At 42.8% G+C, this 135,027-nt stretch overlaps 9 protein-coding genes, 1 long non-coding RNA gene and 2 other non-coding genes across 15 annotated transcripts; 6 read left to right on the top strand and 6 right to left on the bottom strand.

The window, feature by feature from the left end:
• Positions 1-13,011: 13,011 nt before the first annotated feature.
• Positions 13,012-14,786, bottom strand: LOC101282446 (histone H3). Its single transcript, XM_033415518.2, has one exon. The coding sequence runs from the start codon at positions 13,830-13,832 to the stop codon at positions 13,422-13,424; it is 411 nt and encodes a 136-aa protein (XP_033271409.1). The 5' UTR covers positions 13,833-14,786; the 3' UTR covers positions 13,012-13,421.
• A 130-nt stretch (positions 14,787-14,916) lies between these two features.
• LOC125961336 (histone H2A type 2-A) lies at positions 14,917-15,446 on the bottom strand. The gene has a single exon (XM_049698653.1). The coding sequence runs from the start codon at positions 15,418-15,420 to the stop codon at positions 15,028-15,030; it is 393 nt and encodes a 130-aa protein (XP_049554610.1). The 5' UTR covers positions 15,421-15,446; the 3' UTR covers positions 14,917-15,027.
• A 324-nt stretch (positions 15,447-15,770) lies between these two features.
• Positions 15,771-16,612, top strand: LOC101281952 (histone H2B type 2-E-like). Its single transcript, XM_004285121.4, has one exon. The coding sequence runs from the start codon at positions 15,771-15,773 to the stop codon at positions 16,149-16,151; it is 381 nt and encodes a 126-aa protein (XP_004285169.1). The 3' UTR covers positions 16,152-16,612.
• Positions 16,613-21,723: 5,111 nt separating this feature from the next.
• LOC125961351 (histone H2B type 2-E-like) lies at positions 21,724-23,780 on the bottom strand. Its single transcript, XM_049698671.1, has one exon. The coding sequence runs from the start codon at positions 23,712-23,714 to the stop codon at positions 23,334-23,336; it is 381 nt and encodes a 126-aa protein (XP_049554628.1). The 5' UTR covers positions 23,715-23,780; the 3' UTR covers positions 21,724-23,333.
• Positions 23,781-23,820: 40 nt separating this feature from the next.
• On the top strand, positions 23,821-24,568 carry LOC101282199 (histone H2A type 2-A). Its single transcript, XM_012538852.3, has one exon. The coding sequence runs from the start codon at positions 24,065-24,067 to the stop codon at positions 24,455-24,457; it is 393 nt and encodes a 130-aa protein (XP_012394306.1). The 5' UTR covers positions 23,821-24,064; the 3' UTR covers positions 24,458-24,568.
• Positions 24,569-24,698: 130 nt separating this feature from the next.
• On the top strand, positions 24,699-45,711 carry LOC101281214 (uncharacterized). Its single transcript, XM_049711324.1, has 4 exons — positions 24,699-26,057; positions 26,114-26,462; positions 39,900-40,022; positions 44,982-45,711. Exons 1-4 carry the CDS (start codon positions 25,653-25,655, stop codon positions 45,398-45,400), a joined length of 1,296 nt encoding a protein of 431 aa, XP_049567281.1. The 5' UTR covers positions 24,699-25,652; the 3' UTR covers positions 45,401-45,711.
• LOC117198529 (histone H4) lies at positions 39,476-40,137 on the bottom strand. The gene has a single exon (XM_033415584.2). The coding sequence runs from the start codon at positions 40,112-40,114 to the stop codon at positions 39,803-39,805; it is 312 nt and encodes a 103-aa protein (XP_033271475.1). The 5' UTR covers positions 40,115-40,137; the 3' UTR covers positions 39,476-39,802.
• Positions 45,712-46,370: 659 nt separating the features above from the next.
• LOC101281464 (histone H2B type 2-F) lies at positions 46,371-46,941 on the top strand. Its single transcript, XM_004285119.3, has one exon. It carries the CDS (start codon positions 46,503-46,505, stop codon positions 46,881-46,883), a length of 381 nt encoding a protein of 126 aa, XP_004285167.1. The 5' UTR covers positions 46,371-46,502; the 3' UTR covers positions 46,884-46,941.
• Positions 46,942-59,265: 12,324 nt separating this feature from the next.
• On the bottom strand, positions 59,266-83,016 carry LOC125961352 (uncharacterized). Of its 3 annotated transcripts, none has more exons than XR_007471955.1 (4): positions 82,880-83,016; positions 71,031-71,149; positions 60,995-61,442; positions 59,266-60,765 (listed from the first exon to the last, which is right to left on the bottom strand). It is a non-coding gene; the product is annotated as an uncharacterized LOC125961352 (long non-coding RNA). The 3 variants fall into 3 exon arrangements; XR_007471956.1 differs by lacking the exons at positions 59,266-60,765; positions 60,995-61,442 and adding exons at positions 64,374-64,505; positions 66,160-66,258; XR_007471954.1 differs by lacking the exons at positions 59,266-60,765; positions 60,995-61,442 and having other exon boundaries at positions 69,581-71,149.
• On the top strand, positions 82,763-113,090 carry LOC101280968 (myomegalin). 2 transcript variants are annotated; one of them, XM_033415566.2, is made up of 8 exons: positions 82,763-84,341; positions 92,802-92,952; positions 103,915-104,147; positions 105,487-105,538; positions 106,382-106,569; positions 110,213-110,446; positions 111,473-111,604; positions 112,860-113,090. In XM_033415566.2, exons 1-8 carry the CDS (start codon positions 84,296-84,298, stop codon positions 112,949-112,951), a joined length of 1,128 nt encoding a protein of 375 aa, XP_033271457.1. In that variant the 5' UTR covers positions 82,763-84,295; the 3' UTR covers positions 112,952-113,090. The 2 variants fall into 2 exon arrangements, with proteins under 2 accessions (XP_033271457.1, XP_049554609.1); XM_049698652.1 differs by lacking the exon at positions 82,763-84,341 and adding an exon at positions 92,459-92,615.
• Positions 113,091-121,347: 8,257 nt separating this feature from the next.
• Positions 121,348-121,420, top strand: TRNAV-AAC (transfer RNA valine (anticodon AAC)). The gene has a single exon. It is a non-coding gene; the product is annotated as a tRNA-Val (tRNA).
• A 6,747-nt stretch (positions 121,421-128,167) lies between these two features.
• On the bottom strand, positions 128,168-128,241 carry TRNAN-GUU (transfer RNA asparagine (anticodon GUU)). Its single transcript has one exon. It is a non-coding gene; the product is annotated as a tRNA-Asn (tRNA).
• Between the last annotated feature and the right edge of the window lie 6,786 nt (positions 128,242-135,027).

Genomic DNA, 135,027 nt, shown 5'->3' on the forward strand with positions numbered 1-135,027 from the left:
CTAGGGGCTGCAAAATAATATTCTAGCACTTCTCCTTTATTAGCTGGAATTAAGAGAAAGCAGTATTATTTTTAATAATAAACACATAGAAACTACTTAGATATCTATTAGCAGGTGAAAAGAAAGTGGTAGGATCCCTTTTGGTATAAGTAAAAAAGTATATGTGTGTATGCATTGGTGTGTCTGCACTGGTAAGTAAGTAAAACATTTTTCTGGAATTTCATATATTAAAGCTAATAATAGTGGCTATTCATCAGGAGAGGAATTTGGTTAGTCCAGAAGGAGGCTTTTACTTTTTCCTTACATCTTTCAATATCATTTGAATTTTTGATCAATGTGCACTTAAAAACACTGTCAGCAGAAGTAAGTTATTTGGGCAGTGTGGGATTATTGGCCATAAAAATAGCCCGAGTGATATGATAATATTTTTGGTGAAAATAGTGTATTTCAGATACCTATCCTAATGCCTGGCACACAGCAGATCCTTAACTTGTTTTAGTTAATTGTGAAAAACAGTTTTTAAAATCTTCAATAATATAACCTAAACAGTAGCAACAACAACAACAAACTCCAAAAGTCCTTGGGATTTATGAGCTGACCTACAGTTCTGGGGCTGGGACTCCACTAGTCCCAATCCTGTGAAATAAACAATCACTTTAAATTGTGAACATCCACTTTAAAGAAGGTATTCTCTGAAGTGATTTTCCTGACTGGTCAACTTCACTGATAAGGCTTCGGCTACAGATTTGGTCCTCAGCCAGGCTAGGAGACTGGGTCACGGAGCGAAACAAAATCAGGTGGAGAAGACAATGCGTAGAACATGCCTGGGAGAGTTGGTGTGGGTTACTGAGTAAGTCAGGAGCAGTATTTTGGGAGGATTATTCTGACCTTTAAATCTTTATTCTGACTGAGACTTGCAGGATAAATTGATGCTCCTGAATTTTACTCAAATTTTTTTTCTAAAATTTGCAAATCACAAACAATCTGAGGATGTCTTACTATATTTGCTGTATGCATTTAATAGAACTATTTCCCCTGTTCTTATTATTCCTTTTTATGTTCATTATTTGCTCCCTTTCAGACTATCATTCTAATTTCGCTTCTTTGTGTTCCTGCAAAAAGTGTATTGCTTTCTATGCATTAAAAATAATTATCCTCACATACTATATATTCCACTTATGTGGCATTCTCGAAATAGCAAAGCTACTGAGATGAACAGATTAGTGGTTTCCAGGGGGTGGGTGTGAGGTAGGAGGTGGTTGGGAGTAAATTGTGGAGTTCTTTTGAGGTGATTGAACAGGTCTGTATCTTGATTGTGGTGGTGGTTAGAAGAATTTATACATGGAATAAAATTGCACAGGATTACATGCACACACATATGAATGAAGTTTAAAGAAACTATGAAAAGTAATTCAGGTCTATAGACTAGTTAATGGTAATGTACCAATGTCATTATCCTGGTTTTGATATTGTACTACAACTCTAAATCATGTCACCATTGGGGGAAGCTGAGTGAAGGGTACATGGGATTCTACTATTTTTGCAACTTCCTGTGGATCTATTATTATTTCAAAACAAAAATTTTAAAAAGTTGCAGAACATACTTTACTACTAACTAAATAGATGCAAAGTTAAACTAGAATGGCATATGCTTTTTCTGTTCCTATTGCCTATATATTCTTCTTTGGTACCAGACAATGTTCTAAACACTTTACATGTATTAAATCATTTTATCCTCACAATAACCCTATAGGTAGGTAGTATTATTATTTCCATTCTACAGATGTAGACATGGAACCACAGAGAGGTTAAGTAATGTGCCCACAGTCACACAGTCATATCAGCAAGAATCATATCCTATCAGCCAAGTGACCAAGGCAAGATAAAAATTCAGTCTCCTTTTAGTCACTGTACTACATCACTAATGTCAAAGAAGCAAGATGTTGATGCAGCATTTATAGCAGTTAACAATGTTAGAAATAATCAACAATTTAGGAATGCTGAAATAAGTTATATCAACTCTAAGGGAAAAAAAAAAAAATAGTAGTTAGACTTAGTCTAACAAGCCCAGTTTATTGACTTGTTTTCAAGGAGGGAGAGCACACACCAAAAAAACTGTGAGGTGTCTCACCAACAAAAGAAAAACATACAATACAATAGTAAGTACAATACATACAATAGCTTACAATAGTAAGCTGTGGGGAAGGATAAACTATAGAGTTTTGATGGGCTTAAAGCAAAGCAGGGCTATGTGAAAGGATGGACATCAGAACTAGGCTTTCAAGTGCATTCAGGGTCCTGTTTCCTTGGAAACTACAAAGTATTGATGAAGGTGGAATGTTGTGTTTAGAAATCGCTTGTTTGAAGTTTTGTACCTGGGTTGAAAACCAAGGCTGCTTCTCTGTGTCAGAGTGATTTAGGTCCTCTGGGCAGGAGGGGGATAGTTCATTCTTACTGATACGATTTCACACAGCCAAAGTTCTGATAATCTACGATTTTTAAGAGAACAAAGTTTCTCAGTGAATAAGAAAGCAGTGGTCCCTCAAAGAAGGGGATTCTGACTCTTTATAGCTACAGCATGTCCTTGGGACTTGTGTTTCCTGCTAATTTTTGACTAATTCTTTGACGTTCATCTCAGCCTGATGAATGGCAGAACAGATTTTTTACTTTCTCGGTCCTAGCAAATGTCTACTTTCTCAGAATGCATGGAAGTGGTATTGTGTTTTATATTTTATTCTATTTTTCACTTTCCCCCTTTCTAACGTATATGTTAAAAATTGGCCTTTCCCTCTCAACTCCCACAAAAACCTGCATCTCTCTTTTGCTCTCCATGTTGTGATGTGAACATGCACTCTGTTGACTGAAAGTGCTGCATTGAACTCCAGGATGTGCAAACACCACATTTTACCCCCCACTCTCCTGCTGACGGACATCCACATTTGCTCCAATTCCCCATCATCACAAACACGCTGTTATAGATAAACATCATTGTGCATTTCCCTCATGGACCTATGTAAGAATATCTTTTGGATAAGAACCCTCAATACTAGGGTCCATTTATTCTTTATTGAATGAAGTAGTACCAGGCTCCCCTCCAGAATGGTAGGCTCAGACTTCCAACACCAAGGCATCAGGACTCCCATGAGACCACTTCCATGTTAATGCTTGGGTCATCCAACTTTCTAAGTTTGACCAGATTATCTGGTGTAGAGTGATATCTCATCTTTGCTTTCATTTTCATTTCTTTGATTATTAATGAGTTCAAGCATCTCTACATGAGTTTGATAGCTTCTGTGTTTGCTTTTCTGTATATTGCTTACTTATAGACTTTTCCCAACATTGTTCATGGAGTAAAACCTAGCCACTCCATAGTTTGGCATTTGAGGCCCCTAAAACTGGTCCCTGATGTCCCCAGTATGAAAAGCTCATTTCTCATTACTGCCCTTTGTCCAGGCTACCTGTGGTCCAACAACAATTCTCCTTTGTTTTCACTCTCCTTTCTGCCTGGGTTACACCACCTTCCTTAGCTCCCAATCTAAATGTATCTCAGATCCTAGATATTCCTGAGAACCCACCTCAAATATCACCTCCTACAGGAAGGGTTCCCTTGTTTGTTCAGCTGGAATTGACCTTTCCCTCTCAGCTCCCACAGAGCTCAACCTGCACTCTCTTTATCATCCACTACAATAGGCCTTCCACTTTTGCTATTCATGTGGGTATCACCTCCCCATAAAGACAGGCATCAGGTTATGTGTGCAAGAACAGAAAGATTCAGAAGGCATGTTCTGAGAAATATTGACTTTAAAGAATAAGTATGATGATTTTTACTTTATTCTTTGTAGTTTCCTCTAGCCAGTGTTTTTCTAACTATAGGTTGTAACTCATTAGTGGGTTATGAAATTGGTTTACTTGATAGAGAGCACATTTTTTCTCCCTTTTTTTAAGAAGACGAGAAGAGAAAATATCAGAGTATATCACAAATAGTAAATATCATTTTGTGAAACTTGTTGCAATTTATATTCTTTTGTGAATGTGACTAGGAGGCCATGTAAAATGTGTTTCTTACTGGGGGTTGAGGTCAGGAGAGGTCTGTTCTACTGTACTGAAAGGGTCATAGAACATGCCATCCCAGAATATGCCACTTTGGCATATTGATCATTTTGAGCTGTAGGCACTTGAAAAACAGGAAATGCAGGGACAGACTTTCTTTGAACTCCCCTTATCTGCTTAAGGACAGATTCTCCAAAGGAACTCAATTGTCATAAATGCCCTCCCCGGAGAGTTTCACTGACCAGGGAACATTGACACTTCACAGGATGGGAGACCAGAAGTCGGGACCACACTCAGACAAACTTTGTCACAAACTATCATACCTCCCATCTATTCTTCTAGGGCCTATTCATTTCTCCTCAAAGTCATTTATTCTCCCCTAAGAGGCTTGGATCCCCTGTCCTCTTTCCCTATTAAGAAAGATATTTAAATCTGAATTCTAAGCCACCTCAGTGTGTTACTCATTTTTATCCTGAGTATCTACCATGTATACATGAGGTATACATTGTTAGTAACCTTGTTTGCTTTTTTCTTGTTAATTTCTCTTTTTATTATGGGGGCCTCACCTAAAAATTCAAAAGGTCAGAGGGAAAATTAGTTTTCCTCCCCTACAGTACATGTATTGATGTTATTTGTATCTATTGTGTATATCACTTTTCCTTGAAACACTGACTCTAATACAAAAAAAAAGTAAAACACAAAACTTTTTTTCCCCCCTGGCTTTAATGGAAGCAAACTCATGAATAATATTTTCAAAACCTACTTATTTGCTTAGTTCTTTTTTTGAATTCTCCCAATTCATCACACCACCACTTCCTCCCCTTTGGTGTCCATAAGTTTGTTCTCTACATCTGTGTCTCTATTTCTGCCCTGCAAACCGGTTCATCTGTACCATTTTTCTAGGTTCCACATATATGTGTTAATATACGATATTTATTTTTCTCTTTCTGACTTACTTCACTCTGTATGACAGTCTCTAGGTCCATCCACCTCACTACAAATAACTCAATTTCGTTCCTTTTTATGGCTAATATTCCATTGTATATATGTGCCACATCTTCTTTATCCATTCATCTGTTGATGGACACTTAGGTTGCTTCCATGTCCTGGCTATTGTAAATAGAGCTGCAATGAACATTGGGTGCATGTGTCTTTTTTTTTTTTTTTTTTTGCGGTACGCGGGCCTCTCGCTGTTGTGGCCTCTCCCGTTGCGGAGCACAGGCTCCGGACGCGCAGGCTCAGCGGCCATGGCTCACGGGCCTAGCCACTCCACGGCATGTGGGATCTTTCCCGGACCGGAGCACGAACCCGTGTCCCCTGCATCGGCAGGCGGACTCTCAACCACTGCGCCACCAGGGAAGCCCCATGTGTCTTTTTGAATCATGGTTTTCTCAGGGTATATGCCCAGTAGTGGGATTGCTGGGTCATATGGTAATTCTATTTTTAGTTTTTTAAGGAACCTCCATACCGTTCTCCATAGTAGCTGTATCAATTTACATTTCCACCAACAGTGCAAGAGGGTTCCCTTTTCTCCACACCCTCTCCAGCATTTGTTGTTTGTAGATTTTCTGATGATGCCCATTCTAACTGGTGTGAGGTGATACCTCATTGTGGTTTGGATTTGCATTTCTCTAATAATTAGCAGTGTTGAGCAGCTTTTCATGTGCTTCTTGGCCATCTGTATGTCTTCTTTGGAGAAATGTCTATTTAGGTCTTCTGCCCATTTTTGGATTGGGTTGTTCGTTCTTTTAATATTGAGCTGCATGAGCTGTTTATATATTTTGGAGATTAATCCTTTGTCCGTTGATTCATTTGCAAATATTTTCTCCCATTCTGAGGGTTGTCTTTTCGACTTGTTTTGTAGTTTCCTTTGCTTTGCAAAAGCTCTTAAGTTTCATTAGGTCCCATTTGTTTATTTTTGTTTTTATTTTCATTACTCTAGGAGGTGGATCAAAAAAGATCTTGCTGTGATTTATGTCATAGAATGTTCTTCCTATGTTTTCCTCTAAGAGTTTTATAGTGTCCAGTCTTACATTTAGGTCTCTAATCCATTTTGAGTTTATTTTTGTGCATGGTGTTAGGGAGTGTTCTAATTTCATTCTTTTACATGTAGCTGTCCAGTTTTCCCAGTACCACTTATTGAAGAGACTGTGTTTTCTCCATTGTATAACCTTGCCTCCTTTGTCATAGATTAGTTGACCATAGGTGCGTGGGTTTATCTCTGGGCTTTCTATCCTGTTCCATTGATCTATATTTCTTTTTTTGTCTCAGTACTCTGTTGTCTTGATTACTGTAGCTTTGTAGTATATATAGTCTGAAGTCAGGGAGTCTGATTCCTCCAAGCTCTGTTTTTTTCCCTCAAGACTGCTTTGGCTATTCGGGGTCTATTGTGTCTCCATACAAATTTTAAGATTTTAAAACACAAAACTTAGGCTCAAATTCCATCCTGGCCACTTTTTAGCTGGGTGACCCACATACCCAGGTGTCTCATCTTCACCAGAAATTTTCTTAACTGTAAGACAGGGAAACAAACCTCTTCTTCCTTTCCTGAGTTCTTGTGGAATCAAATGAGAGGACATAAGTGAATAGCTTTTGTGATTCATAAGGCACTCAGGAACCCAAGTATTCTTAACGTCTGGGCCACAGTCTAGCAGAATCTCAAGATGCTAATCATCTAGAGATTAAATAATGTACCCATTGTTTCCTATGTATTAGTCTTTCTTTCCACAACATGATTGTAATGTTCCCAAAGGAAAGATTTAGGACTTATATCAATTAGTGTTTATCATAATGTTAATTAAATTGACTAATAATTATTAATTTATTGCCATGTTGAAACTCTGCTCTAAGTCTTTTGCATTACTTGTATTTATCTCATTTTATCCCTATGGTAATCCTATGAGGTGTCTACATTTATTGTCACTATTTTACAGATATTGAAACTGAGACATTGAACTCCTATTCTAGCTCCATATCTTTTCTCTTCCAGCTTTTCCCAGACAAATGAATCCGGGAACATTCTACTATTGCCCAGACAGTTCAGGCTGTCTCATGATTACCAGAGGCATCTAACCAAGGGCCAAAGACATTTCCCTGCACTGCCCCTGAAGCCTGGACTTCCCCACGTGGAGATACAGCTTCTCCTCTAGGCTCCACACTCATGGGCACAGAGAGCATTAGTAAAAATGCAAAGCTATTGCTCTTAGTTTTAATACTCAGGTGCAAGTGACTGACAGATGGCCTTTTGGAGGTGGAGAGTTCATGGGCACCTAGACAGAGGGAAACCAGGGGAAGTCTGGGCCTGCTTCCAGAGGGCCCTAGGGGCTCAGGGCTCAGCATCCGTAGTGGTTTGAATAGTGTCCTCCCCCCAGATTCATGTCTACCCGGAAGCTCAGAATGTGATTTTATTTGGAAATATGGTCTTTGCAGATGTAACTAAGGGTCTTGAGATGAAATCATCCTGGATTGAGGGTGGGATAAGCGAAAGGAGAGGGAGAGTTGAACACAGAGTTTCAGGGAAGAAGGTCCTGTGAAGACAAAGGCAGAAATTGGAGTGATGCTGCCAGAAGCCAAAGAACGCCAGGAGACAGTGGAAGCTGAAAGAGGCAAGGAAGAATTCTCCCCTAGAAGCTCTGGAGAGAGCATGGCCCTGCTGATAATTTGATTTCAGACTACTGATCTCCAGAACTGTGAGAGAATAAATTTCTGTTGTTTTAAGCTAGCAAGTTTGTGGTAATTTGCTATAGCAGCCCTAAGGAAAAGAACACAGCATGCTTGCAGCAGTTTGGGTGTGAGATGTCCTGAAGAGTAAGAAGAGTTTGCCACTGCTGCAGACCACAACGGAGTCAATCTGGGTTCTTCCTGCCCTGGTATGGCCTCAGGGACCCCTACAGACGTCCATGGCTGGGAGAGGTCAACCAGTGTCTAGAGGCCCTCAGTGCCACTTGTGAAGATGGAGATGCCCTGAGGAACTCTGGGTTGAGCAGGTCAAGGGGCTCATGAAGGGGCCAGTCTGATAGCTGTGGAGTACCATTCTTGAGGCCATTTCTTCTCCTCTGCCATCTCCCTTCCCTCCCTCCCACCTTTCCTCCAAGTACACTGTATACTCTGCTTCTTATCACACTCAAATCTCCCTTCCCACAAATAAAAAGAAACTAGTGTCTTTCATGAATACAGGATGGTGTATTAGTTTCCCATTCCTGCGTTAACAAATTACCACAGATTTAGTGGCTTAAAACAACACAAATTTATTCTTTTGTAGTTCTGGAGGTCAGAAGCCAAAAATGAATCTTAAGGGGCTAAAATCAAGTGCCAGAAAGACTGATTCCTTCTGGAGGCTCTGTGGGGAGAATCCACTCGTCTCTTCTAGCTTCTAGAGGTTGCTGGCATTTCTTGGCTCCTGGCCTCATCACCCCATCCCTGCTTCTGTCATTACATCACCTTCTCCCCACTGAGCCTCGTGCCTCCCTCTAATAAGGTCTGTTGTGATTACATTTAGGGCCCACCCAGAGAATCCAGGATAATCTCCCTGCCTCAGGGTCCTTAATTTAATCACATTGGCAAAGTCCCTTTTGCCATGTAAGGTAACACATTCAGAGATTCCAGGGATTAGGATGCAGGCATGCTAATGGGGGGCTGTTATTCAGTCTACCACAGATATGAACCACTCCCTAAAGCACCCCCCTTCAAGCACTGATCCCATTAAGCAGGTCACTAGTGGTGAACTCTGCCCTCAGCAAAGGTCACCAGAAGCAGGCTAATGGTTGGCCTTAGCCATCTGTGGGCAAGGGTTACAGCCCAGGGAAGCTACCTTCTGCCCTCTTCTGGAGCCAACCTGCAGGAAATTCCTTCCAGACCTGCTGTTGGCTTGCAAATTCCTGAGAGTTCCCTGAGAGCTGGGAGGGGCCTGGATACTGGGTCCTTTTGAGTGAGAATTCAGAAGCCAGGGTTTCTGGGTAAGCAGGAGGAAGAGAGTCCACTGAAGCAATGAGGCCCTCAACCCTGTGTTCAGTCAGGCACCTCCTGTCATGTCCCTTCCCAGCTTCCAGTACGTGCCCTTTACTTGGTGTTTTCTGCTTAATACGAACTTTGGAGTCCCAGCACTTTGGTCAGAATCCCTGGCCCTGGCACTCACTAGCTGTGAGAGCTTGGGCAAAATACTCAAAGCTTCCCAGTCTAAAATGAGGATGATAGAACATCTACTTGCCTTGCAGGGTTGTCAGGGTGATTAAAAGAGATACAAAATATAAAGCATAGTCAGAAGTGACTGAGCTTAATGCATAAGTGGTTGTTATTTCTGAACTTCAGTGTACAATATGTCCCTATGATGACCACAGTTGTCCCTTGGGACACTTTCTCCTGGTGGCCCTCTTCTCTTTCCAGCTCTCCTTCTGCCTCTTGGTGTTCTCTTCATCTACCAGCCCCATCACTGGTCCTGCTTGTGAGGACCAGTGGACTGCCTGCCTCAGTCCTCTTCTCTTCTCCTTGACTCCTGGGTAGATCTCATCTCATTCCTTGCCTTCTGTTACCCTTGTCTATCTGCTAAGGGCTTCCCCCAAAGTAGCTCCAGCTGAGCGCCTTTGCTGTTTAAATTAATATTTAAATTAAATATTTAAATTAATATTTAAATTAATATTTAAATTAATATTCCTAACTCTTAGTGAATGTATCCTAGATGGATAACAGGAATCTCAACTTCAATGTTGGAAGGGACTTTATGCAGCTTCTTGGTTCCAAAAGCAATTTCTTCTCCCTAAATTCTCCACCTTAGTGAAAACTACCATTATCTCCTAGCTTCTCAAGCCAAGGAGAGGTTCCTTCCTCTCTTGCATTCTCCAAATACCTAAATCTTATCAAATTTACTTTCTACAATTCCCTCAAGTCCATCACTGTATCTGTGTCCACTCCTAGCCACTGCCTTAACTGAGGCCACCAACAGCTCTGATTAAAGGACACAAAGTCCAATAAACAATCCAGTTCCATGATCAACTTTTTCTGGAAACAGGCTGGACATGATGAAACTTTTAAAAAGAACATGAATTTCTTTTTGCTTGATTTTGTTTTTTGTAATCTGAAAGAGGAAAATTACTTAAGTACCTAAAATAATTAAATTTTGATATTGACATTAAAAAAATTGGGTACTACTTCACCCTAGGTTTTCAAACCAATGAAGACATTCCAGAAGTTTCCTATTAGGCCTAGGAAATTTGACCTTCACAGAACAGTGGCAGGAATATCATCTTTGTCCTATTACCCAAAAGGTGTCAAAGCTAAAATGCCTGTGGCAGTTTGGGAAGCCTTGAAGGCACTGGAGAACTCTTCACACCTCCCAGAACAGGCTCACAGTGAGAACCAGATTCTGTTGTCTTAGCCTTGTGGGGCAAATCCCCCAAACAGCTGCTGATTGGTGAGGCAGCAGTGTTTTGCCAAGGCCTGACTCTCCACTGGGTGACAGGGATTGGGTCAGACAGGCCCACTTCCTCAGAAAGTGAGTGTGTATACACCTGTTTCCACTGCCTGTTGTTTCTTGGCCCCATGTGAGGGCAGGGGGCTGTCAGCTGAGTAGAGAACACTTCCATGGTTGAGGCCCAGAGCCCGGCTGTGTAGCAGCCCTGGAAGAGGGATCAATGATGCAGACAAGGCCCTGCCCTTAAGGGGCTCACCTTTGACAGGAAACCAGGAAAGACCAACCAAGGAGGGTCTCCCCTGTTCCACCAGCAAGAGACCAGTGCTCCTCCCTCTCTGCTTTCTTTCGTCATTATCCTTCCACACCCTGCAAGCGTTGAGTTTGGTGAGTGAGCAATCTACTGCTGTGGTAGGAGGACAGACGTGGGTAGAAAAATGAGGGGGTGAAGGCAGGATATAGACATTCCTGCTAAGCTAGGAACCCCTGACCTGCCTTAGCCATGACAGATGCCCAGGCTGACCCCAAATTTCAGAGCCACAGGGAGATCTTAGATATCTGCTTTTAAATCTGATGCAGTATCCCTTCAGGGAGTATGATCCTGGGGAGGAAGAGCCCTAACATGGAAATCTATGTGCTCAGGGGTCTGCTGAGCCACTAATGGCTCAGACATGCTGGAAAGTCAATCACCGTCTGAGAACTTCAGGCTGCCTCTTTGAAAACAAACTTCAGTGGATGAGATGCTGGGTGTAAATGTGCCATCCCTGCACAGCCCTGAGTCACTGCTGCTTCTGCTTATATCTCACAGAGTACAGATCCTGAGGATCCCATCTTGCAGTGTTGGTCTGAGCAGGGAATGAAACCCTGGGTCTGTATTAGTTTTCTAGGGCAGCCATAACAAAATACCACAGACTGGGAGGCTTAAACAACTAATTTTATTTTCTCACAGTTCAAGAGGTTAGAAGTCCAAGATCAAGATGTCGGCAGGTTGGATTTCTTCTGAGACCTGTCTCTTTGGCTTGCAGATGGCTGCCTTCTCATTGTGTCCTCACATGGATATCCTTCTGTGTTGTCTGTGTCCTGATTGCCTCTTCTTATAAGGACACGATTCATTTAGGGTCCATCTTAATGATCCCATTTTAAACTTAATTGCCTATTTAGAGGTCCTATGCCCAAATACAGTTACATTCTGAGGTACAAGGAATTAGGGCTTCAACATATGAATTGTTGGGGGGCACAATTCAGCCCATAACAGGGCCTATTCTGAAAATCTCTGTGAGCCTGGGGCTGCAAACTGGGGACCCACTGTCAGGAGAAGCTGCAGTCCACATTGCTCTTTTTTTCCCCACACTCCTTGCAAAGGGCAAAAAAGTTTACAAAAGTATGTCTACTTCAGTTTCTATTCCCCTCAGTGAATTCTCACCCATCTCTGGTAATGCTTTTATCTATCAACTGTGCTGAGACAACAAAAACACAAACTCTGGCCTCTTCCAGATGCAAACAAGCGATGATCAAGGTTAAAAAGAGATATCATCTGAGACCCACATAAGTAGCTCCTATCTGAGTCTTGTGTAGTGTGGGCTCTACAAGATACTGTCCCACTCCCTCAGTTGAACAGGTTCATTCCTAAAAGACAGTAAGAGACCTTGGACTTCTGCTCTCACCTGGTGCAGGAATTGCCCCTCTGAGACCACGTAAAATCTCTGCCCTTACAGATCCTGGGACCAGCAAATGGGTGCAAGGGAGAGGAGCAGGGTCTGTTCTGCCTTCTATTGGTTCACTGCCTCCCACAGCTTGAACTCTGAGCGCCTTGACCTGGATAACTTCTCATATAACTACACAGAGCTCACGCCTATGCCTCTCGGGATGTCTTCCAGGAAGAATCAGTCTCCTGCTGTGGAGCCGAGAACAATACCGACAAGACCGAGTCCCCGGGGAGTGGCCTAGGTTATGGCGGCCCTTGAGCTCCCGGCCGTCTGTCCCTTTCCCCACAGCTACTCCTTTGGGCTCAGGCCGGTCAAACCCACCCGACTGCCTGAACTGAATGCCAAGCCGCAGACACCAGATCCTATTTCGTCCTCTGGTCTATTCCTGCACACCGCTACCGGTACTTGTCTGAGTGGGGTTGGCATTTGAAAGAAAAGGAGCAAGGCTGAGGAAAGTGAGAATGTCAAGGGCTTAAAATAACAGGAGAAATCTTTGAGGCCCGCGCGGGAGTTTTGAGAGAGGGTGGAGTAAGGGGATGAATGGCCTCCGCTAAATTCTTCGCTGAGGAGTGATGCCCGGGCATTACCGACAACCAACACACAGGCAGGTTGCAACAATCCCTCACTTTCCCCGGCAGAAACGGGGCGGGACCGACCGAGATGGCGATTTCCCGCCGGAGGCGGAGAGCCACGCGGGGCGGGGCCCTTTCCGGCGAGGGTGAGGAGGTCAGACCTGCGCGCGGCTCTCAGCTGCCTGAAGGCCAGCCCCCGCATCCTGAGCGTCCCCTAGTGACTCCGCCTGGCCTAACAGCCCGCACCCCGCACCCCCCAACCCCCCCACTCCCCCACCCGGGACAGATTACAGTTCTGGGCCAAGGTCGAGTACGAAGACGCCCTAGAAGAGCCCGACCCTACGGGAGGACCCGTGGCTGCCTCCAAGAAGCGAAACTGGGCGCCCTGGCCGCGCCCAAGAACGCAGCGGCAAGCTCGCCAGGCCAGAGAATCCGACTGACCAAACTCAAAGATCTTGACACCCCGGAAGGCGGCCAGCAAGCAGGGGACTAGGCCAGATACCTGGCCTTTCTTTAGCCTTTCTGTTGGAGCCCAACGCTCTGCCCGCTCTAACAGCCTCTCCTCCCGGGGTATGCGAGGGTCCGCCGGGAGAGCACGGCCAAGTGGCACAGCTTCTTCCAAGTGCAGTTGTGGGTGGCTCTGAAAAGAGCCTTTGGATATGATGGAACCTCGAGCCGAGCGCACACTTCTTAAGCCCGCTCCCCGCGGATGCGGCGGGCCAGCTGGATGTCTTTGGGCATGATAGTCACGCGCTTGGCGTGGATAGCGCACAGGTTCGTGTCTTCAAACAGCCCCACCAAGTAGGCCTCGCTCGCCTCCTGCAGCGCCATCACGGCCGAGCTCTGGAAGCGCAGGTCGGTCTTGAAGTCCTGCGCGATCTCGCGCACCAGCCGCTGGAAGGGCAGCTTGCGGATCAGCAGCTCGGTCGACTTCTGGTAGCGCCGGATCTCCCGCAGGGCCACGGTGCCCGGCCGGTAGCGGTGCGGCTTCTTGACGCCGCCGGTGGCCGGCGCGCTCTTGCGGGCCGCCTTGGTGGCCAGCTGCTTCCGCGGGGCCTTGCCACCGGTCGACTTGCGGGCAGTCTGCTTTGTACGGGCCATAGCGAACCGAGACACGAGTTCACCGGCGCAGCGACGCGCAAGGAGAGGAACCGGGATCCAGCCCGCCGCAGCGGTCTTTATAGGCACAGTCTTTTCCCGATTGGGCGGATCAATAATTGAAAGTCCCGCGCTGGCTGTCCATTGGCTGTGACGTCATCGGCCCTAGCGCCACTGATTGGCTTGGGCAGAATCCCCCCTACCCCCGCCCACCCGCCTCCCTTTCTACTTTCCAGTTTGCCAACAGTTTTCCCTGGCTTGTTTTTCCTTTCTTTCAGGGTGAGAGTTAGTTTTGAGCGCAACTGTGTCAGAATGTTCCTCCTCAGCCCTTCGCTCCCTTGGAACGCGCTACCCGCGAAACCCTCTTTCTACGCTTTCTAGCTCCCGAATTGAACCTCAACCTTCTGTTTGGCCCCGCCGCCCCCGGAACGCCTTGTTGCCTTCTCAGAGCCCCCTAGCTTAGTTGGCATGACGGATCGTTGGGGGGGTTTTTTGTTTTGTTTTGTTTCCGCCTTTCGGTGCTTTTCGGATCGGAAAGTTATGTGCGGCCCCCTCCGGGCGCAAGATTCCGCCTCCGAAACCCTAAGTAGGGACCTGTATCTCCGCCGCGAAGGCGCCTTTTTTTCCCCCCTTTGACACAGTCGACTCACTTAAGCCAAACCCCAGGTCCGCCACACTCCCGAAAACTGTCCGCTCCCCTAACCGACTGGGGTGAACGGGGCGTGTACGTGTGTGTGAGAGAGGTAACGTCCCCTTGGTACTAGACCTCAAGTGTTCAGCAGAGGCCTGGGGAACAACTATACTATAGAGTTGCTCACTAGGCATCCGACTCCGAGTTAAGGCACCGCGGGTCGCCTGACGGAGCACTTAGAACTGAGTCAACCCTGGCGCCCAAGAGGCTTGCTACCTTCACCCGAGTTAACTAACCTCCCGGATTTACAACCCGTCGCCACCCACCGACCCACCGACCGAAGCATAACACCGGTAGGGTACTCAAAGATTCCAGAGGATGGGCGAATGGCACTCCCTCCCCCTCTGTACCCCTGGGCCGCACGTCTACTACTGAGAAAGCTGAAATTGAGCAAACTAGGTGTTGGAACAACTCTTATTTGAAAACGTGGGTGGCTCTGAAAAGAGCCTTTGATTTCACAGGTGCCCCTTCAGGTAAGGGGCTTGGGAGGGCTTCCGGAGACCGGCCTCACTTGCCCTTCGCCTTGTGGTGGCTCTCCGTCTTCTTGGGGAGCAACACGGCCTGAATGTTCGGCAAAACGCCGCCCTGGGCGATGGTGACTTTGCCCAACAGCTTGTTCAGCTCCTCGTCATTACGAATGGCCAACTGCAGGTGACGAGGAATGATGCGCGTCTTCTTGTTGTCTCGGGCCGCGTTGCCCGCCAGCTCCAGGATTTCGGCGGTCAGGTACTCGAGGACTGCCGCCATGTACACCGGCGCGCCGGCTCCCACCCGCTCGGCGTAGTTGCCTTTGCGCAGCAGGCGGTGCACTCGCCCCACCGGGAACTGCAGACCTGCGCGGGACGACCGCGACTTGGCCTTAGCGCGAGTCTTGCCTCCTTGTTTGCCACGACCAGACATGACAGCCACTAGCACTGCAAAACACCCCCGCTTGACGGCTAACAAATTCACTCTCAACAGCGCCGCTTCACCCTTTTATAGGCAGAACGGCGATTGTCTACGGAGCAATCTGATTGGCTAAAACACATCTTTGTCCTGCTGACCAATAGGATAGCTCAACCAGAATCCGCTCATTTACATAACCTCGTCCCCCTCGCAAGAGAGCCGCTGAAAACTCGCGAATCGCAACGCGGCGTAATCCGAACCTTAATTTGCGTACAGCCTCTATAAGTACCGAGTCGCTTCCGGTAACCTCGGTGCCGCTGCTGTGTCTGCGTTCGTGGTGGTCTCTGCAGCTCGTGCTTGCCGTTATGCCTGAGCCGGCAAAATCCGCCCCGGCGTCCAAGAAGGGCTCGAAGAAAGCTGTCACCAAAGCCCAGAAGAAGGACGGCAGGAAGCGCAAGCGCAGCCGCAAGGAGAGCTATTCCATCTATGTGTACAAGGTACTGAAGCAAGTGCACCCGGACACCGGCATCTCGTCCAAGGCCATGGGCATCATGAACTCGTTCGTCAACGACATCTTCGAGCGCATCGCGGGCGAAGCGTCGCGCCTGGCGCATTACAATAAGCGCTCGACCATCACCTCCCGGGAGATCCAGACGGCCGTGCGCCTGCTGCTGCCCGGCGAGCTGGCCAAGCACGCCGTGTCCGAGGGCACCAAGGCGGTCACCAAGTACACCAGCTCCAAGTGAGTTCCTGCCGGGATGCGGCACGCGCATGAGTCGCCGGGCCGCTTGACTTTCCAAAGGCTCTTTTCAGAGCCACCCACCTTCTCAGTGGAAGAAGCTGTCATGTTGTTTTACACGGGTTTTTTGTAGTCCTACTTTGCTTTTTGGTTTCCTCACCTAGTGAACGTTAATAGCATTCACAGTCGTTAAGTACGAACACAGCCATTTCTTCCAGATAAGTGACGGAGTATTCTTACCTAGTTTGGGAGAAGCTGATGGGGTATAGATGTGCTGCGTTTTGTCAGAACTTTTGAAACTGGCTGTTTCAATGATGTTTTTTATGAACTTAGGTATGCAAGGTGAAGTTGGAATATCAAAGGTGCGACCATCTGGTGTTCCCATCCCAAGTGGTAAAACAGTGGTTGTAATTAATTTTTTGTACTGTGTGCTCGGTGTTTATAAAAAAGGAATAACTCAACTTTCAATTGGTAGTAACAACTTCCTTGCATTTGTGTATCTTGCATTCACAAGCACCTGAGTACCCAGTTTATGTGTAGATTCCCCAATAGGGAAATTGGAGCTTGGTCTTGATACCTAGGAATTAACCATTCTTCTGGTAGGTTCTGTCTCCCTCATCTTAGATCAAATCACATAAAACTTGCCTAATACTCGGTGATAGTGTTCTCCCCAGAGAATTACCTCTTAGAAAAGCTTGCCCAATTTAAAAGACATGTCCATACAATGGAAATAAGATATGCATAATTTCCAAAGCAGGAAAATATTTGAAATGTTCGAGGAGCAGAAAGCCCCAATATAGCTGGGAATGCAGAGGAGACTGGCTTCAGAGGTTAGTGTCAGTGCTTTGGGAACCCTTGGATTGCTTTCTGTAGGGACATGAATAACAGGACCTCATTAACCTTAAAGTAGATCCCTCTGGTTGCTACGGTGAATCAAAGATCCTAGACTGTCCATAGTAGAAGCAAGGGAACCAATTAGGAGGGCTATTGCAGTGTTGCAGGCTAGAGCAGTGACTCAATTAAAGTCTCTTTTCCAGACCAGCAGTATTAGAATTACCTGAGAATTTATTAAAGGTGGAATCTTCAGACGCTAATAATTTGTGTTAACGAGCCCTCTGGGTGATTCTGATGCATGCTAAAGTGTGAGAACCACTGGGTAGTCTAGACATGCCGGATTGGAGAACAGTAAAAATAATGGAGATGGTGAGAAATGTTGCGATTAGGATTATATTTTGGAGGTAGTACTGTGGATAGGAGCAAAACCCCTAGGTTTTTAGCCTGAGCAACTGCGTAAACAGTGGTGCTGTTGATTAGGATTGAATACTGGGAGGAGGGATAGGTTGGGGCATTGAAGGGAGATCCAGAATTCTGATTTAAGATTGAGAACCTTCAATATATGGAGTTGACATTCAACATTCAACTCGATAAATGGAGTTGGCAGTGTGAGAGATGCATCTAGGACTCAGCGAAGATAACATGAACCTGCTTTTTAAAAAAGTGCACAACCTAAAAATTGAGAAGTATGTTTTATTCGGTGGACTTAGCTGAGGACTTAAGCCTGGGATACAGCCTCTCAGATCCAAGGGACTGTTCCAAAGAGGTAAGGGAGGGGCCAGGATATATAGGAGTTTTTGATGAAAAAAATAACCAAACATGTAGTCGAACATCAAAAGATTACTGGTAATCACAAAAACAGACATCTCAAGTTAATGATTTTAGTGCTTTCCTAGGTATGGGAAGATACAAGAGTTTGGGCTTATTGAAACCATTTCTTTGATATGCACCTTAACTATGTAGGGCCATTATCTTGTTTTTCTCCATCCTGAATCTCCTCAGGGTGCACCGTCAGGGGCGGCTGCAGTGGCTGAGGGCTTTTTGGCCACAACATCTTTTGCTTACTGAAATGGCAGGAAACATTCTTTGTCCACACTGTAAACACAGCACTGGGGATGAAGGCTATCACCTTATTCTTCTAGACTTTATTTCTCCTTATATGTTTCCTTAACGTATTCTTTGAGATTTGATTTCGTATGTGTTTATGTAGTATAACTTAGTAGTTGATAGCCCTATAATGTATGTTATTGACTATGTAGCATTTTTCTTATTCTGTTTTTCTAATTTTATGCTGATTTTCATTAAGGAGCTCACCTAATCCCTTATGTAGGTGGAGCTCAAACTTGACTGCCCATAGGTACCTGGAGAACTTTTAGAAATACTGATGTCTGGGTGCCATCCCCAGAAATTCTGATTTAAGTGATTTGGGACACAGTCATCACTTGGAATTTTAAAAAAAGTTCCCCAGGTGACTCTAATGAGCAGTCAAGTTTGAGAACCATTGCCACATGTGTTTCCCAGAAAACAGATCTTATCTACAGTTCTTAGCGTTGGCATGATTGGTTTAAATGTAGTCCTAACCACTTCCCACACTGATTAGCTCAGGAATCTAGACCAATCTAATCAGCACAAACATTTCAGAAATTGAACTACTGGGAATGTAGATTGCTCTTATCTTTTGGTAAAGAATCTTCTTTGCTTTCAAGAGGCTGCAGCAGAATGTAGTGTTATGTGGGTGTGAAGGCAAGAATGATTGTAGGCCACAGGAGGGCAACTGCTGAGAGGAAGAATTGGAAAGCTGAGCCACTCATGGAGTTCAGCCAGCCTCAGAGCCCTACTTGGATCTTGAAATATTTGAGAAATAATAATTTCCCAGAATAAAAGGAAAGATGATAGACCTTTTATCTTGGAAGATCTCAAAGAGGCCAAATAGGGTAGATAAGGAAAAATAGAGGTGCTCCAACTACACATTTGGACTAAATGTCCACGTTTTAAAATCAATATTTGACCAGGGCCAAAGATTAATATTGCCATTAAAATGAAGGACAGTCTAGGATTTTTAAAAATCTGAAATTTTATTTAAAAATTAAATAATTCTATTATTAAAAATTTTAGTTTGCATTACTTTCTTAGGGCTGCCATAACAAATTCCCACAAACTGAGTGGCTTAAAACAACGGAAATTTATTCTGTCATCATTTCTGGAGGCTAGAAGTCTAAAGTCAATGTGTTGGCAGGCCCCTGTCCCTCTGAAGGCTCTTGGCCAGGATCCTTCCTTGTCTTTAAGCTTCTGGTAGCCCCAGGTATTATTTGGTTTACGACAAACCCTGACATTTGTCTCAGTTTTCTTCCTGTGCATTTCTACATTTTATTATAAGGACACCTGTCATACTGGATTAGAGCCCACCCTAATGACCTTATTTTAACTTGATTACATCTACAAAGACCCTATTTTCAAATAAGGCCACATTCTAAGGCACTGGGGAGTTAGACTTCAACATATCTTTTGAGGGGACACAATTCAACTTATAACAGTAGTCAACAGCTGGGGTAGGCTGAATAGGGCTCCTAAATATGTCCACATCTAAACCCTAGAATCTGTGAACATTACCTTAAAGGTCAAAGGGGACTTTCCTGGTGTGATTTTGAGATAGGGAGATTATGCTGGATTATTTGGGTGGACCCAAATGTAATCACCAGTGTCCTCATGAGAGGCAAAAAAAAGCCAAGGGAGGAAAAAGGTGATGGAAGCAGAGAATTTGAAGATGGTAGGATGCTGGCTTTGAGAATGGAGGCAGGAACCATGAGCCAAGAAATGCTCCTCTAGAACCTGGAAAATGCATGGAAAAGGATTCTCCCCTAGAACCTTTGGAGAGAGCAGTTTTGAGACCTGCCTGGTGAAACTGATTTTTGTGCTTCTGATCTCCAGAACTTTAAGAGAATAAATTTGTTTTAAGCCACCAGTTTATAGTTATTTGTTACAACAGCCGTAGGAAATTAATGCCACACCTTTATAGCAGGGGTCCCCAACTCCCGGGCAGCGGACCAGTGGGGGTCCACGGCTTGTTGGGAACCGGGCCGCACAGCACGAGGTGAGCGGCGGGCGAGCGAGGGAAACTTCAACTGCTGCTCCCCATGGCTCGCGTTACTGCCTGAAACCGCCCCCCACGCACGTCTGTGTAAAATTGTCTTCCACAAAACCGGTCCCTGGTGCCAAAAAGGTTGGGGACCGCTGCTTTAAAGGATATTTTTTTGACAATTGGAGAAATTTGAATATGGATTGCATATTGGTTAATATTACTGAATCAATATTAAATTTTTGGCGTGTAATAATGGTACTGTAGTTATATAGGAGAATGTCCTTATTTTTAAGAGAGACATGTAAATAAAGTATTTAGGGAAAAGAATGAAATTTTGCCATTTGCAGGAACATGGATGGACTTGGAGGGCATTATGCTAAGTGAAATAGATCAGAGAAAGATACTGTATAATATTTATATGTGGAATCTAAAAATTACAACAAACTAGTAAATATAACATAAAAGAAGCAGACTCACAGATACAGAGAACAAACTAGTGGTCACCAGTGGAGAGGAGCAATTTAGGGGTGGGGGAGTGGGAAGTACAAACTACTGGGTGTAAGATAGGCTCAAGGATGTATTGTACAACACGGCGAATATAGCCAACATTTTGTAATAACTGTAAATGGAAAGTAACCTTCAAAAATTATATAGGGCTTCCCTGGTGGCGTAGTGGTTGAGAGTCCACCTGCCGATGCAGGGGACACGGGTTCGTGCCCTGGTCCGGGAAGATCCCACATGCCGCGGAGCGGCTAGGCCCGTGAGCCATGGCCGCTGAGCCTGCGCGGCCGGAGCCTGTGCTCTGCAACGGGAGAGGCCACAACAGTGAGAGGCCCGCGTACCGCAAAAAAAAAAAAAAAAAAAAAAAAAATTATATAAAAATTTAAAAAAATGTTAAGTAAGGAAAAATGTCACTATGTTTACAACTGATTTTCAAATGGTTCAGAAAATGCAAATGCAGCAAATAGTAACAATTGGTAAAACTAGATGAAGATAATGCTGGTCATTGCAGTTTCTTTCAACTTTTCTAAAGGTTTAAATTTTACAAAACAAAAAATTGAGAAAATTTTAAAAACTTGTAATCAGATTTAAAAAACTAGCACAGAAAACTTTCATAGACGTTAATTATTCCATTTTATTTTTACAGTATAATGTTAACTGATAGAATTTCAACATATGAACATATAAGATTTTTTTACTACATTATATTTAAAAGTCTTATGTATGTTTGAGAGTGATCATCTATATATTAACTAGAACTCTTAATGATATCCTTTGTTCATATTTTGCTACACTTATTAGAGGTAACAGTGATTTATGTGGTTGCAATAGCCAAGGGATGCCCAATTAACATTGATTTAGACATTTCATTATTCTGCCTTCTAAGGTTGGAGGTTGAAACTGAAGTTGGATAGGGGATTTTAGTGAAACACTGAGACCAAAGCTAGATATGGAAAAAACCATATCTAGACATGTTATAGCGATTCTAAAAGCGTCCAGAGAAAAAACGATAGATCACCTATAAACGAGCAAGAATCAGGGTTTTAGAATCTACCCCTTTGTCCTTTCTCTTCCTTGAACTCCAGTTCTCATATTTCATATTCCCAACTTGGGAATTTGGTATTTCCTATTTGATATTTCCACCTGGATAGCTACCAGTAGTCTCAAAATTTTGTCCAAGACATTACTCTAGGCTTTCCTCCTCCAAACCTACTTGCCTCTCGTATCAGTAAATTGCAGCTCTTTCCAAGTGCTCAGTCCAAGAACCTGCAGTTAATCCTTGATTCCTCTCTTTCTGTCATAACCTATTTACAATTCATCAGTTCATTTAAAATATATCTTGACTACTTTTCATCATCTCCACGGCTACCACCCATCTCTCTCCTGAGCTATTACTGTAGCCCTTTTGATATTCTCCCTGCCTCTACTCTTGCTCATCTATAGTCTATTTTTCAACATAGCATCCTGGGTGAGCTTTAGCGTAAGTTGAATAATGTCAGTACTCTTATCAAACTCTCCAAAGGCACTCTAACCTACTTAGAATTAAAGACAAAATCTTTTCAATGGCCTAGAGGCCCTTCAATGGCATACATAATGACTCTCAACTACCTTTCTGATCACATCTCCCTGCAGATCTTTCCTTTGCTCACTGTGCTTTAACCACAGTGGTCTTGCTTATTCCTTGAACTCCTCAAACTTGTGCCTGCCTCAGGGCCTTTGCACTTGCTGTTTTTGTTCTTAGAATACTCTTCTCCAAAATATCCTATGGCTCACTTTCTTCATTCAGGCCTCTGTTCAAATATTAACCGAAAGGAATAGCAAAGTGAGACACGACGTGTGTCTAGACTAAAAATTGTCTAGATGAAATGTGGATGAAAAATGTCACCTGCCATATCAGTAATCAAAGGATGTTGTGGCCATCAAGCCATCAGCCGCTGCAGCTACCCCAACTGTGCACCCTGAGGGGATTCGGGATGGAGAAAAACAGGATACTGGACCTAGACAGTTAAGGTGCATATCGAATGAATGATTTCAATCAGCCCACTCTTTCACCTTCCCATAGAGAAGTGCTAAATTCATTAACTTGAGATCGTTTTTTTTTAATTTTCATTAATTAGAATTCTTTTGACGTTCAACTACCTGGTTTGTTTTTGCAAAACTGGTATATATTCTGGTTCCTCCCATACCGCCTTGGAATAGTCCCTCAGAGCTATCTGAAAGGCTGTCTCGGGCTTAGTCCTCAGCAAGTCACCGAATAAAATTTGATTCTTAACGCAGATTTTTTTTAGTCGACGTATAGATTTTCTATACGTGCTGGGGCGTGGTCTCAAAGTATTGCGTTTTTTTTTTTAAACGGTGTTACATTTGGTTTTCAGAGCTCAACAAAAATGAATTTACAATCTAATTGCGGCAGAGCAACCACTGTTTAACTTTTTACCCCATTCTCCTGAGTAGATTTACACTGATCATCACCCATCGCTAACCGTTTTACTGGAAAAAGCAAGTTACTTGCATGAGAATGAACAATTACTCTAGCTAGTTCTTGATCGATAGACAAAATCTGGTCCTATCTTGGGTTTTTCCCTTCATCCTAAGGAAAATGGCAAATTTACACTACGAAAGGAGTAAGTGGCACAGAAAAGAAGAACCATAACAGAAAATGAAAATAAATTGGATAACAGCTTCTTCCACTGAGAAGGTGGGTGGCTCTGAAAAGAGCCTTTGGAAAGTCAAGCGGCCCGGCGACTCATGCGCGTGCCGCATCCCGGCAGGAACTCACTTGGAGCTGGTGTACTTGGTGACCGCCTTGGTGCCCTCGGACACGGCGTGCTTGGCCAGCTCGCCGGGCAGCAGCAGGCGCACGGCCGTCTGGATCTCCCGGGAGGTGATGGTCGAGCGCTTGTTGTAATGCGCCAGGCGCGACGCTTCGCCCGCGATGCGCTCGAAGATGTCGTTGACGAACGAGTTCATGATGCCCATGGCCTTGGACGAGATGCCGGTGTCCGGGTGCACTTGCTTCAGTACCTTGTACACATAGATGGAATAGCTCTCCTTGCGGCTGCGCTTGCGCTTCCTGCCGTCCTTCTTCTGGGCTTTGGTGACAGCTTTCTTCGAGCCCTTCTTGGACGCCGGGGCGGATTTTGCCGGCTCAGGCATAACGGCAAGCACGAGCTGCAGAGACCACCACGAACGCAGACACAGCAGCGGCACCGAGGTTACCGGAAGCGACTCGGTACTTATAGAGGCTGTACGCAAATTAAGGTTCGGATTACGCCGCGTTGCGATTCGCGAGTTTTCAGCGGCTCTCTTGCGAGGGGGACGAGGTTATGTAAATGAGCGGATTCTGGTTGAGCTATCCTATTGGTCAGCAGGACAAAGATGTGTTTTAGCCAATCAGATTGCTCCGTAGACAATCGCCGTTCTGCCTATAAAAGGGTGAAGCGGCGCTGTTGAGAGTGAATTTGTTAGCCGTCAAGCGGGGGTGTTTTGCAGTGCTAGTGGCTGTCATGTCTGGTCGTGGCAAACAAGGAGGCAAGACTCGCGCTAAGGCCAAGTCGCGGTCGTCCCGCGCAGGTCTGCAGTTCCCGGTGGGGCGAGTGCACCGCCTGCTGCGCAAAGGCAACTACGCCGAGCGGGTGGGAGCCGGCGCGCCGGTGTACATGGCGGCAGTCCTCGAGTACCTGACCGCCGAAATCCTGGAGCTGGCGGGCAACGCGGCCCGAGACAACAAGAAGACGCGCATCATTCCTCGTCACCTGCAGTTGGCCATTCGTAATGACGAGGAGCTGAACAAGCTGTTGGGCAAAGTCACCATCGCCCAGGGCGGCGTTTTGCCGAACATTCAGGCCGTGTTGCTCCCCAAGAAGACGGAGAGCCACCACAAGGCGAAGGGCAAGTGAGGCCGGTCTCCGGAAGCCCTCCCAAGCCCCTTACCTGAAGGGGCACCTGTGAAATCAAAGGCTCTTTTCAGAGCCACCCACGTTTTCAAATAAGAGTTGTTCCAACACCTAGTTTGCTCAATTTCAGCTTTCTCAGTAGTAGACGTGCGGCCCAGGGGTACAGAGGGGGAGGGAGTGCCATTCGCCCATCCTCTGGAATCTTTGAGTACCCTACCGGTGTTATGCTTCGGTCGGTGGGTCGGTGGGTGGCGACGGGTTGTAAATCCGGGAGGTTAGTTAACTCGGGTGAAGGTAGCAAGCCTCTTGGGCGCCAGGGTTGACTCAGTTCTAAGTGCTCCGTCAGGCGACCCGCGGTGCCTTAACTCGGAGTCGGATGCCTAGTGAGCAACTCTATAGTATAGTTGTTCCCCAGGCCTCTGCTGAACACTTGAGGTCTAGTACCAAGGGGACGTTACCTCTCTCACACACACGTACACGCCCCGTTCACCCCAGTCGGTTAGGGGAGCGGACAGTTTTCGGGAGTGTGGCGGACCTGGGGTTTGGCTTAAGTGAGTCGACTGTGTCAAAGGGGGGAAAAAAAGGCGCCTTCGCGGCGGAGATACAGGTCCCTACTTAGGGTTTCGGAGGCGGAATCTTGCGCCCGGAGGGGGCCGCACATAACTTTCCGATCCGAAAAGCACCGAAAGGCGGAAACAAAACAAAACAAAAAACCCCCCCAACGATCCGTCATGCCAACTAAGCTAGGGGGCTCTGAGAAGGCAACAAGGCGTTCCGGGGGCGGCGGGGCCAAACAGAAGGTTGAGGTTCAATTCGGGAGCTAGAAAGCGTAGAAAGAGGGTTTCGCGGGTAGCGCGTTCCAAGGGAGCGAAGGGCTGAGGAGGAACATTCTGACACAGTTGCGCTCAAAACTAACTCTCACCCTGAAAGAAAGGAAAAACAAGCCAGGGAAAACTGTTGGCAAACTGGAAAGTAGAAAGGGAGGCGGGTGGGCGGGGGTAGGGGGGATTCTGCCCAAGCCAATCAGTGGCGCTAGGGCCGATGACGTCACAGCCAATGGACAGCCAGCGCGGGACTTTCAATTATTGATCCGCCCAATCGGGAAAAGACTGTGCCTATAAAGACCGCTGCGGCGGGCTGGATCCCGGTTCCTCTCCTTGCGCGTCGCTGCGCCGGTGAACTCGTGTCTCGGTTCGCTATGGCCCGTACAAAGCAGACTGCCCGCAAGTCGACCGGTGGCAAGGCCCCGCGGAAGCAGCTGGCCACCAAGGCGGCCCGCAAGAGCGCGCCGGCCACCGGCGGCGTCAAGAAGCCGCACCGCTACCGGCCGGGCACCGTGGCCCTGCGGGAGATCCGGCGCTACCAGAAGTCGACCGAGCTGCTGATCCGCAAGCTGCCCTTCCAGCGGCTGGTGCGCGAGATCGCGCAGGACTTCAAGACCGACCTGCGCTTCCAGAGCTCGGCCGTGATGGCGCTGCAGGAGGCGAGCGAGGCCTACTTGGTGGGGCTGTTTGAAGACACGAACCTGTGCGCTATCCACGCCAAGCGCGTGACTATCATGCCCAAAGACATCCAGCTGGCCCGCCGCATCCGCGGGGAGCGGGCTTAAGAAGTGTGCGCTCGGCTCGAGGTTCCATCATATCCAAAGGCTCTTTTCAGAGCCACCCACAACTGCACTTGGAAGAAGCTGTGCCACTTGGCCGTGCTCTCCCGGCGGACCCTCGCATACCCCGGGAGGAGAGGCTGTTAGAGCGGGCAGAGCGTTGGGCTCCAACAGAAAGGCTAAAGAAAGGCCAGGTATCTGGCCTAGTCCCCTGCTTGCTGGCCGCCTTCCGGGGTGTCAAGATCTTTGAGTTTGGTCAGTCGGATTCTCTGGCCTGGCGAGCTTGCCGCTGCGTTCTTGGGCGCGGCCAGGGCGCCCAGTTTCGCTTCTTGGAGGCAGCCACGGGTCCTCCCGTAGGGTCGGGCTCTTCTAGGGCGTCTTCGTACTCGACCTTGGCCCAGAACTGTAATCTGTCCCGGGTGGGGGAGTGGGGGGGTTGGGGGGTGGGGGGTGCGGGGTGCGGGCTGTTAGGCCAGGCGGAGTCACTAGGGGACGCTCAGGATGCGGGGGCTGGCCTTCAGGCAGCTGAGAGCCGCGCGCAGGTCTGACCTCCTCACCCTCGCCGGAAAGGGCCCCGCCCCGCGTGGCTCTCCGCCTCCGGCGGGAAATCGCCATCTCGGTCGGTCCCGCCCCGTTTCTGCCGGGGAAAGTGTGGTATTTCTGGGGTTCAAGTGTCGGTAATTTGGGGCCTCACTCCCACCCTCTGCTTCTAATCAAAACCCGGGGGTTGGGTGGAAGGGTGTTTGTACAGGTCCTAAGCCCACTTTCGTGAGCTGGGCGTTAAACATATTGCTCCTTTTCTGCCGAGTTCACAGTGAGACTCACTCTACTTCTCGAAGTAATCTCTAAAAGCTTCAACCTGTGTTTGGATTCTCTTCCCAGACTTGGTAGTGTCTCTACATGTTTTATTCAGACATGTGGGAAGTCGGTCCCCAGGTTTTGGATTACTCAGCGAAAGAACAGAAGTGGGGCTCTGAGTTCAAGTTTGGGGAAGAGATCAAAGAGGCAGAACATGGTCCTCCTTTGGGGAGAGGAAGTTACTCTCATTAGGAAATAGTGAGAATGGAGGCCTTAGAGATGATTCTTGTACCATTTGGGAGGTGGAAGTGCAAGGCCTCTAGTGGGCAGTGGCGTGGGGCAAGGTCTTGTAGAGCCCATCTCCACAGAGCTCAGATACAAAGGCTGTACAGGTCTTAGGTGACACCTCTTAACCTTCTCAGTCACTTATCTGAACTTGGAAAAGGCCAAGACTTATGTTTTCTGCTTTGTCTCAGCACAGTGCCAGGTTAAAAGCATTCATTATAGAGATCAGTGAGAATTCACAGAAGGGAGAGGGAAAAGGAAGGATATTTACTTTTTGTTTGTTTGTTTTTTAAACTTTAGTTATGTCTTTTGAGATGTGTCAGAAAAGGGGGGAGCAGTGTAGGGACTGCGGCCCCTCCTGCTACAGGTTGCAGTGTGTTTCTGCTCCAGGGTCACAGCAATTTCCAGAGCATGCCTCTGGATCTCTGCCTAGACCCTTATTACCTGCTTAGGCCCCCAATGCAGGGTGGATCCAGGGCCTGGGTCTGTACTCTGAGTTAAGAAGTAGTGAATTCAAGGGGTGTGTGGGGCACCAACTTTGCACCCGTCATCTCATGCATCCTCATGGTAAGACTTTCAGGGACATACAGACATAGGGCTCTCTGAGGTACAGCTTGAGGTTCTCTGGTGAGTGAATTGTCTAGCATCTCAGGTTCAGGAGCAGCTGAGCAGACCCCGGAAAACTGCAATTTCGTGTCAAGTGTCAGTGCTCCACATCCTCTGCCTGCCTCTGAGATCACATTGCTTTATTTTACCAGTCTGGGCACCCTTAACATCCAGGAAGTCTTTCTGTATGAATCTCAAGGGAAGTTTAGTGGCATTTCTTTTTTTTTGCGGTACGCGGGCCTCTCACTGTTGTGGCCTCTCCCGTTGCAGAGCACAGGCTCCGGACGCGCAGCCTCAGTGGCCATGGCTCACGGGTCCAGCCGCTCCGTGGCATGTGGGATTTTCCCAGACCGGGGCACGAAGCCGTGTCCCCTGCATCGGCAGGCGGACTCTCAACCACTGCGCCATCAGCCCTGGCATTTTTTATATCCAGTCAGGAATAGCATAAAATTTTGTGTTCCTGTCACTGTAGAGGCCTACCCTCACAGCAATCTTTCAAATCTATTTGTTTGGGAGACCAGCATAAAAGAAGTTCATCAATGCAAGAGAACAATTTAAAATGTAAGTTTTATCATTTAATCATTTCTGTACTTAAATCATTCTCTACTCTCAGATTGAGAGTTAAAGGAAAATTAAGGGCAAGGTAAATAAATGCTTTTCCTTTAGTGATTAGGTTCTATGTGGTTAGATTGGTTTCAAGGAAAGTCTGCCCCAAACCTGGGATTTTTAGGAATAGAAAAACAGTATTTGTTCAGGTTTAATTCTGCCTTAGTGAGGGTAGTGGGGTACAGGTGCATGGGTGTGTGCAGAGAGAAACTACATGCCCTGTTGATTCTACCTTTGCTTCCTTGGAAGAGGACTTGGCCTTCGGGTTCACACCCTCTCCTGATCATCCTTCTCCTTCTCCAGGTCCTCATCTCAGCCTTCTCATGTTCTCTTTCTCTTCCAGGCCGCATCAATATTTCTGGTTGTTTCACCCATGCTGACCTTGGCTGTTTTTTTTTTTCTTCTCTCCTTGAAACTAAAGTGAGATCACGGCTTCCCTACTTTCCATATCTCTGCTCTCTGTCAAGTGCTCCCAAATTGGTATCTTCTGAGACCCCTGTCCTGAGCTCTACACCAATATTTCTAACTGCCTGATGGCCAGGTCCTTCTGGATGGATAATAGGCACTTCAAACTCAGCTTCTTTCCAAAACTGCATCATCTTGCTTCCCAAAGCTATTTTTTCCCTCCTATATTCCCCATCTTAACTGAAAGGCACCTTCACTCCCTCTCCCCCATCTGTTCAGGTCAGCAGTTCCTTTTTTTTCTCATTCGTCCAAATGTCATGGGTCAGCAAGTATTATCAAATCCTCTACCTGACTTTCAAGTCTATTACCCTCTCTCCATCCATCTATGGTCCCTGTCTTAACTGACACCCTCACCAGCTGTTCTAGAGGATTAAATATTCAGACTTGACTCTGCTTTGCTACGAAGCATCCACTCTGTGTGAGAGCTGTCTTTTTTAAAATGCATTTTTTTTGAGCCTGTCACTTTCATTCTTAAAAATTTTCTGCCTCCCTCTCTATTCCCTTCAGAATAAAGTTCACCTTCCTTTGCATGGCAGTCAGAGCAGTACAGGTTAATAACTGGTAGGGACTCTGGAGTTAGACAAACCTGAGTTTGAATCCTGGTCTCGCCCATATAACAGGTATCTGACTTCAGCAAGTAAATCTCTATAGGCCTCATTTTCCCATTTGTAAAATGGGGACAACAGTATCTTGCTAATAATGTTGTTGGAAATATTAAAAGTGACAGTTCCTATAAAGTAGCTAGCACAGTGTCTGGTCCAGAATAAGTATTCAATTACTTTTAGTTACTCTATTAATAGTTATTAAATTTAAAAATCCCAATAAAAATTATTTTAATACACATTTAGTTCCTGGTATTTCCCAGAGCCTCCCCAGGTTTCAGGTGCACTGCCAACTGAACAGAAGGTTCTAGCCCCTCAGAACAACTGCAATCCCCAAGCATACAATGTCTTCACACACTCCATTTCTTCTCTCCAGAATGTCCTCCCCTTTTTAGGTAACCCTGAGAATCCCTGCTCATCCTTTCTTCCCTTTCTCCTCTTTGCTTTTATCTCTTTAGGCCCTCCTCCTTGCTTCTCCCTCATCCTATCCTAACACCCCTTCCTATTCCCTACTCTTGGCATTAGGCTGGCATCATTCCTCAGGGTGAGGACTGGTCCTTGTTCATCTCTGTGGCACCAGCACCCAAGCAGTGCCTGGAACACCATAGGTGGTCAAGAAATGCTTGATGAGGGACCAATTCTCCTGGTCTTCAACTCTTCGTCTTATATGAGGGAGCTGAGCAGAAGATGCTCCCAGTTCTTGGAGTACTTGAAGTTACAGATCAAGAGCTGGCCTGGACTGGATATCTGGGAAGTACTTCCAAAGTCCTTGGGGGGGTCCCAGAACATGGGAGCAGGAAACTGTCTGTGGGCAGGGTGCCTGGAAAGCCCAGGTATCCCTTGCCCATGAATGGCCACAGTCCCAGACAGCCTGCTCCTGGTGACAGGAACTGAGAGAAGAGTTCACTGAGCTACATTCCCGCCAGTGCCCCCAGTCTGTTCCTGAATGCAGAGCATCTGGGGAGGAGTGTCTGTTTCTATACCCACAAAGACATCAGATTCAGCCCTACTGACAGGATTTTTGGGGATATGGTATGGGATTGGGATGTGGTCAGGAGCAGAGAGTGAAGTATGTATAAAGAGCAGAAAGAAGGGGAGGAAAGATAGTAGAGGAGAGAAAGGGGTTGGGAAACAGAAGTCTAGGGTCCTCACTGCAATGAACTGGGGCTGATACCTGAGACCCCTTACAGCGTAGGGCCAGGGCTCCTGACCCTTAACCAGGAAAAGGCTGCAAAGAGAAAAGACTGTGATCTCCATTTCCTCATATGTAAAGCAGGATCCAATTGCACCCACTTCAGGATTGCTGTGAGGATGAAAAGAGATAATACAGCCCATACAAAGTGCTTGGAACAGAACCTTACATATGGTCATAAATCAATATTAGTAGCATCGTTAATATCAGTGATGTAAATATTAGTGACATTAATGTGAATTGATGTAAGTCACAGTTATAATCATGTCATAGAAAAAAGAATGACAGGCACACACACATACAAATTGGTGAATAATTTTCAACACACAGCCAGCTTCTAGACTGTGCGCCCCAGGAAGTAAGAATACCCAGATCCCTAGATGGCTTATGGCTCATCTTTCACTCTCATTCAATTTCACAGTATCCCAGGATGGGAAGAAGGGCGTTTAAAATTTCTGTTGAATAGCTGAAGAAAATAAAGCTGCTGAGGGAGAGACACCTGGGAACGTGGGTCATACAGCTGGAAGACAGCAGATGTGGAACTTGAGCCTGGGTCTTGTGTTTTCTTTTTGTATTAGATTCATTGTGTCAGAAGAAAAACACACAAACAATAATTACACGTAGAGATACACTATCACTATATATGTATAGTAGCTCTGATTTCTGCTGACTCCAAACTATAGAAAGATATAATTTTATATTACTACCTGCTGCACATTCACACATATCTAAAAAATTGAAACAAGTTATACAAAAGGATATTTTTTTGGTTTGGGATGCACCTTGATATTTTCAACTCTATTCTGTTTCATTAATAAAAGATACTGGTTCCCATTCTCTAAATTGATTTTATCACCTGCTCATGGGTTACAACCTGCAACTGAAAACCACTGCAGTAGAGAAAATTACAAAGAATAAAGTAAAATCATCACTCAAATTAAAAAATTCTTACTGTTTTGTTCAACAAGAAGCCTGGCTGGGACTTCCCTGGTGGCCCAGTGGGTAAAACTTCACGCTCCCAATGCAAGGGGTCTGGGTTAGATTCCTGGTTGGGGAAATAGATCCCACATGCATGCTGCAACTAAGAGTCCCCATGCTGCAACTAAAAAGGTCCTGAATGCCACAACTAAGACTCGGTGCAGCCTAAATAAATAAATAAATAAATAAATAAATAAACAAAAAGCCTGGCAACTGTTCATAGCTGGAGGCATGTATATGAGTTTGCAGAAATGGGAACCAGGTCCTTAGGCTCTGTGAGAAGACATGCACAATAATGAAGGCGAGCCGTGGTAGGCAGTGGAGAAAGGTGCAGATGAATTATCTGGAAGGTCAGAGGGAAAGGTCAGTTTTAACCGAGGGATCCACGGAGCTCTTCCTGTAGGACAACTTGAGGTGGGGTTCAAGAGAAAGACAAGGAGGATTGTGAGTGGCGGCTGGTCCACAGGGTCCAAGGCCAGAAACGGGAAATGACTTTTCAGGGGTGGGATTTTGAGGCCGGCTTATTGGGGGTCTTGAATGCCAAACTGGGGAGGGGGTAAATTTTACTCTGTAAACAGTGTAGGGGGAGGGATTATAGAAGAGGAAACAACAAAATTAACGTACATATGTAGAGATGCTCATAAATACTAGTAATCAGAGAAAGGCAAATTAAAGCAATAATGAGATAATCACTTTATACTCGATACTCTGGCCAGTCATGGAAAGTTGAATAATGCTAAGGGTTGGCCAGGATGGAGGGCTTAGGTGGTTGGTGCTCAGCTGGTGGGGTGTGACCTGGGGCAGCCATTCTGGAGAGCAGCCTGGTACTTCTTAGGCCAATTAAGGTTACACATCATGGGAACCAGCAGCTCTGTTTGTACGTATTCATCCAAAAGAAATTCTCACACAGGTCTATCAGAGACCATGACAAGAAGATGGAACATCAGAAACAATGTGGGCATTCATCACTGGAAGAGTTGATAGAGAAAATGTGGCAGACACACTCCATGGAGCGCTCTGCAGCAGTAAGAGACAGTGGATTATATGGGCACATAACAATAAGGACAGATCTTAAAAACATAATTCTGAGAGAAATAAGGAAATGAGATCTAATAGAATATTATTTATTGAAATTTTAAAAATTAATAGTAGAATAGTAGAATGGTTTTCTGTGGGGGGTGATGGGGAAAAGATAGGGAAATGGGGACAAGAGAGTAAGAAAAGTGGGGAACGCCCAAACGGGGCAATACCTTAAGCAGGTGGGTAACATAATCAGGGCTGTGTACACAGAGGGTTAATCCGTAGTGGGGGTGCAAAAGGAGTCAGAAGTGAGCAGCGGCCAAATCCCAGGCCTCAGGGGTGTAGCAGATGAGAGGTGCTGAGCGTGAGGAGAACAAGGCAAGCAGCCACAGCAATGGACTGGAGGGAAAGTTTTGATGTTATTGCAGGTAGAAGATCGCCTGAACCTGGATGGGGATAGAAGGAGGTGGTTATGGCAAAAAGTAATCAAAGGTGTCTTGAGACCTTCCTGCCTGAGCGACTGGGAGGATGAGGCCACCATCACAGGAATAGGCAGGCTGGGATGGGTAGCTGCTGAAGCGTTCAGGCCACACTGCGTCAGAGCTGGCACCAGGCAGAAGCAAGTGGCCATGTCCTTCCGGCAGCTGGGATTGTGGATCGGGAGGTGGAGCTAGAGACCGGCTGGATTTTCCTATCTGCCCAGAGGAGCTAGAGGAACCAGTGGGAGTGCCTGGGAAGAGCTTATAGGGAGATCAAAGAAGGGGCCTCTCAGGAATCTACACCACTTAGGGATCTGGTGGGGAAGGGAAGATAGAGTTTTGTCCTAAAAGCAGAGGAAAAATATCATGAGGACACTGGATCAGATGATTTCTTGGGTCTTTTCCAGAATCAACATTATATGGTTCTATTAAATGTAGCAAATGTATTAAAGATCCTCAGATTATTTGGGGTTTTCAAATTTTAGGCAAATATTTTAGTAAGATTCAGGAGCATCGTAATGTATCAGAGAATGCCAAGTTATTTAAACTGCATGAACGTCAGTTTCTTGCTTTGAAAATGGGGATAACTACCTTTTGGGGTTGTTCTGAAGATTTGTAAACTATGCAAACAATATAAATGGTACATAGTAGGTATTCAATAAATGGGAACTATTACTCATTATTCTCTTGTTTAAAAGTGAATTCAGGGACTTCCCTGGTGGCACAGTGGTTTAAGAATCCACCTGCCAATGCAGGGGACATGGGTTCGAGCCCTGGTCCGGGAAGATCCCACATGCAGCAGAGCAACTAAGCCCATGTGCCACAGCTACTGAGCCTGCGCTCTAGAGCCCGTGAGCCACATCCACTGAACCCTCGCGCCACAACTACTGAAGACCATGCCCAAAGCCCATGCTCCACAAAGAGAGAAGCCACTGCAATGAGAAGCACGCCCACTGCAACGAAGAGTAGCCCCCGCTTGCCGCAACCAGAGGAAGCCCGCACACAGCAAGGAAGACCCAACGCAGACATAAATTAATTAATTAAAAGTAACTAAATTAAAAAAAATAAAAATTAATTCAAATCAAAGAGGGGTACCTAAATTCAATGCCAATGGCCACTTCATGGTTAGAGAAACCAGAGGTTACTGTGCCTCCTTCCATCTCCATCTATTTTTCTCCTTCAATCTTGCTGCCACTATTCTTGTCCAGGGCCCTATAAGGCTTGCAACAGCCTCCTAACTCATTTCAATTTCTAATTCTCTGTCCCCTTCAGTCCACCTTGCACACCTCAGCCAGACTAACCTTCCCAAAATATCACTCTCAACTTGCTCAAGAATCAACAGAGATCTCCAGGCTCTATTCTACTGTGTCTAATCTCCTCTGCCTGATTTCAAGGTTCTCCAAGATTCATCTCTTTAGGGTGTGGTGAGCCCAGCTGAGAAGCAGACCTATCATCAGGCATCATTAACTAAAAAAAAAAAAAAGACTGGTATGGAAAATCACCCAGAGGATTGCCTGCTGAAAAATAGACATATATGTAGTGAATTCTTTTCCTTTTCAAGTTATAAAATTGAATTCTTTTTAGCAAATTCTTTTCCTTTTCAATTCATAAAACTCTATTTTTTAAGATTTAACTAAGATTTATTGTCTGCCATGTGCCAGGCACTATGCTAGCCATCTTGAGATGGTTTATCCCCCTTCCTATATTTTGAAAACATTGAGTGTTTTTTATAATAAAGACTTTCAAAGGAAAAACAAAGTGGCTCATAATCCTACTCTCTAGATTACTTCTGTTGATACACACACACACACACACACACACACACACACACAAAGTGATACTTTACTTGAGAGAGAATCCAACAGTATAGAAAGGAATAAAATGAAAAGTAAAATCCTCCTCTTCCCAGTCTCCTACTTTATTTCCTCTTCATAATGGTAATAACTGTTACAGATTTCTAATATGTACTTCCAGAAAAATGTTCTATTTATTTACCAATATTCTTTTAAGACAATTTACACAGAAGACACACTATCCTGCCCTTTGTTTTCTTTTTCCTTAAAAATATATTTTATATAAGTGAAATATATAAGTGAAAAAAGTATATATATATATATATTTTTTAATACAAAAGTGGAAAAAGACCTTGAGATACATATATATGAAGTCCTTCTATCTCAACCCTTACAGATATAAAAGTGCCTCTGAATCAATCTGCTTTATTCTTTTTAAAGGATGCACAGCTTTCACATAATGGATATTTCTTAATTTATTTACTCAGACTCATATTAATTAATATTTAAGTATTTTCCAGATTTTTACCACTAAAAACACTGTTACAACTTATTATCCTTGTGCATATAGTTGGGGTACATTTTCAGTATATCTGAAGGGTTTTTTTTGATAGGTATCGCTAAACTGTAAGCTTCCAATCTAAAAGTTTTGGTACAACTGACTCTGGACATTAGCAACTAAATTTGGTCAGTTTGTTATTTAGTTCTGAATCTCAAGGTCCCTCTTAGACAGGATGAGCAAAATGTTAAGTGTTTCCTGATCTTGCAAAGTTTCTTTCTTAAGGCCGTGGGCCCTCTCCGACCAATCAGAATCCCTGCTCAGGGCTAAAGTTTGTGAACTCACGATTGAATTTTCCTCAGTCAGGTTTTGATTTTGGATTTGTGTTTCTTTGATTGATTTTTCCCCCCTCTTCTCTTCCTCTGCTACTTGGATTTTGTGTTTAATGGTTGGGAAGTTATTGCATTCAGTCTTATTGCATTGTGAGGTGGTAGAAAGGAAATGAAGGGCTGGTGGCCACTCGTATGAGAAAATTGAACTTTGGCAAAATTAAGATTTGCCATGGTTCATATAGCCCAGACTATCTTCCTATCTATCTATGTATCATCTATCTATGTATCATCTATCTATCTATCTATATGTTCTGATTGTCTGGGGTGGGGGGAATTGTACATTCTTATTTTAAGACAACCAAACAATTCAAAATGTTCAACGAATATAACAAAAACCAACATCCATAAATCACTCAAATTTTTGTGAACATTCTTCCTGATAATTCTCTATACATCCATACATATTTATATATACTAGTAATATTCTGTATTAAGGATAATTCTATCCTTTTGGCTCAAGTAGAGAAATAACATGTTCATCAATAGATAGAATATAAAGCTCAGAGTAAAAGGTTTCAAAGGAAGCAAATAAGAATGTTGTGAAAGATGACAGGAGCATCCAGTCTTCTAGAGCATAATGCTGCTATTCAGAGAAATAGGGAGCCTGGAAAGGAAAGGTAAGACTTCACACTGGTCCATTGTGAAGTCTGATTAGCCAGTGGGACACTTAAGTGCCTCTATGACCATGGTAATGGAAGTAGACATGCAGACCGGGCAAGAATCATTTGTATACATATATCCTAGTGGAAGTCTTGAATTCACCCAGGAAAGGAAAGACTTGGCAGCCAGGGCTGGCTTACAGAGAGTATTTGAGACACTCAGGGGTAGAAATGGGAAGGAAATTATTTTATTAGCAAATCAGAGCATTGGGACTTCCCTGGCAGTCCAGTGGTTAAGACTCTGTGTTCCCAATGCAGGGGACACGGGTTCAATCCCTGGTAGGGGAATTGAGATCCCACATGCCCCGCAGCACGGCCAAATAAGATAAAATTAAAAAAAAACAAGCAAAACAAAAAAGCAAATCAGAGCATTAATTCCTCACTGTTACAGATAGTTAAGAACAACAACAAAAAAGCCATTTATTAACACAAAAATATGCATAATGCATATACTGTAATTTGGCAATATTCACAGGCTGGATATGGCTAACAGAGGATTCGGTCATATCCTATTATAATAGTATTTAGTGGAGTAGACGAGGTGGGAACAGGGATCACTATTAAAATCACTGTAAAGAAGATGTATAATTAATGGTTAAAGGACAAGATCTTGGAGAAATTTAGGAATAAATAAAAGAAACATATCCACTGATTACAAAATTCAATACTGTCAAAAACACAAACCAGTAGAGAGCAAACGTATGGACAGCAAGGGGGGAAAGCGGCGGGGGTGGGGTGGTGGTGTGATGAACTGGGAGATTGGGATTGACATGTACACACTAATATGTATAAAATGGATAACTAATAAGAACCTGCTGTATAAAAGAATAAATAAAATAATATTCAAAAAAAACCCCACAAACCAATAATATTTAGTAAAACAAGCTAACTACATTTTTAATTCATACTTCTTTTTTGCCCCAAATGCTTTTAGGAAATAAGCTATTTTAACTTTTTCCTCCTGTAATATTTTGTCCTACAAAATTTTATTAGGATCATTCACCTAATGTTTTTCTTTTCCATCAAAGAAAGCAAAATTTAACATTATGGTAAAAAATTAGGGTAATATATACTCAGATTCTAAATATTTTTGTTTGATTTAAAGAAAAACTGTTACCTAGATCAGTCATTCTCAAACTTTAATGTGTTTCAGAATCAACTGAAAGGTTTCTTAAAATACAAATTGCTAGGTCTCACCTCCCAGAGTTTCTCATGCAATAGGTCTGGAGTGAGTCCAAGATTTTGCATTTCTAACAAGTCCCAGGTGATCTGATGTTCCTAGACTAGAGACCACACTTTGAGAACCACTAGTTTAGATAATGAACATGTTTCCCCACCCCCTTCCTTTATTCTTTGGTTTCTTTTCAAACTTTTGATATCTCCTTCTCCAGAGTATCTCAGTGAGGATCAGATATATTCAATCTGCATTGCCTTTAAAGTTAAAAAAAAAAATCACAGTGATATTTGAAATACAAATGCCATCAGTTGCAGTTGAGATTGTAATCTAAAGGGACGACGAAACATCTTGACAATTGAATCCTCTTATTTATTTCTCACTTGGACATCTTCACAAATGTTATTCTTGCCTCTCACCCCCTGATCCTCCCCCTCCCCTTTACTGTATCTCTTAATAGGATACCAGGCATTTAGTTCCTTCTTTTATTTTTTTTTAATATTTATTTATTTATTTATTTGGCTGTGCCGGGTCTTAGTTGCAGCATGTGGGATCCAGTTCCCTGACCAGGGATCGAACCCAGACTCCCTGCATTGGAGCGCCGAGTCTTAACCATTGGACCACCAGAGAAGTCTGTCAGTTCCTTCTTAACAGTCTGACACAAGCCCCACCTCCACAGCCAAGCTTGCTCATTTCCCATCAGCCAGTGACTTCTGTAGTGTTAAGACTCCTAGAGTAATCATCGGCTACATTTCTCATCATACCGAATATGTGCCACCATGTACTTTTGGGCTGTGTATGTTAGTATGTATGCATGTATATGTATGTATTTATGTATTATTTTTATCCCCTATTCTGATAATAAGCTATTACAGGCAAGTCTCACATGCTTTGACTTTCTGGCATCTCCATTGCTAAGCACCATGTTTTAAACCTAGCTCACCAAGTGTTTGATGCTAATGAGAGCTGCCGAGTGTGGAGACCAATAATGCAATAGCTGGCTTATCTTTTGGGAGCTGACAGAATTTCTTCTGTAGAATTTTTTCTTGGCTACATACAAGCCAAATTTAGCTGTAAAATCATAAGCCTAGACAGAACACTAAAAAAAATCTTTTCTTTGCAAATGTAATAGCTGCAAAACTATAATTAGGTTTAAGGACCAGAGGCGTGGACCTACATTTCAATTCAAATCAAGGCGATTTAGAAATGATAGTATAGAGAATGGCTTCACATATATATATATAAAGGAGAATTTACTTTTGCCTTGTCAAAAATTAAATTGTGCTTTCTGTATTGATGGTGGGTATGTCTCTGCCGGTCTCATACTCTAGGCTACAACAGGCCCTAATGGAAAAGTCAGCTTTCACACACACACACTAAAAGACTTGCTTTCACATTAAGGTGGCTTTCACATTAAGGTTATATAGTTTGCTCAGATTTTATATAAGGTTCATACTTAGTTGCTTCTGCATTTGTCTCTTTGTAATGTTATCACTGAAAGACAAACCTCATAAACTAAATTCTCCCTTAAATGTAGCGTACACGTGCACGCACAGGCACTACTCTCGGCAGATAATTGTGAGGGGCCTTTAACACCAAAAACACAGGAAACCCAAAATACTTTCCATACACTAGCCAGATAATTTCCAGATGTACTTAAGTATTGTATTAATGAGCTCATCTCTGGTCTAACAACCTATATTTGTTTCAGTTTTGAATGGTTGGTGACTGGATTTGGTTTTGCTAGTGCTTTTGCACCTTTCCAATTGAGCAGACTGTAATGACACAATAACCCAATGTGCACACAGCATTAAGCCACCCAGCCCACCTCCTCACTGTAGACCTGGTAAGTAAAACCCACACACACACCACTTTCCACAGTCTGGTCCAACGATTACAAATGATACACATCCAAAAGCAAACTGAAAAATGGTTTAAATCTGGAGCACGTATAGCCTCTCAGGCTAGCAAAAATTGACACAGGCAAGGGAAAGGCAGCTTTTGGTAAGTGACTCGGGTTTTCAGGGCTGTTAGCACTTTTGGGCATCGGTACCTCCTAGACTCTTGATCCCACTACTAACCAGCCCCCAAATTCAAAGTTACCTATACTTCAGACAGGTGTCTAGCTCTTCTGATGACTGGGTGGTTGGCCCTAAAAAGGGCCTTTGAGATTGTCACGTAGCACAGAAGTTGCAGCTTAGCCTCCGAAGCCATACAGGGTGCGTCCCTGCCGTTTGAGCGCGTACACCACGTCCATGGCAGTGACCGTCTTGCGCTTGGCGTGCTCCGTGTAGGTGACCGCATCCCGAATGACATTCTCCAGGAACACCTTCAACACACCTCGGGTCTCTTCGTAAATGAGGCCAGAGATGCGCTTGACCCCCCCGCGCCGAGCAAGACGCCGGATGGCGGGCTTGGTGATGCCTTGGATGTTATCTCTCAAAACCTTGCGGTGGCGCTTAGCGCCACCCTTGCCCAAGCCTTTGCCGCCTTTCCCTCTTCCAGACATAGCGGACGAGGTCTGAAAACGCCTTTGAGACAAGCAAGGTCGGCTTTTTCCCCTGATATACAAGAGCAGCGGACCAGATTGAAAACCGAAAGCGCGCGGGCGGGAAGCTGTCTAAATGGGCCCAACCCCCTCGACATTTCGTCATTTCTTTTCTGCTGTTTCCCTATCCCTCCTTCACCCTCCACAGTTCCCTTCAACGGACTCTCACCGTTTATTTTTATTTATTTATTTAACTTATTTATTTTTGAAGTATAGTTGATTTACAATTTTATATCAGTTTCAAGTGTATCGACAGCGATTCAATATTTTTATAAATTAGACTCCGTTTAGGTATTATAAAATACCAGTTACATTCTCTGTGCGGTACGATATATTCTTCTAGCTTATTTATTTTATATATAGTAGTTTGTATCTCTTAATCCCCTAACTCTTATATTGCCCCTCCCCTCTCGGACGCCAATCTTTTAAAAGATCTGTTTGCCAGAGTCCCCGGGAGAATTCGGATCCCAGCTTCCGGATCCCGTCGCTGTTTTCGCCTCTGTCTCTCTCCTTGTGTGCCCCCAGAAGGCATTAAATTTAGGCTAGGAAGAAAGGAATAGTGGAGATGACCAGAGGAAGAGCAAATGGAATCCAGAAACGGAAAGGAGAACAGAGCACCAGCGCCGTGTACAACACCGACAGAAGGATCCCAGGCTTCGGAACCACGGTTACATAAAACTGCAGCAAAGGCGGTTGCCACAATTAGACTGACAGACCCAGTAGGCGATCTCAAGAGCAGCGGCACCTTGGCTGTGCGTGGAGGCGGAAGCAGGGAGAGCGCCGTAATTCCCGAGTCTCGTCTCTGTTTTGTTGATATGAGGCATGGAATTTCACCTCATCTAGGAGAAATCAGATCCTAGGAAAATTGGTCTGTATACTGCAAGACTTCTAACATGGAGGTCAGTGAATCCAACTCACTGTCATGCAAAGCTCTGCTGAAAGAAGCAATATATATAGAAAGAAGACTGAAGAGCCTCTGTACCTCCGTTTCTACAGATCCTCTAAATCCGACCCTTGTTTTCAGCCAGAATTCAGTGCCCAAATTGAGGCCCTACATGGAGCTAGCAAAGTTCGCTGGATTGGGTTTCACAAGAGGACATCTGCTCCATATTGAGAGTCATTACCAGAAACTTCCTTGTGAAATCGGGATTCTACTGATAACACGTTCATTACCAGGGCCTTCTGTAGAATACAGGAGGAGATATGGTTTCTGCGTCAGAAATAATTGTTTTTTTCTGAGACATTATTATTTTTTTGATTTTAAAAAAATAACAACGACAACAAAAACCAACTTATGTTCCTTCTTTCAGCTCTCCTTTAGCTCAACCTGCTATATGCTAATGAATCTTAAATCTATATCTTTATCCAAACTTCTAGGCTCCAGACATGTAGATTCTCCTGGGGGTTCTTTAGTCATTTTAAACTCAAAATCTCCCAAAATCAAAATGTTTAAACTTAAAATCTCCAAGGTATGACTCTCGTGGGGGCTGAGGGAATATATTCTCCTCCCCCCACCCCATAAGAATGGGGTTCTCTCTCCGCTCTTTGGATGGTGCCACCTTGCATCACATGCCTAAATCAACACCCTGGAATTCACAATAGATGTTGAAGGGTAGTAGCATATGCCACCCCAAAACACGACTGTAGGAATCCAGGACAGGCTACCTCAAAATATGCTGCTTTGGTGTATTGATTATTTTGAGCCGTAATACTTTGAAAAACAGCAAATGCAAGGACAGACTTTCTTTGAACTCCCCTTATCTGCCTAAAGTCAGATCCTTGGAAAGGAACCCAATTGACAGAAATCCCGGCCCCACGTGGTTTCATCAACCAGGGAAGATTAACTCTTGTCACAGGAGAGGAGACTAGAAGTCAACACCAAACTCAAACTTTGTCACAAACTATCATACCTCCCATCTATTCTACGGGTCCGTTCATCTTTCCTAAAAATCATTTACTCTCCCTAAGAGGCCTACCTGACCCCTCTTTCCTGTTAATCTGTCTTTGTTAATTTTCAGACCCAGCCAGGGACCCTAAGGGGGTCAAGGAAAAATTTTCCTCCCCTACACAACCCCTCACTGTACAGTACAGGCAGTAGTGTTAAGGACTGGTAGAAAAGAGGAAGTGTTTATCAATGAGTAGGATGTTGGGGGAATGAGTTTAGTTCAGAATGGGGTAAGAAAAAGATCTCAAAATCATGGCTTCTCAATTTGGTCTAGGGCTGCAAGCTACTCAAAATGAAAGGGAAGCAGGCACATGGCCTGACTAACCCACAAACCAAAGATTCAGTCTCAAAATGGGATAATTGAAGCCCTGGCAGTGCTTGAAGTCAAAAACTAAACACAAACTGCCTTCCTGAAACATATATTTTAATTTAGTTCATTACTTTTGTATTAAAAAGAAACACATGTGCATACAAAACATTATATGCCTAATAATTCACTTACTAACATTTTCTCTTGCCTGTTTATTCCCTATGGTAAAGTTTAAGCTTCTCATCCCTGTTTTCTTCTCCTCGTCAATACTAAATAGTGAAATTTCAGTGCTGTCTCAAAACTGCAGATTCTTATTATTTCTGATGAAAGAAACTTCAGAAATATTAAAGGAGAAAAATATTCCCTCTTCCTCACAGCTGCAGCAAAGCAGAGGTTCTTCTTTATTATAAACTTGCTTCTGATAAAGTGGTGTATTGAGAATGCTCACAGTAGTATCACTCTATTGTCCAATGTGGAGAATAGGTGAAGTTGAACTAATATGAATCAGAATTCTGTTATTAAAGATGACTTCTGAGGCAACCATATATCAGATTGTTATATTCAGAGAAATGTTACCTATGACCCATAATGATATACTATTCTGATTATCTTATTTGATTTGTTGCCCCGGAGTTAATATTTAAATTGGCATCACTGTTCTTGAGTAGAAATTCTTATTCAATTTCTTTATTAAGCCAGAGGAAGACTCTTGGAATTTTCTTATTCTCTACATTATAAAGGTAATATAAGTCCCATTACTGTTAGATTCTATATAAATAGCTTGAGAATCTTTTTCTTGTTTAAATGAACACATCCATACAGCTTGGCCAAGAGTGCATACATTAAAGGAAAAAAAAAAAAAGAACATTTCAAAGAAATGTGTCATTTGGTTGGGCAGCTTTGGGCTGTCATCGACACCTGCCCTGGGGTAGTTTCCTCTTCTGATGGGAATAGTTCAGTTGAGTAATTCGATCGTATGTTGTGAAGAGTCTTCAGTGCTTTAAAATATACCCCAAGCCTGATGAAACTGGAAATCCATTATAATTTCATTCTTTTGCTTTAGAATATTACGCAGGCCTTGTTGCTTATCCAGGATGAGCCATAACTTCTCTGAGACTCAGTTTATTTATCTGTAAAATGAGGAAAATAACATCTATTTCACAGAGTTGGGATTAAATGAGATAGTGTATGTAGAGACTTTTACAATACTGAGTAGTGCTCTGTATATGTAAGACATTATTACAAAACCACCACAGGAGGGGGTAACAGTTGTTCACATCAGCTACACTTTTGTGCTGACAGTTTAGCTCTTCTCCCTAGAGCAGGAGATTGCTGCTGCCTAAGGAGACTTCTAATATGAATCAGAATTCTCTTATTAAAGGTGACTTCTAAGGCAGCCATACATCACAGATTGTTATAAAGATAAGTTTCTACCTTGTGTTTAACGTTCAGGAAATCCTTTCAAAATCACTTTTATTTTATTTTGACTTCAGGAAGATGGTCATTCATACTGACACCATAGAGGTAAGTTTTGAGCCTCTTGGGGCTGCTTTTGTTCTCAGGCTTGAGTTTTTATAAGATTTGGATGCAATTATTTTTTTTAATCAAATAAGCATACGAGTAAAAGTTTTTATGTCAGTTATTACAATTTAAAGCATTGGTAACCTTACATAACTGCTGTTTTATTACATGTAATTTTCCGAGAAATTCTTCAAAGCATATGAAATAAAAGGCAAAGGATCTTCTATTTCCTTACCGAGAATAGAAAAGATATGAAACTTTAAGCGTTAGAAAACACTTTATTGAAGAAAATATGCTAGCAACTCAGTAATCAACGAAAAATTTATTTGCTTTGACACTTTAAATTTAAATCTGATAAGCAACTTTATTTAAAACTCTTCACCATTGTAAAGGAGAAATTAATATTTCTGGTCTTATCGTCCGTTACTTAAAGCGTTCCATCTATAGGACCAAATTAGCCATTGATGGATTGAGGAGGAGGAAACCGCATTCCAAGGGGAAAAGGCTGAAGGCTCTACTCTGTAAATTGGTACCAGTCAGCACACAGCTTTGGCGGAGATCCGAATCAGGTAAACGTTAAGTTTAGTTTTTGGTTCCTTCAACCACATATTTTGTTGAACCTCAGTCATAATGTAACTCTGACTTGCTTAGCTCGGTGTCAGAAGCTAAATAAATGTTAGCTATGGGAGAGGAGTTACAGTAACTAGTAAGTGGAAATGCAGGCTGAAACCTAGGGCATGCTTGCATTTCGAAAGAACCTGCTAATATATAAATCCCAAGCGTGTAAAAACACTTTATAAATTGCTCTTACAAACGTTACAGCAGTTTAAAGAAAAGGTCCGAAAAGAAAAATCTGTGATCGATAAGATTATAGAAAAGTACTGGAAGGGGGAGGTTATAAAAGATTAGCATAACAATCTTCTGCGCAATAAATAGGATTGATTTCTAGCCAATGAGATTACATTTTCGGAAATTCCTAGTTTTTCTGGCCCAATCAAGACGAGGCTATGTCTATAAATAAGACTGCCTACGGGCTGGTGAGTAAAACCAGTGAGCTATCATGGCGCGTACAAAGCAGACTGCCCGGAAGTCGACTGGTGGCAAGGCCCCGCGGAAGCAGTTGGCCACCAAGGCGGCCCGCAAGAGCGCGCCGGCCACTGGCGGCGTCAAGAAGCCGCACCGCTACCGGCCGGGCACCGTGGCCCTGCGGGAGATCCGGCGCTACCAGAAGTCGACCGAGCTGCTGATCCGCAAGCTGCCTTTCCAGCGGCTTGTGCGCGAGATCGCGCAGGACTTCAAGACTGATCTGCGCTTCCAGAGCTCGGCCGTGATGGCGCTGCAGGAGGCGAGCGAGGCCTATCTGGTGGGGCTGTTTGAAGACACGAACTTGTGCGCTATCCACGCCAAGCGCGTGACCATCATGCCCAAAGACATCCAGCTGGCCCGCCGCATCCGCGGGGAGCGGGCTTAAGGCACACGTTTTAAACTAGACGATTTAAAGGCTCTTTTCAGAGCCACCCACGTTTTCATAAAGAGCAGCTGTTTTCATAAAGAGCGCCCACGTTTTTATGAAGAGCAACAGGAACTCACCAGCTTTAAGCTTGGTGAGTTCCTAATGCACAAGTGTTAAGGGTAAAGTGGATCGGGGCGTCTCGCACGTGTTGGGTGGTGAGGTTATGGAATTAAGGCAGACAGACGCTAGAGGGACCACCAGAGGCAAGGTCTGGGTCGTGTCGGTCAAGTACTGCTTTTATCTCCTGGCTTGATTTCTTAGTCCAGAGCGCCAACCTTGCTAAACTTCGCAAGAGGATAGAATATGTTCTACCAGTCGTTTGTAACGCGTTCCAAAGTGCTAGTACAAAACGTTAGCACAAATCTGAATACTGAAATTAAGTGACACTCTAGAAGGCCGTCATTATGTGATAACTGTTGGGATGGCAATCTGGGTTTTCAGCCCGATTGTACAGTTACTAGAACTAGGCCGGATGTTAGATAAAATCCTCGGTCCCCAAGTAGTTACTCGGGATTTCAACTAAGAATGGGGGCAAGAGTCCCGAGATGTGTAAGAACCCATCTTCCTCGTTGCATAAGACAGGAGGCGCAAACCGCGAAAAAAAAAAAAAGAAAATGTGGGCTGAGGTATTGTTGCAAAAACCGTAATCAAACAAACTTCCACAAAGTAGTACAGAGGAGTAAAATGATGCAAAAATGAGAAAGTTAACTTGTCTTTAGCTGGCACTTCAGATCTCCAAGTAAAAGTGAAAACCAATTAACATCAAAAGACCACAAACAGGTGAAACTACTTTTTACATAATTTAGTGGTTAGTGTGAAATGGAACATTTTGATTGGTTAACAAGACATTTCTTCTAAGGGCCACTGAGGGAGCGCAAGCAGAACCTTATTTACATGGACTCCGCCCCTCTATGACGACACTGTTGGATATTAACCAATAAAAACGTAATACTGTGCTAGTCTTCATTTGCATACAGGCTCTATAAGTAGCGCGTAACCAGCCTGCTTCGGTGTAGTCGGGATCACTTCTACTAGCGTGTGGGGATTCTCCTGTGTGAAGATGCCGGATCCAGCAAAATCTGCTCCTGCTCCTAAGAAAGGTTCTAAAAAGGCTGTCACGAAAGTGCAGAAGAAAGACGGTAAGAAGCGCAAGCGTAGCCGGAAGGAGAGCTATTCTGTTTATGTATATAAAGTGCTGAAGCAGGTTCATCCAGACACCGGCATTTCTTCGAAGGCCATGGGCATTATGAACTCCTTCGTGAACGACATCTTCGAGCGCATCGCGGGCGAAGCGTCGCGCCTGGCGCATTACAACAAGCGCTCGACTATCACGTCCCGGGAGATCCAGACGGCTGTGCGCCTGCTGCTGCCCGGCGAGCTAGCCAAGCACGCCGTGTCGGAAGGCACCAAGGCGGTCACCAAGTACACCAGTTCGAAGTAAGCGTGCAAGAGACGAACTAGAACATCTATTTTACCCCAAAGGCTCTTTTCAGAGCCACTTAAATTATCGGGGAAAGTGGCTGTAAACACTTGATAAAAGGTGGGTTTAGTTGTTGGTTGGGTAGGGTGGGCCCATGATCACGAGTGCTTTTGGACTTGGGGCTAGATTGGGACAGTGATTGAATGGTTGCCCTGTTAAAATCTAGGACCTCCCATGGTCCAGTGGTGCCACCTAGTGGTATGTGTCATGTTGCTGGTAACAAGTGATTGGTCCTTAAGGTGGTTCCTACCTAGTCTGAGTCTTCAATGGGAGCTTAGGTACGGAGGAGCGGGGAAGGGCTGTCTCTTATTAAACTATTAAACTAGTAAGTGAGTTGGGTTTTATTTTATTCTAGCGTACAGATAGCCCTATAGTTTCCCCAGTTGCCGCTGTTTCTTAATGTTTTAATCTGTTTTTAACATAAATCTCTAGGTGTCTGTCACAAACTTTCAACATCACCAGGTGCTTTATTTAGTACGTTGGCCTACCTAGCCCCGTGACCCTCAACCAGATAGATTTCCCACCCCACCCCCTCCATCACACTCCCCATGGGATATTGGCAGTATCTGGAGACATTTTTGATTGTCATCACTTGGGGAGAGGGGCGCTACTGGCATCTAGTGGGTAGATGCCAGGGATGCTGCTAAACATCCTATAATGCCTAGGAGAGCCCCCACTACCAAGAATTATTTGGTGAATGATGTTGACCCTTGCGCCAAGGTTGAGAGACCCAGTGCCCAAAGACTTCCCTTCCTTCAGGATATTTTCCCTTCTGGGTTTAATCCTCATTTAGGTCAAACCTTTCCCCACTCCTACCCTGCTTTTGGTGAAAACTGAGCAGCACTTAACTTACACTGCTTGTTTACACTCCTCCACAGGAAAATTATCTTCTCCAGGGCAAGGACCTTGTCTTGGTTCTGTAACTCCTGGTTATAAGGCCCATCTCCAAGCTTGCTAAACATACTTCCAGGTGCCTCTCCTGAAGTTCCCTGATAAGGTCCCGTTGGAGGTGGGGGACTGGTGAGGTGGTTTTTAGTGTTCTCAGGTGTATATTTTTAGAATAGATTTTGGGGGCATGGTGTACAAAAGGGCAGTTAACATGTGGGATGAATTTCTAAGGCCCTCTCAGTTCAAAACTTGCATAACTCAAGACCAATCCCGAAAAAGGCTGGATATTCTACCAAATAAAATATACCCTTGAGGCAAAAGGAAAAGTCTTAGCTTCCAATTCACTTGACAGTCGAGTTTTGAAATTAAGCCATTCCTGGTTAAACTTGGGGGAATTTAAAATGAATTTTTTAAATGCTTAAAATGAATTTTATTCATTTGTAATGTAGGAGTTCGAATTTACATCCAATTAAAAGTTGCATAAAGTGGGCTGTATGTGATTTCTTTCACTGGGAAATTAAGATTCTCAGTGAGTCATCTTTCCCTAGAGACTATCAGACAAGCGACCAGGGAAAGATGACTCAACTGAGAATCTAAAATTTCTAGTTGAAAGAAAAGAAATCATTATACAACACATTCTATGGTAGGAAAAATCACTCTATAAGTGAGAATTTACATGTGCCAGACCCTGTGCTAGGTGATGGGGATATACAGGTGCTCTCCTTCCCAAGTCCATGAAGTGCACCTGGAATTTTATTTGCGACCAATATATCAAGTATCCTCTGGGAAGTTTTTTTTTAAGTTTTAGTTTTACCCAATTTTCACTGTAACATCTTTCAACTTTTTAATCATCTGATTTTTGTAAAATGGAATTCTTCATCGTTCCCTTTAAATTCTGTGACTAGGTGTCATTATTTCTGTACTCCTCATCCAGGTTGTAACATTTTCTTTTCACTTTAATATGTCTCTTTAAACTTAAAATTTTCACATAGACTATTTTTTAGGGTTTTTCATTATATTGGAAAGCTCTGGCTGTCCCACCCTCTTGCCCGCAAAGCAATTTAAGTCACATTGTACTTGGCTCCCAGCATCTCAAACCTGCTGAAGCTTTCTTTGTTCACCATGATCCTAGCTTGAGAGAAATTTTATTTTCTTGTTCCCTGTGAGATTCATTTTCTTTTGCAGGGGGTATGACTATAGTAAAGCATGGGAATAAGCCTTTTCTCAGTCATCCCAAGTAAAATTTATCAGAAAATATTGTTGGCTTAACATGTCCCATATCCAACCATACTTGACACTTCACTGCTGTCTTCCCACTCCAAGCCACCATCACACCTCCCAGGTATTTGCAATGACTTTCTGACTGGTCTCTTTGCTTCCGCCTCTACCCTCACTCTATCTTCCACAAACCAGCTAGAGTAAACTTTCTGAAACCTCTAAGTCAGATCATGTCACTCCCACACCATCCTGCCCAACTGAAAATCCCCATATGGCTTCAGAGAGAAGGTCCACACTGATTCAATGGCCCACATCCACCTCCTCTCTTACCACTCTCCCTTTTGTTTGTTCTGTTTCATCACACTTGTCTCCCTGCTCTACCTCGAATACACCAAGGCCCTCCTATCTCAGGGTCTTTGTGCTTGCCATTTCTTCTGGAAAAGCTTTTCCCCCAGATATTTATACGACTGGCTTCCTCATTTCTTAGGCTTCTGCTCAAAACTTCCATTACTCTTCAGTTCTTCCTTGACTTATGTAAGATAGCAAGCCCACCTCCCTCTCTCCCCCCATTTCTTGGTACTCCTTGTCCCCATACCTTGCTAAATTTTCTTCCGTGTATCATCCGAATACTAATGTATTTATTTACTTATTTGTTTATTACTGAATCAGAGACTGCTACTCATAAAAGCTGTTCTTCTTTCCTTACTTTAACCCTCTGCTTTATGGGTGCATGCCTTCTCAGTTAAAGGCTAATTTACCAGCTTTTCTTGCATCTGGGTTTGTTCATAAGACAAAGTTCTGAGCCAATGAGATATGAATGGAAGTGATACATATTATTTCTAGTTTGTGTCCTAAAAAGGAATAGATATGTACTGCCCTTGCCTTTTTACCCTCTCCTCTGGCTGGGTTACAGATACAATGGCAGGAACTATGGCAGCCACTCTGGGCCCAGAAACAGAAGCCATGTGATGAGAATAGCAGAACTGTTCTACTAACCCTGGACATGAGAGATGAATAAACTTGTATTTTGTTTAAGCCACTTCTTTTTTTTAATATTTGGCACAATAATTTAGACTGTTCTCCAACCAATACATTGTCTGACTCTCCTCCTACCTTCTTAGAGTAAGTCCTATGAAGGTAGGTACTTTGTTTTGTTCACTGCACTTTGCCCATCATCTCGAGCTGTATCTGGAATAGAGTGGGCACTCAGTAAATACTGATGGGATGAATAGATTGATGAGGGAAGGAGTGGTTGAGAGGGAGGGCAGTGGGATTGGATTTATGAGATGCAGAACTCTAAGAGTTGGCTTTAACAAAAAATGATTTTAAAAATCTTTTGCCCTCTGAATGGGGAACAGCACAATATGGAGTGAAGGTCTAGGTGAAGTTGCAGACACCATGGTCCACAAATCAGTTTAGAAGCTTCATAGTGTAAGTTGTTGGGTATTTAAGGATACTTACCTACACTAACTCAGAAGCAGTAAGAGAGTAAAGGAAAACTTTTGTTTCCTCTACTATTCTCAGTACTTCTGGCCACCAAGTATGTGGGTTTTCCACACCAAGCAATCCTGACATTAACTATGTGAAGTTAGTGCAGACCCCACAGGTTAAAGGCTCAGTCCAAAAAGATTGCCCTTCCACCCCCTATACCAACTTCAGATGCCAATCACAAGTAGTGGGTCCCTAGGTTACACACACCTCTGTCAGTCTTGGCTACAAATCAGGAGTTCCCACAACCCCCTCCTCAGACTCAATAATTTGCTATAACAGCTTACAGAACTCAGGGAAACACTTACATTTACCAGTCTATTATAAAGGATATAGTAAATGATACAGATGACCAGCCAGATGAAGATGTACATAGGGCAAGTGTCCTGAGTGCAGGAGCTTCTGTCCCCGTGTAATTGGGGTGTCCATGTGGCTTCCTGGCATGTGGATATGTTCACTGACCCAGAAGCTTTCTGAATCTCATAGTTTAGGGGTTTTTATGGAGGCTTCATCAAGTAGGCATGATGGATTATTAACTCAACTTCCAGTCCCTCTCTCTTCCCTGGAGGATGGGGGGTGTGGGTTAACAGCTTCAATCTTCTAATCATAGCCTGGCCTTTCTGGTGACCAGCCCCTGTCCTGAAGCTCCCCAGGAGTCCACCAAGAGTCGTCTCATTAGAACAAAATATGCTCCTATTACCCTGGAAATTCCAAGGGATTTAGGAGCTCTATGTCAGGAATTGGGGTCAAAGACCAAATATTAGAACAAATGATGTCCTTAGCACCCCTATCACTCAGGGAATTACAAGAGTTTTAGGAGCTCTGTGTTAGAAACTGGGGGAAGAGATCAAACATACATTTATCATGTCACAGTCCAGCCCCTGGTCTCTGGCCATGGACCCCTTATAGCAAACCAATCACAAAAGTCAAAAGATACTGGCTGAAAGGCAGTGTACTGTAGTAGTGATGGGCATTAGCTTTGAGTCCCAGCTAACCCACCTAAGAGCTATATGACCTTGGGAAAGTTTCTTTACTCTTCTGAACCTCAATTTCCTCATCTGTAAAATGAGAAAAATAATGGAACCTACCCTCAAGACTTGTGAAGATTAAATGAGATAATGTACTTAATGCACTTAGTACAGCAGCTGGAACATGGCAAATATTCAATCAGTGTTTCTCCCATTATTGTGGCTGGGAAGGCACTTGCATGAGGACCCTTGTACCTCCAGAGCACATTTCCTTCCCAACAAGTTGTGCTTTAAGAGATTTCTAGTGATTTGAGAGTCAACTCCCTAAGCATCTTGCAGTAGAGCAGTAAGACCTTCTTTATCTTAAAAACATCCAAGAAGGCAATGCCACAATTTACTTGTTGGGCCTCTGACACTGTAGAGTCTTTAAGTATCTGCTATGTGTCCCAAAAGGGAAAAAAATGAATTAAATAATAAAAGACCTTATTTCTAGTGTCTGTTACTAGTGCTCTGTAAAGACCAATATAATCTTTGGCAAATACCTTTAAAAATATATATCAGATGATGTTTGCAATACCTCCCATCAATGCTTTCAGAAAAAATTGAAATACTTTCATCTCAATACTTCTTTCTGATTTCTGAGTTGAAAGCTCTGAATTTTGAGGATTTAACACAAGAGCAAGCCAAATGAATAGAAATGATGTAGGCATACTATCAGGTAGCACAGAGAAGGACACACCTTATAACCAAAAGGAGAATGTGCAGATATTTGGGAAATGTTTAATTAGAAATTCAAAAATGGGCTCGGTGGAGTCAGGTTGATGACTTCTGAGTTCTTCATTTCTGCTTGTTAATGTACTTCATGTTTTTCCTCTCAGTATTTTCAAGATGAACCTCCTGTTCCTGTCACTATTCAGGGATGAAAGTTTCCCCAAGAATATAAGACTTTCTTATTCAAACTACAGTCCAAGGAGTGGTAAACAAGTAAGATGGCAGTCCCAAGACCTTAATATTTCTTTTCTTTGACCAAGAACTCATTACACAATAGATGAGATATTTCAGATGGTTCTGCTAAAAAGAAGCATAAGAATCTAGAGAGTATCACTATCAACCAATCCAAGGAACTTTGCTTTAGATGGCCAAAACCAGAAACAGAGAGCAAAGTAAGAGAACTCATAGAGCTTGAGCAATTCTTTAGCATTTTGCCTTGAAGGATCCAAACCTGGATGCTGACGTATTGTCCCAAGGATGGTAAAGAGGTAATGGCTTGGGACTGGCTGAGTATTTTGAGAGAGAGAGAGATTGACAGATCAAGATCTCAGTTGATCTTGGGACTGAGGCAGCACAAGGCACCCAGAAGAAGGAATCCTTGTGGCAAAAAATGGAGGATGCAGATTTGTGAAATGAAATAAGGAACAATTTATCTCTGTTGTTTTACATGATCAAAGGCAATAATTTTAAATTATCAGAAGGTAGGGGAAAATCCATATCACTCTTTTGATATCAGTGTTTTTAACATTCAGGGGAACAGAAAATACCTAAAGATATCGGCTTTATTTTTTGTTGTTGTTGGCAATGATGTTTGAGCTTTGTGTAGGTCTTAGTTTCCAGTTAGTGGGATTATCATTTTGAAATGCATTGAAGGAAAACGCCTTAGGCCAAGAGGGAATGTGAAACAGAGTTCAGACACACCACAGATATAACCCTGGACAAAGGTTGTTCAGTGTTCTTAATAAAATTCCCAATCCTAGGGATGGGCCTTAAACTACTTGAATTTCTCTCTGGAGATGTATGTTTCCTACAGTTTGGCATGTCTACTTACTCAAGACCCCTATTATAACATGTAGAATAAGCAGGAGAAAGGCATACTGATTAACTTGTATCTGCATCAACCACAAGATTACTTCTAGCGAGGGAGCATATCCTTGTTTTCATAGGCTTCTTCCTTCTCCTCCCTGCTGCAATATGAAAATCGAATAAGAATGATTTTGCTTATATGAGCTTCTTTGTAGGGAACTTTTCCTGTGATGTCTTTTTAAATATTTGAATTTTGATTTTCACAATTTTTTCACATTAATATCAAGGAACTGGGCAACAGAAGTTATTATTATTTTTAAATTGTATTTATTTATTTATTTTGGCTGTGCCAGGTCTTAGTTGCGGCATAGGGGATCTTGTTTTTTTTCAGTTGCCACATGCAGGCTTCTTAGTTGCAGTATGCGGACTTCTTAGTTGTGGCATGCATGCGGGATCTAGTTCCCCAGCCAGGGATCCAACCCAGGCTGCCTGCATTGGGAGCGTGGAGTCTTACCCACTGGACCACCAGGGAAGTCCCCAGAAATTATTCTTAAGTGAATTTTTTTTCAGAAACAGCAAGTATGCATAGAGAACACAATTTTAGGATTAGCAGGAAAGTTAACCAAGGTAGAAATGGAATTTCAATTCTTAGCCTAGGGGGAAAAAAAGGAAGGAATCTTTTCATTTGTCTAAGGGAATTTCATTGCATTTATGATTGTGGGATGTTTTTAGGCAGGAAGGGGCATAATAGATAAATCTTTCTTGATTAGCATATGCAAATCATTTATAATGGGAAATAGCAAAGTCCCAACCATTATAAGAGTAAAACAAAACAACTCTGACTATTCTTCCTGACAGGAGAAAACAGTAATATATATGTACATGAATTACAAGCATGACTGAGTCTTCTAGATTGAGTCGGTGGATAACCATGTAGCAGGGCCCCACAACAGCACAGAGGTGTCAAAGTAAATACATAATCTGACAGTGTAGAGGATGATGTGTTCTTAAAATCTTTTGAGTATGCCACTGTATTAGTAAAGAGCGCAGGCTCATAAAACAGATCACCTGGTTTGTAACCCAGCCCTGCTCTTTATCAGTAGTGTGACTAGGGCAAGTTTTTGGACCTTCTATGCTTTTTCTTTTTTTTTTTTTTTTTAGTGGGGGGATGCAGTGCAGCATGGCTTGTGGGATCTTAGTTCCCCCACCAGGGATTGAACCTGGGCCCTGGCAGTGAAAGCACTGAGTCCTAACCACTGGACCACCAGGGAATTCCCTAGTTTCCTCATCTTTAAATTGAGAATAATAGTAATGCTTACTTTATAATGTTTTTTTGAAAGGTGAATGAGTAAATACATATAAAAATTCTTAGACTGATGCTTGACACAACATTTCAATAACTGTTAGTTGCCGTTGATAGTAGGGAACTCCTGTTGAGTGCTATGGAAGTTTTTCATCTCTAATGTACAGTGAAATATCTACTAATTCAAGATAGTGTCCCAAACATATGTTGCATTCTTCCCATTTTGCACCCCAAATTCCTTAAATGATAGAAAAGTGACAAAAAAGATGGCAAATGGGTTAAGAGTGAAGAGTGCAAAAACAGTAAACATCTTGGAAATTTAAAATTTGGTTATTGACACAAAAATTCAACAGTAGGACTGAGTCCAGAATAGAATCAATACAACTGGGAGAAAATAGGGGAGCTGAAAGATGAAGCCTAGAAATCCCCCCACAATGCTGTATAAAAAGATATAAAGGTAGAAAATATGAAAAAAAGTTAAATGACATGGATGATAGATTCAGATGTTCCAAAATTCACCCAGTAGGAGTTTAGAAGGAGAGAATAGAAATAATGTAAAAAATAAAATACAGGTCTACCAAATAAGGTTTGCTGATTGTACACTGCACAGCTTCAGGAGCACCATTTAAACTATAATCTTTGTGAATGGTATCCCCTGCAGTTGTGCAGTACACAACCCAAGTGTCATACATGGTGGTCCTGAGGAAGTAAAGAAAAGGAGACTTTCACAGAATATATATCTTCAGACTGCAAGGTCCCATTAAATGCATAGCATATAGATATGAACTAGAAGTATCTTTACCTAGAGACATGGCAATAAAATTTCAAAACACAAGAGTTAAGGAGACGATTCTAGAAACACCCAGAGAAAATTCTTACAAAGAAATAGAAATCAAATTATGTCAGACTTTTCATTTGGACAACACTGGATATAAGAAGACAATCGGTATTTTTTTAAATCTAGGGAAAATAATTTTGAAACTAAATTTCTATATCCAGCCAAACTATCATCTAAGTGTGGGTGACTTTTCAGACCCTCCCTGAAAGAATTTCTGGAGTTGTATTCCTGCAATAATCAGAAAAGATTCTAAGGGGAAGATGTGCGATACCAGAAGGGGGCCATGTGCCCAGTAAAATATATTGCTAAGTCTAAATAAGTTTAGATTCTAGAAAAATTTCTTTAAGGCTTAGAATACTTGGTATTTATTCATCCACCTAATTTCATAATTAAATAAATTTATTGAGAAATTAGAAATCAGGTGATAGGAGAGAGGTGAAATAAATGAAGCAGAAAAGGTTCAAATAACAAAGAAATATAATACATATACCAAGTTACCTGTAATACAAATTTAAAAAGAAATGTGCTATAAATGATAGATACAAAGTACTGTGAGGTTAGAGATACAGGTGACATTGTTCGTGATATCCTGGGTCATACAAGAAGCATTAATTTATTGTATCCATCATGTATTGAAATCTCCCTCTGTTTTGATTACTGATTCAAGTTTGGATTTTAAGATTTTTGTTTACGTAACTGTGATTACAGAGGTTTTTACATGTATGGTTTCTGCTCCGCATTTTGTCTACTATTTTGAAGAAACAAGAGCTCAAAACTGTTAGTGACTTCAAATATACGTCCTTTGGTGTAGATCCTAAAAAATTGAAAAGAAAATCTGAACTTCAAATTCCAGATGATATTGACATGGCAAGAAATAAAATAAGCTAATATTTATGTTATATTTAGGAGGAGGATATAGATATTATTCTAGAAGTTGTTAGAAAAGTGTAAGTTTAAATATATATGTATATACAAAATGTATATGTATAAAAGCTGACTATAAAGCACTAGAAGAGGGATATTTCATATTCAGAAAAGCAGAAATCCATTAAGCAGTGATCAAGAATTGTTTGCACTTGAAAGTCGATTGTAGGAAGAAAAATTCCACTTGAACTAATATGAAACCCATTTGCTAATTGTGGGAGGGGAAATAAAGCTTTTAAATTATACAATGTAAAAAAAATTGTTTGCACCTAACACAGGTACACACACATGCATAATCATACGCGTGTGCATACAACAAAGATTTCTAATAAGTCAACAATCATAGTGGTGATTATGTTAACACAGACACATCTTGCTCAAGGATTAAAAGACCAAGTCGACTAAAACTTGTTTGAAGATATAGAGGATTTGAAGAACATAGTTAACAAAAGTAATCATAAGTATAAGATTATACCTATACCATCTTGTATCCAAAATGGAAAACGTACATTATACTGAAATTCACATGCAATACTGATTCAAAACTGACCATGTGTGAGATGACAAATGAAAACTCAACAAGTGTTGAATAAGCTGAAACCATACAAGATATATTTACTAATCATAATGCAATGAAATAACTAAAAATACTCTCCTTGATCTATACTGTTAGGGAAAAGCACATGGTTAAAGAAGATATCGAAATAAAAATTATGTAGTATTTAGAAATAAACAAAGTGAGCACTATATATTAAAACCTATATGAAGAAGTCAGAGGACCTCTTCATAGCTTTAAATGCATTTATGAGAAAATAAGAACTTTTAAAAATAATGAATTAAGCTTTATATTTAAAAGCTAATAAAGGAACAATAAAACCTGAGGAAAGTAGAAGGAATAAATTAGGATAGAAATCATTGGAATAGATCATACTTCCCCACTCTCCCCAAAACAGAATTAATCAATAAAACCAAAATCTGGTTCTTTGAAAGAAAATTTAAAAGTTAATCCTTTGGTAAATTTAATATTGAAAGAAAAATTACACAAATAACATCAGCAAAATTAGATATTGAAGTATTAAAATGGTATGTATATTTTGATACAGATATTTACAAAGGTAGACAACTCATTTTTCAATACAAATGATCAAAGTTGCCTTAAGAAGAGGAGAATACCTGAATAAAAAATTAGCTATAGGAGGAACTGAAAAGATAGGCAAAGATCTACCCTTAAAAACAGCACCAGGCCCAGACAGTTTTACCAGACACTGGGGGAAGAGACAATACTTATTATATAAATTGATCATGATAATGGAAAAATATTAAAAGCCACCTACTAATATTATGGGGCAATGACAGCAACAAATATTATTAAGATTAAGTGAAATAACCCCTGCAAGGCAAATGAAAGAGTATTTGGTACATAAAAATAATCCATAAAAGTTAGATATTATGAGCCAGAATATAGATTTCAAAGTAGAAAGAGAGGTAATTGGGATAAGAAACTGCAACACAAGGAGTTATTAAGTGTAAGGTTAAGATTTGAATTCTAGTTTATTGTGCCCAAAGCCTGTGAAATTTCAAGAAATTATTTAAAGTTAGAAAATATTATTTTCTAAAATAAATATGATACTTACAATCCCATTGTACATACCTATTTCTTTTCTTCAAGGCTTTTTTCCTGCCCGTGCAGAAGTTGTCCTCAAAGTTACAGCCAGACTCCAGATGATTGCTGTTTCACTGGAGATCATGCCATTGCTTCCTCAAAATTAAATTATCTTTTCAGAATACACCATATTTGGGGAATTTATTTCTCCAGGATGTGTAAACCAATTATTTCTAGCCTTTCTTAGAGATTTTCTATCTCCATTTAACTCACATATCGTGTTTTGGCATCTTTCCCTTCCACACATGCTCCTTCTCCACAATTTATTCTTTCATATCCTAAGCCAAAGGGTTAAGGAATAATACGTGCTTAGTGTGACAAGAAGCTGAAAGGGGAAGGCAGGAAGATGAACTTCTTACCCTTTTGGGGTTTTGACCCCATATTTAGAAACAAACAAAGATATGAGGAATAAAGGGCAGCAAACAATTTTATTGGCTCCAGTTTTACTGACAGTGTGCATTAACAAAGAAGTCTATACCTAAAAGACCTTATGGGGCTCCAGATTTTCAGCTTACTAGCATTTTCTTTTTGACATCCTGCTTTCCATTGCTAACCTTAATATACAGCTCTCTTAGGGTCTTTCATTTTTTATACTATTATCGCTGTGAGACCTTTTTCTGTTTTTTATTTGTACTTTCCACTTAGATTGTCTCTCTAGTCCCATGGCTCTGAATACCACATATATATGATGATTCTCAAAAGTTTATCTCTAGTTCAGGATCCTTCCTTGAGCTCCACACATGTATCCATTGCTTTCCCAACAGTTACACTTAAATGTCAAATAGGAATCTTAAGATGTTCAATACAAAACTTTTGCTTCTTGCTACTCCTGTCTCCCCTGCTCCACCAATTTGCTCCTGCTGTTTCCCAGCTCAATCTATGGAGTCAGTTTATTGCTCAGGCCCCAAATCTAGGATTTGTACCTGATTCCTCTCTTCCCCATATGCCCTACATGTAATCAATCAGCAAGCTTTTTTTTTTTTTACACTTCCTACAAAGTACATTCCAAATACCACCACTTAACACCTCTACTGCTACCACGTTAGTCCAAGCTACGGTTATCTCTCCCCTGAATTCCTAACTTTTTCTTGCTTCCACTGTTGTCCCCTTACTACCCCTGAGGGTCTGTCTCCAACTAACTCTGGTGGCAGTGAGGACTGCCAGACACCTTCCAGCCAGCTATGCCTCCAGTGTCTAATTCTTAGACTTGGAACTACAGGATAGGTCTGGCTATCTTTGGCTTCTTGGGGGAAAATTTCTAAATCCAGTAGGCACTGGTTTTGCTCCCGGCTGAGTTTGGGAGCCAGGAAAGACCCAGAATGGAACCAACTCTTCCTGTTTTCCCAAAACCAGTCGATCCACTTTGGTGATTCCTTCTCAGGCTAGGAAACTTCTGAGTGTTCTGAAATGGGCCTGGACTCTTGTAGAAGCTCCTGTGGTCCCCAAATGAGTTTAGGGCTCATCCTACAGAGCCTGGAAGGTGAGAAACGACCACTCTCCTCACACCCAGTTGCCTGTTCAGCTCCGTAACTGTCTACTCTGGAGAGTTGTGCTTAGGTCTGGAACAGACCTGGGGATTACAGGATGGGCCCAGGAGCTTCTCAGATGAAGCTCTAAACTTCTAAGATGAAGTCTCGATAGGTCCAACAGGCCCTGGGTGTTGTCCCTGCTGAGTCTGAGGGCGAAGGAAGGAAAACGCCACCTTCCTCCTCTCTCCCAGCCAGCTGCATCAATCCCCTCTGGGCCCTTGTTCTCAGTCCTGGAAACTTGTCTTCCGGGATAGGACAGGGCTTGGACCCTTGAGGGAGAAGCTCCATGGTTCCCAAATGCATTTCAGAGCAGCCCGTGAAGAGCCTGGGGGCTCCCTGCCCACAGGCCTGCAGGTTCTGCCGGCCCGGGGTCCCTTCCTGGCTCTTGATGGCGGTGGAACCAGCAAGGAATTCATCAGGGCTTGACTGAACAGCCGTCTCGTACTCTCCACCTGCTCCCTCCCTGCTTCTACCACCGCCTCCAGCCGCCTTTATTCTTGAGGTCTCGCCCAGACAGCCAGCGACCCTCCCCTTCCGGTGGCCCCCTTAACCAGGCCTCCGCGGAGGCCACCGCCAGCCGCAAACTCCCGCGCGCCCCTTGCCTCCCGGCAGCACCTGCGCTAGGCGGCAGCCGAGGCTGCAACCGCAACAGGCGTCCGTGGGGTGGCGCCGCCGCCAGGTCCGTGAGCTGGATCGAGCCCTCCCTCCATCCCCCCTGACCTACGAATGGGTTTTTCAGCTGCGCGGTTCCGCTGCAGGTGCCCACCCAGCTCATTCGGGAGTCGGGTTCTCACACCTGCCGGCCCAAGCAAACAGTTACGTCGGATATGAAGGAGCAGCCCCCGAGTTGGGTGCTTTTTTGGGTACCGGGGCAAATCTGACACTCACAACCCCTTTCTCTCCTCTACCCGCCCGCCGCCTCTGCCGCCGACCTGACCAGAGCTAATTTCTTGCCCCTGCCGGCTCTGAGGAAGCAAGTATTTCTCACGGGGCTTTGGGGGGAGGTTGCAAAAAGCGTGCACCCGGCCAGTCTCCGCGCCCCTGGGCCCGCGCGCACTGGCGGTTGCAGATTCTGTGGAGAGCTAAGGTCGCAATGTGCACAGGAGACCACAGGGTGGCGCCAGTGGCCTTCCGTGGGATACGCACAACGCCGCCGCCGCGACGGATCCGAGAGCTACCGCCGTGTCTGTCCATCCGGGAGCCCGGTTCTAGCCAGTAAGTGTGGAGCTAAAAAAGTGTATTAATGACCGTTGGTAAGTAGCTGATTTACAATAGAATCTACTAACACGTCCCAGTTAGGAAGAGAAATGACTGATGAGTGATAACAAGCAGATTTGCAACCAAGTAAAAATATAAATATGGATTTACGCTATCTAGTACCCCCTTTTTTTTTTGGCAAAAGTTAATGAAACAATCCCTTCTAAATTGTTACAGAAAATGGAAAACACCAACTTACCTTCAATACATTCCTTTTACTTGAAGATATAGTGTTGATCTGTTAGAAGTAAAAGGGCTTTTCAGGTTTTTTTGAAATCATGCAGACTGCAGCTGAGAAACAGACTGAGTCATGGATGAATGAGATCAACCTCTTTACTGAGGATGGTGATAATGCAGGAAGACTGCTCTTTGAAGTTAGTTGATATTTCCCAGCATGCTTTTTGCATATCACTCTTTGTGATGGCATTTATGCTGTTCTCACAATATTTCCAGCTTCTTGCCTTAGCTTACTTACATCCTCTTTGTGTTTGGGTGGAGCTATGTAACCACTTCTGACCAGTGAGTTGGAAGTGGGAGTGTTGCGTGTCTCTTCTGGGCTGGAGCATTTAATTTCTGGTTTGAGATGCTCCAGAACTCTTTTTCACTCTGGCACAACAACTGGCCTTCTTCCTCCCTCTCAGTTGACCCTAGTGTAATATAAACAACAAAACTTTGTTGGTGTAAGGTGCTGAGATTTTGGAGTTGTTTCAGCCTTAACATACCCTAGCCTATTCTTATACAGCCTAATTCATAGATGAATAGACCAGGTATAGAGCTGTGCATGTTTGTTATCCTAGATAAGGTGCAGTTGTTATCAGTATTTCTTACTTACAATTTCTTTGCCTTGCTCTCAGAAGACTTTCACCTCAGAGCCAAGCATCTTTTTTTTTTTTTTTTTAAATAACAGAGCAAGAGGCAAGGTCTTTAAATAAAAATTGTCATGAAATTTTCCCTACCTCTCTACAGTATACTAGGACTCAGAACATCTCAACATGGGCTAACATATCCATTTCTAATACCTGACTTTGCCCCTAACACCCATAAGTATAAAGTAGAGAAAGACACAAAAACTTACCTCTGGTTTATAGTTCCTTTGTCTCTTTGGTACACTCAGAGATTTTTTTTTATCCCCAGGGTAGTGTGTCATGATTTGGGATGGGTGAGAGATATGCCTTTCTTTTGTAAACTGGGAGAAGGGTGAGTGGGAAAGAGGAGGTGGAAAAGGTGAACCAGCTTCAAGCATTTACAACAGGCATGTTCTTAGGCTGCACAATGTAATGAAAGAGTGCTTATGGAAGTTGATGTTTGGGAATGATGTCCCTTAAACTATCATTGCCAATGTACCTGTTAGAACATCTTTATATATCCCTGTGGGTTCATACACTCTTGGGGGACACCTATGCTGGTGAGTAAAGCAATCCATATGTGTGACAATAGGGAGTGGTGGTGACTGTAGAATAAAATGCTGTATGGTGCTTGTTTCACCAGTGTTGAATAAAATCTTATTGACCCATTTCTTGATTGTACAAATAAAATTAGCAGGCTTGCATTTTGCTTCTAGTGTTAACTAGTGAAATTGCAAACCCTAACCTTAAAATGCAAGCCTTCATAATTCATAAAAGTACAATTAGAAACAAATGAAGATGTTCCCTCTCCCTTACAGACAGAGGGAGAGAGAACATTTTGCATCATAAACCAGCTCAAAAAATCTGCTTTGATAAGGTTTTAAACCAAAAACATTCACAGGAATATCAAGCTTATTCTCCTGTGCACAGTGGAGCTGTGGTGCATATTTTCTAATGTTAACAACTTGTTTTGTTCTCTGTTAAAATAAATGTGTCCCTAGAAGTGTTATTTGAACAGTCTTAAAAGACTCCAAAGACTTTATAAATTGTTGCAGTGGCATACAAAATGCTCAGGATGGACTTTCTGGAAGCAGAGGCTGAGATAGAGTTTAGGGTACAAGGTGATTATTAGGGATGAACCCTTGTGAAAGGAAGAATGAGGACATAGGATTGGGCAGAGGAAGAAATCAGACTGCAATGAAGGCCTGACAGCCTTGATCGACCTGCTGAGGAGCTCTGGAGCAAATACTACTCCTGATAAGTTATTTGAAAAAGGCAAGGTGCAATGGTGTGTATATTATGCTAACATTTGTGTACAAAGGGAGAGAGAGGGAAGGATGTCTCCCTTTATTTGCCTATAAAAGCATAAAAGTCTCTGAGATGACAGAAAACAACCAATAGTAATTATCTTTTGGAAAGGACATTAGAAGGTGCTATAGACTGAATATTTGTGTTTCCTCCCAAATTCATATGTTGGAATCTAGTTCCCAAAGTGATGGTATTAGGAGGTGGGGCCGTTGGTGAGTGTTGAGTCATGAAGGTGGAGCTCTCATGAGTGGTATTAGTGCCCTTATAGAAGAGACCCCAGACAGCACCCTCACCCTCTGCATGTGAGGACACAAAAAGAAGACAGTCATCTATAGATCAGGAATTGAGCTCTTACCAGACACCAAATCTGTAGGCACCTTGATCTTGGACTTTCCAGCCTCCAGATCTGTGAGAAATAAATTTCTGTTGTGTCCAAGTGACCCAGCCTATGGTATTATTTTATAGCAGCCCAAACAGACTAAGAGAGAGGGCTAGGAGTCCAAGATGGAAGGAGATTTTTAACTGTGTATGTTTTTTTTTACATTTTGGATTTGACCATATATTCAAAAAGAAAAACAAAAACATTCTTAAAAATACATAATGGGATGTTAAATGTTCAATAACTGTTCTCAGCTATTCTGAAAAGAGCATTGTGTTAAAAACATGTAAGACCTTCAGGATGGCTGCACATAAATCACTTCATATAATCCCCATAATAACCTACCCCTGCCAGGAATATGAAGTCTATTTTATGGATGAGGAGACAGAAGGCATGGAGGCTTACTTTCTATGGCACAAAGCAATCATGCAGCAGAGCCAGTTTTCAACACAAGTCTGTCTGGCTCCAACCCACCCTCCACTTATTAATAATAATTATAGTTAACAGGAGTGGGGCACTTACTATGTGCCAGGCACTCTGCTAAGTATTTACTCATTTATAGCCACGATATTCCTAGGAGGCAGGTATTCCTTTTGAGTCCATTTTCCAGATGAGAGAACTGAGGTTTGGAAAGGTTGGTGACATGTCCAAGATCACATAGCTAATGAGCGGCAGAGAAAATATGACTCACTCCCCAAGCCTTCGTTCTTAACCCCTGTGATATGTAGCCAAACTGTCTCTCCGAATGTCCAGTCCCCCTCCCCCGTGCTCCCCTTGACACAGGCACACTGGTGGTTTTCAATTCCCATCCCAGACCAAGCCCCTCCCCACCTCCCAGCCTCTGCATGTGCTTTTCCCTCCACCCAGAAAGCTTCCTCCTGGTCCCTCCCTTATTTGCAACCCTAGTTCCTCTTCTTCCTCCAGGTCTGAGTTCCAATGTCCCCTCTTCAGTGTAGTCTTCCCTGACTCTCTACTTTGATTCTTCTCTCACTCAGATCCTTGTTTTTCCCATCAAGGCACTCATTACAACTTACCCAAAATTTTATGTTAGTTTCATTTTACTTGTATTTTATTTGCCTTTCCCGCTAGAATGAAAGGCCTATGAGGGCAGAAATTTGTCTGTCTTGGTCCCTGACATATCTCCAGTAGCCAGAAGATTCCAGGTATTAATAGGTGCTCTGTAAGTATTTGATAGATTATAATCATTAGAATTTGCAGCTCACCAATAGAAGAAAGCAGATGGTTTCCAACCCCAAGCTAAGAGCTCTCTTGTGTTTAAAAAAAAAAAAAAAAAAGGTTTCAGCTTCTGCTGCTCCAAGAGGTAAGTTAGCACAGCTAGCACAGCCTCGATGGAGTCCTCCCAGTGCCCTAGCAGGAAGTCTGCTCAAAGGTGTTCACCCACAAATCCCACACCAGGGACCTTGGGCCACAGAACAGCCCTGCTTGGCCTCCTTAAAGCTTCTTCTCCACAGGGAGGGATCACACAGAGTCTGATCTGCTGCCCAGAAGCTGCTGCATACCAGGGCTGAGCTGGATGCCTCATGGTCATGAGCCAGTTCATTCTTTGCCATCACCCCAGACGATAGGCATCTATCCCTATTTTACCCATTAGGAGACTCAGGTTCACAGTGGTGAGATGGCTTTCCCAGAGCCACGCAGCTGGTAAGTGGGAGAGTCACTCACTCCCCCTTTAACATTCTTCAGTGGCTCCTTGTCACCTTCAGAAATGAACTCCAAATTCTTTAGCATGTAACAGAGCAGGACCCTATAGAACTTTCCTGGGACAGACCCTTCACCACCTTGTCCTCTGCCTGCCTCCTTTTTGTAGAAAAGCTGTAGTCTCCCAGGCCGCCCCTGAGTCACAAAAGCCTGGCTCAAGAGTTAATGACTGAGAGGATGTGAACATGTAGTGGCAAAAATAGCAGTTGGGCCAGGAGAACTGATAAGAATTTAAACAGTAAATCAGCCATATGGCAGTCACAGCATCTTTAGTTCTTATCTGAAGTATATAGATAACAGTATCTGATGCACATTTCCTGAGTTGTTTTACAGATGCTAAAACCCCCACCAAATGGAAGAAGTTAACTACTTGATGACCATGAGCACTGTAGCCCCCAGAGCTACGGAGCCTGAGGATTGATAATGTTAACCCCTGTGACACCACCCTGTTACCTCACCATCAACCAATCAGAGAATTGTGCAAGAGCTGATCACATACCCTGAGACTCCCCTCCCTCCCGTTGCCTTTAAAACTGTCTCCCTGAAACCCACAGGGGAGTTCAGGTTTTTTGAGCATTAGCTGTCCCAGACTCTTTGTCTGGTGCCTTACAATAAATGGTGCACCTTCCTTCACCACAACCCAGTGTCAGTAGATTGGCTTTACTGCGTGCGGGTGAGCGGACTCATTTGGTTTGATAACAGTAAATGTTGTATTAATCTTCTTCTGACTTTTCAGAGGGTAAGCACAGCCTTATTGTAGTCAAAAGGGACATAGGGAGACTTTTCTTTTTACAACTATAATTTAAGATATTATATTAGAACTCAATAAAGACCCTGTTTAAGTCACAGCATTTCAGATTGGATCCTCTGGCCTTCTCACCTGACTCCATGAAGATGGCATAATATAGATACAATGCATGGTTTATGTCAAGGTTTTCTGTTGAACACTATTCTGGAAGGAGAAGAGCTATGTTTGTGCCCACTGCTGAGCCACAAAGGCTTGAATGGAATCTCTTAGGAGCAGCATAAGTAAGAGGATGACAACTACTAACTCAGGGAGGATTGAGATGGTTCTTAAGTTACAACCATATACTTTCCCTTTCCACTACTCACTTCTAGATCCAAGTCTTGGTTCTTTTGATCTTAGAGACATCACTGCCCCAAACATGGCCCAGTCTTCAGTTCTGTCTCTACAGTTTCAAGAACTATGAACTATAAGACCAAATGAAATTGATAAGATTAGACGTCTAGGAGTACAAGGACTTCCTGGGATCATATCACTATTCTCCCTGTTTTGGTTAGGAATATTGTTATCCTACCTCAGATAGATGGCAGTTGGTTCAGTTCAGAAGACTCACATGGGGAAAGGCCATTTCCAGTGTCAGATCTGTGGCACCCCCCCCCTTCCCCAAGATAAGTGAGTTTAAGGGTGGTTTTTCCTTCACACATATTAAAAGAAAAAAATTATTTCCTCCGCTCACAACACTCCTGACACCAAATGTATGAGTTTTCCCCCCACATTAAGCAATTCTGATACTAATTACTCAAAGCACAGACCCCACCTGGTAAGGGCTCAGTCCCACAAGACTGCCCCCCGAGTTCCCACAACCTCCTCTTCAGGTTTGTAAAAATTATTGATAATATCAGGTTGGAAAGAATGAAAGAAAATGGATACTTTTACACACTGTCAATGTAAGTAAATTGGCAAAGTCTTTTTTTAAAAAAAAATATTATTAAGCTGTGTATAAGCAAATCTGAATTTTGCCCATTAGGTTAATCTATTATATTGAGCCATATGAAATTGCCAATATTTGAAAGATTTTGACTTAAAAATGAACTTAAAGGGCTTCCCTGGTGGCGCAGTGGTTGAGAATCTGCCTGCTAATGCAGGGGACATGGGTTCGAGCCCTGGTCTGGGAGGATCCCACATGCCGCAGAGCAACTAGGCCCGTGAGCCACAACTACTGAGCCTGCGCGTCTGGAGCCTGTGCTCCGCAAAAAGAGAGGCTGCGATAGTGAGAGGCCCACGCACCGCGATGAAGAGTGGCCCCCGCTTACCGCAACTAGAGAAAGCCCTCGCACAGAAACGAAGACCCAACACAGCAAAAATAAATAAATTAATTAATAAACTCCTACCCCAACATCTTCTAAAAAAAAATGAACTTAAAGATAAATCAAAAGAAACTATCTACGTTGAAACACAAGAAGAAGAAAGAGTGAAATGTTTTCAAATTTTCAAGAGCATATGGGTCAGAAAAGAACTAAACCAGATCAAAATTTATTTTTCATCTTGGTAGCTCCATCTACTGGTTAGGTAAGGCAAGCATTTCCCTCCTACATAGCACATAAGGGGTGGATGGCATAATTTCAATTGCTCTATCAATTTCTCTATCTCCTAAGAGAACACTCTTGCTTTCCTGATTCCCAGTCCATATACTTCACTGTCATTTACGGGAGTATTTTATTGTGTCTGATGTCTCCAGAGACTACTTTTCACCTAAAAATTGAGAATGTGGTCCTAAGCCATTATTTCTAGATATCATTTTGAAGCAGGAAATGAGATGACCATTCAAATAGGAAACACTAGTAATAACAATTTCCAGATACAACATTAGATAATGACTTATTGAATAGGCTTTATGATAGTCAGAATTGCCAGAAATTAGGTTTCTTGGGTCCTCAGATATCCTTAGGGTTGGAAACGATCCTAGGATTATCCCACTGTAGGGTCACAACCACCAAAAGGATCTCAAGGATAAAAACTGGTGAAGATTTCTCTATCGTTTCCTTGAAATCCTAAGTAAACCCTCTACTTTTGTACTCTAGAGTCCTTTGACAGCAGAGCTACTTTCCTTGGCCGACTCAGCTTCTGTTTATTTAAATCTTTATTTCTGTCACTTGAAGGCACTTGGAACCTGGCACCATTTGTTATTTCTATACGACCTGTCCTCTGGTAGGTAGCTAAAAACTTCAAGGACACTGGAAAATGCCAAATAGTGTGCTCTCAGTTGTGGTGAAACTAGGCTATGCCATCTTATTCAGACAAGTGAAGTTGAGGCCAATGGTTCTATGGTGGCATTCTTGATTCTCACTTGTGAAAACTTATCTCAATTTCTAGCCAACATATACATGTGCATCTGTCTACTATACTCTTTTAATTACATAATAAAAATAAACAGTTTAATTTTAAATGATGTGACTTGATTTTCTTATCTAAAGTAAAGGCTGAACATGTATAGATTGCCATCTGGGGGATCCAAAGGGAAAAAAAGTTAGATTTTGAGACTGAAGCCTTCGATTGCATGGCCCAGAATAGACAGGTAGCTGGAATGAGTTAAGAAAAAGAGGGGAAAGAAAATTCTGTAGTAATTTTCTGTAATAAAATCTGTATTTGTAGTGGTCTGACAGTTTTTACAATGGTTGAACTGTGATTTGTACTCCGTCTTGTGGTGTTAGCAACTTAGATTTAAGTCAGAACCATAGCAGTAAAGCATGACCTTATTTTTTGAGGCATTTAGTATATTTTAAAAGTTGATGATACATTTCTGGTAATAGTGGCTAGAATATTTAAATTAACCTTCCTTCTGAAAACAAGTAAGTGTTGGATAAAATACAGAAAACGTATTCTTAAACGCATTAAGGTGATGATTAAATGATAAAGAATCACCAGGTCTAAAGTAAGGAAAAACTGGAAGCCAGAGACATACAAGAATAGAAGCCACACTTTTTGCTAAGGGCACTTCCTGATCCTGCAAATTTGGTGTGACAGCCTCCTGTGGCTAATAGAGCAGAAATAAAAGATCAGGCTCTGCATAAGTTGGGGTGTCTACCAGAAATGCATTCCTATCAAAAGCTAGGACCCCAAATGGCTATAATCTTAGGATGAAGGTGAACTAGAAATGAAACATCCCCGCTGTAATACAATTAGCTTAGAGCATCTTTCACACATTCTACTTGGTTTAAGCTTGTTCTAGGCTGGGAGTGTTCCCAGGTGCCTGGCAGGAAGGCCTTCATTGTAAGTCTCAAATTATTACAAAACTGTTTTTTCAGATACAACATGTAGCACATATTCAAAGATAATGAAAACAAAGAAACTAGATCTATGCATGAGAACCAGCAGACACATCAGGCAACAGAAACTGACCCTTGAAATAATAGAGATATTGGAGTTATCATAAAGACTGTAAACAATGATGTCTACATTGTTCATGAAACAAGTGAAAAATCTGAAAATACTATAACTCAGAAAGATACCTGCACCCCCATGTTCACTGCAGCATTATTTACAATAGCCAAGATATGGAAACAACATAAGTGCCCATCAACAAATTAATGGATAAAGAAAATTCAGTGCACGCACGCGCACACACACACACACACACACACACACACACACACACACACACACACAGAGGAATATTACTCAGCCATAAAAAAGAATGAAATCTTGCCATTTGCAACAACATGGATAGACCTTGAGGACATTATGCTAAGTGAAATAAGTCAGACAGAGGAAGACACATACCATGTGATCTCACTTCTATGTAGAATCTTAATAGAAAAAAACCCGGAGCTTATAGTTACAGAGAACAGATTGGTGGTTGCCAGAGGTGGAGAGTGGAGGGTGGGCAAAATGGGTGAAAGGAGTCAAAAGGCACAGACTTCCAATTATAAAATAAGTCATGGGGATGTAACATGTAGCATGGCAACTATAGTTAATTGTACTGTATTGCATATTTGAAAGTTGCTAAGAGAGTAAATCTTAAAACTTCTCATCATAAGAAAAAAGATTCTGTGATCAATGTTAATTAGACATTGTGGTGATCATTTTGCAACATATAAAAATATTGAGTCATTATGTTGTACACCTGAAACTAATATAATGTTGTATATCTCTTATACCTCAATAGAAAATTTTGTTTTAATTGAAAGTTTGGAAGAATTTTGCCTATTGGGGAGTTTTCTTAGCTTCAACTAAACATTCAGAATCACAAGACTTTCATAGGCCACACATGGCACCAGTCTACTCAGAAAGATAAAAGATAAGAACTACAGCTTCCTGGCAGGACAATCTCAGGCATTATTCTTCTGTGGAAGTAGTCCTTGCAGCAGTCTGCACTGCCACCCAGGAGATACTATCTTGGTTCTCTGCCCCTCACGTTCCATTCCAGGACAGATGAAGAGTGAGGTGTAAGGGAAAAAGATATAGTGGAGCCACCCTGGCTTTGAAACTCCAGGTCCCAGGAACCAATATCTCTTGCAAAAACTTCACAGTGTAAGCAGATAGGGTGGGGGTGGGGGGGTCCCTGGAGAAAGAAAACCAGGCATGGCTTTCTTGACATAATAGAAGCCATTTTTGGCCTAAGCCATTTTGTGATCTTAGCCTGGCCACACTGCTTGCCCTTGAACAGGTCTCAGTAATAATGATCTTAAGGGAACAAAAGAACAAACTGTTATCAAGCAAAAGAAGTAACAATAGCAAAGATAATAAATCATTTGTAAAGACTCCCAGTTCTGTTTCTATGGTAAAGACTAGCCTGAAGCATCTTCTTGAGCAGATTTGCAGAATTTAACACCCCCTACCACCCCCCCACCCCCCAAGCTCAACCACCAGTTCAACAGGAACCTAAGGGATGATGAGGTTGGCCTTTTCTGACCCTCCTGACTTCAATAAACTAAAGCTTGGATCCTGTTGGATTCCCGACCCCCTTTATGAATATGCATGTACCCTTAGCTTAAAACTTCCCCAATTTTGCTGTCTTGGGAGGGGAGACACTGCTTTGGGAAGGATCCCTGGTATTCTCCTTACTTGCTGCAAGCAACAAACCGTTCCTTCTCTCAGTCTTTAGCTCGGTTGTCTTTTGACTCAGCACTCACCAAGAGGTGAACCCAGTTTTCAGGTAACAATAACGTAGTTTCCAGTGTCCATGCAAGGTTTATGCAAGTTACAAGAGTCACTGCATTCAAGGAAGCTCAAAGTATACCTTCTCGCCAGATGCTTATTTTTCCAAGTCCAGGTGTCAATCAGGAGTCTTTTTTTTATCATGCAATGTAGTTTAGTAATATAGTTGATATTTCACCCCAAGATTCCAGGAAAACAGACCTAGAAGGTTAATTAAAGGTCAAATTGTCATGCAGAAGGGGAAACATTTTGTTTTTTTATTAGTTTAACATTTTAACCACAAAATGGAAATTATAAAAAGTGACAAAACGGACTTAGAGAAGAGTCAAACAGAAATTCTAAAATGATAAACCCATCCAAATGAGAATAAGCTAAAGCTATTTATTCAGAACTTGCTATAGCAAAGGTGTCAGCCACCATCCTTTAGGTTTAGTAGAAACTCAAAGGCAAGCAGAAGACTGGGAAAGCTTTATGGAAAAAAGGGAAGGCTTCAGGTATGCTGTGATTGGAGGCTGCTGGCATGGGGAAGTTGTAGGCAGGCTAACAGCTTCCAGCATCCAGCTGTAGAAGCAGGATGTCCTATATGACTGGTTAAAGGTGCATTTTTGGCCTTCTCTGGTTGGTCCTAAGTTAGAAGCAGGGACAAAAATTAAAGTTATTAATCAAGTCCTGGCCATTTGGGACTGATTATTACAAGGGTTTTTGTTTGGCTTCCTGGATTGTTTGCTGAGAAAATGGTTGACTTTCTACAACTCTGACTTATAGATAGTAGGTTGACTTCCTGGGCTGGTTAGTGTAGATAATGGGTCGGTTTTCTAGGCTGGTTACTACAAATTGTGGGTCAGAGTTCTACTTTTATTTGTTATCTGGCTATTGTCCATTTGCATATTCAGTCTCTGATCTAGAACTTACTAAAATCATGCTTTTATCCCCATCACTCCCCTGCAACTGCTCTTGTCAAGGTCACCAATGACTAATTTTGCTAAATCCAGTGGTCAATTCTTACCTTCATTTATGTATCTATCAACATTTATCTAATCTATCAACAACAGTTGATCCTTCCCTCTTCCTGGAAACGTTTTCTTCACTTGGTAGAAAAAAAAGAAATTCTGAAACAAAATAACTAAAATTTAAAACTTAGTGGAAGAACTTAACAGGAGAGCAATCATAGCTGAAAAGAGAATTAGTAAAGTGGTAGATCGGGAAGAAGAAAAAATTAAAAATGTAGAACAAGAAGGAAAAAAGTAATATTAAACATAAGTGAAAAAATAGCAAATAGAGTGAGAAGGTCTACCTTATTTTTTAGTTAGTCTCAGAAGTAGAAGAGAGAGAAAACAGGGTAAATATTAGAAGAAGTAATGTTTAAGACAACATGAAACACACAAACCAACAGATTCTATAAGGCCAACCAATTCCATACAAGGTAAATAAAGGGACATCAATACTAGAGCGATCACACTAAAATTGCAGAAAATCAAAAACAAAGACAAAAATTATACAAACACCCAGAGAAAAAAGAGAGGTTACATTAAAATCAGCAGCAATTAGACTACTGACTGACTTTTGAAAAGCAAAAATCAAATGCAAATATCTTCAATGTTCTGATAGTAACTGCTTCTAGACTCCTATACTTAATAAAAATAGTCTTCAGTAATTAAAGAAAAATAAAGACTGTTTCAGAGAAAAAAAGCTGAAACAGTTCTTCACCAGGGACCCATACAGAAGAAATCTCTAAACGATGCTTCTCAAGCAGAAGGAAAATGATTCCACATGGAAAGACAGACACAAAAAAAGAGAAAGATAACAGTAAATACATAGATAAATCTAAATTAACATTGGCCATATAAAAATACATAAAAAGTCTTATGGGGTTTAAAAATGTTTAGAACTATAACAAATGATAACAGCATATACATAGAGTGAGACTAAATGGAATAAAAGTATCCCAAGGTCTTTATACTGTTCAGTATGACAGTAAGGGTCATAATTATTACTATGCTTGATAAACTAAGGATTAAGATTGTAATTTTTAAACTAATCACAAAAAGGATAGAAACGAAGTGAAATACAATTAAAAATTTAGAAGGAAAAAATTGAAGCAAAGTATATATAAAACAATAAAAAACATAATATTGTAATAGTTTAAAAGATAACCAATTAAAAAGAAACCCAAGAGAGAAACAGAAACACAAAACAAAAAGGACAAATAGAAAAAGATAAAGCTGATAGATTTTAAATTAATTATATTAACAATTACATAAATATAAGGAGATCAAGTTATACAGTAAAAAATAAATATTGCTAGGCTGGATTTAAAAATTAACTATATGTTGTATTCGAGAGATACACCGAAACTATAAAGTGACAGAAAGGTTGAAAACAAAAGGAGAAAAAACAAGCTTTATTGAAAATATTAACCAAAAAGTAGCTACATTAATAGACTTTAAGGCAAAAAACATGACTTCAGAATATGTCTCTTGTGGAATACAACCATCCATTTCTAATTGCCTTTTATGCTAACTGGTTATTATGGGTAATGATATATAAATTAATCTCCATGAGTCATTTTGTTAGACAAAGAACTTTGATATTTTCTTCTTCACCCTCCAACTACAAAGGCATAATAAACTAATAAATCTTTAAAGATACCTTATCTTTAAAATTTGTGTATGTAATTACAGTCATCTTATAATTTAGGATGATTCCCATGCCACAGCAGGCCCTCAGAATTTCTTCCCTAGGCAAATCTTAGGTTATTAACTATCCAGGGTCAGGGGAGACTGTAGGGAAAAACCCAGGATGACACTGTCTCTGGCATGCAGATGGATGGATGGCAGTGCCAGTGCCAAACTCCTTGCCTGCTCTTGTCCAGCTTCCTGCTGCTCTTTCGTCTCTGCCTCCCATAGTAAATCAAATGCTCATTTATGTGGCTTCTCTGAGGCCAACTGCTTCACTTATCACTGGGCCAATAGCAGGAGGTATTTGGACCAGAATAGTCTTCCACCACCCCACCGAACTTCAAACATTATCCCTTCCTCCCTCTTAATTTTGCCTCTTCAGAACACCAAAACTGGTGAGGACAATTTCCCCATCCTTATTGTTTGGCTAACCCCTAAATTCCTGTGTTTCCTATGCATGTACCAAAGAAGCAGAGGTCTTACACTCTCTTGCACTCTCAGCCTTCTGGAGCTGGCAGATTTGGACAGAATAGAGATAAGGTGGACATGTTCTCGGTTTCAGCAGGTGAACTGTCCACATTACCACTTGATGTAGTCTCATCTGTGAGGAGTGGCCATGTGGTCAGTCAGTTAGGGAGTTATGCTGTTAACTGTTAGCTGATTGGCTTTTGACTGCCTTTAGCAGTCATGTTTAGTCTCTCATTCTAAACAGCTTTTGTTCTGTATCTGCCATGCCCACCTAAGTCAGAAGTTCTGAATATTCCTCCGTTGACTGTAATTGTCTGATAGGCTGTTAGAAGAGGTAAATAATTAGAATTCAAAATGAACAATTGACTTCTCAGATACTAGGTTCCAAAAGTTAACTTAATGTATGATTTTGACCATTTGTGATATTGTGGTGACCTGTACAGTAACCTATTGAGAGAAGTGTCTTTATTGGCCAAATTCCTCATCTTTCTGGTCCAGTGTAACATACAGAAGGTTCAAGAGAAGTTTATGGAATGGCAACCTAAAGGAGAGGGTGAGACTTCCTCTATGTTCCTCAAATCTCTTGGGGTACATTTACATGCATCATGACAAGAGAAAATCAGAATAATATAGGCATGACAAGGGAGGGAAATCTTCTGATCTTTTTCCAAAGCTAACTTCCAAAGATAGAAACACAGTAAAGTTATTCCTCATATTCTAGGACACTCATTTGTTAGTAGGTGATGTCATGGTGTCAGAGGTTATACACATGAGTGTAGCAAGGATTTTAGCTCCAAATGTTACATGTCCCAGCAACACACCGAAACTTACTTCCTGCCTTGGAAGATGCACCCCAGAGGAACAGTTGTGTAACTCATGCCAGGCACTAATCTTTCCATGATCATAGCCCTATCCCAGTTCCAAGGCTGTCACGTTACTGTTTAGAAACGGTCTTTAATAATTTTTTTTCCCAAAACACTGTCCATTTTATTCTTTCCCTCCCTTACCTCAGCTGACTGTGTTGCCCCTGCCTGTTGGATCTTTGATGAGACTTGCCTTTGCAATAAAGACTTAATAGAGGTAGTAATGAAGCCACTATGGTGCAGAAAGAAGAAAAACAGTTGTACGTTTTGGCCTGCACTCAAACTTGGGTAACTCAGGTGGGAGATAAAATGCTTGCTATTGAAGCACCAGTATTCTTAGTTTAAGGTGTTCTTCACAGATCATAACACATCCAATAATTCATGAGATTGATTCTCCCACAACCACCAGCAGGTCACACAACTTCATCTACCAGGATTCTTCAAAGAAATGAAGCCACCTGTCCACACCCTGGACTCAATGACTGCACAGATTCCAGCACATTAAGCAGCCCACTGTTTCTGGAGCTTGGTCTGGGATGGAAGAGAACTGCAGGTAGGACCCAGCTCCCTCTAAAGGATGAAAATTCTCCCCTGAGGAACCCAAAATTGTCCCTGTGTGAAGACCTCTGTGCTTCTAGGACACCTCTGATCATTACTACTAAGAATTCCCATAAGACCAAGTTTCAGAATGTTTCCTCCAGAGAACTTCCTACAGGGGCCTTTTGGTGGCCTTTACTCCAGCTGCTAGGAAACTGACTTGGTGAAACTGAAAAGTCAAAAGGACAGGTGTACCAGCACAGTGACTCATTTTTATCCTTGCTTCCTAATTTCCAAGCCCTGTCAGAGACTTGTGCTTCTCCAATATGTAAATGTTTTAAAGCCAACATAAGTCCAGAAACCACTAACTCCAGACACTGATCTATTGCAATTATTTTCCCAGCACCTCCCACAGTCTCCAGGGCTCTAATGACCAAGGGAGAGAGGACTACTGTTGCTTGGCTACTGTCTTGGTTGACGTGGATTTAGGTACAGGTATGTCCAGATTTATACCACGGAACAGTCAATCAGAATGCAGTGTAGCAAAGGGCCTGGAGTAGACTAGACTCGCTGTAGGGAGGCCAGTTTTTGATCTGCTTAGATTAATGGAGGTAAGAGGTGATAGAGGAAGGGTATAGTAATGAAGTGCAGGTGAATCTGTAGAGAATCCTATAAACTTAAGCACTATTTATTAATTATACTGGAAATAAACTTCTGTGCTGGGAGGATGAGAGAGTCTATCCAAAAAGGATAGTAAGATCTGGTATGGGCAACAGGCTTGATGGTGGTGAGGATAAATGTACTAGGTAGCGATGGGAAGAGGTCTGGGTATGGTTTTACTGACGGATTGAAACACGTCAGTAAAACCTGCAGTACCTGGGTCTGATCACAGAGTGTTGAGGCAGAGGGTGATGTGTGATGCTGACAGGGAACTCACTGGTATGTTGAGTTTTAGCATTTGTGACTCTAAGATGCATATGAGGCATTGACCTGTGAATTAGGAGTTGTGAGTTGGAAGTATAGGTTTGTAGTTTAGAAAGGGATGTGGGAATACATGTAGATCTGGTTGACGTAGGTGGTAACTGAAAGCATGCTGGCCAGAGCTTGTGTGTGTCTGGTGTGCTGAGCAGAGGGCAGACAGAGCCAAAGCTCTTCAAGGTCAAGGTGATGGTTGTTCTCCTTGTTGAAAACAAGTTTATGACTCAGCCTGGAACTAGCCTGGCTTCTCAGCAGGAGAAGCATGATTGCAGGTTATAGCTCCTGTCTTTCAAAAAGTCCTAAGTCCCAAAATGTGGGGGAGCTCCTCAGCCTCCTTTCATCAGTTTAATTTCCCCAGGGAAGACTGAGGAAAGAGACCTCTATACTATTTGAACTTCACCAAAAGATCACCATGCTAATATTTTAACAATCAATATTTCTTTAAAATAGTCTATGCCTCATACAGCTAATAAATCAAAGCCTATTAATTTAGGAAATTGAATCCTCCCAAAAAATTAAATACTGATTGCAAACAATATTAATCTTTTCATACTATATACCCATTCAAATGTTTTATGCACCTTAAAAAGCAGACACATAGTATTATTATAATTATCGTAAGACTGATCATTACTCTTTCACGAAAAAAAAAGCCTCAAAGGACCAACTCCAAGAACCAAAATTGATCTCTTCACTATCTCTATCTTGATTCTGTCCCCTTTCCCCCTCTTTCTTCTAATTGTAATTCTGATTCTGATTCCTGTTTCTTTCCTGGATTAGAATTGTACCTTACCTAACCTACAAGTTAGCTTACCTTCTCAGGCAACAGTTAGAGGTTGACAAGTGAAGATTTAGGAACAGAAACAAAGAACCTGGATGAATTTCTGATGTTCTTCTATCAGAATCTGTTGTGCAGTTACACAGAATCTTTTTCAGAGTTAAGAGTCTGATCAGATAAATTAGATATTTTGTTATTTATAGTTTTGTCTACGATAAGTCTCCTATTAAAAACCTTTTGTTCTGGTGTCCTTGTTAGCTATTAGCACCATAAAAAGCTTCTTTTGGAACTACTGCTGGGTCTTTCTGGACACTAATTACTCTGCCTGTGGTGTAACAAAGGGAAGCATTGGTGGTTCAGTGGTAGAATTTTTGTCCCCAACACAGGGAAGGATCCTGTGTACCTGATTATGTGTGTCAACAGGTGTTAGCCTGAAAATTATATTTTTTTAAAGGGAAAATGAACTGAGAATCTGGCAACTGTTTATAGGGTTTTGTTTTGTAGCTCTTGACACATTAGGAAGCTCCTGCGAAAGACTGCCATTTAAAAGTAATGGGTGTTGTGGGAAGCAGCCGCTTAGAACAGGGAGATCAGCTCGGTGCTTTGTGGCCGCCTGGAGGGGTGGGATAGGGAGGGTGGGAGGGAGACAGAAGAGGGAAGAGATATGGGAACATATGTATATATATAACTGATTCATTTTGTTGTAAAGCAGAAACTAACACACCATTGTAAAGCAATTATACTCCAATAAAGATGTTAAAAAAATAAAATAAATAAAAGTAATGGGTGTTAATGTGTTAGAAAGACAACTTGGTGATTAATCTTGTTCCAAAATTTTTTCACCTAAGAATAGCTTAGAATTTAAGTTTTTTTAACCTATTTTCAAGCCAGCTACATTTCTCTTTTTAATAATAAATTTATTCATATTCAAAGGTTTCCTTATTCTGACATTATGTCTTTCTACATTTTGTTTATAAACTGATGGTGATTTTTTTTTTTTTTAAGCCTTAAACTGGCATACTGTGTTGAAATCATCAGGGTTGTTTTACTATTTGTTTGGGAACTTGTTTGGGAATCTCTGTATTTGTTGAATAAAAATTGTAATGTGTTACAAGCATCAGGCTTTAGAGAGAACAAACTAGGGGACTTGATTTATAGAAAAGAAATGATTAGATTACTTATATGTTGAGGCAAAATGAAAGGACTCATCAGGTATCGGGGAAAATTGAACCAGGATGATCAACTCCAAGACAATATCATAGTAAAACTCTTAGACTTTAAAGATAAAGAAAACAAACAAACAAAAATAAAGAAAACATCCTTAGGCTTGCCAGGCAAAACTGTGAAATAAGTTACAAAAGCAACAGAATTAGATGAGCACCAACATACAAAGCAAGGCAAGAGTGGAGCAGCATTTTCAAGGAACTTATGTAAAGAAAGTGCAAATCAGAGATATCATGTCCAGTCAACCTCGTTTTCAAGGTTCATGGTACAGGGGAATAGCTCTGGTATGGTACTCCGGTGACCTTATACTTCTCCACATAGGCCACATAGGCAAGGCTCAATTGGAGTCTGACCCAAGTCTTGGCTGAATGCCTTGGAACATGGAAAGATAGGCAGTCTTGTGAGGAGCTCTCATAAGGCTCTTTCTCACTGATCTCTTATAGGAGCTTCCCTACCTTGGGACAGGCTACCAGCAGATAGTTTCTCACCTGCCTCCTTGCTTTTGTGAGACACAGAAATTTCCAACCTTGCCCCCACCCTCCTAGGGCTCAACTATAAGCTATAAAACTGCTCAGCCGTAACATGGAAACTGGCTCCTTCGTAACAGAGCAAGCCATCACTTGTGTCTTCTTGTCATCTGATCCCTCTAGTGTGGTGTGATTTTGTGGAATTATGGATGTGGGGAGCTGACAACATGCTACATTTACTTATGCTGTGTGTGTAAATAATGAACTACTTCAGTTCATTTGAGATTGTTTGTCTCCTTACTGACCAGTTCTACAGAAGTGTGACTAGCAGCTGCCACTATACCATTGTCTAGGGACTGCTAGACTGCCTGACTAATTTGGTGCCCAGTGTAGGGCTAGTGAGGTCACAGTACCTTCTTGAAGAAAAGACAGAAGGGTCTGTGTAAGCCAAGTTAGGAGATATGAGAAGGCTCCCTGGGAAGTTCTCCCCCAAGTGGTGGTTATGAGCAGGAGCGGGGAGGGAATAAGGATCCTCCAACTATCCCACGAGTTAATGAACATTTAGAGGCTGCGCAATGACAAGGAAGGATCGAAAACAGTCACCTAAACAATATTTTAGTTGTTCTAAAAATTTGTTGAGACTGAGTAGACAGCCTCTTAAAACCGAAATGCAGAGCTGTGCTTACTGCTGTGGGGCTGCCACCCTCATGCTCTCCAAACCCTCTCTTCTCCTCCTCCTGACCTCAGATAATAAGAAGCCTCCCACTGTTCCAACTGACCTCACAGACTGGTCACACCTCCTTGCACTTCCTGAACTTTCTGTCAAGGGGGTAAAATGGTCTCTTGGCTGCTGCTGTAACCCATCAAGTGCAAGTGTTAAACTCCTTGGTCTGTGTTCCAGCAAAAGAGAGTGTGAATTCAACTGACAGAGTTTGGGTACAACTTGCATCAAAGAGAAAAACCAAGTTAAAGTTATGAGTGAGGCCTCTGAGTCAATTCAACACATAGCTGTGAAAATATGTAATTGAAATTAATGAGTTACATGCTTATACTCTGAATGCTCTTAAAGTGTTAGAGGAGATTCTTCTGTTCAGGGTACTGTCATGTGTAAAAAAAAAGTGCTAATGGGATAAACTCCCCTGGGGTCTGCCACCAGTCGATGGGTCAAAGTTTAGCATGAGTGCCTGTACCCTCTAATGTCCAAAGTTTCACCGTGTAAATAATATCCTCTTGGTTGACAAGTCAAAAATTTTAATATCAACAGCTCTGACTGCAGTGTTATCAGACTGCTACTAGCAGGAGTGAGGGATAAACCCCAATGACAAGCAAGTAGCTTGCTTGTCAAGTAAAGTTACTTGGAACTAGGTGGATCAATTCTCCTGGCCATTCTCAATCCCTCTGGCAGCCAAAAGAGAAAAACAAAACAAAACAAAACAAAACAAAACTGCTTTCTCTCACAAAGTAAAGAACTCTGTATTTCTGATATGGAAGCCACCACTGCATGCTAGACTTATAACTCCTGCCAAAGTTTGACCTGTTTGTTTTATAGTAAAAACTGTTGTTCCACGGTCTTCTGGCCTCCATGCTTTTTGATGAGAAATCTCCATTACAGTTAAAATTTTAAAAATACAGAAATAACATTAAAGTAATAATCTCCATTGCCTACAAACTGGACTTTCTAAAATAAAGTGTTTAAAATATGGTGGGTGTAATTTTAAAAAATGGTGGAATTAGAGCACTTAATTGGTGGTGTTTGGCCAGAGGACCAAAGAATTCCCAAATCTCAACCTGCCAATAACTTAGATTTGCTGGTTGGTGTGGGGGTCCCTGAGGGAGATATGTACACAAAGAAAAGTAGCAAAGTGTATTGGTTATTACCAATAACAAACTTCCATTGGTAGGGTTTGTGCCATAGTAGAAGGAATTCCAGTAAACTAGACCAGAACATAAGGCTCAGTTCGAGGTCTGAGAGGTTTTTCCTTCTATCTAAGCACAAAACAACCTTTACCAAACTTCCCCAAATTAATCTGACGGTGCAAGTCCTATGAGATGAGAGGGCCAGAAAGACGGCAGATGGAATGGGGATGCATGGTTGGAACCTCCCCCTGACACCAGTTGGGTTAGAATTTTTGCTGCTCAGGTAGAAAGCGGCAGTAATAACCACACCCTTTGGTATGCTGTTTTAATATACTCTGACCTCAACAATTAGAAAGGGAAGCTCAATATCTGTCCTGGATTGTGAAGAATGAGAAGTGTTTACTCCCCCATTGGGTATTAAGGGTTGGGGAAGAGGAAGAGCAGAGAATGTCCCTTTTCTACATAAATATTTCCCTTGACTTTCTGATGTTATTCTAAGTAATAATAAGAGAGAGATATTAGGTAAGTCCATCAAAAGGCCATTTTCTTCCCATTGTCACTCTTCCTGTGTTTAATGCTGGGTCAGGAAATGGGCAACAAAACTGGCCAAGGAATGTCATTTTAATATTATAGCATAGCCTTCTAAAGTATGTGAGAACATGGCATAAAATCAGTTAATTTCAGGGCTACACTACCTAAGAGGTTACCAACACCTTCCCATTATATTTCCCTCTTGAATTATAAATAATTGCATTATCTGTCTATCTATCTATCCATATGTAAAATATATACAAAATAGTACGTATTACTACATATTTGAATATACTCATCAGGTAATGTTATACAGTGGGCAATACATGACAGCATAAGCCAGCTACATCAATGTGAATAATGTAAGATGTGAAATCTTATTAAATTTTATTGTTATTATCACCATTATAGTACAATTTTTTATTAAGTTTCCTTTAGATAAATAACAATATAGAAAAATGAATGACCCAATAAAGAAATTTCCCTCCACTAATGTCCTCATCAAAATAGATAAAGTGGCCATCAAAATGAAAATTAAATTATGAAAGCAACTCCTCTCTGTTTTAAAAAGTCTGCTGTGGATATAAACTACTATATATAAAACAGATAAACAATAAGGTCCTACTGTATAGCACAGGGAACTATATTCAATATCCTATACTAAACCATAATGGAAATGAACATGAAAAAGAATATGTATATATATGTATAACTGAATCACTTTGCTGTACAGAAACTAACACCACATTGTAAATCAACTACACTTCAACAACAACAACAAAAGTCTGCTGTGGTTCCAACCAGTCTTTGGTCTTCAGGAGCTGTTACTTTTATTTCTGGTGTTTATTTCTGCCAACACTTCCAAAAATGGATCTAGGGATCCTCCAATGTACCACGTTTGTGAAGTTCCTAAAGGTAAAGTATACCCGTGAAACTATCCAAGCTACAACTCCATATCCACAAAATTTAGAACCAGTGAGACCGCTGCAAGCAAAAAATCTAGGCTTACATTTTTTTTTTTTTGCGGTACGCGAGCCTCTCACTGTTGTGGCCTCTCCCGTTGCGGAGCACAGGCTCCGGCCGCGCAGGCTCAGCGGCCATGGCTCACAAGCCCAGCCGCTCTGCGGCATGTGGGATCTTCCTTTCCCGGGCCGGGGCACGAACCCGTGTCCCCTGCACCGGCAGGCGGACTCGCAACCACTGCGCCACCAGGGATGCCCAGACTTACATTTTTTATTGCGACTTATCTTACCTGGAAGGGTGAACACCAAAACAGAAGAGAACAGAGAAAGAGTCTTAAATTCAAGTTTGCAGAAATACTAGGCAGTTCTTTTAGTTTGTCTCCTGCGGACTTAAAAGACTATGGGGAAATTGTGAAGAGATTGATGGTAAATAAAGTTCAAAATCATATCTAAAAGACTGATAATTTCTAGTGTTGGTTTTAAATGTGGGGAGAAAATTGCCTCGTACAATTTGGGGCATGTAATTGGATTTATAATTTGGTGGTGGCCGCATATGAGAGTTTTAAATTCATAGTACATTTCACCTACCTGTTCCACTTTCTGGAATGTATTCTCGGTAAACAGTCAACCCCATGTCTCCTCCAGTCGTGGAAAAAACGAATGATAGCGGTTAGAAAATGTCAAACCTAGTAAGAAACAAAGCCTCCTTCCCTAACCGGGAATCGAACCCAGGCCGCAGCGGTAAAAGCCCTACATGCTCACCACTAGACCACCGAAGAACCACAAATCCACACCTCTTCTCCTTGCTTCTGACTACAGTGACCTTTTCCCTTTGCTCTGGAAGGCCTTGAGCCTTCCGGAAGGGTCACCCGTCGTTCCAGAAATCCTTTCCTAAGGTCGTTCCCTCCCTGCTTCGTCCAAAAAAGGAGCCCGCAGGTGACGCTCCGAGCGCGCGCGAGGCCAGCCGTGTCTGCAAGTCCCGAGCGAGTTGCCTCATCCTGGCAGCACCTCAGAACTGGCCTGGTGACGCGTCTTTGTGAGGTGGCTGCGTGTGGAGAGAAGGTCACCGGTGACCGGGGAGCGTGCTAGGGGCCCACTGGAGGCGGGAGAGAATGTGCGCGGGGAGAGAAGGGGCCGCGCACCGTGACCCGGCATCTCCATCGTCCAAATGTACTCAGGCGGATGTAGCAACGGAGACAGCTTGGATGGAAAACGCTTTCAAATCAGGCTCCAAGGCCCTGAACTGGATTCCGAATCCTTCCCATACAACCTGCTGCACCTGCAGTTTTCTTACCTTACTTGAGGGCAACTCCATCCTTCGTGTGCTCACGCCAAAAAACTTGATGCCGGTCTTTCACAATCCACAACCTAATCAGTTAAGAATTAGTTTTTCCTTTCTGATTAATTGCGCACTTTGATCCACACAGTCTTCTTGGTCTGATTTTGGCCCTCGACTCTCCTGATAAAGGCGTGGAAATCGATTCAACTCGCGACGCTCGGTCCGCTAAGACTTCAGGGTTTGAGACCTTAAACCTCGGGAGCGTGGGGCCGGGTCGCGGTTGAGACTTTTCTTGGCTCCGCCGGTCCAAATCGGCCTCTTCCGGGCCTGTACTCGGGGGCCGGGGGCAGGGCGGGGCCGCCTCAGCGGGGCCCCTCTTGCCGGATCGGGAGCCCCGCACCTCGCGTGACGCCGGCGGAGAAGCTTCCGGCGGTGTTGATTTCATTTGCCCGCGGCCCGCGAGACGCAGGGGCGCGGTGCGCGCGGGCGCACACGGCGACTTTGTGGTTCTCGGGCACCCGCTGCCCTCCCGGCTCCTCTCGTTCTCCCTCGCGGGCAGTAACGTCCGGGCAGGAAGAGACCTGTAGGAGACGGGAAGCCTCTCCTTTAAGTCCTGTCCAGTCAGGATCCAAAAACGGTCTTGAAGAGACAGAGGGCGAGGTGAAAACAGATTAAGGGAAAAGAAGAAATCCCATGCGAATTCCTCATCTAAACGCACCCTGAAGATGAAGTCGGCGTCCGCAGCGACCCGGTCCTCCCGGCGTGGTGAAGGTGAGTCGAGTTCCCGTGAGCAGTTGGAGCCAAAGCGGACAACCGTGGCCAGGCGGCCAGCGAGTAAGCAGCCCCTTTGCCTCCCCAGATGGGCAGCACTGGAACTTGTAGCACTTGAACGTCTCTCCCTTGGCTTTTGATGGATTCCAAGGATGCAACAGATAGGTCAATTTTTTACATGCACTTACTTGGGGTAAGAGTACTTTAAAATCTTTTAGCAAAGGAAACGGTTTATGGCTGGTATGAACTACGACTTTCAGGTGTGGGGGAAACACGAAAGCCAATACACTAGGGAAAGAAACTACTGTTAATGACACAGACCCAGGAACGGCACTTCAGCCAGGTAGGTTTGTCCCTTAGGTTGGGACCAGTAATCTAGGACGTTCACAATGAATATTTTAATTTTAATAGTTTTCAATGGAAATCCACATTCCAGAAGTCATATAACAAACACATGAGGCCAGCTTTATGCCAATTTTACAAAAACGAAAAGGAAAGATGATATATAAATGACAAGGCCTAATAAAATGCCTTTAAATATTGTTTTTTTCCACCAACATTTTTTCCGCCTTTGGATAGGTAGCATCTAACTCCTTTTTCTACGAAATCTGACAATCACTGCAAGATCCTAATATCAACTTTCTAGTTCCAGCTTACTCTTCCCTAAGCCTTTCCTCAGCATCTCCCCATCATCTTTTCTATACAATAAAAGTAAATTCTACTTCAGCCTTTAATTTGCAACCCCACACTCAACCATCAGCCTAGTAAATTAGGGTAGGCCTCCCAGGGGACTGTCCCTACAAAGAATAGAAAATTGCAAATCAAACAATTGTATTCATGGGTGTAAGGAAAATGAAGTTTTTTTTTTCAAAAAAATCTAGATTCATTGTTGACTGTTGCAGATATTTTGTCTCTCAATCAGCTCTGAAGGTAACTGGAGATTTTTCTCTGGAGGCTGCAATAGAGGATCTTTGGCTAACAGGTCAGCCATAATATGTGAAGGCACGTATCCTGCAATTAAATGAGGGATTAAGTGACAGCATACCTTGCTGTGCATGGTGGCTACTTTAGTATATACACATTCCAAAATTTATTGAGCTGTGTGAAAAAGTCAAACCTGGAAGACTTTAAGATTTACTATCAAGCTCTTTATTACTACAAACAAGATAGTATGGGAGTGGCAAAAGGATACATGTATAGATAAATGGAACTGAATTGAGACACCTGAAACAGACCCACCTTATATGGTCAAATTATTTTTTTAAAAAGATACTAGAGCTATTCAATGGGGAAAGGAATATCATTTCAATAAATAGTGCTGGAACAACTGGATATCTATGTAGTGAAAAAACCTACAATCCCTACCTCACATATACACAAAAGCTAATCTGAGTTGGATCATAGATCAAACCATACAAACTAAAGCTATAGCATTTTATAAGAAAATACATGAGAATATCCTTGTGACCTGGTAGTAAGCAAAGATTTTCTAAATATGACACAGAAAGAAGTAAAAAATACAATGATACATTAGGCTTTAACAACATTAAAAAGTCTTCTCATGAAAATATACCATTAGGTAAGTGAAAAGTCAAGTCACAGATTGGAAGAAAATAGTTACAAAAGATATCTGATAAAGACTATGTCTCCAGAATATATAATGAACTACTACAGTTCAGATTAAAAACGGAAACACCCATTTTTTAAAACAGGCAAAAGCTTAAACACACTTCAAAGAGGAAGATATATTAATGGCCAGTAAGCACATAAAAAGTATTCAATATCATTAGCTGTCAGGGAAATAGATATTAAAACTACCTTGAGATACCACTCCACTCAGTAGCATGGCTAAAATTATAATGTCTGAAAACATCAAATCTTGGTGAAGATGTGGAAAAACCGGAATTCTCATACATTTTTAGTGGGACTGTAAAATGTTATAACCACTTTGGTTTGACAATTTCTTATACATTTAAACATAAATTTACATAAATATCCTTTTGTTCCCAGAAACACTTCACCTAGATATTCTTCTAAGAGAAATAAAAACACATGTCCATACAAAAAAAATTGTAGTGAGAATGTTCATAGCATTTTTATTCACAATAGCCAAAACTTGAAGCAACCCAAATGTCCATTATCAGGACACTGGTAAACAAATTGTGGTATATCCATGCAATGGAATACTACTCAGCAATAAAAAGTAATAAACTTTTGATATACTCAACAATATGAATAAAACTCAGAGCCATTATGCAGAACACAACAGGTTCATATTCCATTATTCCATTATTCCATTTACAATAACTTCTCGAAGACGTAAAACTAAGGTGCAAAATATCAGCATAGTGTTTTTCAAAAATAATGCAGAGAGGGCTTCCCTGGTGGCGCAGTGGTTGAGAGTCCGCCTGCCGATGCAGGGGACACGGGTTCGTGCCCCGGTCCGGGGAGATCCCACATGCCGTGGAGCGACTGGGCCCATGAGCCATGGCCGCTGAGCCTGCGCATCCGGAACCTGTGCTCCGCAATGGGAGAGGCCACAACAGTGAGAGGCCCGCATACCGCAAAATAATAATAATAATAAATAAATAAATAAAAATAATGCAGAGGATAATGACAATGAAAACGATGATTCTACTAAGTATAACATTATTGATCGAGTAGCTACTAAATTTAGGCACAGCTAACAATGGCAGAATGAAGTAGACTACTCCTATTAGGCCCATTTTACAGAAGAAAGAATTGAAGCACATAAAGTTTAAGTTACTTGTCCAAGGCCACACAAGGGCTGAATCAGTTTTACAAACCAGAACCTGTGCTCCTGAGCACAGATCGACCAGGTCTTTCTTCTCAGTTTTAGGTTTTTCTGGTTTTCTCAGCTGTAGGGATAAGAAGGGGAGAGAGAAGGAAAGAGAGGGCCAAAGAAAGAGTGAGAGATGGAAGTACAAGGATCTGTAGTTATCAAAGAGCAGAGCAGGAAACTATTGTAAATGTGTTTACATCAAAGGTTGTAAAAATTTGGGGGAGTCTATGTTGGTGGTCTGCAAGCAAGCTATGGATTCTATAGTGACTAAGTATTGTGCTGAGGTCAGGAGATGAATCATATATGTAAAAGCTGAAAGTTAAAACATTAAAGCTTCTAGAAGAAAATGTAGGAAAATATATTCACAATCTGGGGATAGGAGAGATGTCTTAGAGTAAGATGCCTTAGCAATAAAAGAAAAAATAAAGAAACTAGATTTCATCAAAATTAAAAACTTTTGCTCATCCAAAATCACCATAAAGTAAAAAGGCAAGCCACAGACTAGGAGAAGATATTTGCAATATTCTTAACTGAAAATGACTCTAGTATTGAATGTATAGAGAACTCATAGAAATAATAACAAAAGCTAAGCCATATAAAAATGAGCAAAATACTGGAATAGACTTTCTTCACAAAAGAGAATTTCTAAATGGGCAAAAGACCTAAGAGATGTGCAATATCATTACTTATTAGGGAAACACAAATTAAAACTACCATGAGATACCTTTATGCACCCATAAGAATAAGTAAAACTTCAAAGACAGAGAATGGCAAATGCTGACAAGAATGTGGAATAACTTATATCTTGCTGCTGTTGAGAAGGTATCGCACAGTCATTCTGGAAAACTGTTTTGGCAGTTTCTAATAACGTACACCTACCCTGTGACTGAGCAATTCTACTACAAAGTATGTATTGAAGAAAAATGAATGCACATGTCTACAGAAAGGAATTATACAAGCATGTTCATAGCAGCTTTGTTCACAATAGCCAAAACTAGAAATAGCTCTATTATCCATCAACAGTGATATGGACACACACAGGAATAACCTTCATGAATAACACCAAAATAATACACTCAAAAACACAGATGCATCAAAAACATTATGTTGCATGAAAAAAAAAAAGCCAGACACACACAAAAAGTATATTTATTTATGTGAATTTCAAAACAGTCAACACTAATCTATGAAGATAGAAATCAGATAGTTTACATCTACTTAATTATATGTTCTTGTTGAAACATTTTGAGGAATTTACAGACATCATGATCATTGAACCTAAGTACTTCAACATGCAAATGACTTCATCTCTTTGATTATCATTTATGGACTCCAATATTCTGTTTTTTAATCCACTAGACTGCGGTCAGCAAACTCTTTTCTGAAAAGTACCAGATAGTAAATATTTTAGGCTTTGCAGGCCATATGGTCTCTGTTACAACTGCTCAACTCTGCCATTGTAACACAAAAGCAGCCATACATAATACATATGTGAATAGGCCTGGCTCTGTTCCAAAAAAAAATTTACAAAAACAGGCTGTGAGCCAGATTTGGCCAGTAGGCCATAGTTTACTGACCCCTGCACAAAAATCACAATTCCTTTTCATGCTCAAATTATCACAACTTATGCCACTGGGAATTCCTTAAAGCTGGCTATGTGTTTTTGAAAAGATCCTAATAGTTTGTTAATGAACATTGCTTTCTGGTCCAAGCTTTCCCATGCTCACCTTGTAATTCCCCTGCACCATTCCTGGAAGTAGTCATTTCTTTAAGAAGTCTGCTTCATTTTGTGGGTAATGGTATTAAAGACCAAAACCTGGACACTGTGGATACTCATTGAGTTTTCGGTGATGTTGCTTTTAAACCAATTCAGTTTACAGTGCTAAAATAGATTCTAACTGAATTTATTTCTTTTACATGTATCAAATACCCATTTAAAAATAACAGTGTGGGGCTTCCCTGGTGGTGCAGTGGTCAAGGCAGGGGACGCGGGTTCGTACTCTGATCCAGGAAGATCCCACGTGCCGCGGCGCGGCTGGGCCCGTGAGCCATGGCCGCTGAGCCTGTGCGTCCGGAGCCTGTGCTCCGCAACGGGAGAGGCCACAACAGTGAGAGGCCCGTGTACCGCAAAAAATAATAATAATAATAATAACTGTGTGTGTGTATCTATTATAGATTTTTGGTTTGTGATTACCAGAGGTTTATATATAGTAATCTTTATATCTGTATCTATGTATGATTATTTTAAGTTGCTGATCTCTTAAGTTCAGACGCATTTTTTTTTTTTTAAGTTCAGACGCATTTTAACAACCCTGCATTTTTACTCCCCTCCTCCTATGATTACTGTTTTTGACATCATATTTTACATCTTTCTGTGTTTCCATTAACTACTTATTGTGGCTATAGATGATTTTACTACATTTGTCTTTTAACCTTCCTACTAGGCTTTGTAAGTAGTTGGTTACTACCTTTATTGTATATTTGCCTTTACCAATGAGATTTTTCCTTTCATAATTTTTATATTTCTAGTTGTGGCCTTTTCTTTTCTGCTTAAAGAAATTCCGTTAACATTTCTGGTAAAACTGGTTTCATAGTGCTGAACTCTTTTAACTTTTGCTTGTCTGTAAAACTTTTGCTCTCTCCTTCAAATCTGAATGAGAGCCTTGTGGGGTAGAGTATTTACGTTTTTCCCATTCATCACTTTAAATATATCATGCCACTCCCTTCTGGCATGCAGAGTTTCTGCTGAAAAGTCAGCCGATAGCCTTATGGGAGTTCCCTTATATATAACTTGTTGTTTTTCCCTTGCTGTTTTTAATATTCTCTCTTTATCTTTAATTTTTGCCATTTTAATAACGTGTCTTAGTGTGATCCTCTTTGGGTTGATCCTGTTTGGGACTCTCTTCTTCCTGGACCTGAATGTCTGTTTCCTCTCCCAGGTTAGGGAAGTCTTCAGCTATTATGTCTTCAAGTATGTTCTCTGTCCCTTTCTCTCTGTCTTCTCCTTCTGGGACCCGTATAATGCGAATGTTCGTATGCTTGATATTGTCTCAGAAGTCTCTTAAACTGTTCTCATTTTTTAAAATTTGTTTTTCCTTTTTCTCTTCAGCTTGAGTGTTTTCCACTGCTCTGTCTTTCAGTTTGCTATTCTATTCCCCTGTATCATCTAATCTGCTGTTGATTCCTTCTAGTGTATTTTTATTTCAGTTATCCTTCAGCTCTATTTGGTTCTTCTTTATATTTTCTAACTCTTTGTTAAACTTCTCACTGTGTTCATCAGTTCTTCTCCCGAGTTCCTTGAGCATCTTGACCACTCCCTGTCCTTTAATATTTTTGTTGTGAAAACATCCACAATGTTTTCGAACTTTGTTCTTAAACAACTACAGGTTCTCGCACATTTCTCTCTTTCAGGTCCTCTCTCTCCATTTCTCCCTCCCCATTCTGATACAGAATAAAAACAGTTCTCTTCTCTCAGGATCTGGCCTGGGTCTCTGCACAAGCCTCCTGGGAGGTCTTGTTGTCCTTGACCATGCCTCCCCTTCTTTTCCTCCTCCTGAAGTTTCCCTTTTGGCCCTGACCCTTTCCCCATGCCCACCCACTGACCCACCACCCACTGAGACTGAATGCAATTGAGTTGAGTGCCTGGAGCACTCAACTCAATTGCATTAAGAAACAAGGTAATCCCTCTCACTCCTGTTGTGCCTGTGACTCTCTTTATAGTCTCAGCTGCTGTCACTAAAAACTATTGCTTGCATTTGCCATCCATTCCCTCCATTCCATGGCCTAGGTCTTACTGGGCTCTGTCAAGGGCCATTTCCAATGGCTTTTTGGCAGCCCAGACAACTCTATCAAGACCCAAGTGAAAGAATAAATAAATCTGTTAGATTTTTTAAATCGGCACCAACATTAAGTATCCATTAATCATATTAAAGGAGATAAAATATTTTAAGGGCTTTGACAAAGTGGAAAGTAAATTGTAAATGCAAAAACAATCATCTGTTAAGTAGCAAAGTTGGGTGAGAGTGGGAGTTCAGAAAGTTAAAATTGACTTCTTGTTAAATGAAACCCCTACATGTTTCCCTACTTCAAGGGAAAGAAATCCAACATTGCATTGGGATATATTAATTATTATGGAATGAAAAGATTATGATTAATGAAAAATCATTATGCTAAATTTATTAGTCATACTTCGAACATATACTCCAGTTTTTGATCACTCTGCTCTTAAAAGAATATAAGGGGCTTCCCTGGTGGAGCAGTGGTTGGGAGTCCGCCTGCCAATGCAGGGGACACGGGTTCGTGCCCTGGTCCGGGAAGATCCCACATGCTGCGGAGCGGCTGGGCCAGTGGGCAATGGTCGCTGAGCCTGTGCGTCTGGAGCCTGTGCTCCGCAATGGGGGAGGCCACAACAGTGAGAGGCCCGCGTACCGCAAAAAAAAAAAAAAAAAAAAAAGAATATAAGGATATAAGGAGAAAATCTGGAGAGTTCCCAAAGAGAAATGGTGAGAATCACTAGAAGCCTTAAAAAATTCATTTAGGGGGCTTCCCTGGTGGCGCAGTGGTTGAGAATCTGCCTACTGATGCAGGGGTCACGGGTTCGTGCCCCCGTCTGGGACGATCCCACATGTCGCGGAGCGCCTGGGCCCCTGAGCCATGGCCGCTGAGCCTGCGCGTCTGAAGCCTGTGCTCCGCCGGGAGAGGCCACGATAGTGAGAGGCCTACATACCAAAAAAAAAAAAAAAAATTCATTTAGGAAAAGCCACAGTTGTTTTTATTGAAACTATCTTCAAGAAAATAAAAGGTGTTGAGAAAATATTATTTGTTTGATGTTTTCTATGCAACAGCAAGATTGAACAAGGAAAATATGCTTAGATTTTTCTTTAGAATTGATTGGTTGGTAGTATGAGCAAAAGAATACACAGATACTAAAACTGGCTGGTAAGAGAGATGGTCTTTATTGATAGGGACATCCAGGGAGAAACAGGTAGCCTTGTGTTGAGTATGGCGGGCCATCAGAAAGCAGGGCTTCCTCAGGTTCTGTAGCTACCTCCACATTCCAATTCTAGGATTACAACTTGAGACCAGACACTCTGAGTCCTTCCCATGGTGCTATTGTTGAGTGCCAGTTACTGAGATTTGAATTCTGACATCTCAAATTTTGTTTCTGCCTACATGACTGTTAAAACTTAGGGATGATAAAAAGGCTTTCTGATTTCTGAAGGGACACTCCCAGGGAACTTTATCTCAACTGTAAGAATCAAAAATACTCATCCTTTAGCCCAGTTTAAAACCCATTTATTTTCATTTGTTTACTTCATTGTTTGCTTGTTTTTAGTTCTAAAACTTCTCTGGACCGTCCTCTTCCTCTTTATAGCAAGCAGCGTCTCCCCCTACTTGCTGCATCTTTCCTTCAACCCAGTGGATCACCAGGGTCTTCATGGCTGATAAAGAACTGTTCAAGGGGGCACATTGTAGGCTTCATTGTTTACTTTCTTGTAGGTTCTGCTCTTGTGATTTTTATGCTCCTAGGGGACCCTTCCTAGTAATCCAGCCTCTTTAAACCATTATTTTGTTTTGATTCCTCTAGGTAGCTTTGGAGGAATGGCTAGCCATTGTGGAGACCCAGATGCATTTCTTTTCTATCTTTCCTTTTAAAGGAGGCAGTAAGAGTGTTCTTTGTGAGAAAATGCTCCAACTGAAGCCTGTGATGCATCAACCCTTAGAGAAGAAGGGACCTGCTGAGAGGGGAGTGAATGAGCAGAAGACTCAGCCTGAGAAAGCAGGATTCTCCTCTGTGTCTCACAGTGGGTAAGAGACTCTTTGTTCAGAGACTTCTTCTGTCAGAATTAAGTCATTGCTATCGTAGCACCTTTCAGGGTCTGTATTCAGGCTTTGCACCTTAACTGTAGTGCTTTCTCTTAAGACCCTCCTGGAAATTCTTTAAAGAAAAGTCTATAGTATTTTTATTTTATTTTATTTTTTAAAAAAGGTCCACAACGTGGAACCAAGTTATGTTTGATTTTTTTTTAAGATTTTTTGATGTGGACCATCTTTTTAAAAAGTCTTTATTGAATTTGTTACAATATTGCTTCTGTTTTTTGTTTTGATTTTTTGGCCATGAGGCATGTGGGATCTTAGCTCCCTGACCAGGGATCAGACCTGTACCCCCTGCATTAGAAAGCAAAGTCTTAACCACTGGACCACCAGGAAGTCCCTGTGTTCTTATTATTAATTATTTTATATTATTCAGAGTAATTTGGTTTTATTCTAACAATGCATGTATTCACCAAATATATGATATCATGGGTACTTGAGATTTCATGGAACTCTTCCAGTCACTTGAGTAGTGTCTCTTTTCTTCATTGATGGGAGCACATACGAATCTCCTGTTACCTGAGATGTTTTGATGGTGAAAGCTGACCCACATCAGTGCCTGAGGAGGTAGACTTATACAGAGGCTCCTCCATCTCCACCCCGTTCTCTTGGAAGCTCATGACCCTGGTTTCTAGAATGGCAATTTGGATAAACTCAACATTTTAAATTTATTTTTTATTGAGGTAACATCGGTTTATAACATTATATAAATTTCATGTGTACAATCTTATATTTCTACTTCTGTATACACTACAGTGTGATCAGCTCAATTTTACAAATAAGCTTACAAAATTGCCAAATAATGGCCTGTTGGCTAGATTTGTCAGTCTATCTTTAATGGCTGTTTGCCTATAACTTTTGGAAAGCATTCAATTAATATGGGGATAATCTATTATACAGTTACCTGTGAGCACCAGTTACTGAAATACTAAATCATCACTAACTTGCTTAGTGGTTGAAGTGCAGCTTTGGAGGTGGTTAGATTTTGCTTCATACTCCATTGGGTCACTGTCAATATGTACCACTTAAATTTCACTGACCCAGAGAATAATGTTAGAGCTAAAATAACCTGAGAGTTATTTTAGAACTGAGAACACTCAGGCCCAAAGATATGGTTGCTTGATCACAGTTGCACAGTAGCCTTCAGCAGAAATAATATCAGAATCCTGGGCCCTCAATTCACAAAGCCTACACTCAGTTTGTCAAACGCATTGAAAAAATTTATATTCTTGTGATCATTCTTTTTAAAAAATAGACTTTATTTTTAGAGCAGTTTTAAGTTCAGAGCAAAATTCATGGAAAGTACAAAGAGTTCCCATATACCTATCCCTTGCCCCGCACATGCATAGCCTCTTCCCCCAATGTCAACATCCTGCACCAGTGTCGTATATTTGTTGATATTTGTTGCAATTGATGAACATCATTATCACCCAAAGTCAGTAGTTTACATTAGGGTTCATTCTTGGTATTGTACATTCTATAGGTTTTGACAAAAGTATGATGACATGCATCTACCATTACAGTATCATATAGAATGACTATTCACTGCCTTAAAAATACTCTGCTCCACCTATTCATCCTTCCCTCCCTTTTAATCCCTGGCAACCACTGACCTTTTTACTGTCACCATAGTTTTGCCTTTTCTAGAATGTCATATAGTTGCAGTCATACACTATCTAGCTTTCTCAAACTGTCTTCTTTTACTTAGTAATATGCATTTAAGATTCCTCCATATCTTTTAATAGCTTGATTGTTCATTTCTTTTAAGAACTGAAAAATATTTCATTTTCTGGATGTACCACAGTTTATCTGTTCGTCTACTGAAGAACATCTTGGTTGCTTCCAAGTTTTGGCAATTATGAATAAAGCTGCTATAAACACTGTGTGCAGATTTTTATGTGGACATAAGTTTTCAACTCATTTGGGTAAATAGTGAGGAGGGTGGTTGCTGGATCATATGGTAGGAATATGTTTAATTTTGTAAGAAACTGTCTTCAAAAGTAGCTATAGCATTTTGCATTCCCACCAGCAATGAATGAGAGTATCTATTGCTCCACATCCTCACCAGCATTTAGTGTTGTGAGTGTTCTAGATGGCCGCCATTCTAACGATGTATAGTAGTATCTTATTGTTGTTTTAATTGGCAGTTCCATGGTGACATTGATATTGAGCATTTTTATATGCTTATGTGACCTCTGTATATCTTCTTTGGTGTCTGTTCAGGTCTTTTGCCCATTATTTAATTGAATTGTATGTTTTCTTATTGTTGAGTTTTGAGAGTTCTTTGTGTATTTTGGGTAACAGTCCTTTATCATATGTGTCTTTTTCAAATATTTTCTCCATGTCTGTGATTTGTCTTCTTACTCTCTTGACCACGTCTTTTGCAAAGCAGAAATTTTAAATGTTAAAACTTGGTATTATATCTAAAGAGTCAATACCAGCAACAGAAACCAACACACCATTGTAAAGCCATTATACCCCAATAAAGATGTTAAAATAAATAAGTAAAAAAAAAAAAAAAAAAGCAGTCATTACCAGACTCAAGATCATTTAGATTTTCTGTTGCATTATCTTCTAGGAGTTTCATAGTTTTGTGTTTTACATTTAGGTCTATGATCTATTTTGAGTTAATTTTTGTGAAGGGTATAAGGTCTGTATCTAGGTTCATTTTCTTTCCATGTGGATGTCCGATTGTTCGGCACCATTTGTTGAAAAGACTATCTTTTCTCAATTATATTGCCTTTACTCCTTTGTCATAGATCAGTCAACTATATTTTTGTGGGTCTGTTTCTGGGCTCTCCATTTTGTTCTGTTGATTTGTCTATTCTTTCACCACTACCACACTTTCTTGATTACTATAGGTATATAGTAAGTCTTAACATTGGTAGTGTCTGTCCTCTGACTTTGTTCTTCTCCTTCAATATTATGTTGACTCTTCTGGTTCTTTCGCCTCTCCACGTAAACCTTAGAATCAGTTTGCCAATATCTACAAAATAACTTGCTTGAGATTTTGACTGTGATTGCCTTGGGTCTTTAAATGAAGTTGGGAAGAACTGACATCTTGACAATATTGCATTTTCCTATCCATGAATATGAAATATCTCTTCAGTTATTTAGTTCTTCTTTGATTTCCTTCCTCAGAATTTTATAGTTTTCCTCACATGGGTCTTGTACACATTTTGTTAGACTTATACCTAAATATGTCATTTTGGGGGGTGCTAATGCAAATGGTATTGTTTCAATTTCAAATTCCACTTGTACGTTGCTGGTATATAGGAAAGAAGCTGACTTTTGTATATTAACCTTGTATTCTGCAACCTTACTGTAATCACTTATTAGTTCCAAGAGTTTTTTGGTTCATCCTTTCAGATTTTCTACATAGACAATAATGTCATTGCAAACAAAGACAGTTGTATTTCTTCATTTCCATTCTGTAAACCTTTTATTTCTTTTCCCTATCTTATTGCATTAGCTAGGAATTCCAATATGTTGCTGCAAAGGAGTGGTGAGAGGGGATAACCTTACCTTGTTTCTGATCTGAGTGGAAAAGCTTCTGGTTTCTTACCACTAAGTGTAATGTTAGTTATATGTTTTTTGTAAATATTCTTTATCAAGTTGAGAAAGTTTCTTTTTATTCCTATTTTGCTGGGAGGTTTTTTTTTTTTAATGATGAATAGGTGTTGGATTTTGTCAGATGGTTTTTTTTTGCATCTATTGATAAGATCATGTGATTTTTCTTCATTAACCTATTGATGTGATGAATTACCTCAGGTGATTTTCAAATGTTGGAGCCAGCTTTTCATGCCTGGAATAAATCTCAATTGGTGTGTTGTATAATTCTTTTCATACATTGTTGACTTCAATTTGCTAATATTTTGCTGAGAATTTTTGCACATATGTTCATGAAAGATATTGGTTTGTAGTTTTTTTCTTATAATGCCTTTGTCTGGTTTTGATATAAGGGTAATGTTAGCTTCATAGAATGAGTTAGAAAGTGTCTCCTCTGCTTCTATCTTCTGGAAGAGACTATGGAGAATTGGTATAATTTTTTCCCTAAATATTTGGTAGAATTCACTAGTGAACCCATCTGGGCCTGGTGCTTTCTGTTTTGGAAGGTTATTAATTATTGAATCAATGTCTTCAATAGCTATAGTTCTATTCAGATTGTCTATTTCTTCTCGTATGAGTTTTGGCAGATTGTGTTTTTTCAAGAAATTGGCCCATTTCATCTAGGTTATCAAATTTGTGGGATTAGAGTTATTCATAGTATTCCTTTATTATCCTTTTAATGTCCATGGGATCTATAATGATGTCCTCTCTTTCATTTCTGTTACTAGTAATTTGTGTCTTCTCTCTTAGTTAGCCTGGCCAGACGCTTATTGATTTTATTGATGTTTTTAAAAAAACAGCTTTTATGCAAAAAAATTACCTAGATACATTTTAATTGTTATTGTGATAAGTGCTGTTTATTATTTGGAAACTGGCTGAGAGTAAATAATAGACCTATAGAATCCAGCATAATAAATGTGTTTCAGAAAAGAACCTTGTTTTAAAAGTAGAATTAGCTTTATTTATATCTCAGTGACCCCTGAAAGTCAGAAGAGGATGCATGGTACTGTTAAAGATACTAGGTTGGGAGTTTGAAGCCAAAATTTTTAATGATGGCTCTTCCACCAACCAATTATGGGGGTTCAGATATATCCCCCCTCAGCTTTATTGAGATATTTTTGACATATGTCAAATCTCTCTCTTATTCTTTGTGAGCCTCAATGTCTTCATCTGTAAAATAAGATGAAGTCCCTTCCTGAACTAGTATTTTATACCTCTTGATGTTAAAGCGTCTGTTATCTTAGTAAATGCAGCCAAGACTGGGCCTTGGCCCCTGATGTATATCTGTGTGTTGTGTGTGTGTTTCTTACAAGGAACACTATGCTAATATTATATCCTGAGATAGAGCTGAAAGAGCAGATAGGAGAAGAAGCATCTTCTTAGTTGGAAAAAGAGAATAACAAGAAGAAGGATGGAGATGATGGCGCTGGGATGGGAACGGGTAGCCAATGTTGGTGTGAATGAGAAAGTTAGAGGGAACTGAGTGTAAAAAATCCAGAAATGACAACATTGAAACTATTGGATCACTAAAAATAGTAATTAGTAAGAGTTTATTGTGCACATAAAAACAGTTCATGAACTGGGAACTCTTAAATGGACAGTTAGAATGAGGCTCAGAAGTATATTGTTATAAGATAGCTTATATGGTAAGAATGCAGAGGCTGTTTATTATTTACAATGATTTGTGATAGCATTAGAGTTTTCCTAATGATAGAGGTTTGGTTAAAACTGGCCACCTCATGCCAGTTTGGGGGAACAGCTTAAGTTTTGTTTATGATTTTCAAAGGCACTTACGAGATGCAGCCCAATGTAATTTTTTCTTGTTTTGCAGATTAGGTTGAGTTTAGCTGCAGTAATTTTCTTAATACTATAATCAAAGATTTCATTGTCATTATCTATTTTAAAATCTGTTTCATTATATATAGGAGTTCAGTCTCCATCTTCTGAGTCAGACCAATGGGTGCGATTAAAGAGTGAGTCCAGAACATGTCCAAAATCAAGTCCAGTACCATTAAGGTTTTCTATGCATAGGGACAGATTGCCAGCAATGAAGTTTACAGTGATTACAGGCCATCCTTTGGCTTCTGAAGCTTCCTCTCAATGGCAGATTAATTGGCCATCAGTATTAGCTGAATGGCCAAAGGATGGATACTAAATCTTTCTGTAAGGCCATTTTTCCTGTCATCCAAGTATGTGTAAAACCTGGTTCTAATATTAACTGAGAGTCTCCCTGAGCATTTTAGTGGCTACACTTAAATAATAATAACATAACAATCATTCTGATTAGTAAAGGAGGGTATGCATTGAATGGCGGACCTTAGTGGGTAGAGAAAATCCCTAACAGAAAAAGGAAAATGAGTTTGAATGTTTTGTGTTTGTAAAAGAGCAATATCACAATAATTGTTATAAAAATAAGTCCTGGAAGAGAATGGGGAATCCAGCAGAATCATGTTCTGTGATCTTGGGTGTAAGCTGTCTACCTGATGTTGTCATCTGCTTTGAGGGAAGATTTTTTTTTTCCTGGAAATCTTTCATTTTAAGTCAGCTGAAGGTTGACAAGTTCAAGAGTCTGGTGGTGGTGCGGGGAGGCGTCTCTTCAGTTGAGAGACATGGATCCAAGTTTCAATATCCTGTAATTTAACTGCTGTGTGAGAAATTTTAAAAAACCTGGTAGGCCCCTTTCCATCAAGGTTCAAGTGGAGTTTTTCATTGATATCTCTTCCGGAATACCTAGTCTCCAGGTTCCAGTGTAAGGGATACAAAGTCCTCATGAGACCAAGGACCTCTGAAAGTCTCCTTGACCTGTTGGCTGTAAGCTTTTGAATATTGTATTAGTGCCCTACAGTATTGGGTCATATTAGAATTTACAAGGGTAGGATGTGCATGGGGTTCTCTTATCAAAGGCATGGGTTGTCCAGTGGTGATTTCACAAGGGTGTTAATTTATGTTTCCCAAAAGGTGTTGACCTCATTGTCATGAGGGCTGAGGGTAGCACTTTAGGCCAAGTATTCCTGTGTTTTCAGTCAGTGTTGCCAATTTAAATTTTAGAATGCCATTGGTACATTCAACTTCCATAAAGACTGAGGCTGATAAGGACAATGATAATGCCATAATGTTTGAATAACCTTGGTTAGTTGTTTTAAAACCTGTCTAGTGAAGTGAGTCCCTCTAATATTTGAAATTTCATTTGGGATTCCCCACAATGGAAAATCATTTTCTAATAATTTCTTGACTACAATGTTGGCATCAGCTTTCCAACATGGGAAAGCTTCTATTCCTCTAGACACACCATTACAAGTACATATTGATAGCCCCTAAAGGAGACAATTGAAAAAGTTTAATTGTAAATATTCAAATAGTCCAGACAGTGGGGGAGCAGCCCTTGGAGTTACATTAATGGTTTTACCCATGTTATATGATTGACAGTTTAAACATTGATTATAAACGTGTCTTGCTAATTTAGAACAACCATATCACTAATATTTTTTCATAATTTGAGTCATTTTGTCAATTCCATTGTGGGTAGTCTCGTAAAGTGCTTGCAAGAGTGGTAGTTTGAGAGATTCAGGAAGCACCAGACAGCCATTTGGGCCCTCTGCAAGTCCTCTCTTTTATGTTAAATATTCGTCCTTCTTCATGACACTTTTGTATCTTTCAGCATCAGATACAATATTTTGCCTATTACCCAAATTGTCTTAAGCAATCTGATTTGGCTCTACCGTGGACGGTAGGTTGTGGAAATTCAGGAAAAATGGCTGTGTGCCATTTTATGGAGTTCATTTAAATTACAAAGTTTTGGTACCTTAGTAATTTCTTGAGTAGTAGCCTTAGCATGAAAGTCAGCCATCACACTTCCCTGGTATTCAGGGTCTGATCAGTGGGTATGAGCCTCAGTTTTTATGACAGCAACTTGTGAGGGCAATAACAGTGCAGAGAGGAGGTCAGCAACCTGAGGTCCATTTTTATAGGTGTATCACTGGACTTAAAAATCTTCTCTGTTCCCAGAGCATACCAAAGCCATGGACCACTCTGAAGACATACCTGCTATCAGTGTAGATATTTGCAGTTTTTTCTTTTGCCAATTCATAGGCTCAAGTGAGGGTAGACAGTTCTGTAGGTTGAGCTGAATTAAACTGAGGAAGGGACTCCTCTTTCTAACAGCTCGTGTTGAGTAGTTACAGTATATGCAGCTTGACGTTCCCCTTCAGAATTTGTGGCATAGGCACCACCAACACAGAGTACTAAATCTGGGTTGGCTAATAGGGTTTTCTGTAAAACTCATCTAGGAGTTAGATTTGGGGAGCCAAATTCAGCACTCTGTCAGATTGAGTCTCTCTCTGTCAGATAAGCGTAGGAAGGTAACAGGGTTTAAAGAGCGGCAGCAAAGAAGGCTCAGATTAGGAGGCAGAAGTAGAGTCTCATGTTAATCTACTAGCTAAGAAATGGTGTGCACGCTCAATGTTTAGCCAACTGTCTACAACGTGAGGAACCTGTAAATTTAATTCACTTCCCTGAACAAGTTTCCAGGAGGACCCCACAAAGGAATTTAAAGGCTGCAGCTACTTCCTTTAAACAATTTGGGTATGCCCGGGCCACTGGACCTAATTGTAGGCTATGGGTCTATTTTTTTCCTCCAGATTTTTGCATAAGAACTTCCAAAGCCTGATTATTACATTCCTAAACAAATAGCATGAAAGGTTTAGGGTAGTTGGCGGGTTGGGGGCCGGGGGGCGGGTCCCAATGCAGGAGGATTTTGTAAAGCCCGTTAGTTTCAGTAAAGCCTTTCTCATATTTTGTTTCCCAAGGAAGAGGTTCTTGAGTGTTATTTGTAGTCAATTCCTACATAGAGTGGAGTAGCTAACGAGGAAAAGTTAGGGACCCTGGCTTGTCAGTATCCTGCAGGTCTGAGGAAACCTCTAAGTTCTTAGTCATAGGTTGGGTTACCTGGGGTGGTACTTATTCTTTCTGGAGACGGAAAGTGTCCTTTTAGAGATAAATCATGACCTAGGTAATGTACCTTTCCTTGTGAAAACTGAAGTGTATCTCACGAGGCCTTATGGCCTTTATAAGCCAGTCGTAACAAATAGTTTGAATTAACTCCTGAGTTCTCTCTAGATGAGGAATACAGAAGTAAGTCATCTGCATATTGAAGTAGAATTTCTGAGATTTTGCAGTGTGCTTAAATCCTTAATGCATCTGAAGCAGCAGTAATAATAGTATTTTTCTGTACTTATATTACATTTGAGAAAGGCTTTTATACGTAATAGCTCATAAATGTTTACTGAATGTATCATTTGCTAGATACCATGTTAGGCACCTGGAATCAATAAGATCTGGTCTCGGGCTTCCCTGGTGGCGCAGTGGTTGAGAGTCGCCTGCCGATGCAGGGGACGAGGGCTCGTGCCCTGGTCCGGGGGATCCCACATGCCACGGAGAGGCTGGGCCCGTGAGCCATGGCCGGTGAGCCTGTGCGTCTAGAGCCCACGCGTCCAGAGCCTGTGCTCCGGAATGGAAGAGACCACAGCAGCGAGAGGCCCGGGTACCGCCCAAAAATAAATAAATAAATAAGATCTGGTCTCTTCCATGGAGAAACTCAAACCGGTGGGGAAGGAAAGTATACGAATAGATAGCTTCCACAGAACACTCTAACTGTTCTAACCTCTGGGTGTTTTGGAAGCCCAGATGAAAAGAGTGTAGGACAAGGCCATCTCTTCCTAAGAAGCTGTCACCCATTGAGATGAATTTCTGAAGACAATCCCATTTCACAGACCTCCGCACAAGTGAGTGCAGGGTCCTTCTTAAGGAAAGGGTTTTCTGCGTCAATGGAGAATCCATAGGCTCCCTGAGAGGACACTTAGGACAGGAACACAGGGAGAGATGAGTGGAGGTTAGCAAGCACTTCTCTTTTCCATTATTGAAGAACTGTTTACTGAGAGCCCCCTCTGTGTTTGCCTGTGTGCATAAGATGAATAAAAAACTCCCAGCACTGAAAGAATTCTTAGCCTAGTAACCAGTATAGCTGCTTAATGACATGAGAATTGTTGGACAGAAATGTGAATAAAGTGTAGGGTGGGTTAAAAGGTTCAAAGGGGGTTTTATGCTACTTGACCTGCCCTGATCCCCATTCAGGCTCCTTCCAACACCTGGATTGCCTGTTCCAGACCAGCGACCCTGGGCCTCAGGCAGATTTTCGCTTCTCAGAAAACAAACACCTGTGCTTCCTGCTGGCACAATACAGACAACACTGCCTAGGTCTCCAAGAGAAAATGGTGAAATCAGAAGCTGTTGGTTCTGCTCTGGCACATCTGTAGAAACACAGAGGATGTCAAGTTGGTCTTATAAGTTCACCATTACCAAAGTAATGAATGATAATCTGTCTTCATTTTGATAAGTTAAATGCTTTATAGGCTTTGCTCTACTCATCCCAACATTTCAAATAAATTTCAATCCTGACCGTATTTCTAAAAAGGCAAAGAAGCTAAATGACTCTCACTTTGCCGATAAAGAAACTGAGGCACAAAGTAGTAAAGTGACTTCTCAAGTTTGCGGTGGGAGGACAGTGTGCATTGGGCTTGCTGATTCCTGCTCATACATCTAACCTCTTTGCCTCCCTCAGGAACAAGATAAACTAAAACCTTCTCTTCTACTCTTCTATATAACAAATAGTAGTTATATTGGCCAAGATATCATAGGATTCTAAATTAATTCAGAACATTTTTTGGAGATCATATTTTTCAGATCATTCTTTTGAACCCTATGGGCAAAACTGTAGCAGTTACACTGGAGAATACAGAAGCAATAGTATATAGTGATTAAATTAAGGGCTTGAGGATGTCTTGCCAATCAAGCCTTGGCTGTCTATGGAAAAGGCACAGATAGGTCCATTCTGGTGAAAGAAGAATCCCGCTGCCTAGACAAGTGGTCTCTTCTCTCACATAATGATTTTCCTTTCAACTTTTCAATTAACACCTAGCTTTGTTTACTGTATTGAAATGGATATAAGCTGAAGAGAGGGACTGGGAGCAGATTTTACAGTAGAATTAGAGAAGAAAGCCATTTTCAGAAGTATGGGGCAAGGGGAAAGATGATCTTAGCAGGGGTCTTTTACACAGAGAAACACATCATTCTCTTTACACATCATTCTCTTTACCACATTCCGGTCACTAAACACGTGCTAGAGTTCAGCGTGGAGGCTCTTTCGGTGAAATTCTCAAAGCACCTTCTGCTGAAGCGCCATAATCTATCAGTCACCCCCTTCCACCCTTAACTGTTTCTTTCCCGCCTTAGGAAATATTCCTTGATCCAGGATCAGGCTCGAGAGTTGACCCACCTGCGGGAAAAGATGAGGATTGGGAGGGCTGTCTCTTCCCTTCTCATCCAGCATGTCAAGAACACAGTGAAGACCTTTGAAGAGCTCCTCAGCAGTAATAAGATTGACTGCTACATGAAGCAGCATTTCCGTGAGCAGCTGGCCAAGGGCAGCCAGCTAGCAGAGAGCCTTGCCAGCAAGTTCAACACAGGTAATCTGGCCCCAGGCCTCAGGAGGGCCTTTAGTCCCTCCCAAGGACCTACGCTCACACAGGCCCACACTCATCCACGAGTGACTTTTCAATCTGGGGTCCTGCTTTGTAATCACCATCTTGGGGCCAGAGTCAGGACTGGCTGGTTAGGAGCAACAGAGCGGCATACGGGGTTGAGGATGCCATGATGATTACTTGCTCCTCCATCTCTCATGGAATAAGGCTGCTATGGCAGGAGGTATCAGTGGGGGGACAGCATTTATCTGAAACTAACTGAAAGAGAGGTGTAGTAGGGGCAGCTGGTTGTCATGAAAAGAGCCCTACACTAGGAATCTAAAGACTCTTGCTCTAGCCTGTATGTGATCATTACTAGTTCTGGACATACTCATATTCCTTTTGATATCTGTTTCCTCACCTAAAAAATTAGGTCAAATAATACCAGCCCCTAAAGTTTGCATGATTGTTCTTAGGACAAATAAACAATATTAATCAGAGTACTTCAAAAGAATGATAAAAGGGCTTCCCTGGTGGCGCAGTGGTTGAGAGTCCGCCTGCCGATGCAGGGGATGCGGGTTCGTGCCCCGGTCCGGGAGGATCCCACACGCTGCGGAGCGGCTGGGCCCGTGAGCCATGGCCGCTGAGCCTGCGCATCCGGAGCCTGTGCTCCGCAACGGGAGAGGCCACCACAGTGAGAGGCCCGCATACTGCAAAAAAAAAAAAAAAAAAAAAAGAATGATAAAAGAATCATGCTGATTTGGGAATGATTTAGGCGCTCTGTGTATTCGTACCTTTAGTGGAATATTTATTTCAGGAGGCTTTTACATAGAATATTGCCTGGAGACCTGAGGGCACATAGTAAGAGCAGGCTTGAGGCCACTGTGCAGGCTCCTGGTGGCAGATGCAGAGGTGGGACAGGGATTTCTGTCACCTCTACAGAGGCAGGAGTAGGTTCTGCATGAAAGCTGTGATGGGACACACAGACACGGGACTGGGAACCAGCCTTGTGGCAGGACTTGGAGACTCTGGCCGGAGTGGTCCAGAGGCCAGCTGGACAAGTATCCCATGATCTGTGGGAAAAGAGACATTTTCAGCTTTTTACTCTGACTCAGGGCAGAGCGAGTAGAGATGATGATCTTCACGGTGGGTTCAGGAAAGTCTGCCAGACAAGTTCTCTAAAGACTCCACCCAGTGTCTCCTGAGAAAATTCAGAGTATCCTGGACTTGAGAGTCAAGCAGCTATGTGTCTCTGATCCCAGAGAGAGAACCCAGTGTGTGTTTGTATTTGGTAAATGAGAGCTGTTTAAATTATGACTGATCCTTTTTTAAATTTGCTTTTCAGATGACTGTATAAGTAAGAAGAATCAAAGAGAACAGGTGCTGCGGGACCTCAGGTAAGTCCAAATTTTCAGGGGCTATGAAAGATATAATCTGGTAGAGGATCCAGAGCGAAGGCCAGAAGATCAAAGGAGCAAGGAGCGCTCACCCTCCGTAAAAACCAAACAGCTGATTATACCATTACACCATTATGTATCCTGAGCGACAACGTGGTCTCATTTCCTATTTTTTTAATTTATTTTTCTTTTGGTTCCCAGTCTCGTATTAATTCACTAATTTAGTAATATAGAGCTGCTCTAGCCTAACTCTCCAGTCTTAGGAGTCTCCTGTACTCCCAGGGATCACCTCTGATTTCCCCTAGATCTTTAAAAACTGGAGTGAGATTATACCTGATATCTTCAAGTGTGACCCAGCGAGTGCTGGCAGGTGTTAAATGGCTACAAATTTTCTTTGAAAGAAAAAAGATTTATACTATAAATATGACATAGATAGATTTATGCTGTGTATAACTATACTTAGGGAAGGAGGTCTAGAAACTACAAGACACCCAGAAGGCAACATTGCCTCAGGAAGCAGTTTTAAATACTATTCAGTGGATTATGTCACAGAGTATGTTGAAATCTTACGGGCCTGTGGGTGTCTTGTGAAGGAACCGTTAAGTGTTGAAGAGCCTGACGGGTCTTCTCTCTTTCTCAGGATGTTTGTGGCCAAGGCACTGGACACTGTTGTTCTCTCCTGCCTCCCAACTCTCTACCCACAAATGGAAATGGATTGTTTGGCTTCTTCCCTAAAGGAACAGTCTCCTTGACTCCTAGGGCCTCCCCTGTGAGCCCCCAGGTCAATACAGCTGTGGTGTTCGGGTGACTTTCACTTTTCCTTCTGTCTTTCTTACCCCCTAGTATCTTAAGGGAGTTGCAGAAGAAGGATAAAATGACAGAAGTCCTAGAGACCAAGCAGGATGCCCGGCCCCAGACTAGGCCCCAGACCCACTCCAGCAGCCATGCCCAGTCCGCTGCCCATCGCTCCCCTAGCAGCACCTCTCCGCTGTTTGATGAGCAGGAAGTGCGCCCTGTAGTGGATGTGGCCAGTAAGTATGCAGAGAGCCTCCAGTTTCTGGGTGCTCGCTTATTTGTCTAGGCCAAGGGGAGGCATCTTGGCAGCCAGACCCTGCAGATCCACTGTGATGCACCTGGTTGAGCACAGGCCTGGGACTCAGTGCCGAGCACAGGCCCCAAGGGTGTCAGATAGCTTTTCTCCATTCCCAGTCCCCGACGTCGTCAGCCACCAGACCCCATCAGGCACGTACATGGTATTGGACTTGAGGGGAGGGGTCGTGAATTGGGAACGGGAGGGGACAGATGCTCCTCATCACTGCAACACAGTCACATCATGTTTCAGACTATGGATGCAAATATCATTAACATTGGGCCTCTGATCTTGGACTCTTTTGGGGAAACAGCCACAGTTCCTATTTTCTATTCACCACTAAATATTCTTTATCATTTGTGGATTTACAGATCCCACTCATCATTCTAATAATTCAGCTGTAATATCCTCTAAACCATCAGTAACTGGGACTGGCTGAATCCATCACCAGCCTGCCCCTCTCCAGAATTCCCCAAGGAGGGCTCTTAGGCAGCCTTGCTAGGGATAGGAGGAGGAGAGTAAGTTTAAAATCAAACCTTCGTTTTCTCCTGCTAAGCCTTCTCTTTATTTTCCCTGCTGAGAAAAGCATTTGAATTTTTAGGCAACTGTATGAGTCAGAGTTTGGTGTGAACAACCAGGGACCAGGAAACCATCCTTAGTCCCTGGCTATATCTGGGTTTTTTTTGCTTTTTTTGTTGTTTTCTTGTTTTTGCCTGAACTGACTGTTTTAGGCATGAATAAGCCATAATGAGTTTTGACCTGGTACTATTCCTGTTTCTCATTTTACCCTGAGAAGCAAAGCAGCATAATGTTTCCCCACGAGTATAGCAGCCAAGGGAAGACAGGAAGTACACCTTTATTGAGCACCTGTTATGCTTGTATTATTGACCACTACACATATGTTGCTTCATTTAATCAGGACAGCAATCCTCTTAATTGGTGCTGGTGTTCTGATTTTACAGCACAGCTAAGGACACTGAGGCTTGGTGAAGTAAGGGAACCTACTGAAGACAGCCCAGCTTGGGGTAACGTTCACTGTGAGCCTGCCTGACCCTAAAGCTTAGACTGTCCACTGAACGGCAGCCTCAGCATTCAGGGACCAAGCAGGGAGGGAGTCACTCCGTCGCACACCTCTTTCTCTAGGCTTCTGGGGCGAGGGTTTTCCCCCATTCCACTCTTTCTGCCCCTATGCCCCACACAAAGGCCTAGCCTCTGCAAAGGAGACAAGACCCTAGACACATTGCACTTCCACCCATGAATTTATAAATGAATGGGGTGCCCTTGATGTGTGTGTGACATCATCCAAGGGCCTATGGGAGTTTTGAGTGCATCCTTGGACTCAGTTGCCCATAGGCACTTGGTTCCACCTCAGCGCTGCCCTGAGGGACAGCAGGAGAAAGGCAACTACACCTTCTCCTTACCTGCAATTCCTGCCACTACTTGTAAGAATGGCCACATTTGAAATGTGGCTGCTGGAGTGGCACTCTCAAAGTATTGGCCTTATTTTCTGTTATTCCTATCTTTTCTGAGGGAGACTGAAGCCCTTCTTTTTCCCATCTGAAGTCATTATTTTCTCAGAGGGGCAATGGCTTATCACTACTCCTTCTTTGCTTTTGGGGTCAAAATGTCTAGGGTAGTTAACAAATGGTGTGTGGCAGCTTCACCGTGAGGCTGAATTCCTCTCACAGGAGGCTCTTCTCTGCTGCTTTCCACATGCCGTGTAGGGCGCACTCCCTGTGTTGTGTGGCCAGGGGAGAATGGGACAAGAAACGCTGATCACTGTTAACTGACAGACTTGAACCCTCCTACGCTCTTAGCTGAGAGTAAGTTGATTTTCTGGGGAGGGGATAAAGGGGCTTTGAAAGGGGTTGGGAATCACATTTTGATTGAGTTCCTACTTTAAGTGAGGCTCTGAACTGAAGGCTTTCCTCTTTATTTCACTGTGATGTTAATTACATCTGGTATTATGTAAACTGGGGAAGGATACTGACTTAAGTAGGCAGTTCCCTAGAGGAACTTGGCTTGGTTGAGGGAAATAGGACTTCACTCCTCCCTGCTTAGAGGAGAAACCCGACTACTCTGTGGACCTTGATAATAATCCTTGAAAGGGGCGACTCTTGAACTTTTCTCTGAATTATGGCCCTGCCACCTAGCCAGGTTTTTTTCTAAAGGGAGCCAGCAAAGGACATGATGATGTTCTCGTAGGATCATTGAGCTGTAAGATACCGTATATTGTTTGGTTCTACAATCCCCCATGCAGAAATACCCAGGTCATTCTTTGGACGGGAGCCAGACAATCAGCTATATTTAAGAATTATTTTTACAGTCTCATGAGCCATTCTGGGTGGGATGCAACTCACCACTTGCTTTCCTCAGACACTCCTTCAGCCTCAGAAGGCGTCCAGAGTAAGCTGAGGCAGGAGGAGTGGAAGCCACCCGTCTAGGTTTTCTGCGCATCCGCCGGAAGTAGAGACAATTTTCCCTTCCTCATCCTCTTCCAACAGCCCCAGTACAGAACAACCCCAGGAAGGACTAGCTGCTCTGTTGCTGGCAAGAGCATAGACTGTTGGGTGAGTGGATCACCTGTTCACAGACCAGCAAATTGCTTCATCTCCTTAGTCTCATGACTTACACGATTGGCAATGAGTCCTGCTGTTGGAGGACACATTTCTGAAGTACCTCCCTGGGAACATTCCAGCATTTTGGGGATCATAGAGGGAGCTAGGAGAGGGGCCCCTGTACTTTTCCTGCATGTGCACTGTGACCCTCAGACACTACATCTAACAACTAATTCTTGATATCATAGGCCAGGAATGCCAGTAACCTTGGGGTGAAATTTATGGTCCTTGAGAAATGAGTTTTCAGCTGATACTCAGTACTAGGCTGGGGGTCACTGATATCCACCTTAGTCTTCATTCCACGAATTACTGCATTCGTTTTCTAAGGCTGCTGTAACAAAATATCACAAACTGGATGTTAAAAACAACAGCAGGGGCTTCCCTGGTGGCACAGTGGTTGAGAGTCCGCCTGCGGATGCAGGGGACACGGGTTCGTGCCCTGGTCCGGGAGGATTCCACGTGCCACGGAGCGGCTGGGCCCGTGAGCCGTGGCTGCTGAGCCTGCGCGTCCGGAGCCTGTGCTCCGCAACGGGAGAGGCCCGCATACCGCAAAAACAAACAAACAAAACAAAACAAAAATAAAAACAACAGCAATTTGTTCTCTCACAGTTCTGGAAGCTAGGAGTCTGAAATCAAGGCATCAACAGGCCATGCTCCCTTTTCCTTGCCTCTCCCTGACTTCTGGTGGTTGCGGGAAGCATCCTTTGCCTTGAAGATGCGTCACTCCCGTTTCTGCCTCCACTGTCATGTGGTCTTCTCCCCTGTGTATCAGTCATGTTGGATTCAGGGTCCACCCTAATCCAGTATCATCTCATCTTAAGTAATTATATCCATAAAGGTCACAGTCTGAGGTTCCAGGTAGACATGAATTTTTGGAGGATACTATTCAACCCAGTATAATTATTTTTAAAACACTTCATTTCTGACTTCTCTGTTTGTTTCTCACTCATATTCCTTTCTGGACAGATGAGAGCCCAGCCACTCCTGCTGATTCAGGTTCATTGCCCAGCAACCATTCAGAAGCCATGTCTGCTCAGCCCTTCTATCCTTTGAGTGGCACCACACAACTGAGTGGGACACCAGACCCTGGGCTTCACGGCAGCAGTGGTCCATGGGACGAGATGAGGCCTCAGAAGATGAATGCATCTGGGAACCTATCCTCCTTCTCCTCTTTATACCAGCCCAACTCCAAGCCCTCTGGTAAAATACAAAGGAGCAGTTGGTGAAATAGAGCCCATTGACAGGAATGATACATTCCTTTCCTGGCCAGATGGTTTTTTGTTCCTCTGTTAGACCCTGGCTCACAGAAAATGGGTGAGAAGATGAAAGGCAACATCCCGTGGGTCAGCCAGAGAATGAAGTCCCAGCTCAGTGTTGATCCTTTCTATGTGCCTCTCCCATTTCCCCTACCTAGGGACTTACTCTGGGCAGGACAATAAAGGAAGGCACTCTGAGGCACTCTGTAGGGAGGTTGAGTTGCCTCACATTTGTGTGTTCCCTTCCATGGGGAAGGTAGGTCTTCCTTAGGTCAAGAGCTATTGCAGGATGGGAGACTATTTCTACACACACACACACACACACACACACACACACACACACACACACACACACTTTGTATACAACTATAAGCCAGTCCTGCCTCTCAAACTTTGCCATTGGGTTTGGAGCCAGGCATCTGGCACCCAGTGGCTAGGGGTTCAGCTGTGTAGAGGAATGCCTTGAAGCAGCTCAGTTTCTGGGATGCAGACAGTGTAACAATACAACATTTGAAATTCTCAGAGAAAAAGCTGGCCCTAAGCAAGATGTCCTGGTGGATGAAGCTAATTTTGGTCTTTCTCCCCTTTCCTTTGTGCATCTTTTTCTCTCCTTGAAGGTGTTCCTTTCTCTCACTCCTCCTTCAGGTCCTGATACCTCCCCAGGCTCTTCCTTGTCACTTCTCACCAAAGGAAAACACTCAGTGTCACTCATTATTCACAGCCTGATCTAATTTCATCTCCACTTACCTTAGTCTTTCTGTCAGTGAGTGGATGTGATTGAGAGCCCAGGAGCTCTTTAAACGAAGTTGCCTGGTGTTTCCTGGGTGCCCAGGTGTGAGGAGGAAGTTGACGGAAGTATAGATATGGGCAGGGATCTTGCAGGGGGACCCTGGGCAGAACCCCCCACCTGCCCATGAGTGACAGCCTTCCCCATTTCCTACCTCTCCCATGTCTTGGTGGTACGCAACAGGGGCCGACCTGCTGGAAAAGAATCTTGTTGAGATCCAGAACCTGCGCCAGCGCCTGGAGGAATCCATATTCATCAATGACCGCCTGCGGGAGAGGCTGGAATATGTGCTCAGCAAAGCTCACCAAGGAAAAAGTAAGAAAAGTCACCAAAACCTCCTGGTTCTGTCCACATCTAAGAGTCTCAAGAGGGCATATAGGTTTGCAGTTATAAAACACATTGGTGTGCAGTACTCCACTCTTCCTCACAGTCAGCCCAGAGAGGGAAGCAGGACAGGCACTATTGTCCCTACTTTACAAACACTGACCCCAAGTGGCCTGCCCCAGGCAGGGCTAGTTTTCATCCTCAGGGCTGTCTGATGTGATGCCCATTCTTGTGACTCCCTATACTACCTGGTGCTGCCCCTGGGCTTGTGGCCTGACTGTCAAATGATAGAGCCAAGGCTTCCATGGTGCCCACTTCAGCAGAGGGAGGACCACATCCCACCTTCATGTTACTACCACATGCCTTGGATAGCACCTGCCACTCCCCCGCCCCATGCAAGTGGCCCGTATTTCCACACTTTCCACCCAGATGTTCTCGCTGGAAGACCAGTACTTCCACATTCCTTCTCCCTTGTCAGGATCAGAAAAAAGGTGACCAGAGCCCCTACAACATCACAGCAGCAGCCAATTAGGGGGAAAGACCCTGTTCTACAACTGCAGCCATTGACATGAGTGTGTGGCCCGTCATGGACTCAGCCACATCATACTATTGTCCCAGTGCATGAGGCTCCCAGGTTTTCTGTTTGACTAGGGCTGAAACTTTGGTGAATGCAAGGAACTATATCTTTGAAAGAATCTGTTACCCAAATGTGTGACTTGACTGGGTTTTTGTTATTCCCTGAGAAAGCATCCACCTTTGGCTTCCATGGTTAGAACCCAGAGTCCATGCCTCAGCTCTACAACAAGAAAAGGGCCTTCAGGGAAGCCAGCTGGAGTTTTCAGGTCACTTCCATATTCCTCCTTTCCACAGCAATACTCTGCTGCAGAATCAAAGAGAAGAGGGTAGAGAGTACAAAAATTGCCCAGACCCACACAGCCCAATCTAGATAAGGCTGCTTCTTATGAGATCCCACCTACAAGTCCCTAGACTCACAAGCTCTAGTTGTGAATAGCACTGAGAAATTCACATTTCATATATAAATCCCTTCTCCCATCTTTGCAGATAACCAGAGGGTCACTGGCTGTGAACTGAATACCAGCTTGGTGTCTATTTCTCTCCCTTTCCCATTTCCAGCTGAGTGTAAATGAGGAGGGGAAAGAATGTCAGTTTCTGTCTGGAGCAGTCAGTGAAGAGAGTACCCTAAGTCCCTCCAGACTTCATTGCAGCTCTGTCTCTCCCTCCCTAGGAACTGCACAGCCAGCTCCAGATATCTCCCTTGCAACCCCTCATTCATACACTGAGAGTCACTATTCTGCCTCTGGTAAGGACATCTTGTGACATGACAGCAGGAGGGTCTAGAGATATGTTCTCCAGATTTTCCAGCCCTATCCAACAGCATTCGTGGATGTAAACTTGGAGGCATCAGATGTTACCTTTAAATGAATGGATCAATTTAATAAATTATTATTTAAAACTTGTTTACACGTATTTATTGAGTGTCTATAAAAAGTAAAATTTGGGCAGGAAAGAATAAAACCCAGAATGGCCTGAAATTCATAGCAAAGGTTAAAGGAAAAAATACATTTTCTCTATTAGCTATCTCTATTTCAGAGAACTAGACCAGAAAGGCCGATGCTGGGAAAATGTTGGAGCTATTAAGAGTGGGGCCGTGGGACTCCTTAACCCCCATTACATGCTTGGAAAGAACAGAAAAACTATCACGTGAAAATATAGTAGCATAAAATCTGAACGTTTATAATGAAGACCATTTACCAGACCCGGGTGCACTCCCTTCAACAGAATGACAGAAGCTGCTTCTCAAAGTCATGAAGATCAGAGTTGCCTCAAGCCTGGAAAATAGCAGTTGTCCAATTTTCAGAAAGGTAGAAATAATATATTTCAATATATATAGAAGAGTAAATTTTATTGTGATCTTTTTCAAACTAAGAATGGATTGGTATTAATTAGATGACATGTAAGCACATAGAAAAGATGGGCACTGATAAGCAGAATGGGTTCACCAAGAGCAAGTTAAGCCATATTGATAACTTAGCAGGTCAGAAGAATGCCCAGAGAGCTGAGTCAAGGATAAAAGTTAGGCCCATGTGCTCTATATTGGTCATGGCATAACTCGGTTTTAAGAGAACTTCTAGTTGACAACTAAGAGACATAGTTTTGCTAGTTTTCAGAGGATGACAGAGTATTTCATGAAAAAAGGTACATGAGAAGAAAAGATTCTGAATACAGGCTCATCAAATATTGGAACAGCTGCCATGTGGAAATGCAATTAGACTATGGAGTTAGAGGGCAGAATGAACACCAGTGGGTGAAAGTGACGTGAAGGCCAAGGTGGACTTGATGATGAGAGCCATTTCTACCAACTAGAACTGTCCAATGACAGAAGTAGCGTGCCTCATAGTGGAGAGAGCTCTCTGTCCTTGGAAGTATTCAAGACCAGAGTACATGTTTCCTCATGGAGAATGTCTGAGAGTGAATCCTTGAAAGGAGAACTTGCTGAGATAGATGCCTAAGGCACAATCCAACTGTAAGGTTCTATGATTCTTTAATCGATATTCACGGCTTGGTCTTTTAAATAGTTCTATTGCATAGTTTTTATGTGCTTGTCTTTACTGGATGCTACCTTTCTCAGTAGGTTATCGCAAAGGCACTCACACCATCTCAATAGCTCTCTTCAACCCCCGTCAACCTCCCACAAATAAACCCAGCACATCTCCTGATGCCTCGGTACTAAGCTCAGTTTCCCTGAATTTAGGTGCCACTCTTATTTCTCTGAACCCAGATAAGTGCAGGTCACCCCAGGGGCCATTATATGGCCCTAGCTCACCTCAGATACCAATAGTGATGCTTCCTTCCACCTTTGCTTTAGATCTCAATATCAGTGTGGGTGTGACTGGGCTCACCTTCCAGCTGACTGCTTTGCCGTGATGAGAACCCAAATTCCCCCTCCTTTACCCCTTTCCAACCTGGGCTCACCAGAACACTCCAAGGAGATGGAATTCCTGAGGAGGCTCTGCTATCCTCTCATTCCCAGCTTCAAGGGCTCAAATGGAAGGTAGAGCAAAAGAAGGTGGAGTGATAGTAGCTTTCATAGAACTGGAAGGAGAAGCAACAGGAGAACTTGTTTTTCCAGGATGAATGTCCTTCCAGATAAAGACACCAGATGAAGTGGCCCTCATTTCATGAGCTGGAAGTGACTAGGGCAAGACAAGTGATGCCTGTATTTTTAGAATCCAGTATATGTATTTGATTGTGGGATACAATCCCAGTACTCACTGGAGGTGTTGTGTAATATAAAGGCTGTGCTTTATATTATTTTCCTAAAAGAATAACAAATTCCGACATCTTAGAAACATCTGGCCCAAAAGATTCAAATAAAGTGTCATGAGCCTTTACTGTATTAATTACAGCTGCTTGTCCCCACTATTTGCAGGAGGTTCTGATTTGCCACTACTTTTTTGGTTTTTGCTTTAGACAAACAATGTAGGCTCTCAGGTATTTAAGCCAGTCCCAAATTCCTCATTTCTAACACCATAATAAAAAATCTACCTCATGTGGTTGCTGGAAGCATTAAGTGAGTGAGATAGTGAGATAATGCCAAGCAACATAAGAATCACTGAATTAATGGCAATGCATATTCATTATATTTAAGATCTATCTCTTCTGTTTTGGGGTACATTGAAATGTACAAAGTGCTTTCACGTGCATGATTATTCCATGTGGTGTGCGTCCATTGTTTTGCATTATCACATCCCTCTGGGCTCAATCTTCTTTGCTTTCTCAGGAGGGCACTCTTAGTCCTTCTCTTATTCTTTCAGTATTCTTTCTCAATCTAATCTCCCCTGTCTTCAAAAGAAATGTGGATACTGCCCTCAGCAACCCAATCTCCTTACGTATTTAGTTTTTGGGGGAGGTAGGGGTGGGGATGGGGGGGGACCTGCGCCACGCAGCTTGTGGGATCTTTGTTCCCCAACCAGGGGTTGAACCCAGGCCTTCAGCAGTGAAAGCACAGAGTCCTAACCACTGGACCACCAGGGAATTCCCAAGTTTCTTTTTTAAAAAAATATAGTGGGCTTCCCTGGTGGCGCAGTGGCCCTGGCCAGGGAAGATCCCACTTGTTGCGGAGCAACTAAGCCCGTGCGCCACAACTACTGAGCCTGAACTCTAGAGCCCGCGAGCCACAACTACTGAGCCCGCGTGCCACAGCTACTGAAGCCTGCACACCTAGAGCCCGTGCTCCGCAGCAAGAGAAGCCACAACGAGAAGGCTGCACACCGCAACGAAGAGTAGCCCCTGCTCACCTCAACTAGGGAAAGCCCGCGCACAGCAACGAAGACCCAACACAGCCAAAAAAAAAAAAAAAATATATATATATATATATATATATATATAGTAGTGTTTAGTTATGTCTTCCCTGTATCCATTCTTCCTGCTCTCCTTGCCTTCCACAATGTGAGCCAGCCCGCTGTCTCAGTCACTGTTGTACATGCTTACATTCCATGCAGGCTTGAGCAAGAAACAATGCCGTACTTACTAGAAAAAGAATAGTTTTAATCAAGATGCTGTCAACAAGATGACTTGTCTCATGAGATCAGCCCAGGGCACAGAAGTAATCACATCTGTGGCTCTTGGGTCCACTTATTCCTTATTGCCACTTATAGCTCAAACTGAAGGTAGAACAAAAGGTGAGTGACAGTAGCTTTCACAGAACTGGAAGGAGAGGTGACCACTGTACTTATTTCTGTTCCCCATACTTGCCAATCACTAGTACTTTTGTGTAGTCTTACATCTATTCTGGGTTTGGCTGCTATGATGGCCATGATAATTTGCCTTATAGACCTTCGTAATACATAGATCTTAATTGCCTGAAGGACCCAGCTATGCTTTAAAATCTCTCTCTGAGGCCACATCTCCCATGGGCTGCTCCCTGCCAGTAGCTGAGTGCAGTGAGGATGCAAAGGCAGACTCATTCCTGGGAGACATTGGCTGACTTTGGCTCAGTGACTCCACAATAACTTTGATGAATTTAGACTTCATGGCAGGCAGTCTTGGACACTTTCTCTCCCTGTCTTCCTTATTCAGAGTCAGATTTGCTTCATGTTCTAAGGTGTCTCCCATCCTTCCTAAGTACCTTCCTATTTCCTTTCACATAGGTATTTTCCCTAATATAGTCCTTGTATATTTAATCCTGCTCAGCATTTGCTTTTTGGAGAATCTGGAATAACATAGTTGTCATGCTGCCAGCCCCTTCTATGGCTATGTGCTGTGCGCACTTTGAACTCTGTTCCAGACATGACTGTCTTGATATTGCTCCCCTTTCCTCACCCTGCCTCACAGCCACAGGGGAGTCTGTGCACTGTTATAATTAGTAGTTTATTTAAGCCCATAAACATAGAAGGTGCTGTGTTGATCACCTTTATTAGCTTATAGTCACCTGGCACATACCCATGAGCACAGGACATTCAAAGAGCAGAATAAACCATTAAATCAGAAAGAAATGAAGGTACTTCATACTGACAAATCATGGGAATGCTTAGAGGTTTGCCAGCCATGCAATTTCTCAGCCTTAAAAAAAAAAGATGAAATCTTGCCATTTGCTACAACATGTATAGACTCGAGGGTATTATGCTAAGTGAAATAAGTCATTCGAAGAAAGACAAATACCATATGATTTCACCACATGTGGAATTTTATTTTAATTTTAAAATAAATGAACAAGTGGAACCATACCAAAACAAACACATAGGTACAAAAACAGGGCAATGCTTACCAGAGGGGAAGAGTGGAGGGGGGAGGGAGAAGTGAGTAAAGGGAGTCAACTGTATGGCAAGAGATGGAAAGTCAATCTTTGATGGTGAGCACACTGTAGTGTATACAGAAGTTGAAATATAATACTGTATGCATAAAAAATATTATAAACAAAAAGATGAGTAAAATGATACCCTGGCAGGGCACAGAGAGCCAGGCAACAGCCAAGGGGCAGCTGCACTTCCCTGAAGGGTCCCTCCCAAGGTAGGCAGTTCTAGCACTCAGGCTGACCCAAGACCCCACTGCCCACCAAGACAACCAAGCAGAGTCTGCAGGGCAGCGGGTTCTGGGGGCGGATTACAGCCTAGTTGTGTTCCTAAAAGCTCAACGCCATTCTGGCCTGCACTGTCAGGGAGAGCCAAATAAATTTCCACCTGAAGCTTCTTATGGCCTGCAGAGAACAGGTCAAGAGGGGCCTCCTTGCCAGGACAAAATCTCCCCTTGGCCTTGGAGGACAGGTACCACAGAAACTGGTTTTGAGGGAGCCGAAGGAAGGGAGCGACAGCGGCTCCAACAGTGATCTTGAGTTGAGATGTCTGCAAGTTACTCTCAAATGGTGTAGCAAGTCATGTACATGGAGAGAGAGTCAGAAAGCAAATGTGAGGAAATGTTAAATGGTGCATTTAGGTGAAGAACATATGCTGTTACTATTCTTGCAAATTTTCGGAGGTTTCAAAGTAGGTTTTTTTGTTTGTTTGTTTTTTTAAGGAGTAATTGGTACTCAAGTCCCAAGTTCTCTTTAGATGGACACTGAAAGTGAGGCTGTAGGTATCTGAGATGATGGGAGGAGTGGAGGCGAGGGAGTGCCCAGGCTGCTCATCACATCACCCCTCTCCCCGCGTGGGAGCTGCCTTGGACCCTGGGGACCGACCTCAATGACCTCAGAATTCTGTGCAGAGACTTTAATGCATCTGGACATTGGGGCACAGCACACTTCTGCAGAAGTAAAGGCGGCTGCGTGTGACACTTCAAAAAACGAGCTTCTCTGACCGGGAATCGAACCCGGGCCAGGGCGCGCTGAATCCTAGACACTAGACCACCAGGGAGCTGCGCACTCTGTGTCTGTAAGTGATGATAGGAATCCTGCGAGGGGCTGCCAAGGCTGTTCATCACATCTCCCTTCTCCCACCCTGGGAGATGCCTTGGACCCTGGGTCCAGACCTCACTGACTTAAGGATTCAGTGCAGAGATCTACTGCATCTGCGCCTTGGGGCATATAACACTTGTGAGGAGGAAGTGAAGATTACTGAGTGCTGAGATGCCACACACACACAAAAAAACTTCCCTCACTGGGATCGAACCAGGATAGCAGCAGTGAAAGCTCCGAATTCTAGCCAAGAGACCACCAAGCAGCTGTACGCAAGCCCTTTGTTAAGTGATGGTAGGAAGACTATAATGAGTGTTTGCTGTCTCCCGCCCTCCTGTTCTGAGTGCCGCACCTCCCTCCAAGGAGCTGTACCCGAAGAACGTTCCCTCCCTGCTTTCTCCAAAAGAGGAGCCCCACGCGAAAGGCCGAGCGCTCTGCGGGACAGTGGACGCGCCCGCGAGGTCCGCCGGGGCCGCAAGTCCCGAGCGAGTTGCCCCGTCTGGGCCGCACCTCAGAACTGCCCTGGAGCCGCGCCTTTGCCAGGCGACCGCGTGTGGAGAGCAGGCCGCCGGGGCAGGGGCTGTAGAGACAGGAGGGGAGGCGCACGGGATGAGACCCCGGGATCCCCAACACCATAAAAGACTCCCGGCGGATGCAGGATCGGGGACGGCTGGACGGAAAACGCTTTCAAACAAGGCTGCGCGCCCAGACCTGGATTCCGGGTCTTCCCCTCACTACCTGCGGCGCCTGCCGTTCTCCCGCCTTAGATGACGCCAACTCCAGGTCCTAAGGCTCCGACCAAGAGTTGTCTCTCACGCAGCGTTTTCCTCAGACCCCACATGCAGTTAGTTAGGACTTCGTGTTTGCTTCTCAGTCCAGGTGGACTTTGGCCTACACAGTCCCTCCTTTTCACGACTCTGGACTTGGGCAAACGACTCTCCTGATAAAGGCGGGGAAATCAGTGTAACGCTCGGCTCCCTCACCCTGAACCTCGGATGGGGGCGTTGGGCGACACTTGCGCTTTTTCCTGGGCTGCGTCCCTCTTCCGGACCCGTCCTCGAGGCCAGGGCTGGGGCCGGGTGCCCTCAGCGCGCTTCTCTCGCCGGCTCTGGAGCCCCGCGCCTTCCCTTGCGGCTGCAGGGAGGCTCCAGGGGCCGCCTGATCGGGTTTGCGGGCCCCAGCGGCGCGGGTGTGTGTTTGTGGTCCCTCGGGGACCCGCTGTCCCTCCGCCCCTGTCGGGGAAAGGACGACCGCCCCCTCGTCCTGTCCACGTGGGACGGCAGCGCGCCGGACGCGACCGAAAGACGGCGAATCCGTTCCTCTGGCTGCGCGTGGGAGGTGAAAACTGGAACCTGGAGGGGAGGGAAAAGGGGGAAAACCTCATGAAATGTCCTGATCTAAAGCTATTTTCAAGTCCGCCTCTTTGGGGACTCAGCCCTCCAGCACTGGCGAGGATGCTGCAGTCCGGTCGCACCCTCGACGGCACTTGGAGTCGACGCGGAACAAGGCAGAGCCCCGCGGCTTGGGGGTCAGTGCGCATGCTGCCCGCGCCTTCCTCGGGGTCGCAGCACTTGAACCTCACGTGTGAAGGAAACGCGGTGACCGCCACAATAAGAAAGAAGAAAAGCAACTGCTGGAGAAAATGGCACATGCTTCCCCAAACTTGTAAAGCTTTACTTTTAAAGGAAACCAGACAGGGAGACACAGACACACAGACAGACAACATTACATTAAAGTCTTTCAGCAAAAAGAAAGTCGTCTGCCTGCTGGCCGTGTGCTGTGAGGTGAACACGAAACCCCCTCCAGACACCGGCTTTCTGGGAAAACCGCCTTTACCTCTTTGTCTTACTAGGTTAAAATTCGCTCTCCATGACCTGTTGAACTGGTAAATTGTAAAAGGCAAATAAAAGACGTTTCAGACCTTGTAAAAGGTAAAACAAAACTGTTCCTCAAGAAGAATGTCAAGTACGATGAGGGAGGAATGAACAACTGTGAGATCGGCGTGGACCGCGCCTGCGTCCTCCGCGGCTGGGCCTGGTCTTCAAACGAAGTCAATACAGGCCTGCGTTGATGTTCGATGTTTTTCCAACAGTCAAATGACCTGAGACGTCAGCCTTTGCTACGGTTCCTGCTAAACGTGAAAGTGTGATTAAAGTACTGGACTTCAACTACACGACTAGAATAAGCCACAGGGGCACCTGAGCAAGCCCCTTTGCAGGGAAGGACACCGGAGAAGCGCTGCTGCGACAGGGCTTTCGAGGAAGGAGCGCGCGGGTCAGGCGCGACAGAGCAGAGGGGAGGGAGGAGAGGAAGAGGCGGGAGGGGAGGGAGGGAGGGGAGGCAGCGAGGGGGAAGGGAAGGTAGGGTCCTATGGTTCCCAGGTGGAATCGAAGCATCGATCATTTCCGAGATCCCAGAGCACTGACCGCCTGCGCCGTGAAAAGGGCCACCGAGGCGCGGGTCCGCAGCCTTGGAGGGGTGGTGTCCACGCTGCTGGGATGCGAGGTCGCCTGGGGCTCAGGCTCACCTAACCCCCGGCTCCTGGGGCTTCCGGGAGCTGGAGGGTCCGCGGGGGCGACCCCTGCACTCGGTGCATAGCTGTGTGTTGGATGCGGGATCGGGAAGTGAAGCTGTGGGGGCCCCAGGGACCTCGCTTCGGGGGAGGCGAGGAACCCTAAACGAGGGCCTCTCGGGAGCTGCAGTCTCCTTACCTGAGGGCTCGCCTGTGCTCCCAGGGTCCTTTGCTTTCGAAAATATTTGTGGCCAGTCGTGGCAAGAGATACAGTTCTTGGATGCGTCATTGGGGGCCTGAAGAAGAGTTGTTTCCGTAGTGTAGTGGTTATCACGTTCGCCTAACACGCGAAAGGTCCCTGGTTCGAAACCAGGCGGAAACACATCCACTTTTTTTCTGAAACTAACATTCACGTTTAAACACCAAAAAACGGGGCGAGCGGGATGGATTGAAGTTGCGCGTGCAGCTGTATTTTTATCCCCCCGAAATACAGGGGGAGTTCCCTTATTGCCTGAAAGCCCGCTCAGCACTAGCAACCATCCCTCCTTTGTCTGCTCTGTGTCACTTTGAAGACAAGGCCACAGACAGACCAAGAAGGGCACAGGACAAAGCCAAGTTAAGGTTATCTTTACATTCGGAAATCCCCTCACCTCCTCATGTGGCGCCTAAATCTCCTCTACACGCTGACACGTATTTTGTCTCTGGAAACAAGAAGTTTATCCCTGTGAAGCTCACTTGCTTACCCCACCTCAGCACGCTTGCGGAACACGCTGATTTGCGTGACAGAACAAGAGAGACCGACCCAACTCCGCACCGGGTGCTCGACCCAAAGACACGTAGACGAAATTCAGGCTCCAGAATTGCAGCTGGTAGGGGCACGTAAAGGAGTCCTTACACGTGCTATTATCAGGAGAGCCCCTGTAGTGAGCTCAGAGATGAGGAAGTAGACGGAATCGCTCATCAGCCGCTGAGAGCCAAGTCAGCACCTGACACATAAGGAAACCGAGGTTCAGAAAGAGAGCATGACCTTGGCTCTGCCGCACACAGCGCTAAAGCTAGACCAGGATGGAACCCAGACACATACCTTGCGGCCTGGCCTCAGAGCCCAAAGCGTCACCCAGGAGAGGTGAAAGGTGATGAGCAGCGGCGCAAGGGCTGGGAGCCCTACACAGCTGCTTCAGCCGCGGGCCGCTGGGAATCGCCTCCTTTTCTGCTCTGCCATTCTCAAAAATCTACCCTTACTCTTACAGTTTTCAACTGGAGAAGCCAAATTATGGAGGTTTGTTATGTCTGGTTGCCTGGTAGCTACAATTTGGCGTTTCACTGCTGGGGCCCGAATTCGATTCCAGGTCAGGAAAGCTCTAAATTGCGCTAAATCTTCCTCTTCCCGAACAGAGGTAGTTTGCCAGAAGGGCGATGCAAGACCCTCCTCAGGGTTCCTATTTCCAGGCACCCTCCATGTGGGGGAGGGGAAATGTGATGAACCACCAGGGCTTCTGCCCTCCACTCCACTCTTTTCTTCCTTTATTTCAGAAACCTAGTGTCTCACATATGGAGTTTTCATCCAAAGAGAACCTGGGACTTAACTTCGAAAAACTCATTAAGAAAACAAAAACATAAAACCTTTTAAATATACAAAAATTTTGAAACACTAACATTGTCTATTCTGTACCTAATCTCACAGTTAACATTTTCCAAGCTTGCTTTCTCACTCTCTCTCCATATACATGATTTGCTACACCATTTGAGAGTAACTTACAGACATCTCAACTCAAGATCACTGGTTAGGCCACTGTTGCTCCTTTCCTTTGACATCTCCTTCAAAACCAGCTTCTGCAGGACCTGTCCTCCAAAGACAGGAGGAAGCTTTGTCTTCGTGAGGAGGCCCTTCTTGCCACTTCAGAAACCTGGAATCTGTTCTCTCCAGGCTTGTAGAGAAGCTTCAGGTGGTGTTTTATTCGGCTCTCCCCCAAGTGCAGGCCAGGCATGCCCTGTGCTATTAGGAGTCTCCCCAGACCGTCTGCCCTCCAGACTCCTCCTGGTTCCCTTGGTGGCCAGTGAGGTCTTGGGTCAATCTGAGTGCTAGAACCACCTACCTTGGGAGTAACCGTCGGGGAGGTGCAGCTGCCCCCTTGGCGCTTACCTGGCTCTCTGTGCCCTGCAGGGAGCATAAAGGGTTCTAACTGGACAGAAAGGTGAAGGATCTTTCCTGTGGTGGGAGGATGAGTGGAGCAGGTGGTAAATACCTTAAAGGGAGAGGGAAAGTTCTCAAGAGCTTCCCAGAATTGTCTGCATGGGTGCTGTCAGGGGGGTGGCTGCCCTGTGATAATGGTACTTAGTCTTGTCTTGGCCTTGACCTGGGCCAGGGTCCAGTCTGAGTCCAAGCAGACAGAGGCATCCTGGTTTGCAGAACATATTCCATTGTGCCTCTCTCCAAAGTGGGGTAGTCACTGAGCTTCTAGTTCCAGGATCCCAGGGGATGGCATCCATGGGTTGGGTTTTGTTCTTGAACTTTCTTTCTTGGTGACATGTAACTCGGGGCAGGGGGTTGGGGGAAGTTTAGCTCTGGATAAATTTGTGGTCTTCAGTGCTAGGTAAAAAAACAAAAGCAAAAACAAAAAAGAAAACAGAACAAAAACAAAACACTTTTAAAGACTTTAAAGAATTCTAATAATTGACATATAATGGCATAGACAATGTTTTTGTCATGTCATATTTATAAAGATGACTCCTTTTATGCATCTCACGGGTTTAATAATTTCTAAGAGCTATTTTCTTCTAATAATGAAGAAAATATTGGTAGCAAAGAACTCCAGTTCTATTTTTGTAGAAGTCTCAGATTTATTTTCTCTTCAAAATCCTAATGACACTGAACTGCCTAATTTTGCTATATTATTTTTACTGGTCCAATAAGCAAACTTAAATTCCATAAATATTTAAGTTTATAAGATTTAAAATTATGTGTTGCAGTAAATTAAATATACCATATGATATCTTTTAAATGGAGATTAAGTCTTATAATTCTAGAAGTAACTGTGTTAATTATTCCACCTACCATTTTTCAGTCATTTGCCTCATATTTTTATAGAATATAAAGTGGCCATATGGTAACAGGTTAAGAGGAAATGTCAGTACTTTAAGGAATGTTTGTGAGCATGGCCAACACTGTCATTTTTAAGAAGTGTAAAACACATGCAATGTCTGCTCCAGGAATTAAGGAGCTGTCACTGGACACTTGCTGTTTTCCTGAAGTGTTTTTATTTTTTAAAAATTTGTGTAGGGGGTTGTTCTTTGCTACCTGCCTTCTAGATCATGAGTCACCCTTTTTCCGTTCTTTGTTCCTTGTCTTCTTTTTCACTGCTAGTGCCCCGGGAGAGGGGTGGGAGGACACACCTGGAAAGGACACAGTGCCAAGCTGTTGTGCTCCTGCCACACTTTTTTCTTTTTTTTTGGATGCCTCCAGATGTGGGCTCAGCAGGGCAGGGAACTTGGGTTTACTCACTATGCAGTATCTCTCCCAGAGTAGGGCCTGGCATTTAGTAAGCCCTAATATGTGCTCAGTGATTGAAGGCATTCTAATGAGAGATCCTGGAAAGCAGAAGAGGAGGAGAGAAAAGTGGGTAAGATTGGGGGCAGTCTAGAGTATGAGGGACAGAGAGAGACAGACAGACAAAGACAAACAGAGAGAGAGAGAGAGTGTGTGTGTGTGTGATTGAGAGAGAGAGAGTGATTGTCCAAGAACCATATTTAGTGTGTAAAAGCCAAAGAGCTCAATTATGCTCATGAGAGTCAACAGAAGAACCAAGGGAAGGTGAGCCAATAACTCTTTGTGTCCAGGTCTGCACCTGATGCATTATCAGCAGTAGGATTCTGTTGGTTCTAATGATTTGTCTCAAATGGGGTAATTTGTTTTTTCAAAAATAGCCAAACACTGTCAAGGAATTACATAGCGACAGTTATCAGTATGCTAGTTCACCCTGGTATAGGATGCACACAGTCATTAGATTGTGTGCCTTCAACAAAGGCAAAAGTGCAATTCACATAGGAAAGGGAAGAGGAACAAATGTCTGAGACCAATGGTTTCCCCACCTCCAACCAATAAGCTACTTGGCAGGAAGCAACCTCAGGTCATTCTAATCAGTCTTCTCTGGACCGGAGTAGGTCACCACTGAAAACAACTACAATTGTTGGAAGACTTTCTAAACATCTTGGAGGTTTAGTTGCTGAACATATGCAGTAGGTATCTCTGGGTAATGTCCACATTGTCTTTCTGTTGTATTTCTTGCTTAGTTGAGCCCAGAGGGCACCACTCCCCTTCTTAGAATATCAGATAGATGTACAAACTTGTTGTACTGGCAGGAAAAAGGGTCTTTCATCAAGCTGGAATAATACATTGGAATATAAATAAGCACAACTCCTATTGAAGCCAAACTAGGAACATATAAAAAGATGCCTTCAGCTTCTGGCAAATGTGGAGTGACAGAAATTATTGTATATTTACCCTCTTGCTTGAAATCTCACCCTCCCCTTCTCCCCTGCCCCCAAGAAAAGCAAAAGAGAAAAATACATGAAAGGCTAGTTTTCCAGACACTGGAAATCCGGCAGCAAAGGAGACAAACAAACAAGGTGAGCCCTACCATTGGCCCAGCTTACTGCTTCCAGAGAGATTCAAACCTGGGCATGAAGAGTAGGATCTGAGGCTAGGTCCTCAATAGAGGAGATAAAGCTGAGGGTCTGTGGAGAGCAAGGTAGCTGGAGTCCATAGGACAAAGATCCAGTGATGAGAGAGATGGAAGAGACAATCCAGACATATGAAAAAGATCTTCCTCAGGTAGTCAGCAGAGTTCTGATCAGGGTCTACTTGCAGAGGAACTGCATGAAGCCAAGGAAAGAAAATTCTGAAAAGATCATGGAACTGTGCCTGGTGCTCACACAGGGCAGAAAATCTTACTCAGTCCCACCAGCCATACTGGACTACTCATCATTCATCGGCCATTGGCAAGAGCCCTCAGGAAGTTTGCCTCACTAGTGGGAGCACTCAGTCCTAGACTGATCTACCTAGAAATCATAAAAGTAAGATCTAAAGACATTAACCTGATTACAAGTCACTTAACTGCTCCCCAGAATGAATCTCAAGTTTCACAGGAATGCCAAAATAGCCAGTTTCCCAAAAGGGAAACTCTGACAAGGTCTGGCATCCAATCAAAGAATACCAGCCATGCAAAGAGGCAGGAAAACATGTCCCATAGGGAGGAAATAATCAATCAATCAAAACTGAACCAGAATTGATATAATTTAAAATTAGTAGAGAGGATATTAAAATAGTTATTATAACTGTGTTACATATGTCCAAACAGTTAAGTAGAGATGTAGAACATATACAAAAGTTGAGAATCAAACTTCAGAGATGAAGAATATAATGTCTGGGATAATTTATTCACCAGTTAGAATTAACAGCAGATGAGACATTGCAGAAAAAAAAAAAAAAGACTGTGGAACACAAAGCCACAATTTTAAAATATCCAAAATGAAATTCACAGTCAAAAAAAATTTTTTAATGAGCATGCATAAGTGAAGGCTAGAGCAACTTTATTTATTTATTTATTTATTTTTTAGGGCAACTTTAAAAGACCTAATATAATTGGAGTCCCTGAAAACACTAGGGGGGGGGGAATTTTATGGAAGAAAAAAAAAATTTTTTTTTTTTTTTTCCGGTACGCGGGCCTCTTACTAATGTGGCCTCTCCCGTTGCGGAGCACAGACTCTAGACGCGCAGGCCCAGTGGCCATGGCTCACGGGCCCAGTCGCTCCGCGGCATGTGGGATCTTCCCAGACCGGGGTACGAACCCACGTCCCCTGCATCAGCAGGCGGACTCTCAACCTCTGCGCCACCAGGCAAGCCCGGAAGAAAAGATTTTTGAAGAAATAATGACAGAAAACATTCCAATCATAATTAAAATTATAAACCCACTGATCCAAGGAACCAAATGAACCCTCACACAAGGAACGTGAAGAAAACCACACCTAACACTTTATAATTAAACTGCTCAAATCCATTGAAAAAGAAGGAATCTCAAAAGAAGCCAGGAGAATAAGACATGCTGCATACAGAAAAAAATAAAGATTATAGCATATTTCTCATCAGAAGCAGTGGATATAAGAAGATAGTGAAGCAACATCTTTAAAGGACTGAGGGGGAAAAAAGTTTATGTAGAATTCTACGCTTCTTCCCCCTAAAGAGTCTTTGAAAAATAAGGGTGAAAAATTTACAGACATACAAACGTTGAAAGACTTCATCACCAGCAGACCCACACTACAAGAAATGTTAAAGAAGTCCTCCAGGAAAAAGGAAACTCACGCCAGATGGAAATCTGGATGTACACAAATTGATGGACAACAAAAATGGCATCTGCTGGGAAAATATACAACATTTATTTTTATTATTGGTATTATTATTACTATTTAAATCTTATTAAAAACATGGGACAGTTTAACGAAAAGTAACAACGATGGATTGTGGGGTTTATAACATATGCAAAGTAAAATGTATGACAATAGCATAAAGGCCGGTAGGGGAGAAATGTGAAGAGGTGTGGCATCGCTGGCAGGCAGGCTGTGGTAAGTTACCGATGTATGCTGTAAAGCCTAAAGCAGTCGCTAAAATAGCAAAAGAAAGAGTTATAGCTAATAAGCCAACGAAGGTGAGAGAATGGAACCATATACAAAACCATGTAAATACTATGATAGAGCAGTTGCTCTTCCAGAACTCTACCCTATAGACATGTGCACACGAATGATTTTTTATTTGTTAAAAAAAAAAGCATAGGACCAAATTAATTTCAAAGTTATATGGAAAGGGTTCAATAAATACTAGTACAAACAAAAATGGAAGAAACTTCATTGCTAAAAGGAACCCAGAAGATAACGATGAGATGAGGAATCCTGGATTCCAAGTGACCTGTTTTCCTCCAGAGCTCTTCTGTGAGGATCAGTGATGATCTCGGCTTACGTCCTCCTGTTGTGCATAAGACTTGGGGGACAAAAGGGTAATGGAGGGCTTCTGCACTTTTAGAGCAATGTACAGGGTAGAAACAACCGCAAACCCTTTACACTCTAAAACGATAAGGCCCGTCCCTGGGTGGGCTCGAACCACCAACCTTTCGGTTAACAGCCGAACGCGCTTACCGATTGCGCCACAGAGACACCTGCAAGCCGCCCTTCCTCTCCCCTCCCCCACCTCATCTCCATAGAGAGCAAGTCCGCCTTTCGCAGGACTGAGGAGCTGGCTCCAAGCTTCGGACAACCGGGGACGTGGAGTCGACGCAGCGCGTTCGTTCCGTGGGAAAGCCGTGCGTCGGGCGATTCCGAAGGCAGAAGGGAGCAGAGCGTCTCCGCCGCGCCTTGCTCCACACCCGCCGCAGTTGCCAGCGCCCCGGAGACGCCAGGGGTCGCGACCCTACCGGCCCGAGCCCAGTGGGGCCCAAGGGAAGCTGAACGCCTCGTGGGCTTCGTGATGGCTCCCCGTTTGCTCCGTCTTCACCCGACCATCTGGGCTTGGCCGCGGGAGCGGGAAAGAAGGGTTGGGGAGGGTTGCTCAAAAGGGAAATATAAAGAGGCGGGAATGAAGCAGGGGAGGCAAGGGCAAAGCAAAGATAACTTCCTGGAGGGCTGTGCAGAGACAAGGGCTGGACACAGGGGAGATGAGAAATGCGTCAGAATTGGGAGGGGATAACGGAGGGAAGATGTGAAGGAAAATCAGGAGTGCCTGCAGTTATCCAACAACAAAGCAGAGCAGTAACTGGAACGGATTTATGTCAAAATGAGAAGAGCAAGAGTGCAGTTGACTGCCAGCACGGTGGCGCGCTGTGGTCGTATAGTGTTTAGTACTCTGCGTTGCAGCCGCAGCAACGTCGGCTCGAGTCCGAGTAATAGCAGTGTTTTCCCCATCTTTTGCGTTTTATCTACCAAAGCAACTCTTAGCTTGTCGCTGGCTTGTCCAAACGGAGTAAGGTAAGGAGAACGGATGTCAGCCCATCAGTACACAAGGCTATAGAGCTCTGGATGTGTTCCGGGTCTCACCATTTAAGAGAAAATATCTAAAGATCAGGTTCAAGCTCTAAATGAGTCTTATGTGTAACTTCCACGAAGGAAATGGTCTAGTCACACGGGGATTTTGTTTGGTTTTGGGTGCAAATGTTTCAAACATCAGTCATGTTTTTTTACACAAAATAAAACAGATTTTAAAGAGTTTACAGTATACTGCAAACCGATCATGGTCTACACTGGATTTTCTGACGTCCGCCCACCAATCCTAAAAGGAAATTATTAACGTGTTTACAGAACAAAATGCACAAATCATTAATGGGCAGCTATTTAACTATTGAAATGTGTGATCATCACCAGGATCGACAGAAGATTTTTATCATTCAAGCATGGCCCTTTGATACCCTCCAGGTAATGCCTGTACATCTCCTGCTACTTTAAATTACTCTGATGTCTACCCCTTCAGATTAGGCTTGTCCTTTCTTCAAGTTCATGTGAATGAATATATAATTTTTCTATCTAGCTATTAACAAGCAACATTATGTTTTTGATATATACGTATGTTATTGAGTTTCTCACACCTTAATTTTGGTGTTAATGATAAGCATTACACTAATGTAAAACCATGTCACAAATGATGGACATTTGGGTAATTTCAAACTACAGCTTTGGGGAAAGGCTCATATGAATGCCATTCTACTAGTTATTTGTGGATATGAGAATAAATGTCCACTGAAGGAAAGAGAGCAATGGACAGGAAATTGGCAAGGAGAGCAAGACCAATGGCCTTCTATCCTAGAGGTTTTAGTATGGGGGAGTGAAGGGGAGCAGTGAGGCAGGTCATAGAGAAGTGGAATATTTACTGCCACTGAAGAGCACTAAAAAGGTGACTAGACACTAGAATATGGCTGCCAGTCACAGGTGTGTCTAAACACTCATGGTTCCATAACCTTACATGCCACCAGCAAGAGCTGCAGAAAATTGCTTCTTCTCACTTCTACAATTTCTCTTGAGTGCATCTAATGGCATACATAATTTCTATGCAGAAGCCAAGCTGCAAGAGAATCTCAGACAAATCTAGACACAGACTTTACATTTTTCGCAAAATATAACTCAAAATAGTTCATAGACCTAAAAGGAACGTGTTAAACTATAGAACTTCCAGACGATAGCATAGGAGAAAATCTATGTGACCTTGGGCTTGACACTAAGTTTCTTGGGTATGAAACCAAAAGTGCCATTGATGAAAGAAAAAATGGATAAATTGGACTTCATTAAAATGAAAATCTTTGCTCTGCAAAAGACACAGTTAAGGGAACAAAAAGACAAGCCACAGACTGAGAGAAAATATTTGCAAAACAAGTATCTGATAAAGGACTTGTATCTAAAATACACAGAGAGCTCTTAAACCTCAATGATAAGAAAAAAGTTTTAGTCCAGTTTAAAAAGTTGCAAAAGATCTAAACAGACATCCCACCAAAGAAGGTATACAGATGGCAAAGAAGCATATGAAAAAATGCTTAACATCCTATGTCATTAGGGAATTGCAAATGAAAACAACAATGGGATACCACTACACACCCATTAGAATGGTTAAATCCAAAAAACAAACAATACCAAATGCTACAGCAGATTGTGGAACAACAGAAATCATCACTCATTGCTTGTGGGAATGAAAAATGATACAGCCATTTAGGGAGAGAGTTTGGTAGTTTCTTACAAAAGCTACACATAGCCTTACAATATGATCTAATAATCGTGCTCCTCCTAGGTATTTACAGAGATCTGTTGAAAACATATGTCCACACATAAATTTGCACATGAAAGTTTAAAGCAGCTCTATTAATAATTGCCCCAAACTGGAGGCCAGATGCCCTTCAATAGGTGAATGTATTGAACAAAATATGGAATAATACTAAGCAATAAAAAGAAATGGACTATAATCAAAAGAACCTTAAACACATATTACTAAGTGAAAAGCCAGTCTGAAAAGACTGCATACTGTATGATTCTAATTATATGACATTGAAGGCAAAACTATAGAGATAGTAAAAGAGAGTTAACCTTAACGCAAACCATGAACTTTAGTTAATAATAATGTGTCAATATTGGTTTATTAATTGTAAGAAGTGTATCACATAAAGGCAAGATGTAAATAATAGAGGAAACTGTGTGCAAAGAAGGAGTGAATATGACAACTCTGCTATGTGCTCAATGTTTTTGTAATCCTCAAACAGTTCTAACGAGTATTCATAATGCAAAAACAAAGATCTACTGACCAGAAGATTGGAGTGCTGAAGTGTAAAACCAAAAGGCAAGATAAAAATGATTTTCTCGTGGGTGCGCCGCTCCACTGCGGGCTCATCCTTGTTCTTAATTTTACCAAGACCAGCAAACTAGGGCCTACCTCCCCAGGAAGGTCAGAGGTCCCGCTCTCCAACTTCCTTCATCTCCACGCGAATTCCTCCCCACAAGCGTCCGCCTCCCTGGGCCCCTGACGACTCTCCCGTCACAGCTACAGTCCTTCAGTGACTTTCATTTCTTGATCCCCACTTCATAGTGCGATGTAGTCCAAGGATAGGATAGGAGAAAGGATAAGTAGTAACAAGGGTTTCAGTTTCAACTGTTCCAAACCGCAGAGATCCAGCAGACAGACACACTTGGGGCTTCAAAGACAGGCTCTCGCCAGGTGGCTTCTGCCCTGTAGCACTAGCGCATGCGCGATCACTTCGTGGCTTCAGAGGGCTGCAAAAGTACTCCTGTGGAGCTCAGCTCCTTATACTGGGAAGAGCCCCGCAGCTAAAGCTATGCTTTGGTTGGGAATCGAGGTCTCCCAAGTGGGAGGCGAGAATTCTACCACTGAATCACCAATGCCTTGGTCTGTACTGCTAGACTAGGCGTCACCAGGCAGGGTCTCGGGAAGGACTTTGAAAAGCCAGTTCTAAAAGTAAGTTTATACAGTCCTCTTTATTAGGCAGAACAACCCGCTCCCCCCTCCCCCCACACACACACAAAAAACATACCCAGAGCAAAGCTTTGTGTAGGAGGCTTAGGTCAGGAAACACCACCAAGTTGCAGCATTCAAATCAAAATACTGGACTTCATTTCTTCACTGAGGATGCATTCTCTTTGCCCTCCCATTGCTTGGTGCCTCCCAAACCCTTTCCCCCCAATCTTGAGACAAGCACAAGTTCTTCCCCTAAACAGGCGTTCAGGACTCAGGGACGGTCTGGGAGGCTGGAGGTTTGGGGATGTGCCTGAGTTACTCCAGATCTGAGTGACTATTAAACCTCTCTCCTCCTAAGGCTTTTTTTTTTTTTTAAGCAATTTAATTTCCTCCTGCCCTGATTCAACTACAGTAACATAAATTATAACAAAATTTAATTGAGTGGACAGTTAAGTGAATTTAATCTATTCTCTTCAGAATAAATAAAATTAACCAGATAAGATGCTCTTCTGAGTCGCTGAAAGAGGCCAAGGATCAAATGGTCCTGAATTTAAGCTCTTGTGTTTGAGAGAGACCTACAAAAGGGTGAATAAGTGCAATTTCCCTCCAAGATTTCTTCCCTTTAGCCCCACCCTCTTTGGCCACTTGAAGAGGGCATGCCAGAGAAAAACGATTACATTCGATTCTGGGTAGATGCTAGAATGTTACTCTTCTATCTAATGTAAAGCTCGTTTGCCCTTTGCCTTGTCTGATATTCTGATATCCAAATTATTCCTTTTTTATTCTTTTGTTTACAATTAGCTTGGCACAGGCCAAGCACTAACCCATGCACAATCACTCCAGGGCCCCAGAGCCTCTCTCCTCTCTTGGCATCTCTTTTAAGTCCCTAGAAAAGCCTAAGGATCAAAATGGGCAGCTTTCAAACTCTTATGTCTTAGAAGACCTACACAAGAGTATAAGTGAAATTTTCACTCCAAGGTTTATTCCCTTCACCACATCACACCATATCCTTCCCCTCTCCTTTCCAGCTCTTGACTTATTTTCAACTCTGAAGATCCACTCAAGGTCTTTTTACTACCTTACATTCAAGCAAAACTTTATTCTTGATCATTGTATTCTCTACCCTTTTCAATTGCTCTGCTGGAGTTTTGCTACTTTGCAGACTAATCATTCTGCCTATCTAGCTAAATTTCTTTTCTCTTTTATCTATCTGTGAGTGTGTGTGTGTGTGTGTGTGTGAGAGAGAGAGAGAGAGAGAGAGAGAGAGAGACAGAGAGAGAGAGAGAGAGAGAGAGAAACTTTCCTTATTAGCTCCTCTCTCTCTCTTTCATTATTTAACAACTCTAGACTATAAACTATGCTAGGCACTGTTCTACCTCTTGAGAATATTTTATTTACGTATACAACCTTAGTTTTCTGGGAAATATGAATCTTTTTCATATGAAAATATGTCTTCAGAAGACAGAGTCAAGTAAAATGTGATTTTGTTAGAACAATTAATGCCAAAATAAAAGTTGACACATCACATATTCAATTCTGACAGTCAGGAAAGTCTTTCCAGAGGAAAAAGGCTTCTGAACTGAGACCTGAAGGATGCGAATGAATTTGAAGAACAAAGAGGGAGTTGTGAAAGGCCATCCCCTGTAGAGAGAAGCAAGTCCCTGAGAGTGACAGAGTTCCTGACAGGTCAAGTATTTCACTGTTGTTGGATTTGAGAATTGGCAAGAGATATTCTGATGATGAGGAGGGGGGGAAGCAGAGTACATGTCATAGAGGTAATAAGACATTTTAGTGAAGGAATATGGGGATGCTAGGTGGCTTTAGGCAACAGGCATGTCCAGATTTAGGCTGCGGAAGTGTCGCTCAGGATACGGTGTGGCAAATGGATTAGTGTAGACTAGACTGGCTGTAGGGAGGCCGGCTTTTTATCTGGTTGTATTAATGGATGGAATGTATTAATGGGTGGAAGAGTGTAGGCATAGAGTGGCAGTAAGCCAGTGGTGCACCCAATAAAGTTAAGCACGATCTCTTGATTATACTGGACATAAACTTCTGTGCCAGGAGGATAAGAGAGTATATGCAAAGAGGGTAGCAAGGTCTGGTTTGGACAACAGGGTGGTTGGTGGTGAGGATAAACACTAGGTAAGGGTAGGAACAGATTTCGGTATTGTCTTGGTGATTGATTGAAACACTTGAGAGACAGTGCACACTACTCTTTGGGAGACACTGTGCCTGGGTCTGATCATAGAGTGTTGAGGTAGAGGGTGGTGTGTGATGCTGACAGGGAACTCACTGGTGTGTTGAGTTTTAGAATTTGTGACTCTGAGACGCATAGGGGGCATGGATTTGTGATTTAGGAGTTGTGAGTTTAAAGTGCAGGTTTGTAGTTTAGAAAGAGGTGTGGGAATACCTGTAGATCTGGTTGATGTAGTTGGTAAATGAAAGCATGATGGCCAGAGCTGGCGTGTGTCTTTGGTGTTGGGCAGAGGGCAGATAGAGCCAAAGGTCTTCAGGGTCAAGGGGATGGTCGTTTTCCTTGTTGAGTTCAAGTTTCTGACTCAGCCTCCACCTAGCTTGGCTTCTCAGCAAGAGAAGCATGACTGCACGTCTGCAGCTCCTATCTTTCAGAAAGTCATAATGGTTCCTAAGTCCCAACATGTGGGGGAGCCCCCCCGCCAGGTTCCTTTCTTCAGTGTAATTTCCCCCAGGAAAAACTGGGAAAGAAATCTCTCTGTATTTCAATTTCATCAGAAGGCCAATATATTAATATTTCTTCTGCTTCTTTTTGTTATATTCACTAGTTTGTTGAGTAGTATTATATATATCTACTTTATCATCTGTTGATGAACAATTAGGCTGCTTCCATACCTTGGCAATTGTAAATAATGCTACTATGAACATGGGGTTGCATGTATCTTTTCAGATTAGTGTTTTTGTTTCTTTCAGATATATACCCAGGAGTAGAATTGTTCGGTCTAAAATTCTAATCCAGGGAAGAA

Source organism: Orcinus orca, chromosome 1 (assembly GCF_937001465.1).
Source record: "Orcinus orca chromosome 1, mOrcOrc1.1, whole genome shotgun sequence".
NCBI lineage: Eukaryota > Metazoa > Chordata > Mammalia > Artiodactyla > Delphinidae > Orcinus > Orcinus orca.

Coding starts and splice junctions, on each gene's coding strand:
- LOC101282446 (XM_033415518.2), bottom strand. CDS start 13,832: ATGGCCCGTACAAAGCAGACTGCCCGCAAGTCGACCGGTGGCAAGGCC.
- LOC125961336 (XM_049698653.1), bottom strand. CDS start 15,420: ATGTCTGGTCGTGGCAAACAAGGAGGCAAGACTCGCGCTAAGGCCAAG.
- LOC101281952 (XM_004285121.4), top strand. CDS start 15,771: ATGCCTGAGCCGGCAAAATCCGCCCCGGCGTCCAAGAAGGGCTCGAAG.
- LOC125961351 (XM_049698671.1), bottom strand. CDS start 23,714: ATGCCTGAGCCGGCAAAATCCGCCCCGGCGTCCAAGAAGGGCTCGAAG.
- LOC101282199 (XM_012538852.3), top strand. CDS start 24,065: ATGTCTGGTCGTGGCAAACAAGGAGGCAAGACTCGCGCTAAGGCCAAG.
- LOC101281214 (XM_049711324.1), top strand. CDS start 25,653: ATGGCCCGTACAAAGCAGACTGCCCGCAAGTCGACCGGTGGCAAGGCC. Junction 26,058..26,113: donor GCCGCATCCGCGGGGAGCGG/GCTTAAGAAGTG, acceptor GGCTCTTTTCAG/AGCCACCCACAACTGCACTT. Junction 26,463..39,899: donor CTCGACCTTGGCCCAGAACT/GTAATCTGTCCC, acceptor TGCTCCGTGTAG/GTGACCGCATCCCGAATGAC.
- LOC117198529 (XM_033415584.2), bottom strand. CDS start 40,114: ATGTCTGGAAGAGGGAAAGGCGGCAAAGGCTTGGGCAAGGGTGGCGCT.
- LOC101281464 (XM_004285119.3), top strand. CDS start 46,503: ATGCCGGATCCAGCAAAATCTGCTCCTGCTCCTAAGAAAGGTTCTAAA.
- LOC101280968 (XM_033415566.2), top strand. CDS start 84,296: ATGAAGTCGGCGTCCGCAGCGACCCGGTCCTCCCGGCGTGGTGAAG. Junction 106,570..110,212: donor CCCTGTAGTGGATGTGGCCA/GTAAGTATGCAG, acceptor CTTTCTGGACAG/ATGAGAGCCCAGCCACTCCT. Junction 111,605..112,859: donor CAAAGCTCACCAAGGAAAAA/GTAAGAAAAGTC, acceptor CTCCCTCCCTAG/GAACTGCACAGCCAGCTCCA.